The following is a 144,179-nucleotide window of genomic DNA, read 5'->3' on the forward strand; positions in this document are numbered from 1 at the left end:
CCTCATTGTAAACAAATAAAATACACGATTTTAGTAAGATATAAATAATCATTCAAAAGCTTTGCAGATATCATGTAGAATGTTTCTTTAAAGCAAACAGGTAGCAGCCCTGAAGAAATGCTTGGAATTCATTCTATTCCCCAGAGTCTCCCAAGGAGTCCATGGCCTATTGACATTAAAATAAGAAAAGTAACCCACTTGCAAAAAGAAAGTTGCATCCCATTAACATTCATGAGAACTGAAGAGGTGAAGCCCTACACGTCAAGGACGGAATATATCCTTTGTCTCCCGATGAGAAAATGTCTCCGTGATAAATGGTTACGGCCAGCGGTGTCATAGGGGCAAGAGTGCACAGAACAGCTTGGGCAAACTTTTTTCCCAGTTGTCTTTGCCTGGAGTTTACAGCATTGTCCAGCACAGTGCCTAGCCTTTCACACAGGCACCTATTGCAATGTAAGTAAAAACCCCAGTCCTGGTAGACGTACTTTCCAGAACGAACCGACCAAGGAACCAACAAAACAAACAAACAAACAAAACCCATTGGAAAAGGTTTGGAACAGCGTTCCAGTAAAGTGCGGAACATCCGGAGTTCAAGCAGTGTTGACTTAAATGGGTAAGCATTTAGTCAAGTGTAGTGTCCCTAGTCAACACAAATCACCAGGCGCACTGTTAAAATGCCATACATCATTTGCATAAATACCCTACCCCTTCAGCAAATTTCTAATATAAATTAAGTCGGAAGACATGAGGTATTTATTTCACTGACATCAGATAGTGCAACACTAACTACCAAAGACGTCCTGTTGATTTTCAAATCCAACTAGGTTACAAGTCGTTGGTAACCTTGTTGCCTTTGGTGTGCAGCTCTAGGACAAACCCTTCCCTGGCTTGGCTTTAAGTGACTCACTCTGCTCACGTAAGGACCCAAGGTCTGCCTTCATGCTGCTCTAGGGCTCACAGTTTGATTTCCTAAAGCACAGACGTAAACCCAGTGCTTTTGCTTTCCTCTGCCCCACCAAGATGAAAATTACAGACACGGGGCATGAAGAAATGCACAGCGGCCCTCCATTGGCTCCTCCCCATGCATGTCCTCCGCTCCGTACGTTTCTTAGCCCCCTTGCACAATCAGCAGCGGTCCAACTCGGCTCGGCTGCCCCGGAGGGGGCGGGGCTAGAGGCAGGGCTGACTAAAGGTCCCGCCCCCGTCGCATCGGTGCGCCTGCGTGCTGGCGTGGGCCTGCGGTTGGCCGCCAGATTCTGGGTTCCCCGCCCCCGCTCGCGCCCTCGCACCTCCGCCTACTCTACGCGATGACGCACCGCAGGTTTGCGGACGTGGCGGCGGCTGTCGGTGCGGAAGGCGGGGACGGCGGCGACAGCGGCGAAGGCGGCGACAGTGGCAGAAGCGGACCCAGACATCCGAGGACCGGGAGTCGGTCATGAACTTCCCCGGGGCCGCGGCTGTGGTGGCGTACATAACCGTGTCGCCGCGCCCCTGCTAGAAGACAGGTGACAGTGGCTGGGGGGCGGGGCGGGGCACGACGTCGAACGGGGGTCACCGTGGGGCGCCGTCCCTGGTTCGGGGAGGACTCTAACCTCCCGGTTCTGGGCAGCTCTTTCCGGGCCACTCTGTCCCCGTAGCATCTGCTCCGAAGCGTCCCCATCTGATGCTGCAACTTATAAAACAGAGATGTAATTTTTGCGGGGGACGTCCGGAGGAAAAGGAAAAATGAAAATAAAAATAAAAGCGAGTGGAGTAGAACAAGGAGGAAGTTTCGTTGATGCTTTGGTTTAAAATTGACCCTGGTGAATTGGATCGGGGTAATTCTGTCCTAAGTGCTGAACTGGCTTGTGCCCTGTGAGTCTTCTGTTAACTCCCTGCCTAAGGTCAAGACCAAATACCCAGCAGCAATTACTATGTAGCACCTAAGGGTTTAGGGAGTTACTTTCCGGTCTCGACCGGGTGGATGAAAACACACTCACTGTATCCATTGATGAGCACTTTCAGGACATTTGTCAGCGGTGCTGTATGCAACATGTTCTAGTTTTCTGAAGCCATAGATCCCAGAGAGAATTCAGGGAGGAAAAGAGAATTGAGGCTGGTGACTGGTATATTGTGTACTCTAATCTGTGGTAGTTTGTACATGTCATTACCTGCCTGGGCCAAAGTGTAGCTTGGCACTTGGATTACAGATGAACACAGCCAATTCTTAGTGAGTCAAACATGAGTGTCCAGATTGTTTATTCTGCTTTTCTTTCGTTTTAGAGGAATAGAATGAGATGCAGGAAAATGTCTGGATTCCTAGTTAAGACTCTGGCGACGAAAAGACTGGTATATAAATAGTGTTTCCAATAGCTTCTAGGTATTCTTGAGTAAATTTCAGATACCTGTACTAAGAATGCAAGGGAGAGCGCTTTAGAGGGACAGCATACGTAAGGCAACATAACCCCCTATATGCATTGCTTTCTATGGAATCCTTTCTGCTCATGGACGGCTTGTGAGGATCCGAAACGGATACTTGCAGAGGTTGTACGTGTATTTATGCAGCTTGCTACTGCTTCCACAAGACTGACAGATACCCTCTCCATTGAAGATGTGGGGTTCTTTGTTTTGCTGTTTTGTTTTGTTTTTAGAAAAGACCTAGGTAACAAAGTGGAAACAGGTATGTAGGAAACAGGTATGACTAAACGGATACTGAGATGTGAAATGTGGGCTTTCTTTAGCTTGGGTCTGTTAAATTAGGAGTGGGTTTTGGCAGTAAGTAATGTAGCACCCGTGGGAGCAGCTGAAACAAGCGACTAGTGCATAGCTACTAGTAAATCAGCTAAGTGGAGATTGTTACCTTTTAAAGCAGTATAGTTCTGCCGTAAAGCAAGGTCAGAAACTGGATTTTAAGGCTTGGAGTTAATGAAATGAAATAGTTTTGAAACTTAGGTATGTTTTCACATAGAGACTCTCATCTTTGTCGTCTGAGTTTTGGGGTTGTGATTGTTTCCTGCCAACCTCCCATTGGTTGTTTTCTTATTTTGTTTCTAGTTGTTTTCCGTTTATCCTTCTAGACGTCATTTTGCACTCAAGGGTCCATGGCATAACTTTTCAATAGTTTCTTCCTCCCCGGGGCACTGCTTTCTTTCCCTTGTTGCTGGAAGATTTTATCTTCAATGAGATAACACACTTGTGTGTTTAATATTTGTTTTTGCTGTCTTAGAGGGATCCATTGTAATTGCCCTAGTTTGCTTTCTGTTGCTGTGATGAAAACCATAACTAAAAGCAACTCTTTTAAGGACAACATTTAATTGGGGCTGGCTTACAGGTTCAAAGGTTCAGTCCATTATCATCAAGGAGGAGCTGAGAGTTCTGTATCTTTGTCTGAAAGCTGCTAGCAGAAGACTGGCTTCCAGGCAGCTAGGAAGAGGGTCTTAAAGCCCATACCACGGTCACACACCCACTCCAACAAGGCCACACCTTCTAATACTGCCACTCCCTGGGCGGAGCATATGCAAACCATCATACTGGGTTTCTTTGGCTTATACATCCCCATTCATCCTTGAGGGAAGCCAAGGCAGGCACTCAGAGAAGATGGCTGAAGGATGCTGCTTACTGGCTGGCTTTCTGTAGCTTGCTCAGGCTGCTTTTTTATACAACCCAGGACCATCAGCCTTCAGGTGACATCTCCACACACAGTGGCTTGGGCTCTTCCATATCTGTCATTGATCAAGAAAATGCCTCTACCCCATCCCCCACCCTGCCCAGATTTGTCCACAGGCTAGTCTGATGGAGGCATCCTCACCCAACAGATTTCAGGGGACGCTCCCTGCTCTATAGAAACATAACGCTTCCATTGCAAAACAAAGAGGTGGGGCATTTCTCTACTGTCATTTCTCAGCATTTAAATATCAAACCAGTGTATTTTTTATAGTATTATATAACAGTGTTTTATTTAAAAATATTAAGGGGCTGGAAAATGAGTTAGCGTACAAAGGTTCTTGCTGCCAGCACTGGTGAACTGAAGTCCATCTTCAGAACCCACATGGCTAAGGGGGAGAATAGAGCATCTGGAGTTGTTCTCTGACATCTGTTCTACTGTAACAGTGGACACTGTAAGCAAAGGTTTAAAGATATCTGACGTGGGTTTCATAAGAAATGGTTAAATACATTTGGCTTGAGATTTTGGACAGTTTCTGAAATGGTCAAACCCATAGGACATCGTGTGCTAGCACCGAAGTGAAACTGCTTGCTTAGCACTGGAGTCATTCGTGGTAACTCTGAAAGTGCGGCTGGTTCTCTGCATGCTGCGGACAACCAAATGCCCAGCCAAGGTTCTGTCTTCCTACAGCATTCTTACGTCATGAATTTGGAGGCCAGAGGACAGCATGGAGATACAGGGATGAACTAAGGCTTGGCAGCAAGCACTATTAACCACTGAGCGGTTCCGTGTGCAAGGCTGATCGAGTTGGAGATAGAGAAAGAAACAAGCACACTGTCTCAGTGTTCAGATTTACTTTTGTCTTTAGTAAATGGTAAAATTATGTGCCAAGTAATGTGTTTAAAATGAAGTTCTTCCTGATTTATCCTCTGTAAACGTTGGCATTGTACACCTGCCGTATATACCAGTAACCTGGGGTTGTACAAGTGTCCAGATGAACAGGAGTCCCATTGGAGAGTGCCAGCCCTGCATTAGCTGACCTCTTCCCATGCTGCTGTCCCCACTGTCTGCTGCACTTCAACAACTGCAGAACCCGAACCTAAATTTGTATAGAACTAAAGCAATATCGGGAAAAGTAGTGTCTAGTATGCGAGATGCATGTAAATCATGGAAATGGATCAGCCGCATTTCAAGGTTCTCTCTTTTCTTTCCCCAGATATAACATCATGGCAGGAAGGAATCAGAACCGGACTGCTTCCCTCGCAGGAATTCAGGCCAGTGGCCATGTGCACACCTTTGGGAATTGTACAGACAATGACATGTTGGAAGAAGATGCTGAAGTCTACGAACTTCGGTCCAGGGGAAAGGAGAAGGTTCGGAGAAGCACATCGAGAGACAGACTTGATGACATCGTTATATTAACGAAAGATATACAGGAAGGAGATACTCTGAACGCAGTAGCCCTTCAGTACTGTTGTACGGTAGGTTTTCATTTAATTTATTTTGATTAAAACAGCCCAGAATAACCGATTTGTTCATCAGACCAACCAGAATGGAAGTGACCTCTGTGTCCTCTTACCTCTCCCTTTCTGTGCTTTGCTAGTTTTTCATTTTGCACAGAGCTCTCCTATGCCTGCGGTGACCTTTGTCACATTTTAAGGGAGTGCTTGAATTACTCTCAGTTCAGCCTGTCACTTGGGTGTTTGTACGTTCTTTTTGTGCTTGTATATGTCTCAATCTATACAGAGACATATTTAGAGGTTGATAAAGAATTGATGTAGTTCTTAATACTGTTATACAGTGTGTACATTCTGCAATTGCGTTTTTCATATTGTGGATACCCCTAGATAGCCAAGGCTGGAAGAGGGCATCGGTTCCCCTGCAGCTAGACTTACAAGCTCTGTAAGCTGCCTGGTCAGGTGCTTGGGACCAAACCCCTGCCCTGTGAAAGAGCAGCACGTGCTTTAACCCGAGCCCCTGCAACCCTCTTTTATTTTTACCATATAGTGTGAAATTCTGTATCATTCTTTTCCTGTTTAATATTTCCATCTATAAGAGTTTTCATAATGTAAAATATTTTCTACTTGAAACTGGTGACCTGTTTATACTACTGTTCAGTAAGAACACACATTTTCATACGTTTGCTATATAAATGTCTATATGTATATATGTTTAAATAAGATTAAAAAAAACAACTTCCTATGGCCATGCTATTCTATGTAATATTTTTTCAGGTTAAACTATGGTAGTTATTTATAGTATGTTAAAATAGACTATAACTTTAGCTTTAAAGGTTAATTGTGTCCTCTATCGGCGTGTTTTTGATGAGGTAAAGCGATGAGTGCTAGGTTTTCATTCCTCAGCTTCCTTCTGTATGGCGGCGTCATCATCCCGGGCCCACTAAGAACTGAAACAGGAATGCTGACACTGATGAGCTTAGGAGGAGGAGGTGCGGGGGAGGGGGTTGGTCGCTTGTAAATGTGTCTTCCATTCTCCTCATGTTGTCTGTGAGGCTCACTGCCTCTGTCTGTTAACCTCGGCCACTCCTGGAAGCTTCTAGCCTCCCTACAATCTAATCTAGGCCTAGAAAGTTTTCAGCCTCTGAGACTTGCTGCTGACTAAACTCACCCTTGTTCTTTCTGAACCCCGGCTGGCTGGCTCCACCTCCCCTACAGCTGCCTTACCTACCCTGTCTGGCCTTTCTCTCTGCCTCTGAATTGCTCTGCTCGGCCTGAAATTAACTAGCAGTCTTTTCTAATCTCTGGCTCCTCCTCTCGCTTGTCCCATCTTTCCCTGTGTCTAGCCTGTTCCCCTCAGTCTGTCTCTCTAACTCTCCCAGTAAACGTGTTTCTGTTTTTCTTTGTACATCGTACAAACATGTGAATATTAACTACTCTTACTACTATCTAGGCGATAATACAGAGTTGTTGGTGATTGATTCCTAACACTAGATGAATTGAGTGTTTACAATTCTCATATAGGAAACTTACTTCTGTGTGTGGTAACTAACAGCACTGATGGTAAGAATATAATTGAACTGTTTCTCTCCAAAGTAAGGAAATGAATGAAGGTCTAGTTTTAGACTTCCCTTCAATGTTGCATTTTTCTTTTTTGCAGGTAGCAGATATCAAAAGAGTTAACAATCTCATCAGTGATCAAGACTTTTTTGCGCTTAGGTCTATCAAAATACCAGTTAAAAGGTTTAGTTCTTTGACTGAAACTCTTCATCCTCTGAAAGGAAGACAAGTTTTGCATCCTCCACCTGTTCCGTATTTCCAAGAGCAAGACACTGTGCCAGCTAACGACTCTCCTTCTTCCAGCGAGTCAGCCGGCAGTTTCCTGAAAGAGGTGGATCGCGACATAGAGCAAATAGTCAAGTGTACAGACACCAAGAAGGAGAACCTGAATGAAGTAGTGTCCGCCTTAACAGCACAACAGGTCCGATTTGAGCCTGATAACAAAAGCGTTCACCGAAAGGATCCATATTACGGCGCAGACTGGGGGATGGGTTGGTGGACAGCTGTCGTGATAATGTTGATAGTGGGCATAATAACCCCAGTGTTTTATTTGCTGTATTATGAGATTTTAGCTAAAGTGGATGTTAGCCACCATTCCACAGTGGACTCTTCGCACTTACATCCAGGACTCACACCTCCATCACACCACAGAGAGATGGGAAATGCAATTGGTCCAACAAAAGGAATACCTGTTGGCCAACAGGATGACCACAGACTCTATAGGCAAGACCCTCAGGCACGCGACTGATGCTCCACACAAAATGTAACGGTGAGGGGTTGGGGATTTAGCTCAGTGGTAGAGCACTTCGGTCCCCAGCTCCGAAGAAAAAGAAAAAAGAAAAAAAAATGTAGCGGTGAGCTGCGATCAGTGTTATTGGTCATGTGTGCATATGGAATACGGTGACTCACATATTGACAACTGCTTCAAAATCAGAATCCAGGAACATCGAAGTGGTTTGTTTTTACCTTTCTAAAAACTCCTGAGCTTTTTACAAATGGATTGTCTATAACACCTGTATTTGCTATTGAGACTTCTCAGTCCATCTGCTGTATCAGTTCTTAAAGCAGAAGTTAATTTAATGTATGTCTGGGAATTCTGACTTACAAGATGCTGTCATTTTTCTTATTCAAGATTAGCTATGTTTAAATTTTATCTTTTAAAAGATTATTTTTTAATTTAAGGTTGTTCATGTCAAGGATTCCAAATGCTTACAACTGAAGAAAAATTGATACCATAGCTACTACCAAAATACTAAGTGTAAAAGTTTTAATTATAAAATTATTCCTAATACCAAGTACGAAACACTCAAATTTGAAACTTTAAAAACATGTCCAGTATATGCACTATGAAAGCAAGTGTAGAAACAGATATGGAAACATAGTTTGTAATTTGTGTAATAGAGGCTAAGAAATAGATGAAGTATTTTAAGATCCCAAAATAATTTCTTTGGGTTGGAAACTTCCCATATGATCACAAGGACACTGAAATAGGTCAAGACCTATTCCTTAAAAAAGGAATCCTTTATGACTAGCTCTTCAACCTCACTTCCACTTCTTATTTTTAAAAAGACTTATGTTTGATATTTGAAGACACTTTTGTAGTTCTTTGATGAAGTATTATACAGAAAAACATTCAGCAAATTCCTCTTTACATACTATGACTGATTATTGCTGTTCTAAATAGTAAATAACATGCCTTACTTAACACTTAATGCCTTACAATGCTACTTTATATAAGTTCATGTATACTTCACAAAGTTAAAACACTGTGTCAGATTTTACTGAATAGGCCATCATTTCACAGGCTATGTAAATTTGTCTGTCTTCACTTTTAAGCATAAGTTAATGGAGTAAAAACAGATTTGTACAACCTGCCTCTGAAGTCTTGCAGAAGGAAATGATTCATTAAGCAAAAATGAGGAAGCAGTACTTTGATATTAGGAGGAGGCAGACTGCTTTGTTTGGTGATCTATTGACCTCTGTCCAGTTTAGATCACCTCACCTAATCCGCACCATCGAATTGAGAAACACGCCAAAGGTGTGTGGCTCGGTCAGAAGGGCTTAATAGTGGCATTTTCTACATCTAATGTGGGACAACCAATTTGGCTAACAAGTTTGTGTTTTAAAATTATACCTATAGGGAGTGGAGCCTGGATTACATGGTTTTTGTATAATAAAGTGCATATCTTAAAATATCTTACATTACCTCATTTTTTGGACATTATTTCCTAAATCAATGTTTCAGCTTTTTAGACATTTTGTATAACAAATTCCAATCCTGATACAAGGAATTATTATTATATATTTGTTATATCTGGGATTTTATATACTTTGAGAAGAAAGACAGACATGGAAGTCAATCATTTTAAACCCCTCACATCAGAGCAGTTTTAGAAAAAATTTTTTATTTAATAGTAGGAAAATTTTGATAAATTTGAGTAAATCTTAGTTAAAATAATTTTTTAACTTTCCATGTGCATTTTGAAATAAGAGTGATCTTTAATTATGTTCAGTGTTAACACAGCCAGTTTACATTATCTTTATTAAGCCTGCTGAAAAAAAAAATCAAGTTTTAGGGTAAAAAACATGCAGATTTCAGGGCAGAACAGGCTACATAACCTCTGTTTACATCAAACAGATGAAATTACAGAGTTGTGATCTTGTTTTAGCTGGTTTTACTTGGAATTGGAATTGAAGGGTCTGATCACTTATGTTTAAAGGAGGAGGTGTATTTGCTGGTTAAAATCTCTTCTGCCTTGAGCATCTTTTTTGAAGGAAATACAACATAAATCCTTAGGAAACAATCAAGCAATTTCCTTTTCCTATATATCTTATAATTATTAATAGAATATAATTCTATGTGTAGAATTATGCTTTCATCTTTAAAAGAAAAAATTTAAGCATTTAGAATTTTTGAAAATACATTAAATGTACATTTGCAGATTATGCAAATTCTGGCAACTGCAAACTACATTGTATTTTGGACAACATCAGCATGGTTGTCACTGTTTGATACTATGGATCACCTTCAAGACCTGAATTGTCTTTGAGGCTTTAATTTTCATGTGTTCATGTATGCGCATGCAGTGGTAAACGTCACAGAACCGAGTCTCTGAGTTTGTTACTTCACCTAAAAACTTGGAATTGAAAAGAAAGAAAAATCTGATATTGTTATGGGGCAAATTCTTGACTGTGTGAAGGCTGTACACAGTAGAGTTTGCTTTGAACCAATGGATAATTATTTAAACACTATCCTGTCTGCAAAACCAGGTTATGATCTGCTGGCCATGTTATAGATTAGGAAGAAGTATGTAATCTCAAGTGTTCTTTTCTGATGGAGTTGATTGTTGACTTTTATTTTATTTTTATTTTTGGACTCTGCTTTTTGGTGGTGTGAAAAGTTCATTAAATGAACCACTCTTTAGTAATTGTTAGTCTTTAGTAAAAAACATTTTCTGACATTACCTCACTGCAATGCGAAGGCTATAGTTAGAAACAGAAGTGGAGATCTAGTCTTAGAGTATTACAGAGTTAAGTTATTGAAACACTGAATTACCATGGAACTGCTTCTGATTTTGAATTACAGCATTGTTGCTCAGGAAATTGGTATTTTTTTCTAAGTATGTGCATATTGCACCTAGATCATAGAAATATATGAATGCTTTATTTAATTCACTTTATGTAAAAGCTAGGCATCTTTTGTATAATGTATTTTATATAATTGCAAATGTATTAAACCATTGTTATTAGCATGTACATCTGTAAAACTGGTTTTTAAACTTTTGGCTTTGTTTTTCATATTATAAGGATATGCAAGATATAATAAAATTTCTATTTTATTAATCAATTTGAAAATGGAAGTTGTTGAGTCTGATTGAGTAAAGCAAACATTTTATCTTTCAAGCTATTTGAAATACATTTCTTCACATTAGTTCTTTTAAAATTTCAAATTTTGTTATGTGTTTTGTTCATATTCACACAATACTCTCAGCTCTCCCCAGGTCCTCCTCTTCTACATGCACCCAGTGTTCACACACGTGCGTGCACACACACACACGGAGAGAGAGACCAATTTGATGCCCCAAATATTTCTGGGTGTGTGCCTCCCACCGGAGTGTGGTGGTTGGCCGGCATTTGCCCCTTGCTGCATCGCTTCCCTCGCCAGACTGGGATTGACTCTGGCTTGAGCTTGCACAGGTCTTGGACATGCTGTCACAACAGTTCATAGGTGTAGCTGCCTCACTGTATCCAGATGTTTCCAACTCATCCACTGTCTCTGTTAGATTCTTTCCACCTTTTCTCATGAACCTGAGCCTTGGGAGGAGGGGTGTGTAATACAGTCTCTGAGTCTTTGTTCCTTGGCCAGTTAGTCACTACTACTGTAAATAGCATCGTTTTTAAGATGAGCTTCCAGGGTCCTTTGGAGTCAGTTTATTATTTTATCTTTTTACAAGCAGAATAGTAGGTCCTCTCCTAGGGCCCAGGACCTGTCCGCTGGTTCATTCTCGGATTAATAATGGTGCCAAGTGGAGATGGCTTAAATCTACTCAGAAAATGGTTATTAACTTCCATGATGCCTGGGGCACTGCTTCACCAATGGACAGTCCCACCAGGGCAGTCACAGCCAGTTGAGTCCACAGCTGGGAGGACACAAACTGCCACATTTATGAATTCAGATTGCCTACTCTACACTGTATCTACTCAGTAACTTGTAGGACATAGAATAACAAATATTGGATAAATGATGGAGAGGGGTTGTTTTGGGTAAGGCTTGGTAAATCCAGGCCATGCCTATAGAGCTGAGTCGGTCTCATGAGATGGTCTTTAATTGTAATTTTTTATACATCAAAAATGCTGTTCAAGAATACTAATCTTGGGAACACGGGAAGATGCAATCGGTGAAGAGTCTGCTGAAGCATGAGACCCCGAGTTCAGATCCCCAGCACCCCAGTAAAAAGCTGCAATCCATCCCTGCGCAGGAGAGGCAAGAAGGTCCCTCTGGCTCACTGGCCACACAACCCTGTGGGATTGATGGTCCCTCAGAATGAAGAGTAGTAGAGCAAGGCTAGCTAGCGCACATGAACACTCAGATGTACACCACATACAGATACAGCACCCCCCCCGACATGAATCATAATTGAGAGTTTTCAGGGGAGACTAAGTTTCCCATATATCCTTTCCATTTTAAAGTAGTGCTTACAATTGCTCTGACACTTGTCACGGTGAAGGTGCTGAAGGAAAGAGGGACAGCAGTCCTGGTGCTTTGGCGTTTTCCAACAACTGTTCAAGAGAACAGTGAGCACATTCTCCCTGCCAAATAAAGGCAAGGGTTTTCTTTTGTGTGTGTGTGTGGTGTGTGTATGTGTGTGGTGTGTGTATGTGTGGTGTGTGGTGTGTGTGTGTGTGGTGTGTGCTGTGTGTGTGTGTGTGGTGTGTGTGTGTATGTGTGGTGTGTGTGTGGTGTGTGTGTGTGGTGTGTGTGTGTGTGTGCTGTGTGGTGTGTGTGTGCTGTGTGTGTGTATATGTGTGGTGTGTGTGTATGTGTGTGGTGTGTGTGTGTGTGGTATGGTGTGTGTGTGTGTGGTATGGTGTGTGTGTGTGTGCTGTGTGTGGTATGTGTGTATGTGTGGTGTGTGTGTGTGTATGTGTGTGGTGTGTGTGTGTGTGTGTGTGTGTGGTGTGTGTGTGTGTGGTGTGTGTGTATGTGTGGTGTGTGTGGTGTGTGTGTATTGTGTGTGTGTGTTGTGTGTGTGTGTGTGTGTGTGTGTGTGTGTGTGTGTTGGTGGTGGTGTTCTACAGCCATCCCCATTGAATGAATAGCTACTTTAGCAGAAAAAGAAAAGCAGAATTGAGGGCTGGAGAGATGGCTCAGCGGTTAAGAGCACTGACTGCTCTTCTAGAGGTCCTGAGTTCAAATCCCAGCACCCACATGACTCACAACCATCTGTAATGGGGTCCATTGCCCTCTTCTGGTGTGTCTGAAGAGAGTGACAGTGTACTCACATATATAAAATAAATAGTTTTTTTTTTTTACAAAAATCAGAATTAACTTGTTTTCTCTACCAAATAAATGTTCACTATAAACCATCTTGGTATTCAAAGCCAAAATTTTATTTTTTTTCACTTCATATGTGTAAACAAATACAGAAATTCAGCACGTAGCAACTAGTTTTATTTGTGATAATGTTAAAGATACTTTATTACCAGTCTCAGTAAGTACTCTTATCTAACTATTAAGAAGCTATCTACAAAGTAATTTCATAGACTTACAGCTAAAGAGAACAAGACTTATGGTAATCAAGCAGCCTGGAATGTCTCATCTTTTCCCAAAATTAGTATGTTCAAAATTGTAAACTGATCTTTCAAATGAGGATGGTTACCCTTAAAAGAGAGGCCAGGGGTTCCAGAGTCGATCCTGTGCAAAAGCTTCCCTCTGGGTGGTAGGAACACACCGGGAAGACACACTGGAAACTAGGGAAGACGTCGCCGCCAATGCAGCTCCCCGATTTGACGAGTTATGTGCGGGTTTGTAATAATGGAAGGAAACAGAACCAGAGAGTGTCTATGAATGGGATCTTGTTTGGCCCTGGTACCAAATGTTAGAGAATAAAGTACTTTTTATTCCCAAATAACAGCATTTGCCGTAACTAAAAACTTTACGTAAGTTTCCCAACACACCGAAGCTTTCAAGACTTGTTTTCTACTCAGAATCTTACCACATTTTTATAAGCTCCTGGGAACTGCGGTAAGTCACCTGCATTACACTGTCAAGATGGGCCTCACACCCCTCAGGAAATACCGAGGAGGCATTGCCATTCAAAGTAGTCCTTTACCTGAGAGAGCAATTTTGGAATTTCTCCAGCTCACACAAATAAACTACGGTTTCTAACACAGATTCAAGATTGGAAAATTATAGCTCAACAGGAAACTGTTCTCATAACTATTTCACTTTCTACAGTACAATTTCTTACAGAGCAAAAGTAAAACTTAAGACATGATTGTTTCTGTAACATAAAAGACAGCATATTTGGTCAATTCTGGTTAGTGTCTAAACACTACAAATTTTCCTATAAATTTTTATAGGAAATTGTTTACAAGTGGATAAACTAAGGCACACAAACTTAAGTTAATATCACTTGATCCTGAGAGAAAAAGCAGGGCTCCAGTTTCCAGGGCAGAGGTTAATGAGTAACAAGTCTCCCCAATGGGAAAAAATGATTTCTGTCCTGTAGGCAAGTACTTTTAATATTTTAAGTTTTGAGATGTACACTATGTAAATCTTTGGCATGTTAAAAAGCCCTCGAGGTGAAAGGTTCTGGAAATTTTCTCCTGCAAAATATGAAACTGCAGGGGAGTCACCCTGTAAGTTAAAACAAGAAGAATCAATCATAATTTCAAAATGACCTGAGTTCATTTTACGTGATTACATATAATTTACTTGAAGTTTATGAATCTTGTGAAAGACAAGGAAGGGCATAGCCCTTCATCATATTCAAACACAGACACACAGACACACAGACACACACACACACACACACACACACACACACCATTATAGGACTTATTTCTAGTTAAGTCCAGAATTAAGCAGTATGTCTCAGGGATTTTCCCCCCATAGGCCCACCAAGTTGAAAATGTCAGACTTACTACAGTAGAATTATTAATTCACACACTGAATACTGTATGGCTTGGAGTTATCTCCACGGCCAAGCCCTGATAACCTTCCACCCATGTGACAGGCTTTGTTGTGGTTGAGATGTAAGTGAAATGGACTTCATCCAGGTCACTGGTGTTTGCCGAGAGCCTGTTTTCTATCAGTAAAACTCTCATCTCCTAAGTTTGTATTGTTAAGAACTCAGGTACGTTTACAAGGTCACAGCATGATGAAACAGAATGTCTCGGGTAAGAAACACCATTGTCAGTCTGTTTTTAAAGTGCCCCATGTGCAGTATTAATAGAAATACACGGTTACCACCGGTCAGCAGGTGAGCCACAGTGACCTTTTTCAACCGAACACGCAGACCGAATAATGCTAAATCTCTGGAGAAACACTCAAATCCAGAGCAAACAAAAGCCAAAGAACCCCACGACTGCATCGCATAATCAGAGATGTGGCAGAGGTAATGGAGTAAGGTCACACGGTGTAAACACAACGTCATTCTGAAGAGTTGGATATGAATTTGTCAGACAGAACACTGAACAACAGAAAATACGGACTTAATCCTTATTCAAAATCAAGTCCATCCAAATGCTCAAAGCTGTATCTGCAAAACATCTGGAGACTGTCGTGGCTAGTAGGTGGCTTCGTCCATGTTGTCATCGCTGTCTACCACAAAATCATCCCCGTTGTCGAAGTAGGAGTTAATGTAGTCATTCTCCTAAGTGAAGGGATGGATGTCTCAGTCAGTAAAGTGATTAGGGTGCACCACTTAAGAATACAACACAACACAACACACGCAAAAAAGAATATCCCTGTAGTTTACAAGTACCAAGTTGAGGTTAAAAGAAAACCCAGAAGACTTGTATAGAAAGTTTTTCGCTTGTGAGTGCTCTCCTTTTTCAAAAGCAGTTTTCACACATTTTGACCAGTCTCGCTTTCTTTTAAGGGCCATTTTCTACTGTGCTCAGGTGCTGACCAGCTGAGAAAAGGCTGTGATTCCACCTCAGCAGGAACACCCTGCACAGCGCTCCTTGGTGGAGCGATTCAGGGTTTAAGGAGCTCAAACACTAAGCATTCCTTGAGCCCATGAAAGAAGTGTTTTCATCAATAGTTTTACCCTGCACTAGAACCCAGGCATGAAGTCACAAAGCTTAATGGCCCCAGCAGAGGGACTTTCCTTTCCTATCAAGACACAGTCTCCTTCCAGCCCAAGTCTATGGGAAACCACATTCCATTCTTCCATGACTTCTTGGCTTCTGGCTGAGTCCTTAAGGCTACAAAAGTATGTACGCCTTCTATCCAAAAATCAAAAATCCATTTGAATATAAACAGATCAAGATTTCTCGGACAGTTAGTTGCAGTGCATGGGTTTGTAACAGAGATTTTTGAATCAATCAAAGTTTAACAGTGGTTATATATTTGCTCACACTGAGGGTAACGACCCTGTGGTGTCAAAGAGCCCTCACGTTTGTGTCCACACTGGGATAGAATAATGCTGAGGACTTCCTTGACTATGATCCAGGGTAGACTGAGGGATGGGAGGTCAAGGACCGACAGGCAGGGATCTGACGTATATATGAAAAACATGAGTGGAAAATTAGCTATGCAGGAGAAGCATAGTGGCTCACACCTGTAATCCCAGCACTAAAAAGACAGAGCAGAGAGAATGGCAGAGGTCAAAGCCATCCTGGACTACAGAGATAGCAAGACCCTGTTGTACTCCCCAGACCCTCTCCCCCAAAATTTCCACATTTCTACAATTTACAGTGGAAACAGATGACATTCTCAAAAAACAGCTTTTGAAAAACCAGCTTTATCTTAGAGTTTTTCTTTATAAACATCTAAATATATATGCACATTTGTGTATTTTATATTACTTTCTCTTTCCAAAATCCTGCAAGTTTATGCATCCAACACAAACCCTTTGCAGTTCCATAAAATTGGTCTGGCTTCTCTGGTGCCAAGAAATCCATAAATGCCTGGACACCAAGTTGGAGCCTGGGGTCTTTGTTGTAGGGCGGGAGTGGTTGGCAGAGCGTTTGAAGGAAGCCACCTAGAAAACGAGGCCTTCACTCTGAGTGAAGAAAAGCACGAGCAAATGCATTCCCGCCCAGGAGCAAGGAAGAGAAACCCTGGCACTCATAGTCAAGCAAGTGGCATGTACTGTAGCCAGGGTACTTATCCCAAAGGCTTGGTGACTCAGGTGCTAACAGAGATTTTAGCAATGCTGTTCAGGAATAACATTTCACAGCCCGCTGAGCCTGGTGGGCGGAGTGCCTCTTGTCTCTCCACTGAGTTCCAGAGTCATTCTTAAGCTGAATACTCAAACCATCACCAGCAAAAGAAGTGTTGTCTTTATCTAACACAGATGTGTTAGCAGATGAAATACTCCACCGTCCTTAGTAAAATGAAGTATTTATCAACTCAGCTCAATGAGTAAGGTAATTACCATGAGATTTCAATGAATAAGACCAAAGAGTAGAACTTTCAAGTTACAAGGCCTCTAAGGGAGCCCCCTTTCTATTCCCAGCCACATTCTCTCCCACTTTGCTTTGTAATGAACTACAGACATATAAACGTATGGATTTAAACCTACTCTCTGGAGCTCTGCTTCACTGAGGCCTACTTGACAGCTCTCAAACTACCAAAATCTGCTTGTTTGCTCCATTACAGTATGGCCACGTCACCCCAGCTGCCCGGAATCTTTCTGTAGATCAAGTGAGTTTTGCGTTCAGAGTGCTGGGATCAAAGGTGTGCTCTGCCACCCTAGTCCATGAGCTTGTAATTGTTATGAGTAAATCTTGACACACATGATCCAGACTCAAAGAAAGTGGGTGCCATCAAAACATAGTGGCTCAAACAACACACAGGAGTCCGACATACAGAGAAGAGCTGCTGCAAATTTGAAGCCACTGTGCTGTGTTGTGCATTCCAAACAACCGGCCTACAGTGAGGTCTTGCCAACACACACACACACACACACACACACACACACAGTCTGCTTCCTCGCCTTGACCTCCTCACTGACTCTCTAGATCTTACAAGTTATCTTTTTTTTATTTTTGACTGACTCAGAGTTTGTGGTTGGTCTGAAATTTGTTACGTAGCTGAAGATAACCTTGAACTTCTGATAATCCTGACTCCACCTCCCAAGTACTGAAATTAGGTGTGGGTGCCTGGTTTGTGTCCTCATAGCACCCTGCTCCACAGAATAGAATTATCCACTGTACTATCGCTGTTGCCTTTCTTGTTTATCTCCATGAGGGGAGAATGACTTCTTCTCTCTTGGCCAAGCATAAGTCAAGCACATACTTCAATGTGACATTCGATGTGAAGGGACTGTGGTAAGGACACCATAGCCAGAGTGACTGAATACAGAAAACACAGGTTTGATACAGAGTCGTGAAGAATGCCGAGACTCAAAAGAACAGAGAGAAGAGAACGACAGATGCCACAAAAAGGTGCAAGAAACAGATGCAAAACGAGAAGCATTCTATCTAAAAATGAAGGGAGGCAACCTTGGCAGCTGTGGTACGGCCTGTCACGCAATATGTGCTTGCATTACATGATGCAAGCCGTTTACGTAGGGGAAATAATACTTTAACAACAGAATTAGCTTACGTTTTGCAGAAGCATTAAATGCTACAGAAAAGCCAAGAGAAGTGGGAGCTGAAAAGTGTCAGTGGTGACTTAGTAACGAGGTGGACGGCACGGAATTGAGAACTAGCTTCTGAAGAGCAACAAGAGCCAACGCCAGCTTCTGAAGCTTTGCCACAGGCAGGTCGGGTGGGCACAAGACGGAGGCGAGAGCATGCTCACAATCACGAACAGAGCAAACACACACACAGGAACATGCTGAAACTGTGCAAAGGAAATAACTCAAGTACTGTTTCAAAAGGGCGGGGCAGCTCATCATATAGGGTAAGGTAGCCCTCTTCCACTGATTAGGGTGTGTGTGTGTGTGTGTGTGCACGCACGCACATGCATGTGAGTGGGCATCACTGAACCTGAAGGTAGAGGAGTATGTCCTACAAAGGTTTTATTTTCTTTGTGAAGCTGCCAGCACTGGCTACGAGTGAAGGACACGGAAGATTCAAGGATCCTGTAGAAAGGCAACTTAACAGGTGGCACAGAGAAGGTGTTAGCCTGCAAGACAGGGCTAGTGGCTTTAAGTGGGAGCCTAACCTGTGACCTAAGCAGGTCTGATGGGAAGAAGGGACAGACATCAGAGAAGAGGAACGGTATTTCAGTCCCCAGTCTATGCTGGAAAGACGGAGAAAGGGTGGAGGGTGTGGCAGGGCTAAGCAATGTAGAGAAAGAGATCAGGGAGAGAAGTAAGCAGGCAAAGCCAGGCATCAGAAGTGTCATGGCAACAGTCACATCAGCACAGGAAATGAAAGAGGGACCAAAAAACAAAGGTGGGGACAAAGGAGAGGTATTCAGGACCTGACTGGCAAGGTTGGAGAGATAACTCGGTACCTCAAAGCATCTGCCGCTCCGACAGAGGTCCCCGGTTCAGTTCCCAGCACCCACACTGCGGTAGCACACAACCTCCTCTAATCCAGTACCAGGGGCTCTAATACCCTCTGGACTCAGTGGGCACCAAGCATGCACATGGTACATATACATTCATGTAATCAAACCATCATACACATAAAATAAAAATGGTTCTTTAAAAAACCCTCCACTGAAAATCATTTAACAGGTGGGTTTAGCAGTTGGCCAACCATTTGTAAGCAGACGACTATACATCCATACTAATTATATACATTATACATGCATACTAATTATATACATTGCAAAAGAACACAGAGCTTCATACAACATGGTCAGAGAATATAACAAATACTCCACAGCTGGACGCTCCGGGTAGAGAGAGGAAAGTAAACGATCTCACGCTAGGTTTGCTTACCCTAGAAGTCTCTCCAGTCCTCAAGAGGTCAAGATAACCATGTCGCCCTGCCCACACACCTTGACTGACTGCAGCTTTTCAAACATACCATGTTTCTAAAAACCAGGAATTCCAAGCCGCGATGGCCCTGCAGGGATGTCCTTCTAGGTCTTTGTGCCTAAGCCCTTTGGTACCTCAATTTTATGTTGGTAAGTATGAATTGTACTACTCTCAGTGAGTTCCTGAAGTCCTTGCTTGCAGAAGATGTTGATCTGGTTACTTTGATCTCCTTGTTTTAATTTTGTGTTATCATTTTATACCAAGCAACTGATGCCAGTGATGGAAATATATTTCCAATTCTATAAATTTTTTTTCTGTTTTGTTTTTAAGACAAAGTCTCACCATGTTATGGCCCCAGCTCGTCAAACTCCTCCCAGTCATCCTTGAGTGCTAGGACTGTGGCCGAGGTTTTATTTGCCGACCGACATCACATGCCCCATGCCACAGCTACTCTTTAAGGTTAGGTAACAGACTCTTATCATCCTCAGACAGACTTTTACCTCCTCTTGTTCCTCTTCATCATACTCCTCCTGTTCTGCATCTTCTTCGCCATCCTCCTCCTCATCTTTCTCTTTCTCTTTGCTCCCTTCTTTCTCGTCGTTTTCTTCATCCGACCTTTCACCCTCGCCTCTCCTTTCCAGTTCCTGATAAAATGAGATTCGTTAATCCACATCTTTGATTTGTGCACCCAACCTCCAAAGAAGAGCTAGATTAACATGCTGGCCCACTGGCTGACCTCCCACCTCTCAGGGAAGGGGCAGCCACCAGCCCTTAAAGCAACAGCCACTCTTCAGTTCTGTTTCTTTATCACTGGTCTCCCTCAGCTACACTGGGGTTAGAGTCCTAATCCACCGTGCCTTCTTTTCAAGGTTCCTATCCAACCTGCTCCTAAAATGCTTGACATAATTTACTTTATGCTACTCCTGTCCCCTCTGTCTTTCATTACGTCCCACTGCCAAGAACCTCTGTTTCACGATACAAGGTTGTGAAAAGGAGATGAAGAGACATCACTGAACACGCTGGCAGGTATTAGCAACTCAAAAGGGGAAACAGAGTTGGAAAGGCTCTGGCCTCTGGGTGTCTCTCGCTGTCTACCTGGAAAACCATGTGCTGGACACCACACTACAGTTTCGATTTTACAAATGCCTCGTTACTACCAATCATTTTTTCAGTTGATAGAAATGACCTCATTTTATGACCGTCTCTGTTCGCTCAGTTTGGTGACCCTCACTTTGCACAAGGGACAGAATTTCACAGGTTTTCTGGGAGAGGGGCACAGCAATAATTTTGCATATTCATAATGAAAGCTTCCTATGAGCTAGTTTCTGATTATCACTAACGGTAATTAGAAGAGCAGTGAGCTAAGGTATAGGTAGGCTCTATTACTCCTTAAGGCTTTGCTGATTATCCACAAACATAAGTCATATTTTACATCCAACTTGGCTGTTCTCCCTAAATGTTCATTTTAAAGATTATTTTAATTCTAATTTAAACTGAAGATCACATTAACCAAATCCAGTGTAAATGAACGAATTTAGAATGTTTATGCGTGTGTAGAATGCACGTGTGTATATTAATGTGTTCATGCATTTGAACACGCATGTGGAGGCTGGAAAGTGACACTGGATGCCCTCCTCACCCACGCTCCATTTCATTTATCGAGGCAGGTTCTGGCTAGTTTTGCCAGCCCATTGCTTGCCTTAGGGACTCCTCCTTCTCTCCGTCTCCCACGTGCTGGGATTATAGGCTGCTGCCGTGTCCTTCTGGCTTCTGTGTGCATGCTGGGGCCTGGGACATCAGACACTATGCTAACCCAGTCAACGTCTTATCTACAGAGCCAGCTCTCCAGCTCGCAAGACTCAATTTTAAATTAAATTCAAGCAATATTGCTTGCAATTGACCTCACTCAGACAGAACAAATTAGAACCAAGAAGAGTACACATGTAGGCTATCTCACTCTAATAACAACTGTTGCGCTTCCTCGGTGGTTACTCTGACAATACCATGTGTACACTTCCCAGCTGGCCATCTTCTTGGAAAATCCTAAGTAACCCAAATTTTCATAAACCTTTTGAAACATCTAAGACAGACAGACAGACACACACACACATACACACATACAAAATAAGCTACATTAATATTAAGATATGTCTTTTCTGTTTTAACTTGATCATAGGTAAAAATGGCTACAATTAAATACGATTATAATGGAACTGAAATATTTATTTTCTGTTGTGAAAGTAGGCTCTATTATCTTTTTAAAAAGTCACTGATTATCTCAAAATTACAAACAATTGTTTTATTTTAAAAAAAAAGCCACAACTGTACTATTGAAAGTACAGCATTTGTTCACTGTGCTGTAAGGACCAAAGACTGTATTTCTACTGTTGCCATATCACACGGCCGAAGCAAATAGCCTCATCTTTACCACAACAGCCAACCATGCATGTCAGTAGAGTGAGACAGAAGCTGTTCAAGACTTTTCTTATGATCCCAGGGACACACGCTGTGTAGTTACTTTGTTCCTTCCACAAGCTAACGATTTTGTCTTTAGTCTTTCGTACTCAGGCTGACTGTGCAGGTATAAGGAGAGAAGGACTCACATCAGGAGAGGAGATAAAATGCAGACCGAGAGCAGTTCTAGCTTAGACACTGGACACGCAAAGAGCCCCCTCCCTCAGGTAACACGGAAGGAAGGTGCATCTGTCACTGCTCTGAGACCTGACCTAATGCTGCTACCTCTACCCAGAGAGGCAGCCATCATGATACACGAAGCTGCTTTAGTTGGAGACAACCAGAAACAACCACTGCTATAAAATTATAAACACATTAAGATTTCTGTGTTTGGAATGTTCTGGAAAAGGTGGCAAAGGTAAGCACCAAGGAGGCGCAGTTTGTCCCAAGGAAAACCACACCCAAGTGAAGGCCAATCCATAGGGTACTGTATGTGCCCCCGGGGGGTTGTCCCACCTTTCCGAGCAGGCATGACCAGACACATTCAATCTGTCACTCTACCTAGTTACCACTTATCCTTCACTGACTTCCAAATTTTAGATTTTGGCCACGCTATCATCCGGCTCAAGCACTGTCCAGAAAGGAAATCAGTAAAATTCGGATCTTCCCGTCAAGCAGCTGTGCCAAAGATGCCAGTGAGCACGTGTGTTTTTTATTGGATAGTTTATGTATTTATATTTCAAATGTTATCCCCTTTCCCAGTTTCCCCTCCCCCACTTCCCCTCCCTTTCGTCTATGAGGATGCTTCCCCCTCCCACCCACGCCCTCCTGCCTCCCTCCCTGACATTCCCCTAACTGGAGTATCGAGGCTTCACAGGACCAAGGGCCTCTCCTCCCATTGATGCCCAACAAGGCCATCCTCTGCTACATACGTGGCTGGACCATGGGTCGCTCTATGTGCACCCTTTGGTTGGTGGTTTACTCCCTGGGAGCTCTGAGGGTGTCTGGTTGGTTGATATTGTAAGCACATATTTTAAACCTAAAAACTACTCTACTCATGTGAAATACTCATGTGACATACTTATTATAAATTCTCAGCTTATTCGTAACAGCCAAACAGCAGAAGGAACAATGTTCTTCAGTAGCATATCAATGGCGTTATTAAGTAACTACAGTTCATCCTCACAGTGCTGATGGCCGAGTGAGGGAGCTCTGGACAGTATGTGGAGCTGTGCCTATGACATTCTGTTGAGCAATAAAACGAAAACGCAAAAGTGTGGCATTAGCATGTTCCTCACTGACTCAGGCTGGCTCAGCAGCTAAGAGCCCTCTTCTGGTCTCCATGGACACCAGGTACACATGTGGTACCCATCCATCCATCCATCCATCCATACAGCAAACACTCATCCATATAAAACAAGAAAATAATGCTTAAAGATTTAAAAACACGACCGAAGGAAGTTTCTTACTTTTTGTGAATAAAGTATTTCTGAAAGAATATATGAAATAGGAAGTTGTGGAGTCTACAACAAGAAAATACATGCTACAGGCAGGGAAGAGTCTCAAGCTACTAACCAAAACTGTTCGTATTGATTAATGATAGACAAATTCCAGAGAATGTCAACATTGCCTCAATAAAGCCTTCTATTTATATTCCAAAATACTGGGTTGGGGGAGAGGTAAAAGGGCCACGCACCAACAAAGGGAAAGGCGGACTTTCCCTAAGAATCACAGGAACTCTGCTCACATGTCTCCCCTCCCCCTTGCCACAATCCAACACAATGGGGAGGTAAGGGTACACCGAAAAGAAGGCCTGGGGCTGTGGGCGGAGCTTACAAGAGTGTGGGTCAGACCAGAGGGCAGGAGACCAGACAGCAGGAGCCCTGGCTCAGATGGAGAGTCCTTTCTCTACACCTCCCTCAGAGCAAAGCGCAAGCCTAACTTAAGCACTGGCCTCTCTTCTGCCAAATCCACATTAGTAGAAGGAGACGGCAGAAAGGTGGGGGAAGAGGCAGTACAGCCTTTTGTATTTTTCCAGTTCACATTTATAACTATAAACTTACCTCGATCTTTTTCAACACATCTGTGGAATTCATGAGGGTAGTACCCTTGCTTGTGGCTTTGGCTGCTTTGGATTTTGGATCCGCTATAAGGAAAGCACAATCTGTTAACAGATTTTCTTCTGGGGAAAGAGAGCAGGGGTGGTGGCTCCTAAGTTCTGCAGTGCAGTTCTATGGCATACAGGACAGCAACGTCACTTGCTCTGAGCCAATGATAGTGACTTCGTCACTGTGCGTGATGTTATTAAGACTATGACCAGGTATGTTTTAACTAAGCACCGAAACTTTAGTCTCACCATTAATATCATTAGAGAAAAAAATCTGCTATCACATCACTTGAGACAGAAACACTAGAATAACAAGCCCCGCAAAGATTTCTTGGCCACTCGTCCATCACTGAAGTCCATTTTAACACAAGCAGTGTGACGGAAGGGCAGGTTAAACCTGCCCCGGCTAAGGACAAAGGGCTAGGAACGAGCTTGCACCTGATGTTCACAAGAACTGTCTTGGGTGAAGACTGAAATGGTTAGCTGGTCACTTCACAGCAGTGTCAGGAAATGTTTCAACAAGCTTTAAGACCCACAATCTGTTTTACTCTAAGCAAAATATTTCATTTCCAGATTATTCTAAAACAGCAGGTAACGAAGAATCACTTCCCAGGAAGACTCTGCCGCTTACCAAGGAACTCTTATTAGCCATAAACGACTCTCATGACATGAATGATTGTGTTAAAGATGAACACTCAACACACAAAGGATTTTCAGGCCACGGTAGATGACCCATAACTGGTGGACTTAAATCCTTAAAACGAAGAGTCACTGACTGTGGTGGTTTGAATGGGTATGGCTCCCATAGACTCAAGTGTTTAAATGCTTGAGCCATAGGGAGTGGCACTACTAGGAGGTGTGGCTTGTTGGAGTAGGAGTGGCTTGTTGGAGGAAGTGCGTCTCATGGAGGTGGGCTTTAAGTTTACACATATATGTATATATATGTATATATATGTATATATGACCTTAAAGTGTGTGTGTGTGTGTGTGAGAGAGAGGGGGGGGGGGGAGAGGGGGAGGTGCTGCTTAAGTTCTGCCCAGTGTAGAATCAAGCCTCCTGGCTGCCTTCAGATTAAGATGTGGAACTCGCAGCTTCATCGGCACCATGTCTGCCTGCCAGCTGCCGTGCTTCCTGCCATGAAGATAAATGACTAAACCTCTGAAACTGTAAAGCAGCCCCAATTAAATGTTAGTCTTTATAAGAGTTGCCTTGGTCATGGTGTCCTCACAGTTCCTTAGTTAGGAACCCTAACTAAGATAACGGTTGGTACCAGGGTAATGGGGTACCCTGACAGACCTGACCTGTGTTTTCAGGAGGATTATGGAATGACTCTGGAACTTGGGGCTCGAAAAGCCATTGAGTATTAAGAGTTCTGTCGGATATTCTGTGGAAGCTCCGAAAATACTGACGTTGAGAGCACTTTAGAAGAGGAAGAGGGAAGACTGAAGGCTCTGTCAGGGCCATTCGCTATTTTGACTTAGAAACCTTAGCATTACTGGCACTAAGAAATCAGCAGTGATCATAACCAGCTATACGTGAGAGTAGAGTCTCGCCGCAGTGAGAAACCCCAGCAGTTTCAGAGGCCAGCACCATGGGACAATAACTAGGAACAGCAGCAAGCAGTGGGGGAGCCAGCCGGAGCCCAGGAGATGAGTTCTGTGCTACAGGGGGCAGAGCTGGAGCAAGCCGTGGCCTCTGTATCAGCTCCAGGTTCCAGCCCTGCTTGAGTTTCTGTCCTGGCTTCCCCCAGCGATGGACTGTACTCTGGAACTGTCAGCCAAATAAATCCTTTCCTTCCTAATTTGCTTTTTAGTTATGGTGTTTTGTTGCAGCAATAGGAACCCTGACTACGAAAGATGGTGACTTCAGAGCTGTTGAATGAGTGAAGTCTGGGGGAAAATAACCTAACATTAAATGGTGGATAACTTAGAACTTCTGCTGTCTTCCTGGAAGGCAAGGGCTGTTATAGTTAAGTCCTCAAAGCATAGGATCATATATGACCAAGAGCTCAGTAACACTGCTAACAACTGTTAGCTAAGAATGTGATCTACTCACACTATAAAGTTTTTTTCTCTAAGCACGTTTTAGGAAGTTATTTAATTTCATAATATATACAACAACGAGGTGAATACCACTGAAGTTGATCACATAGAAATATATACAAAAATTATTTCATTAAAAATATTTTACTTTTTATTTGGGTGTGTATGGGTGTGGTGCGGGGGCCAGAAGGTGGTATTGGATCCTTGGGAGTTGGAGTTACAGACACAATGCATCCCCTGAGTCCTCTGGGCTCTGAACTCTGGTCCTCTCATGAATCAGGATCACTCTTAACCTCAGACTTCCTTTCAGGCCCAGTTACTATTTTTTACTAAAAAGGTGAGTCCCAGATTCAGTACCACTCATCTTTCCTTCTTGGGTTTTAATACTGATTTTCTGTGCACCTGCTCACATTCAGAGGCATCAAATCACCAATAAATCAGAAAGACTGTTTTTAATCCTAAAATGTCGACATGAAAAATTTCCATAGTCAATACTTTTTTTTAAAGATTTGTTTGTTTAATGTCTGTGAGTACACTGTCTCTGTCATCAGACACACCAGAAGAGGGCATCGGACCCATTACAGATGGTTGTGAGCCACCATGGGGTTGCTGGGAATTGAACTTAGGACCTCAGGAAGAGCAGTCAGTGCTCTTGACTGATGAGCCAACTTTCCAGCCAGGTTAACAATATCTGTTTTTCATGTGTGCACATACTTGAACTTGTTTCTTTCAGTATCTATCAGAAGCTGGTTCTTCCACAAACCTCTGCCCTGCTCGAGCCCTCTGTGACTTATCTACCTTCACGCAGATCTACAGAGGCCTTCACAACTGCGAGGAACAGACAAGGAACTAATACGCGCACAATTGGGCTGGAGAGATGGCTCAGTGGTTAAGAGCACTGACTGCTCTTCCAGAGGTCCTGAGTTCAAATCCCAGCAACCACATGGTGGTTCACAACCATCTGCAATAAAGTTTAAAAAAAAAAAAAGACACGCACAATTAAAAATCCTAGCACACACGGGGAAAGAGAATGTCATCGTTGATTCGTCTTACAATAAATGGAAATCCTTGTCACCAGAGGCTGTGCTAAGAGTAATGTACGAAGCTCCAATGATAACGGAGATGTACGTTCTTAGACTTCCAGTCTGCTACAGATGGTGGCCCACTAGCACAGGCCCAGTAACATCTCTGCACTTACATGTTTTAATGTGTAATGGATGTGTACATGACAGTAATGGATTCATCCATTGTGCTTCCTTAGAACTGTTCCCAGACCTCCCAAAAGCACCTATGTTTTTGTTTCATATTGTGTGTGTACGCGTGCATGCTGACTGGCTGGCCAGTAAGCCCCAGACTTTTAGAGACGGATTTAGCAGTGCCAAACTTTTTACATGGGCAACAGAGATCGGAACTAAGGTAACCCTTTACTGACCCTTCAGTGACCAAGCCGTCCCCCAGCCCCTCCTATGTCGTTCCTCCTCCTAACTGTAAGCTCTAAGAAGCAAGAATAGTCCCAACTACATGGGCTCCCTGTGTTCCTTGTGGCAGTGTCTGGCAATAACATACGCTTATTTATCAAATGGAATCATTAAAGAACAAACAAAAATATATACTTTGTATCTTTTTCTCTAACATAAAACTCTTTTACCAACTCTTTAATTTTTCCTAGTACACGTCTTCTTTTTAGTATTATGGTGAGGTTTGGTCTGTTGCTAGAAGCCACCACGAGAAAGGATGGACACGCCTAGGAGAAACAGCAGGTATCTGGGGACCACCACTGGGTAAGTAGCCAGGGCAACAGTTACAAAAGCAAATCAGGGGTTACCCTCCTGCCCCCCCCCCCCCGAAGTAACTGTCAAAGCCAAATAAAATAGCCATAGTCTAAGTCTCATTTACTTGTAAGTTGGATGGGGATACGTTGATGCTGGTTCAACTACAATATTAAATAGTTTACTAATTCTTTGTGAATTTCATAAATATATACAATGTATTTTGTTCTACTCATCCTCCCCACTCCCATTTGCTCCTCCTAAATCTACTCACGTTCTCCTTCCCAACTTTATGTCCTTCTTTTAATAATCTACTGAGTCAAATTTGTCAACCCAACCAACGGTGGCCACATCCTTAAAGGCTGACTCTCCTTCCCCAACAGCGAACAACTGTCAACAGTGCCCCTGATTTTAAAATGTGTCATGGAATAATGTAGAATAGAGCCAGTAAGATCATAAAAATCTTCATCTCTACAACTAAGACAGAGAATTTGCTAGCACAGCAAATCTTCACAATGAAAGAATGAGATTCATTCAAGAAAATAGAAGGTCTAAAAGTCAGCAGCCACTAAGGGCCAGCAAAATAATCAAAATGCCAGACATACTTAGAGAATTTGCAATACTGAGCGCAACCTGAGCTTGGCTTATGCATTCCCCATCTCAGCAACACTTTTGTCAAGCTGGACTCCGGTCACATTAGTCAGCGTACCTTTTTTGCACTTTTTCCTTGGCATCATCTCTCTTGGAAGTCTTCTCCAATCTATGTGCACAAAAGAAAGGATAGAAAAGTCTCAGTGACCCTGGTGGCTCTGGACTTAGCGACTTACCACAGTGACAGCTGCTCATGCAAAGACAGCAACATTTGCTAACCAACCCAAACCAATAGACACAGAATGCACCACAACACAGTTTCTCCTGTACAGAAGACTCATTAACAGCTTTGAGATGGTACAATAAAGTATCTTCGAAAAAAAAATCTTACAAGAATTCTTTGTGGCTGTTACTATCAAGATCATAACAATCTTTTTAAAATATTATAATTTGCATCTTGTAAGTTGTTGGTTGATATTTACATATTATGTAACTATTTTTTGCAAAAGTTTAGGCAAGTAAACCCAATATAGAAGACATAAAATAATTTTAATAATTATTTGAAAATTTCAAGTAACTAGTAATTTCTAGTAGTGTGAACATGTAAATTCTCCCCAAAGCATGGTTTTCAGTTGCATGAACTAAACAATTTATTTATTTACTTTTAATTTTCTGGAGGGTGCTAGGAATTTAACTCAGGGCCTCATATATGCTAGCCCAGTATTCTACAATCCTTATCCTCCTTTTTTTAATACAGATTCAAAGGGTCTGGAGGGATGGCTCAGTAGTGAGAGCACTTCCTGGTCTTCCAGAGGACCCAAGTCCAGTTTTTGGCACCCATGCTGTGTGGCTTACGGCCACGTGTAACTCCAGCCCCAGGAATCTGATGCTCTTCTTTGGCCCATCAGGCATCTACACACATCTGATGTATACATACACACATGCACATGCATATATGTGCACACAACACAAAGATATAAATTAAAATATTTGAAATATTCAAAAGATGTTTAGAGATAGTGGCTACTGATAAAGCAATGTCAGTGTACTTTTACAAAATAGTTAACTATTATTTTACCTACAGCGATAAACCTTGAGTTGAATGTATTTCAGTTTTAAACTTCTTAGATTATGAAAAAGAATGATTTGGAATGGGGGTCCCATCCTCGCCCCACATCTTAAGATCATCAAGGCAGAGAACACTCTACCCTGGGAAAACAACAAAGCTTGTCAGAGGTATTCACACATTCACCTGAGGGCAGTTTACCAGAAGTACGAGAGGATGGATGTCTGAGGGACGGCAGTTTGGTAAGGGACCCTGACAGGTTGGTTATTTCATTTCTATGGAGACTGTTTTGTGTTTATAACATAAATTGGTTGAATGATGTTTCCTTCAAGGACCCCTCCATCCTGTTGCTATGCAGTGTAATACTTCTGAATGCTAGCAAGTCACTCAGGCATGTTTCTATTGGAACGTTATGCTACTAGCTAAAACTTGTTTATGTCTCATAGAATACGAGAAAGACTTAAAGTAACCTTAAAGTGATTTTCATTACTACTTATTATAGGAGGGGGGGGGGGAGACTAATTTCTGACAACTTCTCAGGTGTCAAAGAAAACACCTAAGAATCTAATAGACTTTTTGGGTATTTGACAGGGAAGGTGGTCTTTAAAAAGAGTTCTTTGAGGGGCTGGAGTGACGGCTCAGTGCTTTAGAGTGCTTGCTTCCCATCCAAAGTTCAGTTTCAAGTACCATACCAGGGAGTTCACAACAGCCTCTCCTCCTGGGATGCTAGCCCCAGGGTACCTGATTCCTTCTTCTGGCCTTCAAGGGCATCCTCACAAACATGGCATAGACATACACAAACACATACATAAATAAAATTAAAATGAATGTTTTTAAAAAGTACGTTAGCACGTCCTGTTTTATAGTACCTGGTTCCCATTCTTCTTTATAGACCTTCATGTATCGCTTGCTATACCTTTCAATATCATCTAGGGTGAGAGGAGAAAAAGCACTCATTAGAAACACAAAAACTTAGGCCATTCTTTAAAACAACTTACGTCACCAGATAACATCTCTCATGTTCATGCATTTCCTACGTGTGTATATAACACACGTAACTGGACCAACATTGACAAATTCAATTAGAATAACATGGCTAAAATTAGGCGAGAGCAATGGCGGGTGAGCAGAGACAGCAACCTTAAACCTGGCTCTCAGCATGCGACAACCTGACTGGCCTGTGAAAAACATTCCCAAAAGTCAGGCTAGGAAGCCACTTACACATAAAGGTGGAGAGATCTATTTGGTGTTTTCTACAACCTCCAGGGTCCAATCTTTTAGTCAGTCTAATTGTGGTTGGTGTAATGGAGGGCTAATGGCTGGCTCACCTTTAGCGTTTCATGTACGTGTAATTGGTTTGTGAGGTTCCCAGTACATACTTGTCACAACTCACTGGGAAGGACAGGAATAGGAGTGTGCTGACACCCCCTGTGTGAGGAATGAAGTGAGTCGGCCTGAAGTCGTGTCCAAACTATTATAAGCTCTATACAATCCATTGGAACTTCCCGGGATCAGCAGCGCCATGGCCATCCATGCCTTGCTTCCAATTTGTCAATCTTGCCAGATAACTCCACTAACACATGTGGGTAAAGAGAATCTTAACACAGACATTCGGAAGTATAGTTCACTGACTCGGAATGACAAACTGTGCCTCAGTTGACCCATAGCATAGAAGGTTCTTCTTGAACTAAATGGGAATTAGCACAGAGATGCACAGCCAGACAATGTGCAGAGTGAGAGCTAGAGCAAGAGACAGACAGACAGATCCACACAAACACACTATTTTATTCTATGTTCTATTTATTTTATGTTTATGAGCACTCTATCTGCATGTATACCTGCCAACAAGAAGAGGACATCAGACCATATGACATGATGGTTGTGAGGTGCCCTGTGGCTGCTAGGAATTGTACTCAGAGCCTCTGGAAGAGCAGACAGTGCTCTTAACCGCTGAGCTATCTCTCCACCCGTCCCCACCAACACACACATTCTTTGGAGCTCTCAGTCCTGAGTGAAAAGTCTTCATCAAACTCCTCCCCTCAGGGTTCAGAGGTGATGGATGACTCCAAGCAGTGTCTTCAGGCACATCAGTCGATGTGCATGTGACCTTGAAGAGACTGTGACAGTACACATGAGGCCTACACAGGTTCAAGACAGATGAGGTCCCACTGCTGAGAAAGGAAAGTGTTCATGAGATCCCAGCCATAACCAAAAAAAATATGCAATTGCTACCCGTTAGCAGTGGGGGAAAAAATCAGTTTTCTCCAGTGGAGTTTCACTAGGTCCATAACCATATTCCAGCCCAGCCTCCATGCTCAGGAGCAGTTGGCCAAAACAAAATGTTTTATGAACTTACTGTTCTGTTTTAATATTTGATCTTATTGTTACTGGTCTTTCACCCATTGGTTATGATTTTTCTTTGTGTCTTTGTTTCTTGTCTTTTTGTTTGTTTGGTTTTGTTTATTGTTTTTTGTTTTTTAAGGAGAGAGAGAATACAAAGTTGGAAAAACAATCAAAATATACTGCATGAAAAAAATTTAATAACAAAAAATTTTTTTAAGTGGCTTGGAAGTTTAGCTGTAAGAAAGGGAAGAACAGAGAAGTAGGTAGAAGCTTGTGAGCTGCTGACCAATCTGGGTTGCAAAATGATATAAAAAAGAACTAACCGAAGATCCAAGATTGAGGTAACAAACACTTAATGTGACTTAATGTGACTTAATGTGACTGTGATATAGAGGAGGCAAAAAAATTCAAACAGCAGAACAAGGAGAAGAAAAGCTCACAAGTTTTACTAAGAAGTTAAGAAAAGCAATCTAAATGTACCTCTCAGGTTTGATTTGTTTTGGAGATAAATTTAGCCACAAGAGATAACACCTTCTGAATAGAGGTGACTGTGTGTGTGCAAGGGCTGCCACCCACAAACGAAAAGTTTGAATGAGTTTTAATGTATTGCTTGTGGTTCTTTTCCTGTGTTCATGTCATCTAAATCAGTGGTTCTCAACAGTGGGTTGCTACCCCTTTGGCAAACTTCTATTTCCAAAACTATTTACATTTTAATTCATAACAGTAGCAAAATCGCAGTTATGAAGTAACCACAAAAGACTTTTATGGTTGTGGGTCACCACAGCATGAGGAACTATATTAAAAGTGGCAGCATTAGGAAAGTTGAGAACCACCGAGGAGTCCAGATGGATTTCTGATAGATTCTGTCTTAACATCACCTGTATTTCTAACTCTTCTGCTTCCATAATTAAAAGTCAGAATTAAAAAAACGAGAAACAAAACTTTGGAGAGGCTGCTGACACAGCTTGAGGTATGGCATTTGTCTAGCATTCGTAAGACACTGAGTTCGTTCTTTACTCTGTAAAACCTCAAATAAGCAAATAAATTAGAAAACCTTTGATGGCCTATAGTTTTCTTGAATAAGATAAAGGGTTCTATTATCTTCTTGTTTTTCTTTACTAAAAATGGCAAACATGAGTGACCCAATAATTTTTCAAAATTCTATACACCCTACTTCTGCTGATCACTGTCTGTCTTTGGTTTTGGTTTCAGTATTTCTCCATTTACAAACCATAGGTTTTGGTGCATAAATAAATATCAAATAGGAAAAAGATATGGTCACATGCATTTTAGCAAACAAGATACCAAATGATTATAAATTCTTTGATGTCCTTCTCAAAGATTTGCAGCATAAGGACAGCACTTTTTTTTTAATTCCTGAAGAATTAAATCTGTGTATTCGCTGATTCTCATGTCAGAGACAATCCACCTTAGGTCTTGTCACCTGGGGATTCAGTCTGCTGCACTTCACCTACCCTCCGTGTGCAGGGAGCTTCTACCCATCTGTGCATTTATTTTATGATTCATGTAATTATTGTAAGACATCTTCCTATGTAACATTTCTTCTCTTTGTATTACTAGTGTAGGAGTGAGTCAGCGTGTTGTGACTGGCCGGCCCGCCCACAATGGCCCGCGCATGTGCAGCAGGCGCTTCCGCATTCACTAACCCTGGAGAGGTTACACCCGGAGACACCGAAGAGGTACAAAGATAGAGCTTACGACTTGGGCAGCCAATCGGCTGGTGCTAGTGTGCTTCTGCGTATCCTCTGGCTCCTGGAATCTGTGCCGTTCATTTTCCCTATTCTTTTTTTTTTCGGAGCTGGGGACCGAACCCAGGCCTCTACCACTGACCTAAATCCCCAACCCCCATTTTCCCTATTCTTATCCCTACTCCCAAAGACTGTCTTGGGGCCGAGGGCTAGGGCACCATATTAGTAAAAAAATAAAAATAACTTGAATTCTCAGTTCAATGTAAGTTAAAAATAAGGAAATAACTATAAAGATGAAGGTTTCTAAAATTTTTCATACTTTGTTAAAACCTGGTTTGAGGCTAATGGTATGGGTTTTAATTCCAGCATTTGGAAGAAAAAGGTAGCTGGAGTTCTGTGAGTCTGAGGGCATCTTGGTCAACACAGAAAGTTCTAGGCCAGTCAGAGACTCATTGTGAGACCCTATTTCAAAAAACAAAACAAAACAAAAAACCAACCAGACAAAAACAATCCCCGGGCTGGAGAGATGGCTCAGCGGTTAAGAGCACTGACTGCTCTTCCTGAGGTCCTGAGTTCAAATCCCAGCAACCACATGGTGGCTTACAACCATCTGAAGTGAGATCTGATGCCCTCTTCTGGTGTGTCTGAAGACATTGACAGTGTACTCACATACATAAAATAAATAAATCTTTAAAAAAAAATAATCCCCGCTGTAACGCTTTTCCTCTGTTTAACATCCCCATGTCACCCCCTGGTCCTCAGTTAGGTACTATCTGTGGGTTCAGGCATCCTCTGGTGTCTTCTTGGAGCACAGTGCCCATGAACAGAAAGGAGACTGCTGTTTTGTGTGCACTCCTATACATACATAAGAATGCATGAATCTTCTTTAAAACTATATTTTGAAAGACAGAGCTTTTAGAAACAAACATCAGGAAAGAGGAGCAGGTAGGGAGATTTGAAGAGATTTTACTTCTATCAATTTGGAAAATCCTATAGAATTTTCTTATGGGATTAAGCAAGTATTCTATCTTTTTTCTCTTTTATATGGCTCCATGTTTGAATTCGAGGTCCTCAGTTAGTGAAACACTATGAAAAGGATTCGGCAGTGTGTGTTACCTGGGGCAGGCTTTGAGGCTTTAAAAGCTCACGCCAGACCCGGTCTGTCTATCTCTCTCTCTGCCTGCAATTTGTGGATCACACGTGAGCTCTCGGCTGCTTTCCTGGTGCCGGCAACCACATTGACCATGACCTAACTCTCTGAAACTATAAGCAAGCTCCCATGCTATTTTGTAAAAGTTGCCTTCATCATGGTGTCTCCTCACAGCAATGGAACAGTAATAAAATAATGACTACCTAAAGGCCCCATATAACTGCTTGAATGATCTGATATACCTTTTAATTAGACCTGCACTTGAAATAAATACATTCTATTAGCTAAACATATCTTTTATCTAAAGGAAAGTCTAATTTTAATATGATCAAAGTATACCATACCTTGTTAACTTTTAAAATAAAAATGAGTATTTATTAGTTCATTTAAAATGCATAAAATTTAATTTTTAAATCTAAACAAAGGCATGCAACAAAATCGGAAAAGTAAAAATAAAAGTAAAAGCTCTCTATTGAGGTGAAATTTATCCAATCATTATACAAACAAACTCAAGCAGATAAGTCATGAAGATTGAGCTTGTCCAACAAGCTTCCTTTGAAGATACGTAACACCATAAGCTACACACTTCCTTTGACTCAGCCAATGCATCTTAGAGAGGGGAAAAAAAAAACACTTTTAATACTAATGGCATGAGCAGATTCTACATGAGTTCCTCATGTTTTAATGATGTTGTTTTAAGAACTCAAAGGTGATATTGATCTCTGTAACAATCAATACGTTTTTACGGTGCTAAAGAACTGCTCCTCTGATAAGCAGGCTCACTTCCTCTAAACTCACTCCCCATTTCTAGTCCAGGATGGCTGAGCCTTCTCAAAGTATAATTCCTCCTTTCATTCTGCCTTTATATCATCAGAACACACACAAAAAAACAAGGTTTTAAATTTTTTTAGCCTAAACTGTCAGTAATCAGAGGCATCTTTCAAAACTTATGTACAATGGCAACAATCACAGTATTGCATAGTTTAAAAAAAAGAACCACTTCATTCTAACAACAAGAAACTAGTGATAAGTAATTCTAGCCACATAATGGAGTAACATAGTCTTTAAATTACGTTTTTCTAAGAATACTAAGGAAATATTAAAAGACTAATGTTGCATTACAAAAGGAAGATACAACGTATTATGAATAGGTTGTAAAACAAAAAGAAAACAAACAGTAAAATAAAACGTTTTTCATTTTTGATAACTCTGGAAAAGAATGTTTCTCAAGTTGGGCGATTGTCTGATTGAGTAACGTGATCCAGCACTCAGTGATCACGGATCCCTGCAACACTCTTCTTTTGCAGATGCCAAACTGCCTGCCTCAAGAGAAGCCTAATGCATACCTTGTTTTTCTTCAGGTGTTTCGATAAAGTAAGGCAATCGTTTCACTGTTTCCCTCAACTCCTGTTTCAAGGCCAGCATGTAATCCTCGTCTTCTCCTGTTTTCAGGGGCACTGGCTTGTAATCTGTATCCTATTTAACATAAAGGACAACGTCTATTTAAATAAATTAAGAATTTTACTATTTCCTTTATCCACCTTCTAAGAAAGATGTTGCTTTTATAGAAAGATGCCATTTCATGAGCAGCAAAGGTTTAAATCCATTCAAAGCTACTGAGTCTCTAGGCAGGGGAGGCTGCTCACTCCGTAACCCCAGCATGCACAGGGCATGGCAAGAACACGCCTTCCAATTCAAGGCCAGCCTGGGCTACGAGGTGAGTTCCAAGACAGTACAGGCTAAATGTAAAACTCTGTCTCAAAATTTTAAAGAAAATAAAGACACTGCACTTCTATAATCTAACTTTTAAGCATATTTCCTACTTTATTCTTATTTTATAGGTTAAAAAATTTCACAATATCCATATTTATATGAATGTGCAGGTATGACCATATGTATATATTCATTAAAAAGTGGGTTTCCACAATACAGATAAAGATACAACAGGGTAAAGATACAGTGTATTTCCACAGGTGTATTCTAAATCTATTCAGGCATTCAAAGCTTCCTTGAGCAACTACTGTGAACTAAATAACAGAACCCACACCCCAGGGAAGAAACGCACAATTAAATAAGCAAGGGAGGTATAATAAATTTCAGATCATGAAGACAAGTATAAAGGAGCAGAGGATGTGACATGGGGGTCACCTGGTGGCTAATCTGCACAGGGTAAGCATACATGGCCTCCTAGGGAAGTCATATGTGGACAGAGATCAGTCGGCTATCCATGCAAAGAGAACAGGTTGTTGTAGACAGGAAACCCAGCAGGAACAAAGACTGGAGAGGGATGGGGTCCAGCACAGCTGGGGCCTGAGAACCCAGCAGTGAGAAAAGCTGAGAAGACGAGGGAAGTCAGGGCAGGTATAGCTTTCTAGCTAATAAGTTAGTTTTATTCCAAAAAGAAAGCAATACTACGTGTTACTTTCCCAGTGCTTGGTCCCAGTGCTTGGAGGTAATGTCTAACCTGGTGGCCTTATTTTGAGGGAAGCCACTATAATGAGATATGCATAGAGCTGAGATACTTGTTTCTGTTTTCAAGGTATATTGAGTATTAAAGGTAAACTATGAAGAGCAAAAACCATAACAGAACACAAGGACCCTGGTTCTTACTGAAGTTTAAGAGCTATTAAGAGGCTTGGCCTGGTAGAAAGTCGGTAGGTTATGGGGACCCTAGGGGCTTCCGCCAGTTTTACACCCACTGCCTCAGATTAGATTAGGCCACGTACCAGCTTCCTGCCTTGGGTCAAGGCTAGGCCAAGTTCCATTCTCCACCACAATTCTCAGGAGGAGCAGGGGCAGGACATTCTTGAAAATCCACAGAATGTACTGACTGATAGTCCCCTGACCCTCTGGTCCCAGATAGAGCTCGAAGGCATGTCATACAAGTTTACACTGTAAACTTGCTGATGTAGTCTATACTTCTAAAAGTATAAAAACTGCTTGTTATAGCCACTCAGGGTCGCCTTCTAGTCACTCGCCACAAGGGGATGTTTGAAGGTCAACCCCAACATGCTGGAAAGTAAACCTCTTGTGTTTGAACCAAACTCTGTTCTTGTGCCTCACTTCGTGGGGCGGGGGCGTTTCCTGGTTGCTACAAAGGGAAAAGGGGGGACTTCAACTGGGGAGAAGGGAGAGTAATACAGAAGGAGAAATGACACTAAGGATGTTTGAAAAACCCACAGGAAACATTATTTATAAGCATACATACATACACACACATATATCACACATACAAATGTACGTATGTATATCTAGTTTAAATGCACAGTACACAGGATAATAATGCTCTCCCCAAAGCCACAGACTAAAATGCCCCAGTGTCAGGCTGGGGAAAGCTCTTTTGAGTCGTTGGTTGAAGATATCCAAAACAGTCCTAAAACAATATAGGCTATTGCCACTGCCCACAACACCCGGAATCCGTTCCCTGAGTGTTTGCTCTTGAGGTACTGACAGAAGGTGCTATGTGAACTGCCTAAGAAGAAAAGCAACAGTAGTCCTAGCCAGTGGCAAAGCCTGTGAACAATGACTGGCCCAAAGATGCAGGGTTGGCATTTTTAACTTGGGGACAACCAACAGCTGTCTAACTGAACTTGGGGCCTGTTCAATAGACAGAAATTCATCCCTCATCCTATAGACCTAGCCAGCTTGATCAATATAATTTCTATCGTATTCTAAATACAATTATCCTTATATCCATGGGTTATCCATGGGTTATTCCCCTCACCACGGAAGCTTCTTACTACCGGACTCAGAGGCACTTACAAAAATTACAAGTGGTCAAAATACAACATAAGAGACCATGAGTGTCCATTTGGTATATCTAAAACAAACGCTTACGCCGGTCTGACTTGGTCATGGCAGGGACAGCATGACCTAGTTCCCTCCCCATAGTTCCTCTTTTAGGAAATATTCTCCCTGCCAAGGTTAATGACCCCAAGATAACTAGAAGCAGCAGAAGTCTATGAGTTTAGGGTGTGCCTTTCTCAGCAAACTGGTAAGTGCTGAGACCTTCAGGACAGCCCCTATGGCTGTGGAAAAGATCTATGAAAACATGAGTTTAAAAATATATAATTTCTAAACTATGCAAAAAAAAATAAGGATGCAATATGAATTGTATAAGGAGCTTCACAGATCTAAAGAACAGAGGCAGCTGCACTATGAGCCAGCTTGTCAGAAAGATGTGAGGTAAGGAGATTTAGGGAGTGGTGATCAAGGGGCAAGATCCCACCCAACTAAGGTTTTGTTTGTTCTTACAAAGGCAGGCAGAGTTCTGAGTTCAAGGTCAGCCTGGGACAGAGGGTGTTTGGTCCAGGCCTAGGCATGAGAGGAAAGGTAATTTCAGGGCAGGGTTCCACCCAGCTAGGTAGGTTACTGTCTGTGCTTAACAAAGGCAGGCAGTTCTCTGAATTCTTTTGCAAAGTTAAAAAAAAAAAGTTTGTGCTGGCTGTCTCTTTCTATAAAAGAAGGGACAAGGCATGGAATGCTGATTCGTGGGAAAATCAAAATAGAAACCAGAGTAAATGACTGAATTAACATGTAAAAAAAAAAAAAAAGACTGGGCTTTGGTTTCAACAGCTGAGCTGTCTGGATGAGCTTACTGGAGATACTCAGAAAGAAAGCTGTCTGAAGCTTTTTAAAAACCTTAAAAACTTAGCTTTTAGAATGCTTTCTAGCAGCTATCCAGAGATAAGTGCTTTGAGAGCTAACATGGCTTCTAGAATTTTTTCCTGGCTTTCTGATATTCATCAGAGAACCCAATAATTACTTTTAGAATTTTTCTAACAGCATTTCTGACTCAATCAGAAAATCCAATAATTTTTTCTAGCAGCTTTCCTGACTTTGATTTGAAAACCCATTAGCTATACATAAGCATTTAGAATTTTTTCTAGAATGAGAGAGCTGTCTGTAGCAGGGAGCTATCTCAAGCAGAAAGCTATTCTAGCAGTCAACAGAGCTAACAGCTATCTACAGAGAGCTATCTAGGGAGCTTTCTCAAGCAGAACACAGGCTGTCAGCTTACACCCCACAGTTTGACTTCTAGCCATTTGTTTCACTGCTCTCAAACACGCCTTCTCTCAGAACCCCTTTCTACGTCGAGGCTGGTCCTTGACATACACCTAAGCCTCAGGAGACATCAGAGAAGAGCAAGCAAAATGACAACAGCCAGGGGACTAGGAAGCACCTATGATGAGGACAGTGTCATCTAGAAATGACACAAGTCACATCCATGAAATAGCAACAGTATTGTTGTCACAAAAGAACTGCATAAGGATAACAGCAGCTGAAATGCCAACATGGATGAGGGAATTCAGAAGCCCAAAAGACACCTTCTCTGACTCTGGACAAAGAGCTATAGGCAACCAATCATTGCAGAGGGAGGGGAAATCAGCTTTCTCCAAGAACAAGGCCCCGATAGGTTATCCAATTTCTAGTAGTCAGTCCTTAACACATTACATATGAGCAACACTAAACAGACCCAGTAAACTGTGTGTGTGTATACATGCGTGTATATAAATAATTGCACATATAAAGTGCATACATGTAACAACAATAATTATAGAAGAGGTCATGAATCTGAGAGGGAGGAAGGAGGATATGGGATGAGTTGGACTGAGCATGATGGAATGATGTATAAGATTCTGTAAATGATACATAAAGTTCTCAAAAAATCCAAATTATTTAAATTTTTTTTTTTTAAGAAGCATAATCTCTTTACGTGTGTATCTAGAACAGAGATCCATCTGTCCAGGATTCTATACTGCCAGGAGTCCTTCAACAATGGGCTTCTCCATCTGAAACAGGAAAGGTTTATGCAGGGAAGAGGACCGGGTCACTCATGACTGTCAGTTTTGAGCAGCAGCACAAACCCATGTGGAAAGGGAAACTTTCACTTTCAATTGGATGTAGAGGAAACCTCAGTCATTATGTTGTTCAGTTTAGAAGTCATTGCAAAAAGTAGGAGAAATGCTTTTGGCCTGAGAAGTTAACAAAATCTGAAGGGACGTAGAACAGGGACTTGATGAGACAAATGGGGCATTATGGGAAGGAGGAAAATCACGTTTACAAGTACAGAGTATGAAGAAAACTCACTGGCTACACCGGGGGCATCACGAAGCCAAGCTGGCTGCTCAAGATATTATTTTGGTAATTAGAATATATCAACGACATCAGACAACACAAGATTCCAAATAATTTTTCTCAGTTCACACAGTACACACCATGTTTGTAGAAAGGTATATATAGTTTTGTTCTCTGTACTTTAAGAAAGCTGTCTTGGGGGGGCGGGGGGGTGTGAGAATAACCAGATGTTTGAGTACCAGGTAAATGCAACATATTTTTTTTATTCTTAGACATGAGGATATCATGATAATAGCATGTATTCAAGCCTAAGCAGAATTGCAGTTTCCCATGAAACATGCAAGAATACACTGTGAAAACAGCTATCGTATTACACTCACAGGAAATAGCGGGGGTGGCTTCAACACAACATCAGGTAACTTCTCCCCTCTGCTGAATCCAACAGCTTCGATATTAAAGGTATAGGCAGCACGGCCTCTTCCTTTATTGCCAGCCATCAGAAGAAGCTATGGCAGCAGTATGGACCAAGGCTGAAAGACATAGTTAGTGGGTTAGATTGACTGGCTCATACACAAAAGGAAACGAGCATTTTAAAGCAAAATGTAAGACTCTAGCTCTTACACAGCATGGTTGATTTAAAATCTATGCGGAAGAGGACCTATGCAGGGATCTACGCATATTTTGGCAGAAAGATTATAAGAGCCAGAAACGATGGATAACTCCAAGGAAAGCATGTCTTCAAGACAGAAGAGGACTGATGCACGCATGAACTCACGGAGAGTACAGCACACACAAGGTCTACACAGACTTCCTCCCCACCCCGCAACAAGGAAGGCAAGTCAATCCAGGCACTCACCCCTAACCAAGAAGCCACCGAGGACACAATACAGCAGATACTTGCTTACAAAGTAAAAATTAGTTGCAGTTTTCTCCAGTGGAATCTCACTAGGTATATTAACCCTATTCCTAGGTAGGCCCCATGCCCAGGAGTAGTTAGACAACACAAAATGAACTTAATGGTCCTAATAGTAATTTTTTAAAAAGAATTGTTTCAGATTGCTTTTTGGAGTTTTTGTTTTACTGGTCTTTTGCTTGTATATTTTGACCATTTTGACTTCTGTTTTTTGTGAAGGGTTTGTGTGTGTGTGTGTGTGTGTGTGTGTGTGTGTGTGTGTGTGTGTTTCTTGTTGTTTTTGTTTTTGTAAAAAGAGAGGAAGAAGACATGAAGTTGGGTGGGTGGAAAAGATCTAGTAGGACCTAGACGCTGGTTAAAGTGTCATTAGAATAGATTGTCTGAAAAAAAAATGTATCCATTAAAAAGAAATGTGTTTAGGAACAAGTGTCACTGAAGGGTGAAGTGTTGACACGCCACCGCTATGTAGAGATGAAGCCTAAAGGCTACAACCCCTTCACTCAGATCCTCAGGAGAGGGCTGACCCTGGGTCTCCTCTGAGATGCAGCTGAACTGTCCTTCCAACTGACAGAGTTCCTCCATCTCTGTGGTTTGATAATAAGATCTCAAGATATAGAGAAGAAGGAAGAAGAGGAGAAGCAGGGAGAAGGAGGAGAAAGAGAATAAGGGGAGGATAAATTCAGGCTGAGAAAAGGAAATCTTACTTCTTTATGTCAATTTGAGCACTGGTAACTGTACACTTTAACTCCACACAAGTTATTTATTCTAGAATCTGGGTGCTAAACAGGACTCTGAGATGTCCTTTTAGGGATATGAAAGGGATTGATAAGACTCTGATACGGTCTGCGTAAGTCAAATAATGGTAACTACAGTAATTGCTAAGGAAGCCTCCAGACTACTCAAGGGAAAGTAAACATGTTCTCTCAACTTTGAGGGATGTGATGGTATCACATATTCAGGACTTGTATTGAACTTATGACAAGCCTGGAAGATGACTCACTTGGCTTCTTCTTTCCTTCCTTTCCTTTCCTTCTCTCCAGTTTGCTGATTATAAACTAAGATTGTGGCTACTAAGGGGGTCTGGAGGGAAAAAACGTAGCTGGAGAGGAGCGTGGAAGTGTGCATGTGTGTGGGAGGAGTGTGGGAGTGTGTGCATGTGTGTGGGAGGAGTGTGGGAGTGTGTTCATGTGTGTGGGAGGAGTGTGGGAGTGTGTGCATGTGTGTGGGAGGAGTGTGGGAGTGTGTGCATGTGTGTGGGAGGAGTGTGGGAGTGTGTGCATGTGTGTGGGAGGAGCGTGGGAGTGTGCATGTGTGTGGGAGGAGTGTGGGAGTGTGTGTATGAGTGTGGGAGGAGTGTGGGAGTGTGTGCATGTGTGTGGGAGGAGTGTGGGAGTGTGTGTATGAGTGTGGGAGGAGTGTGGGAGTGTGTGTATGAGTGTGGGAGGAGTGTGGGAGTGTGTGTATGAGTGTGGGAGGAGTGTGGGAGTGTGTGCATGTGTGTGGGAGGAGTGTGGGAGTGTGTTCATGTGTGTGGGAGGAGTGTGGGAGTGTGTGTATGAGTGTGGGAGGAGTGTGGGAGTGTGTTCATGTGTGTGGGAGGAGTGTGGGAGTGTGTGCATGTGTGTGGGAGGAGTGTGGGAGTGTGTGCATGTGTGTGGGAGGAGCGTGGGAGTGTGTGCATGTGTGTGGGAGGAGTGTGGGAGTGTGTGCATGTGTGTGGGAGGAGTGTGGGAGTGTGTGCATGTGTGTGGGAGGAGTGTGGGAGTGTGTGTATGAGTGTGGGAGGAGTGTGGGAGTGTGTGTATGAGTGTGGGAGGAGCGTGGAAGTGTGCATGTGTGTGGGAGGAGTGTGGGAGTGTGTGCATGTGTGTGGGAGGAGCGTGGGAGTGTGTGCATGTGTGTGGGAGGAGTGTGGGAGTGTGTGCATGTGTGTGGGAGGAGTGTGGGAGTGTGTGCATGTGTGTGGGAGGAGTGTGGGAGTGTGTGTATGAGTGTGGGAGGAGTGTGGGAGTGTGTGCATGTGTGTGGGAGGAGTGTGGGAGTGTGTGCATGTGTGTGGGAGGAGTGTGGGAGTGTGTGTATGAGTGTGGGAGGAGTGTGGGAGTGTGTGCATGTGTGTGGGAGGAGTGTGGGAGTGTGTTCATGTGTGTGGGAGGAGTGTGGGAGTGTGTGCATGTGTGTGGGAGGAGCGTGGGAGTGTGTGTATGAGTGTGGGAGGAACGTGGGAGTGTGTTCATGTGTGTGGGAGGAGTGTGGGAGTGTGTGCATGTGTGTGGGAGGAGCGTGGGAGTGTGTGCATGTGTGTGGGAGGAGCGTGGGAGTGTGTGTATGAGTGTGGGCGGAGCGTGGGAGTGTGTGTATGAGTGTGGGCGGAGCGTGGGAGTGTGTGTATGAGTATGGGCGGAGTGTGGAAGTGTGTGTATGAGTGTGGGCGGAGCGTGGGAGTGTGTGTATGAATGTGGGCGGAGTGTGGGAGTGTGTGCATGTGTGTGGGCGGAGTGTGGGAGTGTGTGTATGAGTATGGGCGGAGTGGAGGAATTTAAGAATGTGAGTGGGATGTATGGATAGAGAGAGGCAGAGTCTGACATCAACTTGATTGCTTGATTGCTTCTCCACTATTTGAGACAAGGTCTCTCAAGGAACCTGGAGCTTGAAACTGGCTGGTCAGTATGCACCAGTGGTCTGCTTCTCTCTCTTCCCCAGCACTGAGGTACAAACATTCACACCACCAGGCAAACCCCTGCTTCTTAAACTGAACCTTTATAGAGCTGTAGAGCTGTAAGTGTCCAAAAAAGAACAAAGAAAACCCTAAAAACAGAAACGGCAATAAAAAAAGGTTTCTGAATGAGTAATCACCAAAAATAAACATAGTATGTCATGAACCCTCCCCTGGTATCTCTGCAGCCTTGTTACTGAGGGGCAGCCCCCCCCGCCCCCCCCCAGCAGTCACGACCTGAGACACATTCGCACTTGCCTTGTGAACCAAGGCCTGGCTTACCCTCACCCCACAAGCATTCAGTCAGTGCTCGAGACAGCTGAGCTCAGATTCAGAACTTCTGCATGTTATAGACTGCAGTGATGCAGCCTTTTGCTTTTTATAAAACATAACGAAAGACAAAGGCTGTCAATGTTTTAAGAGTACTTCTATTTTTCCTCTTCAGCATATATTTCCCCCTCCAAAAATACTCACTCAAGTTTCATAAAAACTCGTTTAATAGGTCTAGGTTCAGGATTAAGACAGGATTTCCAGCAATTTCAGAAAAGGCTCTAAGACATTTCTGGCAACTTGAACTCCATTTGTGAAGCAGCGCTTTTAGCACTGATGATTATAAAATTAAACTATGGAACAACCCCCTAGAACTTGAAGATGCTGTCTGTCCTGCAACGCCAAATAGCCAAGATTTCGTTTTTCAAACAAATATCCACCTTCTTAGCATTCTCTTTTGTTTTTGTCTTAATTGAATGGTAAAAATAGTGTTTTAAAATTAATCTGTGATTACCAGTGAATGCTTATATGTATACGTAGGCTCGTATCCCTGCATACCTGGGGTTGTATAAAATACTCAGGTAAACAGGAGTTAATGGCTGGGAAATGTATAAGAGGCCTTGCTCCAGAGAGTGAGAACTGGGGTGGCTCTTTCTGTGGAATTCCATGCTCAACCATGAATATGAAAATGCACACCCCTGCCTCTCCATCTTGCTGATGGAATAGTGAGTAGCATTTAAGGCTGGAGCACCCAGGAGAATGACTTGACCCCCTCAATCACAGAAGACTGCAGAAAATTTCCCTTCCGCCTGTGTAATGCACTCTCCTTTCTCACAATCACACCAGCAAGGGGCAAGGTGCACAGTATCTCACACAGCTGCTGTATTCAAACCAGGTCTCTTGTTGGGACAGAGAGACCGTCAATGGTCATCCTCTTGGTTTTGTGACATTAAAGATAAGGGTAAGCCTCCAAAAATAAACAAGGAGCTAGCTACTTCTTTGTATTTTCTGATTATAATGACCTGGTCCAAAGGCCTAGAAATCTAAAATTTCTCCATCATGGGGCAACATAAAAATTTTTTTAACCCTAGCAATCATGGAAACACTTGGGTAGCTTAGAAATCTGGAGTAGTAGTTTCTACAGCAGCAGCAGCATCCAGGGGAGTGTTGAAAATGGAAACCATAGGGACTTACCACAAAGAAACAGGGAAGGGGGACAAGGGAGAGGAGAGAAGGCAGAGGGAGCACACATCTAGGGTAGGCTTCAGTTTGTATTTTGTGTTCTAAGACGGTTCCAAGGGAGTTGTGAATCTCTGAAACCATCAATCAAGACTACATGGTCTGAAATCTTTCTAAATGACTGTACCACACAGCATATGCTGAGAGTATTGGAGTAGATGCTCTGAGGGAAGTCTCCCTGTTCAGTAGTTCAGTTAAAACACAGCTAAATACATGTTTATAAGCCCCACCGCTGAGGCTTGAAGCTACATTAATTAGCCAGTGACTTTCGTCTTTAAACAGTAATCCTGAAATGATTGTGAACTGCCACACACCTAGGACGCAGTGTGTCACAGATCAACCTGTTAGTTCATTTATACGGGGAAAGCAGTATCAAGTCACTGCACTTTAAAAGGCTCGGTGGCTGCCAACGTTAATAACCTTCTACGTCTAGGGCTGTAGCTACACATAGAAAAATCCAGCTGTGGTGAAATATGGCTTCCTCTTCTGTGAAGCACTCAAGCCGCATAGCTTTTGACTTACATAAGGGCTGACATGGAGAACATTCTCAGAGATAGTTTTACATTATACATTTTGTAAATTTATCCCAACATGGCTACATACTTGACATTTTCCAACGCAATTAAGAAGTGATTCTGTAATCCCATTCCTGACACTGCAAAGGACAACTAGGGGGCTTTAGACTTCCACTGACTTCGATGATACTATGTACAAGCAGGACTGACCACTAAATCAACTCCCACGGACCTGACTATTTAGCTCCAATATTTATCACTATGCGATCAGTCCCTCCTGTTTTCGGCTCTCCCAGTCCTGTGACTCAGGTTATTTAAAACACTTCATTATGTATATTCTCGAAGAGCTAACAGAAAAAAAACTACCATGCAACCACTGTGGAAATTGGTGTGGAGTTTTCTTAAAAGAATTAAAAAGAATTCTGCTATGTACCAGTTACAGTCTCCTAGGCACACACCTAAGGACTATATGTCCTCTCATGGAGACGCCTGCACATCCACGCCTATTCCCTGTCGACTCACAGTACCAAGAACACGAAACGTCAGTGGCCTAGCTGCCATCCATCCAGAGAATGGATAATAAAAACGCAGTGCATACACACAGTGGAAATATATTCATCCATAATGAAAAATAAAATTATAAAATTTGAGGGAAATTTACAGAGCTAGAAAACACTTATTGAGGTAGCCCAGGATGGAAAGGGTAAATCCTGTATACACTCTCACGTGCAGATCGCGGCTTGGGGTTTTCTACGTATGTGTGGCAGTGAGTATAGGTCGTGGTCAGGAAACTAGAATGAGGCCTGAGGTGGAAGGAGAAAGGGAGCCTTAAAGGAGAGGAGAGGAATAAAAATAAAACACACTTGGAGCAAGAGCGGACGGGGAAAAGGGAGGGCTGAAGAGACTGGGGGTGGGGAGCAGGAGAGGGGTGTGAAGGACCAACCACGACTAAGTGTACATGAAAACGCCATAGGGAAACCTGCTAATCTGTGAGCTAATTAAACAACGTGAACCACGTAAGAACAGCGCAGGTGAGTAATTTCTATTTTTATGTAAGCAGCACCCAAACTTCCTCCCTTACCACGTAAGTGAATTTCTAGTCTTTTTCATTCAAGACAAAAAATTCACATGGCAGTAGAAATGACGTATTTTAAATTTCCTTCCTTTCAATTGTAGAACTTGTCGTGTGTGTGTGTGTGTGTGTGTGTGTGTGTGTGCGCGCGTGCGTGTGTGTCTGTTAACTATTTACTTATGGAGAAGACAAGGTCACTGTCCTGTAATATGCGCATCATCAGAACATGAAGGTACATGTGAATGCTCATGTTCTGACACAGCTGTCCTGGGCGGGGCCCAAGGACTTTCTACCACACATTCTCAGAGACAGCAGCGCATCTGAGCACAGCTCAAAATTAGCAACAACCTCGCATATTCTGGGTTGGAAAAAAATCACACACCTAAGTAGTTTAATGCATTCCTCTGAGCATGCCTTCAATGAACAGGCACATTCCCAGCTAACTCAGATTTCAGATGGACTTTTTTGTTACTAGGATAGTTAAGAAATACTGTTTTCTCATTGTATCCTAACAAGATACACATCTAGTCTCTCCGTGACAATCGAGATGGTCTGTGCGTTAGTTACTACTGGTCTGTCTTGTTTGGTATGGGATGTTCATCAGTTTCACCTACTTGTCTATAGCCGCTATTCCACTGTAGATTGCAAAATGGTGATATAAAATTTTTATAAGCTGCAGACTTAATGATACATATCATACGTTTTTATAATTTTTCTATTTTGCTGATTGGAATTCTACTAGGGATTAATTTTTCTCGTAGACCAGTTACCTTTGAAACAAAATCCATTTAGGGAATTCATTTTAATTTCAAAGCTCATTCCATCTGTCCATTAAAAAGAGGTAAAATACCACAATGGCTTCATTCCAATTGCTGAGTCACTCTACCATGCTGAGTCTACGGAAAGCTGGTCTTTCAAGTATGACATCTGCTGAGTAAGGGGGCTCACACCTTTGCTCAACACCTGCTGAGTAAAGGGGCTCAAACCTTTGTCAACACCTGCTGAGTAAGGGGGCTCACACCTTTGCTCAATACCTGCTGAGTAAGGGGGCTCACACCTTTGCTCAATACCTGCTGAGTAAAGGGGGCTCACACCTTTGTCAACACCTGCTGAGTAAAGGGGGCTCACACCTTTGCTCAACACCTGCTGAGTAAAGGGGGCTCACACCTTTGCTCAACACCTGCTGAGTAAAGGGGGCTCACACCTTTGCTCAACACCTGCTGAGTAAAGGGGGCTCACACCTTTGTCAACACCTGCTGAGTAAAGGGGGCTCACACCTTTGCTCAACACCTGCTGAGTAAGGGGGCTCACACCTTTGTCAACACCTGCTGAGTAAGGGGGCTCACACCTTTGTCAACACCTGCTGAGTAAGGGGGCTCACACCTTTGCTCAACACCTGCTGAGTAAGGGGGCTCACACCTTTGTCAACATCTGCTGAGTAAGGGGGGCTCACACCTTTGTCAACACCTGCTCAGCACCTGCTGAGTAAGGGGGCTCACACCTTTGTCAACACCTGCTGAGTAAGGGGGCTCACACCTTTGCTCAGCACCTGCTGAATAAGGGGGCTCACACCTTTGCTCAGCACCCACAGGCACCCAGCAAGGAAGACCAAGACCCCTGTGCTAAACTCTAATCTAGGCTCTGTTACTAATTAAAGATTAAAAACATATCTAGGAAGAGTTTACCAAACTTGCCTGATCAGAGGAATTAACTGGGCAATAAGTATAAAACATTGGGTCCTGGGGAACACCTGGTTCTCAAACCTAAACAACCATCATTATCTCTGAAGTTGGGCCCTGGAAATGGTTTGGAAAATTCCCTCCGAGAGTATCCCAGTAATGGAATATCATCCAGAAAAAGCTATGTAGACTCCAGCTTCCTACTTTTATCATGCAGTCATTGGGCATAAGTTGATAACAACAGTAAATGTAACCTGCAGAAAATCCAATGTCAGCTCTTTAGACACCTTGGCTACTACACGCATTAGCCTACAAGCTGGTCTACAGTTTGATGACCCAGACATGGTGCTCCCGAACAAAGAGTACTTGGGTTCTTGATTTATTTTCTTCCCCTGTAGCCAAGGACTAAATCATGAAAGAAGATTCACAAATGAGGCCAAGGCTCCGATCACTTAAATCCTTTATTTGATGTATTTGTTCAATACATTTTTTTTCCAACCTCTCAAACTTTTTCAAGAGGAGTGTTGTTGGGAGAAGAGGGGTCGAGCCCAGAGCTTCACATATGTTGGCAAACGCCCACTACTAAACTTTATCCTCAGTCTTCTACTTTTATTTATTTATATATTTACTTCTTGAGGCAGGGCCTTGATAGTTTTCCAGACTGAACTTGAGCCCTTTCTACAGCCCAGGCAGGCCTTGAATTCATAATCTTTGTGCTTCAGCATCCTTAATAGATGGGACATCAGGCCCAAAGTTTGGAAAAACTAGCTTTGATCATTTTGGACAGGCACTGAGCAATTCTTAATTCTTCCTTCAAAACATCCATTCCTTTCAAATATTTTAGCCTCTCTACATACAGTAAGTGACCCACTCCAAAGCCTCACTATGCGGTCCTGACTAAACTAAGAGTCAGAGTAGATTAAATCTTATTTTGTAGAAGAGTAAAAACGGTTCTAAAAAGGTCAACTGATAGCCTCAATCAATTCCTTTCAAAGGTGGGAGTATATTAGGCCGCAGGAAGGTCTTTTCAATTTTCTACCTATATTTCACTTCTGGAAGGATTGTGTCTAAAGTCATTGACAACCTATTTTTTTAAAGCCCAGATCAATGAGGGAAATTGGCAACTGCAAAGAGTTGAAAATCTTAAACTGTGTATGGGTGTGTGCAGAGTAATGCAGGTGCCCGTGGAGGTCAGAAGAGGATGTCAGATCTCCTGGATCTAAGGTCAACGGTGCTTGTGAGCCACTTGGTGTGGTTGTTAGGAACTGAACTCTGATCCCCTACAAGAGTAACATGAGCTCTTTGTTGCTAAGCCATCTTTCCAGCCCCCAAATCTGAAATTTAAAATGCAACATGGACAAGTTCGCACTGCCCCTTCCAGCTCAGAACGCTGCCTCAAAATTCCCATTTGGAATCTGTTCCAAGAGATTTAAAAATGGGCGTTATTCAAGAGACCAAAGTCTATCCTAACCATCTCCAAACACAACCACCTGGAAAATGGTGAGTTCATCTCTACAATTCTTCCTAGATCTAAAATGTCATGAGTTATGATTGTGACTTAAATGTATCATCCTCGTGTACACACAACCTTACACATTTAAGGAGATGAGTAAATGTTCAACTAGCTGGAGGCCAGGGGAGACAGCAAAAGCCAGGTCACAGTATCTCTCTGAAGAATGACCATTAGCTGTGTGTTCCCTAGTCTTCTCCTTTCTTCTGCATTAGCTCAGGCCTTAGCATTGCTCATCTGACCCTTTGAAACATGCTAGACATTTTATGTCCAGATTCCTATCATTCTCAACCAAACTCTTGTCAATTTAATAGAAGGCAAATCTTTACACTTCCGATATACTGTTCTCTTCAGTTTAACAAAGCTCAGGACATTTAACTTCTGCTTCTCACCAAGTAACTGACTGTTGGTTTTCTGCCTCCCCAGGGAGAGTCTTTGACCATCCACTGGCGTCTTTATGAAGCCCTAACCCTAACCCTACCTCTGGGTCAAACCATCCTCTCTGCTGGAAATAGAGAGGTGAACAAAATAATGTCTCTGCGCTTATGGAGTTCACGGACAGGAGAACCTGTCAGAGCCTGACAGATGGTGTGAAAGTGAAGCAGGAACCAGGCCAGATAAACTAGTCATTTGGGACTATCTGAGCATAAATTTAATTAAGATGAGAAACAGAGTCATATTGAAAAGAATAAAAGAGTCATCAGAAACTGTAGGTCCAAAGGCCTCTAGAGCTAGGCACAAGCTGGATAATCATCACTGAATTATTTCTGAGCTCATGACCACAGAACAACACTGTGCCATCTTACCGAGTGCCTCCCTTCTGCCGCAGAAGCATAAAGTAAAGAGGGCACTGTGTTTCTCTGTGGAGAACACCTTCTTAGGCAGAACCCAATTTTTGCATTCATGATGCATTAGTTAACAAGTATTTGTGTACAAGTGTCAGCTTCCTCAGATTCTTGAGAACTCAAATCAGACTTTTCTTTAAACAGTTTTCTGCTTGTCACACATCATTTAGTTCAGGCACTAGTGCTAAGAATGGTCCCAATTGCATAATTGAATAATAGATGAGATTAGCAAAATACTCAAAAGAGCAGCGACCTGCTCCCACACCCACTGGAGAGTTTGGGAGTGTAGGAAGAATGCATCTCTCCCTCCAGGAAAGACTTATGTGCCACAGGAAGGATTTTGCTAATTATCTTTGATAATGCTGTCCCCGTGGGTCTCTTTATAATTTCTGAAGGTTAGTCAAATTCTCAAGGGAATTTCTGAATCTGAAAGAGATGCATCGGTAGCTAATGGTTGGGGTGCAAGCACAGGGACTTGATACTGACAGTGGGGGTGATTTCGGTTGCTTGCAAGGCCACACCCAGTGATTATCCACTTTCCCTGTCCCCTCAAAGTGATCTCTGCCTTGCCTTAAGCTCTAACCTTTTCTGCTCTCTTCAAAGAGCAAGGAAACACCCAGAACTATGACGGGCATTTAGGATCTCCTTAAAGAAAAATTCTATCACCAGCCCCTCTCCCCACTATCAAAGGTGCCAACAGTTAAGAAAAAAGAAGCGATGATAAGTATGCCCTTATTAGCCAAACTGCCGCCAAACTTTACATGAACAAAAACCACAGTCCCCGGATTTGCAAAGTCTTCTCTTGTAAAAGGATAAACTTCCAGCGTGAGGCTGGAAGATCTGGCTACCAAAACTTTTAAAGGTTTGGAAGCCGGCAGCAGCAGGCTTTGGGAGGTAGGGGTACAGCCCAAAGTCACTCCAGAGGGGCTTTGATGAATTTTGGCTCCAGATTATCGGACCACCACGTTCTCCACGTGCCCCATCAACTCCCTTCTACCCTCTTCACCTCCAGCCCAGTCCGGGATAGTTTCCAGTTACCTTCTCACCAAGTCTCGAGGCTTGGGCACACTGTGCAGCGATGGTGGCAGGAAAGCTGGCAGTCGCGCCAGCAAGGAGCAGCAGATTCCACCTCCGGAACAGCGAGAACCTCACCGCACGCGGCTCCGGCTCAGGGTAGCGCACTGGAAGCCCCGCCCACTCTACGAGGCCACACCCCCGGAAAGGAGCTTTTTAGCCCTTGGCAGGCGCCGTAGTCAACCTCCAACTGGCTCGGCCTCACTCTGGCCTCCCGCTACGAGTGCGCAGCGCCCGCGACCCGTGTGGGGGCGGTCCTGTCTCTTCCCACGCATCCCTCCAGGCCTCTGCAGTCGGAACCCCGAGCAGGGCAGCATTGCCCGGTGTCTCCGCCCCGCTTCAGCGGCCTGTGTCACCGCCTTGGTGCTGCAGCTGCAGAAGCTGCGGCAGCTGGGGTGCAGTCTTTGCGCTCTGCGGCTTGGACGGGAGGGCGAGGAACAGGCGATCTGGGCAGTGTCGCTGCGTCCTATCCGCGCTCCCTTCCGCATCCCCGCCCCTCGATCGCGCCTCCTCCGGAGCTGAGAGTAGCTCTTCGCTCACTGCAGCAGCGGCGAGTCCTGGACTGCCTGTGGGAGGCACACCCACCTTGCCCGGCCGCACCCCTGCGCATCGGCATGTCGGCACTCGAGTGGTATGCCCACAAGTCTCTGGGCGATGGCATCTTCTGGATTCAAGAACGGTTCTACGAGTCAGGCAACCGGGCCAACATCTGGCTGGTGCGCGGCTCGGAGCAGGACGTGGTGATCGACACGGGCCTGGGGCTACGCAGCCTCCCGGAGTACCTCTACTCCTCCGGCCTCTTGCAGGATTGTGGTGCCAAAGAGGATGCAGGACGTCGGCCGCTGCTGGCCGTGGCCACCCACGTGCACTTTGATCACTCCGGCGGGCTCTATCAGTTCGACCAGGTGGCTGTGCACCGCGCCGAAGCCGAGGCCCTGGCTCGCGGGGACAACTTTGAGACCGTGACCTGGCTCTCTGACAGCGAGGTGGTGCGGGCGCCCAGCCCTGGCTGGAGGGCCAGGCAATTCCGAGTGCAGGCAGTGCAACCCACCCTCATTCTGCAGGATGGTAATAGGTCCCGGGGGCGCGCGCTGTCTCTGAGGGAGGGGCTTGGCGAGCGTGTACAGCTTGTTGCAGACCTCCGTGGCACTGTTGGGCTACCGTGCGGGAATACTCTGACTCACCCTTTGCTGCGTGAAAGCCAGCTTGGGCAGAGCCTAGGCCCACTCAGTCTTCTCTGCCAGGAGATGCGCGCTGCTACTGTGTGGCTGTTTATTTGAAAGCTCACACCATCCCCAGTCAGTCGGCTACGGTAGTAACACTGCAGAGACTTGTGACTGGAGATTTTCCATTCTTTTCCCAAGTACCAGTTGAACATTTCCAGCTTTTGTAACGAGTAGGCTTTTAAGATATGGCACCTTGTGGAGAGTGTTAGGCTCTGTGCTCTGAAAACTGCTGACTTCTGCTGCCTGCGCACTGCTCACCGCAGAGTGCCTCAGTCTCACCTGTAGACTTAGAGAGCTTTCGTCCATCCTTACCTTTCAGATGGATTTGTTTGCTTATTGCCTCTCAAAAAGAAAAAAGGCTTGATGGTGGACATGAACGTAGAATTATGACAGCTATCTGGTCTGGATGAGAGCGAGGCCTAAGAACGATCAATAAGGGAGTTGTTTCCCATGGATAAAGTGTGTGCATTAATTAATGCAGACTTCATTCTCTTGGTCCTAAGAAATTGATAAAATGGAGCAAGATAGAGTAGGGTCCCAATCCCCTTCTCCCCATGCAGGACTGCACTAATTGAACTGGTTAGCGACAACAGCAATACTTGGTATATCAATTTTATATTTTTTGCCTTAGGATTTATTTATTTACATCCCAAAAGCTACTCCCCCCTCCTGCTCCCTCCCTCACAGAGACTCCCTCATCCCGTCTCCCCTTCTGGGAGGGTGGAGGCCCCCTGGGTATCCCTTCCCCCACCCCCAGCACATCAAGTCTCTGCCAGATTAGGTGCATCCTGTCTCACTGAGGCCAGACAAGGCAGCTGTGGAGACTGAGCTGCAGGTCTGCTACATCTGTGCCTGGGGCCTCTTAAGGCTGTGTATGTTCTTTGCTTGGAGCTTCAGTCTCTCAGTGCTCCTACGGGTCTAGGTTAGTTGAATCTGTTGGTCTTCCTATGGAGTTCTCCTCCCCTTCAGGGCCTTCCATTCTTCCCTGACTCTTCCATGAGCCTCCGACCACCATCCAATGTTTGGTCATGGGTGTCTGCATGTGTTTCAGTCTGCTGCTGGGTAGAGACTCTCAGAGGACAGTTGTGCTAGTCCTGTCTGCAAACATATCAGTGTATCATTAATAACGTCAGGGACTGGTGCTTGCTCATGGGATGGGGTTTGAGTTGGGCCAGTTATTGGTTGGCCTTTCCTTCAGTCTCTGCTCCATCCCTGCATTGCTTTTAGACAGGAAAAATTTGGGGTCCGAAGTTTTGTGGGTGGGTCAGTGTCCTTATTCTGTCTGGCCACAAGAGGTGGCCTTTTCTGGTTTCATGTGCCCACTATTAGGAATCTTGGCTAAGGTCGCCCTCATTGATTCCAGGGAGCCTCCTTTACCCTAGGTCTCTGAGATCCTAGAGATTCTCCCCTCCCCCAACCTGCACCCCCATCCCACAGCTGAAGATTTACATTCATTCTCCTGGTGTTGAGCCTCTGTCTTGTCTCTCCCTGCACCTGATCCTAACTTCCCCCATTCCTCTCCCCCTCCCCTCTCTCACCTAGCTCCCTCCGTCTATGATTATTTTGTTTTCCTTATAAGTGCGATTCAAGCATCTTTGCTTGGGCCGTCCTTATTGGGTGAGTGGGGTGTATCATGGGTATTCTGTCCATTATGAATAATATACAGTTATTATCTCTGTTTAGTTCTTGACAAGTACATACTGTCCTTTTGGGTATGGGTTACCGCACTCAGGATGATATTTTCTAGTTCCATCCATTTGCCTGCAAAATTCATGATGTCCCTGTTTTTAATAGCTGAATAGTATTCCACTGTGTAAGTGAATCACATTTTCTGTATCCATTCTTCAGTTGAGGGATATTTGAATTGCTTCCAGTTTCTGTCTATTATGAATAAGGCCCATATGAACATAGTGGAGCACATGTCCTTGTGGTATGGTGGAATATGTTTTGGGTGTATGCCTAGGAGTGATATAGCTGGGTCTTCAGGTACAACTATTTCCAATTTTCTAAGAAACCACCAGATTGACTTCTAGAGTGTTTGTACCAGTTTCCCACCAACAGTGGAGGAGTGTTCCTCTTTCTTCTCCACATCCTCACCAACATGTACTGTTGCTTGAACCATTCTGACTGATATAAGGTGGACTCTCAGGGTTGATTTGATGTGCATTTTCCAGATGACTAAGGATGTTGAACATTTCTTTAGGTGCTCAGACATTTGAGATTCTTCTGTTGAGACTTTTCTGGTTAGTACTATACTCCATTTTTTAAATTGGGTTGTTTGGTTTGTTGGAGTTTAACTTTTTGAGATCTTTATATATTTTGGATATTAGCCCTCTGTAGGTTTAGTGAAGAGCTTTTTCCCAATCTTTAGATTGCTGTTTTGTCCTATTGACAGTGTCCTTTGCCTTACAGAAGTTTTTCAGTTGCATGAGGTCCCATTTATCAATTATTGATCTTAGAGACTGAGCCATTGATATTCTGTTGATGAAATTGTCTCCTGTACCAATGCAATCAAGGCAGTTCCCCACCTTCTCTTCTATTAGATTTAGTATATCCAGTTTTATGTTGAGGTTCTTGACCCACTTGGACTTTAGTTTTGTGCAGGGTGATGAATGTGGATCCTATTTGCATTCTTCTGCATGCAGACATCCAGTTAGAACAGCACCATTTGTTGAAGATGCTTTCTTTTTCTATTAGATGGTTTTAGCTTCTTTGTTGAAGATTAAGTGTCCATAGGTGTGTGGGTTTATTTTTAGGTCTTCTATACTATTTCATTGATCAATCTGTCTGTTTCTGTACCAATACCATACAGTTTTGTTTTGTTTTGTTTTGTTTTTATCACTATTGCTCTATAGTAGAGTTTGAGGTCAGGAATGGTGATTACTCAAAAAGTTTTTTTATACTTCAAGATTGTTTTGACTACCTTAGGTTTTTTGTTTATCCATATGAAGTTGAGAAATCTTTCATAATCTGTAAAAGAAAATGTGCTGGGATTTTGATGGGGATTGCATTGAAATTGTAAATTGCTTTTGGTAAGATGGCCATTTTTACTATGTTATTCCTACTGATCCATGAGCATGGGAGATCTTACCATCTTCTGATAGCTTCTTCAATTTCTTTCTGCAGGGACTTGAAATTCTTATCATACAGATCTTTCACTTGCTTGGTTAGAGTTACATTTTATATTATTTGTGGCTATTGTGAAGAGTGTTATTCCCCTAATCTCTTTCTCTGCCTATTTATCATTTGTAAAAAGGAGGGCTACTGATTTCTTTGAGTTAATTTTATATCCTGCCACTTTGCTGAAGTTGTTTATCAGCTATAGGAGGTCTCTGGTAGAATTTTGGGGATCACTTATATACACAGTCATATATCATCTGAGAATATTGATATCTTGACTTCTTCCTTTCTAATTTGTATCCCCTTGATCTCCTTTTGTTGTCTAATTTCTCTAGCTACAACATCAAGTACTATATTGAATAGATAGGGAGAGAGTGGGCAGCCTTGTCTTGTTAGTGATTGTAGTGGGATTGCTTCCAGTTTCTCTCTACTTAATTTGATGTTGTCTAATAGCTTGCCGTATATTGATTTTGTTATGCTTGGGTATGTATCTTAAATCCCTGATTTCTCCAAGACTTTTAACATGAGTAGGTGTTATATTTTGTCAAAGGCCTTTTCAGCAGCTATTGAGATGTTCAAGGGATTTTTTTCTTTGAGTTTGTTTATATAGTGGATGAATTTTTGTATATTGCATTCCTGGAGTGAAGCCTATTTGATCATGGTGAATAATATTTTTGATGTCTTCTTGGATCCCGTTTCCTAGATTTTTAATGAGTATTTTTTCATCAATATTCATACGGGAAAATTGGTCTGAAGTTCTCTTTATTTGTTGAGTTGTTGTGTGGTTTGGGTATCAGGGTAACTGGAGCCTCATAGATTGGATTAGGTAGTGTTCCTTCTGTTTCTATTTTGTAGAATAGTTTGAGGAGTATTGGTTTTAGCTCTTCTTTGAAAGTCTAGTCGAATTCTGCACTAAAACCATCTGGCCTTGGGCTTTTGTTGGTTAAGAGGCTTTTATTTCCTTTGGGGTTATGGGACTGCCTAGGTAGTTTAACTGATCTTGATTTAACTTTGGTATGTGATATCTGTCCTGAAATTCATCCATTTTAGGTTTTCCCGTTTTGTGGAGTACAGGCTTCCTTTCTTTTCTTTTTTTTTTCTTTCTTTTTTTCTTTATTAACTTGAGTATTTCTTATTTACATTTCGATTGTTATTCCCTTTCCCGGTTTCCGGGCCAATATCCCCCTAGCTCCTCTCCCTCCCCTTCTATATGGTTGTTCCCCTCCCCATCCTCCCCCCATTACCACCCTTCCCCCAACAATCACGTTCACTGGGGGTTCAGTCTTAGCTGGACCAAGGGCTTCCCCTTCCACTGGTGCCCTTAACTAGGCTATTCATTGCTACCTATGAGGTTGGAGTCCAGGGTCAGTCCATGTATAGTCTTTGGGTAGTGGCTTAGTCCCTGGAAGCTCGAGTACAGGATTTCAAAATAAGACCTAATGATTTTTTTTAAATTTCCTCAGTTTCTATTGTTATGTCTCCCTTTTCAGTTTTGATTTTGTTAATATTGATACTGACTCTGTACCTTTTAGTTAGTTTAGCTAAGGCTTTGTTTATCTTGTTTATTTTCTCAAAGAACAAGCTGCTAGTTTTATTGATCCTTTATAATGCGCTCTTTGTTTCTAGTTGATTGATTTCAACCCTGAGTTGGACAATTTCCCGCTGTCCACTCCTGTTGGGTGTATTTTCTTCTTTTTGTTCTAGAGCTTTCAGGTGTGCTGTTAAGTTGCTAGTATGAGATCTCCCTAATTTCTTTCCTCTTAGCACTGCTTTCATTGTGTCCCAAGAGTTTGGGTACGTTATGCCTTTATTTTCATTGAATTCTAGAAAGTCTTTAATTTCTTTTTTTATGTTTTCCCTGACCAAGTTGTCATTGAGTAGAGAGTTGTTCAGCTTCCATGAGTATTTGGGCTTTCTGTTGCTTCAGTTGTTGTTGAAGTCCAGCCTTAATCCATGGTAATCTGATAGAATGCAATGGATTATTTCAATCTTCTATCTGTTAAGGCTTGCTTTGTGTCTAATTATATGGTCAGTTTTGGAGAATATTTCATGAAGTGCTGAGAAGGTATGTTCTTTTATTTGGGGGTGAAAGGTTCTGTAGATATCTGTGTTTCATTGTTTCTCTGTTTATTTTGTGTCTTGATGACCTGTCCATTGGTGAGAGTGAAGTATTAGATTCCCTCACTATTATTGGGTAGGGTTCCATGTGTGATTTGATCTTTAGTAAAGGTTTTTTCTTTGATGAGTATGAAGTGTCTTTCTCCATCTCTTTTGATAACTTTTGGGTGAAAGTCTATTTTATTAGATATTAGAATGGCTACTCCAGCTTGTTTCTTGGGTCTGTTTGCTTGGAAAATCTTTTTCCAGCCCTTTACTCTGAGGCAGTACCTATCTTTCTTTCTTGCTGAGATGTTTCTTGTATGCAGCAGAATGATAGAGTCTGTTTGTGTATCCAATCTGTTAGCCTGTGTCTTTTTATTGGTGAATTGAGGCCATTGATGGTGAGCTATATTAATGACCAGTGATTGTTAGTTCCTATTATTTTGTTGTTGGAGGTGGTATTATGTGTGATTTTTTTTCTTTTGGTTTTGATGTGAGATGATTAATTTCTCGTGTTTTCTTGGGTGTAGGTACCCTCCTTGTGTTGTAGTCTTCCTTCTAGTATCCTCTGTAGCTTTGCATTAGTAGAAAGATATTGCTTAAACTTGGTTTTGTCATGGAGTATCTTGTTTTCTCCATCTGTGGAGATTGAGAGTTTTGCTGGGTATAGTAGTCTGAACTGATATCTCTGTGGAGTTGAAGGGCAACTTGCAGATTAGAGAGTGCAGGTGAAGGTGCCAATAGGAAAGGAGTTGGAGCTCGGACAAAGCAGGGCAGAGGCCATGTCTGCTGGACTCTGTAGGGTTCCAGCAGGTAAAGATATTGGGTCAGGGGTCTCACCTGTGTTGCTGTTAGAGCAGACCTCCTGGGAGGCAGGCAGGGCTGTGAGGAGGCAGCATGGGGTTCCCCAAGTGCAGATGGACATGCGGACCAGAAGGGAAATCACTGTAATTTGAAAATTAGTGTGCATTCAGGTGAGTGTGTGTGTGTGTGTGTGTGTGTGTGTGTGTGTACATGTGATGTGTGTAAGTGCACGCACGCACGGGAATGCAGAGCTTTGGGGTGGGGCCATTGTGCTGATCCCTGAGTGCTGCAGGCCAGAGGAAGGTAGAGCTCTGACAGGGTGGGGCATGCTGTGCTGATCTGAAGCTTTCGCTAGTATAGGTGCAGACCAAGTTGGAGCTCCGACAGGACAGGGCAGAGCCCACAACTGCTAGTAGGATTTATTTTTAAATTTTATCCACATAGTACTTGTAAGGTGAGGCCAGAGACCCCTGATTAAGTGCCTCACCTTGAGTCCACTGAGCAGAATCATAATCAACCTGGTACTTAAAACAAGGCGTGAAAGATGAAAGCGCACAGAATACAGAGCCATCTACTCATGAGGTACATTCTGAAAACCACTTTTCCGTGTTGGTCCTCTGAAATTGCCTACAGACTCCTCTATAATGTTAAGAACAATCCAGCTTATGCATTATAATGACATTAAACTAACAACATGCCAGTAATAAAATGTTTTACAGAGAGACATTCATCCACAGGATATAATATGTGATATTTAAAAGTATGACTTCTATTCCCTTACAACCATGTAACATCATCATTAAAGTTTTAAGTCGAAACATTTTTTTTTATTTGCTCTAGACGGGAGTCTCCTTTAAAAATTATCAGGTAGGTGTAGTGACACACATTTTAATTGCAGTCCTTGGGTGGTAGAGGCAGGTAGACTTATGTGAGTTCAAGGCCAACCTAATCTACGGATGGAATTCCAGGACAGCCAAAACTTCATAGTGAGACCATGCCTTGAAAACAAAACAACAAGCAAAATGAAACAAATGAAATAAAAACAAAAACGGAAATTATACATTTATACAATTGTATAGATATAATTTTTCTTACTATATTTCTTTTTAAAGTTGATGGTTTCAGGGAGAAACCTAAAATTTATTTACATTAGCTGTGTGTGGTTGCACATATCTTTAACACTAGCCCTTGAGAGACAGAGGCAGGCAGATCGTTGTGAGTTGGAGGCTAGCTTGTTCTACATGGTGAGTTCCAGGAAGGAAAAGAAAAAAGAAAATAATTTGAAAGGCGTGAGCCTGTAATCCCAGGTCTTAAGGGACTGAGCAGCTGTTCAAGGCCACCAAAAACAAAATACCTTCTTATGCATGACTGAAAACCCAAAAAGTAATTTGGATTAATATTAAAATATAGTAAAATGTTGGAAATAAAAATATTTTATTTGTTTACTCTTTACTATTACCAGCAATACGAAGTCAAGAGTCAAAGAGAAGTGAGGAACCAATGAGATGGCTTAGTAGGTAAAGGCATTTTCTGCCAGCCTGGCAGCCCGAGGTTGACCCCTGAAGGAGAGAACCGACTCCAGCAAGTTGATAGCCACATAGGCAGAGCTTGATACATGGCGCATGCACATGCACGCACACGCATGCACACACACAAACACACAGGCATGCAATTTTCTTTCTGTGAATGGTAGGGACTATTGTCATATAGGAGAGGAGAGACTCGCTCACTATCATGGTTGTGATCACCTACTGGTATGGTCCTGCTATCCCAAGTCCGAGTTGATGGTGTTGGGGTTCAGGAATTTCTGCAGAAAGCGTATGAGCACTGCTCTCAGATAAGGAGGGATAGTTTATTGAACGCACACTGAAATACTTGCCAGATCAGGGACATCATTCAGAACTGGGTGTGAAACTATGACATCAAACATTTCTTAGAGCAGGCTTTTTATAGGAAAAACCAGGTTCTGAACTTTAACAGCAAGCAGTGAGGTGATATAACATTTTGGTTCACTGGACAGAGTATTATCGGCCAACCTTTAAGCTTATTGGTCATGAATGAGGTAAGAGGTGGTGGACAGGTTGTGCACAAGGGAATATCAGTCTATTGAGATAACAACATAAGTGATTCAGCCATAACTTCTTAGCTTATTAGTAACATTTTTCAGTGTTACCTCTGGGAAGTGGAATCTGAGAACCTGAACTTAATTTCACCTTATGAGCAAATGGAGACTGAATACAAAATGCCTTCAGTTATGTTAAGAGGAGCAGCCCTCAACAATGGTAGATCCTGACATTTTTGAAGCTGGAAAAGCATCGTTAACTACCAGTATGTGGTGCTTTGAGCCTTGTTCTGAGAGTGCCAGGACCATCTTGTGTAAAGTTGCTTCTCATTAAGAGATGGATGCCTCAAGCTCTCCAGCACCATCTGATCTCTCATTACAGGAATATTAATTTCCTGTCTTCTGAATGATGTGGGTTGCTAGTGAATATTAACACAGTCCAGATGTCTGGAAGAAGATGTAAGATATCTATATTAAAAATTCATTTACAGTTTGTGCACACATATTCATATGCAGCTGTAATAGAACAGCCTTAGTTAGAATTCAAGTAGGGGAAGTCACTACATTTCATTAAGTGAATAGATAATTTGCTGTCAAGGAAAAGCATAAATCTGCACTGGATCCCTAACCTAAAAGCTGCCTCTAATTGAAGGTTAAAGAGGACAGCAGTCTCATCTAGTGCATTAGCCTTGGTGGAGAACAGTTGCTGTACTAATGGCGATGCGGTATCTTTTGTAAGATGAAGGGCTTGAGGTATAGTTCAGGCCTTTTAAACTAAAGCACTTCACTTCGTCTATTTTCCCACAGTATTCTGCTGATTCAGTTTCAAATGAGTTCCCTTTGTCCTCATTATTTATATCTAAACAGTTTGCCTGATGTCACCACGGGAAATTACATCAGAGGAGAGAAGTAGTTTCAGATAGACATGTTATTTATGCAGATTAAAAACAAAAACTGCATGTACCCGAAAGGGGTGAACAGATTTGTAATTTGTTTCCCTCCTGACACCTGTTGGAAGTTGGGAATCCTTGTGACCACCAAAGCCAGCAGAATGTCTGTCTGGGAGAAATAAGGCAGTTCTACTTAACCTAGTGCTTCTCAACCTTGGTTTGTGATCCCTTGGTGCTCTAACAATCCTTTCACAGGAGTCACCTAAGACCATGAAATACACAGATATTCATATTATGACTGACAACAATAGCAAAATTATAGTTATGAGTAACAAAAATAATGTTATGATTGGGGGTTACCACGACATGAGGAACTGTATTAAATGGTTGCAGCATTAGGAAGGCTGAGAAGCACCAGTTTAACACAACCCAGTAGTTTGTGTTTGTTCAAGTTTTAGGAGTCTGTCTCAGGTAGTTTATTTTAAGTGCAACACAATTTGGAAAAAAAATTTCCTGGTGATAGTTAACTCAATCTTGGGTGTACAACAAAGCTTAAGACCTGAATGCATTGAAAGTCTTATAAAGTACAATTGATATTTTATATAAACTCGTGCTCTATAGATGACCAAGGAAACATGCTCTGGACGTACAAGCTCAAGATAAGGTCTGGGGGACCAGTGTGGCCTGGCCACATACATAACAGGTTACACATCTGTCTCTTTGAAGGCACAGCTGTGCATTTAACAATCCTGGTTTACCTACAAGGACCTCATGTCTCCTACCTGAAATTTAATATTACCATGAAGAGACCATGACTTGAAGTTTTAAGTCTACATTGGTCAAGGGAACGATCTTGGATGGTGGAAATTGGGTGTGACCAAGTCAACAGTTCTGTCTCAAAAGCCAGTTCAGTACAGGGACCTCAGTGGGGATAAGGGGACACTAACACACATGGCATAAGTGTGAATATTTTTAAAAAAGGATTGTTTTCCCCCATTCGACTAGTTTGGTCTTGTGGGATAGAAATCAGGGGTTCTCTTCGTTGAGGAGTACTTGGTACAGTCAAGCTGAGGGGCTCAGTGTGGAGACTGGGGAATGAGAGTGTTCAGTGTACATTCCTTACTAGATTCTCAGGAGAATGAGACACAAGCCATCTAGGCATAGGGAATTAAATGTCTGACCCTCTGAATGAAGACAGAACGTGCGAGTATAGAGGCTGTCTGCCATCCACGGCCTGACCACTCTACTGTCAAGCCTGCTTCCAAAGGCCCTCTGTGTATGCTTCAAGTGCCATTTTCCTTTCTGCTCCTTACAGGCTGCCAAGTGCTCTGCCTGGTTTTATATGGAGGTCCTTGATCCACTTGTACTTGAACATTGTACAGGGCGATAAGAATGAATCCATTTGCATTCTTCATGCTGACCTCCAGTTGAACCAGCACCATTTGTTGAAAATGCAGGGTTTTCCCCTCATTAGATGGTTTTAGCTCCTTTATCAAAGATCAAGAGACCATAGTGTGTGGGTTCATTTCTGGGTCCCCAATTCTATTCCATTGATTTACCTGCCTGTCTCTGTACCAATACCATACAGTTTTTATCACTATTGCTCTGAATACTGGTTGAACACAGGGATGGTGATTCCCCCAGAAGTTCTTTTATTGTTGAGGATAGCTTTAGCTCTCCTGGGTTTTTTGTTATTCCAGATGAATTTGCAAATTGTTCTGTCTAACTCTTTGAAGAATTGGATTGGTATTTTGATGGGGATTGCATTGAATCTGTTAGATTTCTTTTGGCAAGATGGCCATTTTTACTATATTAATTCTGCCAATCCATGAGCATGGAAGGTCTTTCCATCTTCTGAGGTCTTCGATTTCTTTCTTCAGAGACTTGAAGTTCTTGTCATACGGATCTTTCACTTGCTTGGTTAAAGTCACATGGAGGTATTTTATGTTATTTGTGACAATAGTGAAGGATGTTGTTTTCCTAATTTCTTTCTCAGCCTGTTTATCCTTTGAGTAGAGGAAGGCTACTGATTTGTTTGAGTTAATTTTATACCCAACCACTTTGCTGAAGTTGTTTATCAGGTTTAGGAGTTTGCTGGTGGAACTTTTGGGGTCACGTAAGTACACTATCATATCATCTGCACATAGGGATATTTTGACTTCTTCCTTTCCAATTTGTATCCCATTAACTTTGTTTTGTTGTCTGATTGCTCTGGCTAGGACTTTGAGTACTATACTGAATAAGTAGGGAGAGAGTGGGCAGACTTGTTTAGTTCCTGATTTTAGTGGGATTGCTTCAAGTTTCTGTCCATTTAGTTTGATGTTGGCTACTGGTTTACTGTATATTGCTTTTACTATGTTTAGGTATGGACCTTGAATTCCTGATCGTTCCAAGACTTTTAACATGAAGGGGTGTTGAATTTGATCAAATGCTTTCTTGGCATTTAATGAGATGATCATGTGTTTTTGGTTTTGTTTTTTTTTTTCATATTTGAGTTTGTTTATATAGTGGATTACATTGATGGATTTTCGTATATTGAACTATCCCTGCATCCCTGGGATAAAGTCTACTTGATCATGATGGGTGATCCTTTTGATGTGCTCTTGGATTCGGTTTGTGAGAATTTTATTGAGTTGTTTTGTGTCAGTATTTAAAAGGGAAATTGGTCTGAAGTTCTCTTTCCTTTTTGGGTCTTTGTGTGCTTCACGTGTAAGTGTAATTGTGGCTTCATAGAAGGAATTGGGTAGTGTTCCTTCTGTTTCTATTTTGTGCAAAATTTGGACAGTATTTGTATTAGGTCTTCTATGAAGTCAGATAGAAATTCTCCACTAAGAGTATCTTGTCCTGTGCTATTTTTTTTCTTTTGGTTGTTTGGGAGACATTTAATAACTGCTCCTATTTCTTTAAGAGTTATGGGATTGTTTATATGGTTTATTTGATCCGGATTTAACTTTAGTACCTGGTATCTGTCTAGAAAATTGTCCATTTTTTTCTAGATTTTTCAGTTTTGTTGAATATAGGCTTTTGTAGTAGGATCTAATGATTTTCTGAATTTCCTCAGATTCTGTTGTTATGTCTCCCTTTTCAGTTCTGATTTTGTTAATTTGGACACACTCTCTGTGTCCTCTGGTTAGTCTGTCTAAGGGTTTATCTATCTTGTTGATTTTCTCAAAGAACCAGCTCCTGGTTCTGTTGATTCTTTCTATGGTCCTTTTTGTTTCTATTTGGTTGATTTCAGCTCTGAGTTTGATTATTTCCTGCTGTCTACTCCTCCTGGGTGAATTTGCTTCTTTTTGTTCTAGAGCTTTTAGGTGTGCTGTCAAGCTGCTCATATATGCTGTCTCCTGTTTCTTTGTGGAGGCACTCAAAACTATGAGTTTTCCTCTTAGCACTGCTTTCTTGTGTCCCATAAGTTTGGGTATGTTGTGCCTTCATTTTCATTAAATTCTAAAAAGTCTTTAATTTCTTTTTTTCCTCCTTGGCCAAGTTATCACTGAATTAGAGTGTTGTTCAATTTCCATGTGCATGTGGACTTTCCGTTGTTTTTGTTGTTATGGAAGACCAGCCTTAGTCCTTAGAGATCTGATAGGATGCATGGGATTGTTTCTATCTTCTTGTATTTGTTGAGGCCTGTTTTGTGCCAGATTATATATGGTCAGTTTTGGAGAAGGTACTATGAGGTGCTGAAAAGAAGGTATATTCTTTTGTTTTAGGATGAAATGTTCTATAGATACCTGTTAAATCCATTTGGTTCATAACTTATGTTAGTGTCTCTGTGTCTCTGTTTAGTTTCTGTTTCCATGATCTGTCCATTACTGAAAGTGTGGTGTTGAAATCTCTCAAAATTATTGTGTGAGGTGCAATGTGTGCTTTGAGCTTTAGTAAGGTTTCTTTTATGAATGCGGGTGCCCTTGTATTTGGATCATAGTTATTCAGGATTGAGAGTTCATCTTGCTGGATTTTTCCTTTGGTGAATATGAAATGACTTTCCTTATCTTTTTTTGATAACTTTTGGTTGAAAGTCGATTTTATTCAATATTAGAATGACTACTCTAGCTTGTTTCTTGGGACCGTTTGCTTGGAAAATGATTTTCTAGCCTTTTACTCTGAGGTAGTATCTGTCTTTGTCACTGAGGTGTCTTTCCTGTATGCGGCAAAATGCTGGTCCTGTTTCTGTATCCAGTCTGTTAGTCTATGGCTTTTTATTGGGGCATTGAGTCCATTGATTTTAAGAGATATTAAGGAAAAATGATTGTTGTTTCCTGTTATTTTTGTTGTTAAAGTTGGAATTGTGTTTGTGTGGCTCTCTTAGGTTTGTTGCAAGAAGATTACCTTCTTGCTTTTTCTAGGTTGTAGTTTCTCTCCTTGTGTTGGGCTTTACCATTTATTATCCTTTGTAGGGCTGGATTTGTAGAAAGATATTGTGTAAATTTGGTTTTGTCATGGAACATCTTGGTTTCTCCATCTATGTTAATTGAGAGTTTTGCTGGATACAGTAACCTGGGCTGGCATTTGTGTTCTCTTAGGGTCTGAATGACATCAGTCCAGGATCTTCTTCTGACTTTCATAGTCTCTGGTGAGAAGTCTGGTGTAATTCTGATAGGTCTGTCTTTATATGTTACTTGACCTTTTTCCCTTGCTGCTTTTAATATTCTTTCTTTGTTTTGTGCATTCGGTGTTTTGACTATTATGTGAAAGGCTTTCTTTTCTAGTCCAATCTATTTGGAGTTCTGTAGGCTTCTTGTATGTTTATGGGCATCTCTTTCTTTAGATTAAGGAAGGTTTTTTTTTTCCATAATTTTGTTGAAGATATTTACTGGCCCTTTAAGGTGGAAGTCTTCACTCTCTTCTAAACCTTTTATCCTTAGGTTTGATCTTCTCATTGTGTCCTGAATTTCCTGTATGTTTTGGGTTAGGAGCTTTTTGAGTTTTACATTATTTTTGATGGTTGTGTCAATGTTTTCTATGGTATCTTCTGCCCTGAGAGTCTCTCTTCTATCTCTTATATTCTTTTGGTGATGCTTGTGTCTATGACTCCTGATTTCTTTCCTATGTTTTCTACCTCCAGGGTCGTCTCCCTTTGTGATTTCTTTATTGTTTCTATTTTTATTTTTAAATCCTGAAAGGTTTTTGTTCAATTCCTTCACCTGTTTGGTTGTGTTTTCCTGTAATTCTTTATGGGATTTTTGTGTTTCCTCCTTAAGGGATTCTACTTGTTTACCTGTGTTGTCCTGTATTTCTTTAAGGGAGTTATTTATGTCCTTCTTAAAGTCCTCTATCATCATCATGAGATAGGATTTTTAAATCCAAATCTTGCTTTTCCATTGTTTTGGAATATCCAATATTTCCTTTGTTGGGATTTCTGGACTCTGATGATGCCAAGTAGTCTTGGTTTCTGTTGATTGGATTCCTTTGCTTGCCTCTCAGGTGTTAGCTGGTTTTACTGTTTCTGATGGTGGCTTTCTTGTCCGGTAAGCCTGTGTGTCAGAGCTCCTGGAGACTGCCTTTCTCCCAGTGGGATATGGGTACAGAGAGCTGTGTCACAGGGTCAGCTCCTGGAGCAGGCAGAAACCAGAAGGATCCTGTCCCAGACTGCTCCTTGGTTCCTATGTCCAGAGGGCTGCTGGTGGGTTCTTTCTGGGCCAAGAATATGAGCAGAAGTGGTGGTCTCTCCTGTGCTCACCGGAATTTCCACACTTCTGAGAGTCCTGCTCTCTCCCCAGGGGATCTGGGTACAGAGAGCTGAGAACTGTGGGACCTGGTCTAGGTGCAGGTGGAAATCGGAAGGATCCTCTTTTTTTTTTTTTCTTTTCTTTTATGTTCTATTCCTCTATCCCCATCTTTCTTTCTTCATTTTTTTCTTTTGCCCTAATATATATGATAGATGTTCTGTGACTACAATCATTGACCAAAGTCTTTTCGAACCTCCAGCTCTGTGTTTATGTTTCATTTGGGATAATTTGTTAATTAGACATTGTTGCATGTAATTCTAAAAATCCACATTGCTCCTTGCCTGTTACCATGGCCTGAGCTATGCTCAGAGATCACCTTCCTGCAATGGCCATCTTACTCAGCCCTCATGGCTAGCTTCACCAATGTCCACCCTGGCTATTCCCTTTCTCCTGCCCACCTGAGTTGCTGAGTATGGAAAACACTAGACTGTTCTACCACTTTAAAACAAGCCAGATAACACAACTGCTGGGTGTACAATCTATTGTCCTAAACTCACCAGCTATCCTATATTAGAATTCCTATATTAGATTCTATATTGGAATCAGACTCCAGAACACTGGCTACTGAGGGGTGCTGGATCCAACTACTTCTCTATCTCTTGCAGGTCCTTACTGTGCTGGCCATGGTGGACAGATGGACACACGCAATGTACGCACGCATGCACGCACGCATGAAGCATGAGATTGCTCTATATTAGGTCATAGTACCTGTTAACAAAGATACAATTTTTTCTTTTGTAATACATATGATTTTGCTTCTGTTCTCCTGCTTGTTGCACTTCCTAAGGTCTTGAGCGCCATGTTCCTGCCTAAGAAGGAAAGCATTTAGTCGTTACTGTTGAGAGAAATTCTACCTGTAGGTTTTCCACAGGAGACTTTTATCAAGCTCAGGACCTTTTCTTCTTTATCTACTTTGCTGGCAGTATTTTAAGATAATTTCATGTTGCTCCTCTTCCTCCTCCTCCTTCTCTTCCTCCTCCTCCTCCTCCTCCTCCTTCCCTTCCTCCTCCTCCTCCTCCTCCTCCTTCCCTTCCTCCTCCTGCTTTTCCTCTACCACCACCTCCTCCGCCTCATTTGCCTCATCATCCTCATTCTTAGGAACAGCCTCAAGGTAGCCCAGATAATGTGAAATTTCTACTTTTCCTCAACCTCTTGACTGGGATCATCAGTTTGAGCTACTATGCTCAGCTCTCCTTTATGCTGTTAATATAGTGTGTTATAGTAATTTACTATAATTTATTCATATATAAATAAAAATATATGATTTTACAAGTTAAAGTAATTATTAAATTTTATTTTTTCACATTTACTAGAGAGAGAGACACACACAGAGACACAGAAACACAGAGAGAGACAGAGAGCAAGCGAGCACACCAAGGCACACAGGTAGAAATGTAGATTACCTTGCAGGAGTCAATTCTCCTTCACTATGTGGGTCCTGGGACTCACACTCAGATGAAAGCTTCATAGCAAGTGCCTTTGCCCACTGAGCCATCTCACTGGCCTACAAATTCACATCTCTCTACAATAAACTTGGTTGTTATCCTGTTTCTAAGCCTTTGAATTTGATTTGCTTGCTTGCATTTTAAGGTTTGGAGACTAATTTGGTCAGAAGTTTATGTAGTGTCCATTGCTTTGTTTCATGTTTCATGCTGCCTTTTGTAAGTGTAACTTTGACTTCTTAGAAGACTTTTTCCTTCTGTACTCTGAAGGTCTTTAAGTAGGATTGCTAGTATCCCATTCTTCAATGACTGATAGAGCTGGTCAGCTAAGCTCTAAGTCTTGACTGGACTTTGTAAGGATATTTTAAATTATTGATCATTTTCTTTCCTTCGCATAGATCAATTTAGACATCTTTTTTCTTGTGCCTCCTTTGAATACTTGCCCCTTTTTAAAGATACTCTAATTTCAACTAAGCAATAAAATTGGAAGGCTTAAATTGTAAGCAGTGCTAGCTTATTGTCCTTTTTAATTGATTTATTTAAGTTACCATATGAAATAATAAGTTTCATTATGACTGTTGTTGTGGGAGAGTTACTATGTTTATGTGTCTATATTCCTGTTATGAAAAGAAACATGTTTGGTTTGGTGTTTGGCTTCTATCACTTAGCCTGATTTCCCTTTTGTAGATTATTAGTCTTATTGATAAAGGAATTGAAAGTTTTATTTATTTAAGTTCAAGATATAAGCAGCACGTCAGGCAGCCTATACATGCTGGCAGCTATGAGGACCAGGGAAGTAGATGAAGAAACGAGAAGCTCCTCGTGCCTTTGAGTAAGTATCACAGACAGGCTCAGCTGCTGGTGTAAGGTAAGAGGGTTTGTCTGAGAGAGAATGAGAGTGTCCAGGGTTTCAGACTGGGATTTCTTCAGATAAACAGTTGATAAGATTTTTCTCCCATACACCTGCCTGCTATCTCCTCCATTCAGTGATTGCCCCACCCCCACCCCACACCATTATACAAATACTTTTGCATGTCATGCAGAATTATTTGTCAGTTTGTGCAGTTATTTCCTGAACTAATGGAAGCCTTGTGAGAACGTTCTTGCCACTGTGGTTTCCTCTAGCAGTTGTCAGTGTTTTGGGTTATTTGGGATGATGGTGGGAAAGAGAAAGACTGCAGGATGTAGGAGGCTTTTCAGCAGCCCTGAAATAGCTCTGATGACCTAACTGACCACCTGGGAGCTTTGTGTGTAAAGTCACGCAAAAGGCACTTTTATTGATTACTTGTGGTTTTGATACCATGCAGCCAGACCTGCTCACTTCCCAGTCTCTACTACCCACCCTTTGAGAAAAGCATGGACAGCATCTCTCGCATCCTGGAAGCTGTAGTGTGTCACAGTGTGTCCCGCATAGCTTCACTTGCTGCTGTTCATTGCAATGAGTCATTGGTCCATTTAAGTACGTTAAGCCGGAGTCATTGTCTCTGGCTTCTGTGACATGATCACTATTGGATCCTGGAACTGGAGACTCTGGTGATCCTGTTGTTGCCCTTGCCATGGAGCTCTTGCAGCTTTGGATCAGCAGGTGATTTGAAGGTGATATAGATTTGGGGGTGAGCCAACTCAGAGCCCTGGATCTGAGCCTTTTCCTTATCTGCACCTCTAGGGTGAGCTCTCCAACACTATTCTGGCTAGGCTACCCAATGCCACCATCAACAGCAGGCAAGGTCAGCATTCCTGTCCTGATGCCCTCAGGCAAGGTCACCCTGAGGCCTCCAGAACCGGTTCCACTGTACTGCCCAGTCAGGAAGCATTCTCCCAAAAGTCACTTTTAGTAAGTCATTTCCACATACCTAAACCTGTCATCTGACTTAGGGGTTGTCTGAAGGAACCATTACCCCAGACTTCCTGGTTTGCTAGGACTCAAGTCTGTAATGCAGAAGCTCTGAGAATCCTTCAGAAGAGCAATTTTGTAAACCTCAGATAGCAATCACTGACTATTCACAAAAGGCTATTTCAAAGTCTGTGTGCCATCACTCATAGTTCATCCAGATACAGTGGCTCTGCCAAAATTCTGCTACAAGTTTTAGGGTTTCAGCAGCCCACTGGTGATCTATTTTGATTGATTTTTGTACAGAGTGAGACAGATGGGGATCTATTTTTCATCGTTGGGAATGTGGTGTTAAGGAAGGACTATTTTCTCAGAATGTAACATGACCATTAGCTACTATGGAGCAGACATTGTTGTGACCTACCCCGTACTCTTCTTACTTATGGTCATTGCAGTGAAATAAGCAAGATATACAGTGATAGCTACTTCTGTGGCAGTGATGATGGGAGTGGGTATCTCCCTTCTAGAAAGAGAGCGACTGGGATTCTCCCCATCACACACCCTTCCACTGTTGCACATGTGGTCTGCATATGGTCTTGGTTGCAGAGTGTATATGTAGGAAGTGGATGATTAACTGAGATCGGGACTCATCGATGAAGTGAGTGTGGTTAACTGAAGGTGGGACTTACTGATGCTGCACTTGTGAGTGTGATTAACTGAGGTTGGGACTCAGTGATGCAACCCTTGTGAGTGTATCACCCAGGCTGGGCCAGACTTTCTAGTGATAGAATATCTTAGTTTTGAAAGACCCCCGGAGAGGGGAGACTCTCCCTCAAGTCTCGGGATGACGTGACCCCCCAAGAACTCACAAGAGTCCATCCTTGCTGTAATCACACGAGGTTTATTGACAGGAACCAGCACGCTGCGGTCAAGACTCGTATCCCATGCGGGGGTAGAGAAGTTCAACCCCGAGTAGCTGGGAGAAGAGGTATTTAAAGGAAGAAAGCACAACCCAAGGGGGTAGGGAGGGTGTCATTGGAAAATGTCGAGAATACCAGTGAAAATCACAAGGGGAAACTCCCTGTTTATCAAGATTGTTCTCAAGATTTTAATCTAACTTTTGTGGTCAGCCAGTTCCTGGAAGAGAGTTGCTGAACCGGCTGGTGTAATCATCAGTTCTGTGTTCAGTCAAGTTCCTGGAACAGAGTCACTGAACTGACTGACCTACATTTTTGGCTCTACTCTGTTTGCTAGGGGGTCTGAATTTTTCCTGGTCTTTCAGTTTCCCATGCTCCTGAAAATAACTCTATCAGGCTCAGTGTCTCACCAAGTTCAATTTGGACAGAATCGTTTCAATGACCCATTGCCTCTATTTCAGGATTAATAGATGTTTGCTTATGTATCTCCAGGGAAAGTAACACAAACTGAATATTTTGTTTTCCCAGCATGAGTCACTGAAGGGCTTTTACCCACAGTGTACATTTATGACAAACGTCTTGAGAATTGGGTGGCTGCAGCAGCTATGCACATTGATTTCTGGCTCTTCTGCTTTTTCCCACTGATCTGGTGTCAGGTTTTGTGTCATTAAACCTGACCCCTACAGTTCTGAAGTGAGACTTGAAACCAGGTGCAGTGATGCTACTCCTGCTGATCATGTTGACTAGTCAAAGTGTTTTGTTCATCACTAAACATCCTAGAACTGTTTTTGAACAACCACTTGTTTTTTTGATGGCGATTGCATTAAATCTGTAAGTCGTTCGTGGCAACATGGGCATTGTCCCAGCTCCTGAAGTCTTTAAGCTTGGGAGATGAGTGGGTGCTGTTGGCTTGACAGAATCTAGAGTCACCTTGGAGAAGGGCCTCTGCAGTGGGAGGGCCCACCTCAGTTGTAAGCAGGACCATTTCCTGGGCTGAGGAGTGCTAAGCTGCGTGTGAGATGGAGAAATAGCTGCTAAGCAGTAACAGCCATCATTTATTTCTCTGCCTTTTGAGTATAGATTCGATGTGACCTAATGTTCCAAATGCCTGCTTCTTTTAGTTCCCCACTATGATAGGCTGTACTCTGACAGAGCTAACCCTTTCCTGGAATTTCTTTTGGTAGTGTATCTTGATTATAGCAACAGAAAAATGACCAAGGAAGCAGGATTTTTATTTTTATGTCATCATTTTTTTTTCTTCACTGTGTTAAAGATCTCATTATAAAAGTTTTTCAAGTATTTTGTTAGGTTTACTTCTAGGTATTTTACTGTTTAAATTATTATATATGAATTTTTTCCTAATTTTTTCTTCATAAGTATGTTATTGGTATATTAAAATAACTGGTGATTTTCATGTCAATTTATATCTTGCTGCTTTGTTGAAAGTGTTTCTCATATTTAATATTTCTTTGATGGCTGAGTGTAATGCTGTATGCTTTTAATCCTAGCATTTGAGAGGCAGCAGGTAGATCTCTGTGAGTTTAAGGCCAGCCTGGTCTACATAGGGAGTTCTAGAATAGCAAGATTTATGTAATAAAACTCTGTATATTAGTTACTATTCTGGTGCTGTGAAGAATACCATGGCCAAGGCCACTTATAAAGAAAGCATTTAGTTGGGGGCTGGCTCACAGTTTTGGAGGGTCAGTCCATGATCTTCATGATAGGAAGCAGGCAGGCATGACACTGGAGCAATAGCTGAGACCTGTACATCCTGATGTGCATGAAAGCAGAAAGAGACTAGGCCTGATGTGGACTTTGAAACCCCAAAGCCCTCCTCAGCATGGCCACACCTGTTCCAACAAGGCCAAACCTCCTAATCCTTACCAAACGTTTCCACTAAGCATTTAGGTATATGAGCCTATGGGGGCCATTCTCATCTAGACCACACATTCCACTCCTTTGTCCCCATAGGCTTGTAGCCATATCATAATGCAAAGTGTGTTCAGTTCAAATTCAAAATTCCACGTAACCTTTCTCAATAATGTTTAAATTTCTGAAGTCCAAAGTCTTTTCTGAATCTAATTCAGTCTGTTAATTGTGAAATCAAAATCAAATAGCAAAGCAGATACTTGCAACATACAATGGCGTGCGATGTGTGTTACCATTCCAAAAGGGAGGGAAGGGGGCACAGTGAGGGAATGCTGGACCACAGCAAGGCTGAAAACCAGCAGGACACACTGCAAATCCTGGAGCTCGATGCTCCACATTCAGTGGCTTAGACGGATTTTCACATGGCCCTCTCCTCCCGTCCCTGTTGACTGTATCATACTCCTCTCTCTTGACCTGGTTCTATATCCTGTCTAATTCTTCTTGGCAACCATCCCACATGTCTGGCATCTCCACCGTGTTGGGGGTCTCCACACCTACACAGGTGGCTTCACCTCCACAACCACATGCAATAGCCTCTTGGCTCCATGTAGCGATTCCCCGTTACATGCCTGCCCTTGGTAGCCTTTATTAATTGCGGAGAGGAGTCCGTAACCCATTTCCTGTTAACTCTTGACTAAAGCCAGAACCGCAGGCAGAAGTTGCCAAGTTCTGCTTGCTGCTGCTGGAACCTGGCCTTAAATTTAATTCGTGTAAACTTTCTGTTGTTGGGCCTAGGGAATCCCTCAGGCCTTTACTTTCAGAGATTGTAAGATTTGCTGTGGGGTAAGATTTGCTGTGGGCCATTTTGTTCCACTCAGCATCAGGTCTGCAAGTTTCTCATCTGCTTGAGCACAATAGTTGGCTTCAGTATTACATTGACTTTTTGACTTTTTCCTCTCAAACTACATTTTTGTATTTTTTTTTACCCCACCTAACCCTTTTTCTTATAGATCTGCATACGAGTGATTACTTATAACCACATGTTGCAGTCAATGCCATACTGTCTCAAAATCTCCACAGCCAATGAAATTAGTCCCCAAAACTCTGAATTAGCTTCACACAGATTCTTAGGAAAAGGGGGAAAAGTAGCCAATTTTTTCACCAAAATAACCTAAGAATGATCTAAGCCACTTGTTCATATTCTTCCTCTCTGAAACCTCTTGAGCTGGGCTTGCAGGGTCCACATTACTCTCAACACTACTGTCTTTCATGCACATACTACATCCCTTCAGCACATTCAACTGCTCTTCTAGTCCAAAGTCCACACTGTGCAAACAAGGAACACAATCAGGCTTGCCACAGTAATGACCCTGTCCTGATCGATCCCAGCTTCTGGCTTAGTCACTGTTCTCTTGCTGTGAAGAGACACAATGGCCAAGGCCACTCTGCTAAAAGAAAGCATTTAATTGGGGGCTTGCTTACAGTCTTAGAGGATTAGTCCATGATTAACATAGCAGGAAGCAGCCAGGCATCTTGCTTGAGGAGTAGCCAAGCACTGAATGTCCTGATCATCAGGCAGAAGCAGAGAGAGAGAGAGAGAGAGAGAGAGAGAGAGAGAGAGAGAGAGAGAGACCGACCCCAGTAAGGGTCCATTATTCGCTAATATCCCAGAATCAAACAGTATGTAAATGCAAAGAATGTTTTATTCTGTAGAAGTTGACCTCCCTGGCATCTCCCATTACCAAGATAGAGAGATGCCCCAGTGAGCTCACAGTCCAGACTTAAAGCACATTAGGGGAATTCTGGGGAGGGGTAGGTGGCCTCTATCTTAATCTTGGCTTTATCTCAAAAGACATTCCATTTCTGGGGCTTGGGGGCCCAATTCCTTGCCTATGGCTAGGTAACAGGCAGCACTGGATGGCTGGGCAGCTTCAGCCTGGGGATAGTCTTTTTTTTTTTTTAATTTTATTTTTCTTGGATATTTTACCTATTTACATTTCAAATGTTATTGCCTTTCCCCCCTCTTCCATACCACCTCCCCCTGCTTCTATGAGGATGCTCTCACTCCTGCCCATTTCAACCTCAACGCCCTACATTGGGGAAACGAGTCTTCACAGGACCAAGGGCTTTTCCTCCTGTTGATGCTGGACAATGCCATCCTCTGCTACATATGTGGCTAGAGTCATGGGTTCCCACATGTGTACTCTTTGGTTGGCGCTCTGGTGGGGGTCTGGTTAGTTGATACTGTTTTTCTTACCATGGTGTTACAAACCCCTTCAGCTCCTTCAGTCTTTTCTCTCACTCCTCCATTGGGGTCCCCTTGTTCAGTCCAATGATTAGCTGCAACCATCTTCATCTGTATCAGTAGAGCTCTGGCAGAGCCTCTCAAGAGACACTCATATCTGGTTCTTGTCAGCAGGCACTTCTTGGCATCAGCAATAGTGACTGGGTTTGGTGGCTGCATATAGGATGGATCCCTAGGTTGGGAAGTCTCTAGATGACCTTTTCTTCAGTCCTTGCTCCACCCTTTGTCCCTGTATTTCCTCCTGTGAGTATTTTGTTCTCCCTTCTAAGAAGGACTGAAGCATCTACATTTTGGTCTTCCTTCTTCTTGAGCTTCATCTGAACTGTGAATTTTTTCTTAGGTATTCCAAGCTCTTGGGCTAATATCCACTTATCAGTGAGTAGATACCATATGTGTTCTTTTGTGACTGGGTTACCTCATTCAAGATGATATTTTCTAGTTCCATCCACCTGCCTAAGAATTTCATGAAGTCATTGTTTTTGATAGCTGAATAGTATTCCATTGTGTAAATGTACCACATTTTCTGTATCCATTCCTTTGTTGATGGACATCTGTGTTCTTTCCAGCTTCTGGCTACTATAAATAAGGCTGCTATGAACATAGTGGAACATGTATACTTGTTTTATGTTGGAGCATCTTTTGGGTATATGCAGGAGAGGTATAGCTGGGTCCTCAGGTAGTACTATGTCCAATTTTCTGAGGAACCTCCAGACTGATTTCCAGAGTGGTTGTACCAGCTTGCAATCCCACCAACAAGGGAGGAGTGTTCCTATCTCTCCACATCCATGCCAGATCTACTGTCATGTGAGTTTTTGATCTTAGCCATTCTGACTGGAGTGATATGGTATCTCAGGGTTGTTTTGATTTGCATTTTCCTGATGACTAAGGAAGTTGAACATTTCTTTAGGTGCTTCTCAGCCATTTGGTAAATCCTCAGTTGAGTATTTTTTTATAGTAACTAACTTGCCTGGGCTTACCTGGACTTGCCCAGTTCTTAGAGCTAGTCTCCTAAACTGAAAATTGAAGCCTGTCATGGAATCAGCCTAGTTTTCCCAGTACTGATTGAGCATTAAAATATATGATCCTATAATCTATCATGTGAGTCCTGAGAACAGACCATGTGTCCTCTGCAAGAGCAATAAGTGTTCTTAATGGCAGAGCCATGTCTCAGCCCTTTAAATTTATATTATGTATGTGTATCAGAGAGGATATGTATATGTTAGTGCAGGTGTTCAGAGAGGCTAGCGGAATTGGATCCCACTGGAGCTGTAGCAGGAGGATGTGAGTTGCCCCATGAGTGCTGGGATCTGAACTTGGGTTGCGCAATATGAACTCTTAGCAGCTGAACCATCTCTCTGGCCCTTGATGTGCATATATTGATTGAATTATCCTTGATCCTTGAAGTGAAACCAGCTTGATCATGATTTTCATCATATTTTCTTATTTGTTGCTGAATTTGATTTGCAAGTGTTTTGTTTAGGACTTTTGCATACGTGTTCCTCAGGAAAACTGGTCTACAGTTTTAATAGTGCCCTTATCTGATTTCAGTACTGACTCATTGAATGAGTTTGAAAGTGTTTTTCCCATTTCTATCTTTCAGAAAACTTCAGGAGTTGATTTTAACTTTTCTTTAAAGGCCTGTTATATCTGAGCATTGAATCTATCCAGTCCTGAGGAGAGTGTTGGGAGTCTTTGTGACTCTTACTTCATTGCTCATTAGACTCCTGTTTGAGTTGTTTGTATTTTCCTGATTCAACTTTGTTGGGTTACTTGCAGTTTTTTTGTTTTTGAAATATGTTTTCAAATTATTCCCTAGTTATCTTGGGGATTTTATTGTATCTGCTCAATGCCCCCCTTTTTGTCTGTAATTTTAGGGATTAGGTCTTGTCTTTCTCCTGACTAATTTGCCAAAGGGTTAGTTGATCTTGTTTTATTTTGTTTTTCAAAGAGTCGTTAATGCATTTTTTTCCTAGTCTTTTGTTTCTGTTTCAAAAAATTTCTGCCCCCATATTTTCTGTTTCTTTCCATTTCTGGCCTTGGGCTTGAGATATGCCTGTTTTTGCACCTTGATACACATTCCTAACTGCTTGAGAGCGCTCTAGATTTCCACTGTCATCTCTAGCAGTCACTTAGTCTTTCCTCCTGGGACAGCCTTTACTGTTGTGCTGTCGTTTTCATTTGATTCTGCACTTTAAAATTTTATTTTTTTTATTTTGTACATATGGGAGTTTTATGTACATGTGTATCTACACCCAAAAAGGCCAGAAAATGGCCCTGGATCTCCACTGGAACTCAAGTTACGGAAGCTTAGGAGCCTCCAATTAGGAGCTGAGAAGGAAACATAGGTCTCCTGGAAGAGCAATAGTGTTCTTAAATGATGCGCCATTTCTCTAGACCCAGTTTTTATTTGTTTGTTTGTTTATATTGGATATTTTATTTATTTACATTTCAAATGTTATTCCCTTTCCTGATTTCCCCTCCACAAACTCCCATTCCCTCTCCCTGTTTCCCATCCACTCTTGCCTCACCACCCTAGCATTTCCTTACACTGGGGTATCGAGCCTTCACAGGGCCAACGACCTCTCCTACCACTGAGCCAGACAAAGCCATCCTCTGCTACATATGCAGCTGAGACTGTGGGTCCCCCGATGTGTACTCATTGGTTTAGTCCCTGGGAGCTTTCAGGGATTTGGTTGGTTGATATTGTTCTTCCTATGAGGTTACAAGCCCCTTCAGCTCCTTCAGTTCTTCCCCTAAGTCCTTTATTGGGGTCCCCTTGCTCAGTCTGATGGTTGGCGGCAAGCATGTACATCTGTATTGATGAGGTTCAAGCATGTACATCTGTATTGATGAGGTTCAAGCATATACATCTGTATTGATGAGGTTCAAGTATGTACATCTGTATTGATGAGGTTCAAGCATGTACATCTGTATTGATGAGGTTCAAGCATGTACATCTGTATTGATGAGGTTCTAGCGTCTACATCTGTATTGATGAGGTTCAAGCATCTACATCTGTATTGATGAGGTTCAAGCATGTACATCTGTATTGATGAGATTCAAGCATGTACATCTGTTTTGATGAGGTTCAAGCGTCTACATCTGTATTGATGAGGTTCAAGCGTCTACATCTGTATTGATGAGGTTCAAGCATGTACATCTGTATTGATGAGGTTCAAGCATCTACATCTGTATTGATGAAGTTCAAGCGTCTATATCTGTATTGATGAGGTTCAAGCATCTACATCTGTATTGATGAGGTTCAAGCATCTACATCTGTATTGATGAGGTTCAAGTGTCTACATCTGTATTGATGAGGTTCTGGCAGAGCCTCTTAAGAGGCAGCTATGACAGTCACCTGTAAGCAAGTATTTCTTGGCATTAGCAACAGTATCTGGTTTTGGTGGATGCATATGGGATGGATACCCAGATGGGGCAGTCTCTGGATGGCTTTTCCTTTAGTCTCTGCTCCACATTTCCTGCATTTCCTGCATTTCCTTTAGACAGGAGCAATTTCTGGGTTAAAATTTAGGAGATGGGTGGGTGGGCCCATCTGTCAACCTGGGGCCATGCCTAACCTCTGGATATGGTCTCTACCGGTTCTCTCCCCTTTGTTGGGTATTTCAGCTAACGCCATCCCCATTGTGTCCTGCAGCCTCTTGCTTTCCTGGCATCTGGGACATTCTAGTGGCTACCCTCAGCTCCCCATCCCCCATTGCTACACAACCTCTGTTCATTTTCTTGACTTTCTGTATATCTCCCCTGTCTCCTCCCATACCTGATCTTGCTTCCCCTTTTTCTCCTCCCCCAAGGTCAACAATAGCAGGATGACAATAGGGATCCTAACAAGGTGAATGTGAGGGTGGTTAGTCAAGGGGAGGAGTTAAACCAAGACTTGAACCAACCCTGACTCTCTTTTTGCTTTCTCTCCTGTTTGGCTAGCCCCTCTCTCACCTTGGCCATCATCATGCCCCAATTTGTACAACCCGAGTCCCCAAGTTTTTCCCTTTAGCCATCCTGTTGCTTCTTTGCCTTTCTGAGTAAATCTGACTATTGTTGGGTTACAGGTGGCATTTGCTCAGGGAGTGTCCCAATACCCTCAGTCCCCCTAGTAGGGCACCCCAGTCATATTTCTTTTTACTGTGATCAAGTCCCAAAAGGAGGAGGTGTTCCAGTGGGTGTCCCCTGCAGTCTCACACTCCCCAATGGCACAATAAAACTGGTCTGAACCCCTCAGCAGTGAACTTCTGTCAGGTTTCTTTCATCTCCAGGGCAAACTAAATGAGGGTTTCTGGCAGGTGATACTCTGTGCAGGGAATGCACATCTTTTCATCCTCCCCACCCCAGCCCAGAGCCCTCTTTCTCCCACATGGACAGTTTGCCTCTGCCAGCACTCCTATCATGGTTGGGGATGTCCCATGAGTTAAGTCTTGCCACAACAGGCCAAAAGTGAGATCGGCCACCAGATATTGAAGGGTTTAGAAGCCATTAGGGAGGCGACCTCATCTCCAGTTCCAGTGGAAATCACAGTCCAGGTTTGACAAACCTGCACATGGGGGCAGTGGGGATCCCCGGGGAGCAGGGTACGTGCAGGTTTCACATGGGACATGTGTACTCAGGCTGCAATACCACCTTGAGAGCTGTGGGAGTGGTTAACAGCACCAGGAAGGGTCCCTTCCACTGGGGTTCCAGCAACTGTGCCCGATGCCCCTGGACATAGACCCAGTCTGGAAATGGTGAGGCGTCTCTGGCATTCCTGGAGCATATAGGGCAGACGGTTTGGACCAAATCTCATTTTGTGTTGACTGAAGGGCTTGGAGCCTCAAGAAGAGGTTCCTACCAGTGAGTTGGGATACCTCCAGGGAGGGCCTAGTAGACACCAAGGGAGTTGGGGTACCAAACAGGATCTCAAAAGGGGTCAGGTTAAAATGGTAGGGGATGTTCTGGGCTCAGAACAGGGCCAGGGGAAGGAGCACCATGTAGTCAGCACCAGTCTCCAAGGACAGTTTAGTTAAGATCTCTTTTAGGGCAATGTTCATTCTCTCTACCTGTCCTGAGCTCTGGGGATGGTATGCACAATGAAGCTTCTAATTAGTCCCCAGTATCTCTACCAATCCCTGACTTGACTTAGAAGCAAAGCAGAACCATTATCCCATCCAATTACCTTGAACACTCCAAATCTCTGGAAGGTTTCTTCTTCTTTCTTCGTGACTGTTTCACAGTACCTGTTTCCTGGCTTGGTGGAAAAAACATCAACCATCCAGAGAAAGTATCTACAAACACTAGGAGATATTTGTAACCATATTTTCTTGACCTAACTTCTGTGAAATTGACCTCCCGATAGATCACAAGTCATTCTTCCCTAGGTCTCTGGCCCTGTTTGCTCTTGGCTGAATGAGAGTTCACTTACTGTTATACCTTACACTGTTCTACTGTCTCTGGCTAAAAGCCTAAGGTCCATTACATATTCCTTAGATCTCTTGACTGCTTGGATGAGCTTCCTGTGCCCTAAATGAATCCATCTGTGCATTTGGCCAAGTGAGTCTTTTGCTTGTTCTCTAGGGAGTATAGCTTTCCCCTTGAGTGTGCCATTTTCCTTCCTCTTCTAAGTAATCGTTGGTGGCTGCCTTTTCCTCTGCTGTATATTCTAAGTGAGGCCACCCCTTATTCTAACCCCAGTTCCCAGTGGGTGTCTCTTGCAGGCCCATAACTGGGATAGGCTCCTGCACAGCCACTTCTCAGCCACTTGATCTGCCTGATTATTGCCCCGGGCCACTGAGTCTCTTCCCTTCTGATGTCCTGGGCAATGAATAATACTCACAGTTTCCATCTGTGCGTCTTCATCAGGGCACCCAAGATTTCCTGCTTGGTTTTTTATTTCTTTTCCCTCTGATGTGAGCAGTCCTCTCTTGGTTATATAGCCATGTGGACCTGGGCTGTGGTAAAGGCGTACCTTCTATCTCTGTAGATGCTAATTTTCTTGCCCGCCCCAAGTTCTAAGTCCTTGGTGAGGGCAATTAGGTCTGCTTTCTGTGCCATGGGGGTTTGGGGTAGAGGTTCAGCCCAGATGACATTTGTGTCATCCACCACACCATCCCGCTCATTTCTGACCTTCATGGAGAAAACTTCTCCCATTTGTAAACCAGGTAGACTTGGCTCCTGGCAGGCAGCAGTTGGAGAGGTCTTTCCTTCACCCATGGGCTTCTGCCAGTATTTCTTGACACTTGTGCTATGGTAGCTCAAGGTCGGAATCAGGCCAGGATTGAGCCCAAATGGTGGAGAATCTAGTCCGGGTCAGCTGACCAGTGGTCCCATCTCTGGGTCTTCCCATTCAGAGGCAAAGTATTCTTGACTTTGGAGTGCCAAGGGCAGGCAGAAGAAAGCACCTTTCAAGTCTAAGACCATGTACCAAATTCTAGAAGGTGGCAAAGAACTCATCAGAGTGTAGGGGATGTTAGGCACAGTAGTGTGGATGTCAGCCACTCTACCATGGTTTACCTCTCCTAAATCTTGGACTGGGCGATAATCGTTAGTGCCTGGCTTCTTAGCTGGCAGGAACAGTGTGTTCCAGGCCAAACAGCACTTACACAACACCCCAGGCTGGAGGAGCCTGTAGATGTGTGGCCTAATTCCTTCTTGTGCCTCCTGAGACACAGGGTATTGACTGAGAGACACTGGGGTAGCCTGTGCCTTGAGTTCTACTACCACAGGGGTTGGGGTGGGAGGCAGGACATTTTGCTTTGCCCATCTCTGCCATTTCCACCCAGGCTGATAGGAATGTTTCCAACCACCAAGTCAAGTCCTGGTTCTGAGTAAAGGTGGTTTCAAATAATGTATTCTCAGTATCTAGTCTGGTAGTCAGTACGTATGTGGGCTCTCCTTTTAGACCAGTTAGTTGTGGCCTATCGGGCAAGAAGTGTATCAAGGCCTCCATCTTGGAGAGTTAAGTCTTGCTCTAAGAGAGGGTAAGGACAGTCTGGGATGATCATAAATAAATGGAATACCCAGCCCACCCATAGGTCCACTGTTCTTCAGGTAGTCCATGATTGCATTTTGGTGCCAGTGACTCCTTGGACCCAAGATTTTTTATTGGAAATGGGGCCATCAGCTTGGAGGAGGACCGAGTGTTGAGCCCCTGTGTCCACCAACAATTGAGTGGGTTTCCCCTCCACTCTTCCCCTCCATTGCTACCCTCCATGGATTTGGGAAGGGGGTTCAAACCCCATCCTCCCTAATTGCTGTCTTCCCCCAGGGCTAACACCTTTGCTGTTTGGGGAGCTTTTCTGAAGACCTGGGATTTCCTGCCCCTGGCTTCCATTTGCTGGGGCACTCGGGCCCAGTGGTCCCTCTCCTTGTAATATGTTCACTGGTCCTTTTCAAGGGGTTTTCTGTCTCTCTTTGGTTGGAGTCTCTTCTCTGCTTTCCCTAACTACTATAGCTAAGATTCTCTGTAAATTCCTATTGCTTTTCCTTTTTCATCTCCCTTTCTTCTTCCTTTCTCTTTCTCTGCTCCTCCTCCTCCACAGGCAGACACCAGGTTCTAAAGACAATTCTCCCTGCCTGGAGCATAGAAATCACGTAATCAGGCAACTTGGCTGGCTCCCGCAGGTATCGAGTCTAGCAGGTTCCAAAAGGAGCAGAGTCCTCCTGACTCCCGGGGTTCTGGAGGGTCCTGACTCCCTATAATCTCAGCTTTAAGGCACGTCTGCCTGACGCAATTGACTGCGCAAGACCAGAGGCTTTCCAGCCAACACCCTGCTTGAGAGCCAAAAGTGAAAGCAAAAGACAGAGAGACAAGCAGACCGTTGCTGAGCTCAGTCTTTTCCCTCCCATCAGTCTAGTCCGTGGTCCCTCGGGGGTTTCCTCGAATTCCAGATGAGCCCCCAGTGTAAAATCCAGACACGTGGTCAGTGGTACTTACTTCAGGACACCCCAAGTGAGACACCCAGACAGATTGATGCAAAACCAAGAGGTTTATTTTCCAGTCCTCAATCAGTCCCTAGAGGCAAGTGACTAGAAAGTTACCCCAAATGGCTATTAGAAGTAGTTCTTGGGATTGGGGATTTAGCTCAGCGGTAGAGCGCTTGCCTAGGAAGCGCAAGGCCCTGGGTTCGGTCCCCAGCTCCGAAAAAAAGAACCAAAAAAAAAAAAAAAAAAAAAAAAAAGAAGTAGCTCTTATACTTTTTAAGGGCACAGGTTACCTCAGAAAGGTTACATTTCTAACTTATAGGCTAAGCATATTAACCTTTAAATCTATTGGCTAGCAAGCATCAGTCAGATCATTCTGGGAATGTTCTACTCAAGAATGTTCCTGTGGATTGAGAATGCCTAGCCATGGCGGGAGGCAGGAAACTGGAATCTAACCTATCCTTGCCCAAGGTGGGTGGATGTAAGCTGGTGAAAGGCCCTAGGGTCCTTCCTGCATACTTTGGTCTTCCTTCTCCTTGAGCTTCATGTGATCTGTGAATTTTTTCTTAGGTATTCCAAGATTTTGGGCTAATATGCACTTGTCACTGAGTGCATACAATGTGTGTTCTTTTGTGACTGGGTTACTTCACTCAGGATGATATTTTCCAGTTCCATCCATTTGCCTATGAATTTCATAAAGTCACTGTTTTTGATAGCTGAGTAATATTCCATTGTGTAGATTTACCACATTGTCTGTATCCATTCCTCTGTTGAAGGGCATCTGGGTTCTTTCCAGCTTCTGGTTATTATAAATAAGGCTGCTATGAACATAGTAGAGCACGTGTCTTTGTTATATGTTGGGGCATCTTTTGGGTATATGCCCAAGAGAGGTATAGCTGGGTCCTCAGGTATTATGATGTCCAATTTTCTGAGGAACCTCCAGACTGATTTCCAGAGTGGTTGTACCAGATTGCAATCCCACCAGCAATGGAGAAGTATTTCCTCGTTCTCCCCATCCTCGCCAGCATCTGCTGTCACCTGAGTTTTTGATCTTAGCCATTCTCACTGTTGTGAGGTAGAATCTCAGGGTCATTTTGATTTGTTTTTCCCTGATGACTAAGGATGTTGAACATTTTTTTAAGGTGTTTCTCATCCATTTGAGATTCTTCAGTTGAGAATTCTTTGTTTAGCTCTGTATCCCATGTTTCATAAGATTATTTGCTTCTCTGGTGTCTAACTTCTTGAGTTCTTTGTATATATTGGATATTAGCCCTCTTTCCAATATAGGATTGATATTTTCCTAATCTGTTACTTGCCATTTTGTCCTAATGACAGTGTCCTTTGCTTTACAGAATGTTTTCAATTTTGTGAGGTCCCATTTTTCAATTGTTGATCTTATAGCATAAGCCATTGATGTTTTGTTCTGAAAAATTTCCTCTGTGCCTATGTGTTCAAGGCTCTTCCCCACTTTTTCTTCTGTTAGTTTCAGTGTATCTGGTTTTATGTGGAGGTCCTTGAACCACTTGGACTTGAACTTAGTACAAGAAGATAAGAATGGATCAATTTGCATTCTTCTACATACTGACCCCAGCTGAACCATCAGCATTTGTTGAAAATGCTATCCTTTTCCATTGCATGGTTTTAGCTTTTTTGTCAAAGATCAAGTGACCATAGGTGTGTGGGTTCATTTCTGGGTCTTCAATTCTATTCCACTGACCTAACCCCCTGTCTCTGTACTAATACTATGAAGTTTTTAATCACAATTGCTCTGTAATATAGCTTGAGGTCAGGGATGAGGTCATTCCTCCTGAAGGTTTTTTATTGTTGAGGATAGTTTTTGCTGTCCTGGGTTTTTTGTTATTCCAAAGGAGTTTGAGAATTGCTCTTTCTAACTCGGTGAAGAATTGAGTTGGGATTTTGATGGGATTGCTTGGAATCTGTAGATCGCTTTTGGCAAGATGGCCAGTCTTACTGTATTAATCCTGCCCATCCATGAGCATGGGAGACCTTTCCATCCTCACAGACCTGTTAGAGTCACATCAAGGTATTTCATATCATCGGTGACTATTGTGAAGGCTGTTGTTTCCCTAATTTCTTTCTTGGCCCTTTTATCCTTTGAGCAGAGGAAGGCTACTGATTTCTTTTGTGTTAATTTATATCCAGCCACTTTTCAGAAGTTGTTTTTAAAGCTGTAGGAGTTATCTGGTGGAATTTTTGGGGTCATTTAAGTATACTATCATATCATCTCCAAATAGTGATATTTTAACTTTTTCTTTCCAATTTGTATTCCTTTGACCTCCTTTTGTTATCTAATTGCTCTGGCTAGAACTTCAAGTACTATATTGATAGGGAGAGAGCCTTGTCTAGTCCCTGATTTTAGTGGGATTGCTTCAAGTTTCTCTCCATTTAGTTTGAGGATGGCTACTGGTTTGCTATATATTGCTTTTACTATTTTAGGTATGGGCCTTGAGTTCCTTATCTTTCCAAGAGTTAACATGAAGGGATTTTGAATTTTTTCAAATGCTTTTTCTGCATCTAATGAGCTGACCATGTGGGTTTTTTTTTTCTTTGAGTTTTGTTTATATAGTGGATTACACTGATGGATTTCAATATATTGAATCAACCCTGTGTCCCTGGGATGAAGCCTACTTGATCCTGGTGAATGATCATTTTGATGTGTTCTTGAATCCAGTTTTCAAGAATTTTATTATTTTTGCATTGATTTTCATAAGAGAAATTCTTCTGAAATTCTCTTTCTTTGTCAGGTTTTAGGTGGATGGTGTAGTTTTGGTTTCTGTGTAACTGTGGCTTCATAGAACAAACTAGGTACTATTTTTTTCTGTTTCTATTTTGTGGAATAGTTTGAAGAGTATTGGTTTTAGGTCTTCTTTGAAGGTCTGATAGAACTATTCACTAAATCCATCTGGTCCTGGACTTTTTTTGGTTGGAAGACTTCTAATGACTGCATCTATTTCTTTAGGAGTTACGAGACTATTTAGATGGTTTATCTGATTCTGATTTATCGTTTATACCTGGTATCTGTCTAGAAAAGTATCCATTTCATTCAGATTTTCTAGTTTTGTTGAGTATAGGCATTTGTAGTAGGATCGTATGATTCTTTTTGAATTTCCCCAGTTTCTGTTGTTATGTCTCCATTTTCATTCCTGATTCTGTTAATTTGGATACTTTGTGCTCTCTGGTTACTCTGGTTAAGGGTATTTCTGTCTTGTTGATTTTCTCAAAGAACCAGCTCCTGATTTTGTTGATTCATTTTACAGTTCTCTTTGTTTCTACTCAGTTGATTTCAGCCCTGAGTTTGATTATTTTCTACTTTCTACTCCTCTTGGGTATATTTGCTTACTTTTGTTCTAGAGCTTTCAGATATGCTGTTAAACTGCTAGTATATGCTTTCTCCAATTTCTTTTTGGAGGCACTCAGAGCTATAAGCTTTCCTTTTAGTACTGCTATCATTGTATCCCATATTTTGGGGATATGTTGTACCTTCATTTTCATTAAATTCTAAAACGTCTTTAATTTCTTTCTTTCTTCTCCTTTGATCAAGTTATCATTGAGTAGAATGTTGTTCAGCTTCCATGTGTATGTGGGATTTCTGTTGTTTTTGTTGTTGAAGACCAGCCTTAGTCCATGGTGATCTGATAAGATGCATGGGATTATTTCAATCTTCCTGTATCTGTTGATGCTTATTTTATGACTGATTAAATGGTCAGTTTTGAAGAAGGTATTATCAGATGCTGAGAAGAAGTATATTCTTTTGTTTCAAGATAAAATGTTCTATAGATATCTGTTAAATCCATTTGGTTCATAACTTCTGTTAGTTTCACTGTGTCTCTGTTTATTTTCTGTCTCCTTGATTTGTCCACTGGTGAGAGTGGGGTGTTGAAGTCCCTGACTATTATTGTGTGAGTAGTGTGTGCTTTGAGCTTTAATAAAATTTCTTTTCTGAATGTGAGTGCCCTTTAATTTGGAGCATGGATGTTCAGAATTGAGAGATCAATATTGGTAGATTTTTCCTTCGATGAGTATGAAGTGTCCTTCCTCATCTTTTTTGATAACTTTTGGTTGAAAGTCGATTTTATTCGGTATTAGAATGGCTACTCCACCTTGTTTCTTGGGACTATTAGCTTGAAAAAAAAAATGTTTTCCAGCCCTTTACTCTGAGGTAGTATCTGTCTGTCATTGAAGTGTGTTTCCTGTATGCCGCAAAGTGCTGTATCCAGTCTGTTAGCCTATGTCTTTTTATTGAGGAATTGAGTTCATTGACTGCAGAGAGATTTTAAGGACCAGTTGTTGTTGCTTCCTGTTATTTTTGTTGCTAGAAGTGGTGTTATGTTTGTGTGGCTGTCTTCTTTGTGGTTTATTGAAAGAAGATTAATTTCTTTCATTCTCTTGGATGAAGTTTTTTCCATCTATTATCCTTTGTAGGGCTGGGTTAGTGGAAAGATATTGTTCAAATTTGGTTTTGTCATGAAATATCTTGGTTTCTCCATATATAGTAATTGAGAATATACCTGTATGTAGTAGCCTGGGTTGACATTTGTGTTCCCTTAGGGTCTGTCTGACACCTGCCCAGGATTTTCTATCTTTTAGAATCTCTGTTGAGACATCTGATATAATTCTGATAAGTCTGCTTTTATATGTTACTTGACCTTTTCCCCTTACTGCTTTTAATATTCTTTCTTTGTTTTGCGCATTTGGTGTTTTGATTATTATGTGAAGTTAGGAGTTTCTTTTCTCACCTAGTCTATTTAGATTTCTGGAGGCTTCTTGTATGTTCATGGACTTCTCTTTAGGTTAGAGAAATTTTCTTCTATAATTTTGTTGAAGATATTTACTGGCCCTTTAAGTTGGGAATTTCTACTCTCTCCTATACCTATGTTCCTTAGGCTTGATCTTCTCATTGTGTCCTGGATTTCCTAGATGTTTTGTGTAAGGAGCTTTTTGCATTTTTCATTTTGCTTGACCATTGTGTCAATGTTTTCTATGGTATCTTCTACACCTGAAGTTCTCTCCTTTATTTCTTATATTCTGTTGCTGTTGCTTGAGTCTATTTCTCCTGATCTCTTTCCCAGTTTTTCTATCACCAGAGTTGTCTCCTCTTGTGATTTGTATGTTTCTACTTTCATTTTTAGATCCTGGATGGCTTTGTTCAATTCCTTACCTGTTTGGTTGTATTTTCCTGTAATTCTTTAAGGGACTTTTGTGTTTCCTCTTTAAGGGTTTCTATCTATTTACACGTGTTTTCCTGTATTTTTTTAAGGGAGATATTTATGTTCTTCCTTAAGTCCTCTATCAACACCATGAAATTTGATTTTAAATCAAAATCTTGCTTTTCCAGTGTGTTGGGGTATCCAGGACTTGTGGTGAGAGAACTGGGTTCTGATGATGCCAAGTGGCCTTGCTTCCTGTTGCTTATGTTCTTATGCTTGCCTCTTGCCATCTGCTTATCCCTGGTTTAGCTAGTCTTGCTGTCTCTGACTGTAGCTCATCCCTTCTGTGAGCCTATGAGCCTGCCGATGAGCCTGGATCCTAGGTATAGCAACACTCCTGGGAGACTAGCTCTCTCTAGGCATGTTTGTTTTGTGGAGAGCTGAGGCACAAGTTTAGCTCTGGGTTGCAGATCAAAACTGGAAGGATCCTCAATTTATAATTAAAAAAATTTTCCCTTATATTGCCTGTTACCTACTGGTCATTCATAAGCATGGTATCCAGTTCCCCATTTGTTTGTATAGTTCTATTATTTTGTCTTGTTATTGATTTCTAGTTTTATTCAATTATGATTTGATAAGTTGTAATTTTTTTCATTTGTAGACTCTTTCATTATTGGCTAAAATATGATTTATGTCAGAGAAGGTTTCATGACCTGCTCATTAGAATGTGTGCAAAAAATAGATTAATATTCTATTATCATTTATTTGGCATATAGTATAGACTGACATTTCTTTATAGACTTTTAGTATGAATGACCTCTCTAAAGGTAAGTGATATATAATGCTGTCCACTCTTCCCTTATGAGGATCCGCTTCTCTTTTTATGTCTGTTAATATTTGTTGGATAAGTTGAGTGCCCCAATATTTGATGCATACAAATAATTCTGTCTTCTCTGCTATGGTAATGACCTGCTTTATCACTTCTGGTTAATTTTGGCTTGTACCAGCATCTTCGGTGTTTCCATTTGAGGGGGAGTTGATTCTAGCCCTTTCACTCTTGTCTGTGTGTTTGCCAAGTGAGCTGTGTTTCTTTTAGGCAACATATAGTTAAGTCTCATTTTTTTTTTAAATTCAATCAGCTAGTACAGATTCTTAAAATATAGTTAATGCCATTTACATTTAGAGTTAGTATGTACGGTTTGGTGATTTCTGTCATTTCATTGGTTGCTTTCTGGTTTGATTATGTTGTTCTTTGTTATTTTCTTTATCCCATGTATTAATTAAGGTAGGAATTGACTAATTTGGATAGCATTCATTATTTCCTGTTTTTGCTTTCATTCGTCCATCTTTCTCATGAATGTAATCTCTCCTGTGTTATGATTGATACTGCATTTCTTCTCTCTGATTTTAATTTATCTATATTCTGCAGTGCTGGTTTGGTGGTAATGAATTTCTTTTAAGGTATTTTTCAGAATATCCTTATCCACTGATTTTAAAAGAGAACCTTGCAATATATCTTTGTTAGACATTGTTTACCTTCAGGGCTTGGACTACATCATTCAAGCTCTCATGACATTTATTTCTGTTGAGTGGTCTAATGTTACTCATGTGTTTGCTTTTCTGTGTCAGCCGGCACCTTTCTCCTACAGCTCTAATATTGTTCTGTGTTTTTGTCATCTTGACCATAATAGGTCTCTAGTCATGTCTGTGTAAGACTCTAAATGTGCGACATTCTTGGATGTCACTGTATTTAGACTTGGGGAGTCTAGGCTCTAAATCACTGACTAGATTATTTTTCCTTTTTTTTTTTTCATATCTCAGTTCCTTCTTTTATCTAATGGATTCCTGGGTTTAGGATGTGTCTCAATCACATCCTATGAGACAGCAAAATTTCAAAAACCCAAATAGCAAGATAACACTACCAACACAGCAGAAAATAATGTATAGGAGAAGCAGTTTGATGAGTTTTTGAGTACTGGAGCCATCCTGGTGCAAGGGTCAGCGAGGAGAGGTCTGAGCCTTCTCTGTTTTGTCACATATGAATGGGTGCCAGGCTCCTGTGCTTCTTAATCACTCAGTGCTGTCTTCCCTCCTTTCATTCTTCATTCTGAGAATTTGGCCTTTCTTCAATTTTTGTTTTTATTTGCTTAGCAAAGGGTATATTCATTTTGTTACATTATTCAAAAACCAATTTAGCTTTACTGATTTTTCTCTAATGACATTTGTTTTCTATTTTTTTATGCTCTTTTTAAAAGTGACTTATTTGTTTGTATTCTAGCTATTTGAATGTTTGTCAGCATGTACACTACATACCTGGTGCGAGGACAGGGAGAGTGTGTGCTCCCTTGGAACTGAAGTTACAGCTGCTGTGTAAGAGCTGAAAAACTAAGCCATGTCCTCTGCAAGACCAGCAGGTTCTCTTAGTGGCTCAGCCATTTCTCTGGCCCCACTCCCTATATTCCTTATTAGCATTCTTTTAAAACTTCTTTACGTGTATGTGTGTTAAATGTGCATGTGCTTACATATATAAATGGAGGCCAGTAGTCAACATGAAGTATCCTCTATTGTTCTTGACCTTATCTTTTGAGACAGGGCCTTTTACTGAACCTGATGCTCATGAGTTGACTAGTGTGGCTAGCTAGAAACTCCAGGGGCTTTCCTGTCTCTCCTCGTCATATGCCCTGTTACCAGTGCATGCAACCACACCCAGCCTTCTTACATGTGTGCTGAAGATCAACCCTCAGGTCCTCTTGCTTTTGTGGCAGGCACTGTGATGGAGTCAACTCCCCAGCCAGCTATTGTGTCTTCCTAAATACATATGTATGTTTGTTTGCTCTTATCATCTTAAGGCAGCATCTTTGGAATTGATGACATACTTAATGCTTTATAAAACAAGCATTTAAAGTAATTTTAAATACTGCTTTACCAGTTTCCACAAATTTTGATGTGTTTTGATTTCATTCAAATTACTTCAACCCAGGATCCTTCCTACTTCCTTTTTGCTGTCCTAAGCTGGGGAGAAGTATGGTGCTGGCCTCTGTGGTTATTTCCCATATGCATACGTGCTGTCTCTTTAATTTTCTAATGTTTTTGTTATTTAAGATGCACTCTAAATTATCTGCTTCTTCTTTCTTTTTTTTTTTTTTTCTTTTTTTTTCGGAGCTGGGGACCGAACCCAGGGCCTTGCGTTTGCTAGGCAAGTGCTCTACCACTGAGCTAAATCCCCAACCCCTGCTTCTTATTTCTAATTGTGCTATTTCTAATAATATTTTAGTTATATTGTGGTCAGAAGGTATATTTTGCATTTTATTCCTTTAAATTTATTGAAATTTGTCTTATGTATTAGCATTATAGGCAAATATAATTTTAAAAAGCTATCTCTCTGTGTATAAAGTGTTTCTTATGTGACAGTTATATTAAATTAATCAATGTGTTTTGGTCTTCTGTACTCTGGTTACTTTTCTCTTGTTTTTGTTATTTATTGATCTATTTTGGTCTTTTTTGAGGTAGACTCTCACTCTGTAGCTCAGGGTAACTTGAAAGTCACTGTTGCCCAAGCTGACTTTGAGTTGTGGCAGTTCCCCAGTTTCACACATACGCGCGCACACACACATACACACACACACAACCACAAACACACCACACACACACACACACACACACACACCACAAACACACACCACACACCACACACACACCACAAACACACACACACACCACATACCACACACACACACCACATACCACACACACACACCACACACACGCACACCACGCACACCACACACACCACACACACACCACACACCACACACACACACGCACCACAAACACACACACCACACACACACACCACACACACCATACATACATACACACACACACACACACCATACACACACATGCCCACACACATCCCACACATACAGACATACCACATATGCACACACATGCACACCATACACGCATACCACACACACACTTATACACATACATACACAGCACATGGCACACATACACACCACAGACACACACACACAGAGAGAGAGAGAGAGAGAGAGAGAGAGAGAGAGAGAGAGAGAGAGAGAGAGGAGAGAAACATAACATGAAAATAAAGCTAATGTTGTCTTCAAGTTTCCTTGAAACCCTTTAATGCTCCTCTGCTTTTGTCAATGATTAACATCAAGTAGCCTGTCAGGTATTTATTGGTAACTTCTGTTTCTATTTTAGGGGATGTGATCAACCTTGGCGACAGACAGCTCACTGTTATGCACATGCCAGGTCACTCCAGAGGCAGTATTTGCTTACATGATAAAGACCGCAAGGTACTCTTCAGTGGTGACGTCGTGTATGATGGATCACTGATTGACTGGCTCCCATACAGCAGGATCAGTGACTATGTTGGAACTTGTGAACGTCTCATAGAGTTGGTGGACAGAGGTCTTGTGGAGAAGGTGCTTCCTGGGCACTTCAATACCTTTGGTGCTGAAAGGCTGTTTCGTTTAGCTTCTAACTATATTTCAAAAGCTGGGATATGCCACAAAGTGTCTACTTTTGCCATGAGATCTCTTGCAAGTTTAGCTCTCCGTGTAACAAATCCTAGGACCTCACCCTAGTATCTACACTGGTCATTTGTTTATATTAACTGTATAAATTAACCCAGTTCCCCTGTGTTGTTGGAAAGTTACTAGTGAGCATTTCAAAAAGTGCTTTAATATCACCATTGTATGTTAGAGAAAAAGAGGATTAAGGAGGAAGAAAAAATAAACAGTCTGAGCTTAGTATCTTTTTCTTTTCTCCAAGGAATAAGCCACTTAAGAAAGCTTGTTATTGGCCAGTGCTGTCTTTCAGAGTGTGTTCTGACCGTGCTGTGGGTGCTCCAGGCAGCAAGGATGCACTTATGCAGCACAAGCAGCTGCCCTTGCCCCATAGTTTATTTCCCTAGATACTGAGGGGAAATGGTATGGGAAATGATTGGGGGGGGGGGGCTCTATGCTTACACTGTAAACTTCATTTTATCTCCGGATTTTATTTAAAGATAAAGTTTCTTGGGTTCAAAAATAAAGTAGAACTCAGTATAAACTAGCATTTAGAATGACAGCTACAACAGCCCATGTTTGTGATTGTATTTCTCCTTTTTTATTGTTAATTCTTTATATAAGTATAAGGCACATAACATGCTATATAATTTAAGGAATGAACAGTACAATGGATTTGTGTCTTACTGCAAAGCTTTAATGTAAATTGCAGAGCACTTCAGTGAAAAGCTACTGTTGTTGTTATTGTGCAAGTAATATTTTCAGTCATGAACATGAAATTCAAATGTATGTTACCTAAATATAAATTGTCAGATTTCTTAAAAGGACACTGTCAGGCAATTTGAAAATAAACATATTGATAATAATTTTTTATTATATCCTATTTTAGTATTAATAGATACTATAAACAAATTTTTTTCTGCTTAAATAGCAATTTCACTATTGTGTCATGTTTTACAGTACCCAAAGAACTCCTGATATCTCTGACATCTTGGTGTAAACAGTTCTTTTAATTAATATAACATGTATATGTACCACAGAAGAATATTTAAATTTATTGCAATATATCTCTTATGTATTAACTAGAGCAAATGGCCTTCTTATCCTGATTCACAACACCTGTTCCTCTTCAGTATTCTTTGTCTTAAACAAAAAGTTTATGTTCATATGTCATAAAAACTTATTAAGCCACTATTGAGTGATACTACACAAGATGTTTGGGTTTGGTGCTTTTAATAATAATAATTTATCAAAAAAGCCTTTTGGAATATTTCATAAAAGTTTTTAAAACAGTTTCCCACTACCTTTTTATTATTAACATTGTAGACCAAAGAGGTCTACTTTTGGAAATCAGATCCATCCATACCAGCAGTTCTTGTTTCTGTCAAGTTTTGTAATTTTTTACTCTGCAAACACCCAGGTTCTTTAGGTTTTTATTCCTTCAGTAGACACATGCAGGCGTGCATGTGTGCACACACACAGACACAGGCATGCCACATTTACACAGAGGTACACAGGTCTGTGCTAAACAAGGCAGGATATTTGAAAGTGAAAGAACTCTGTATAGCTAGAAGTTAAGGCCACAAAACCCAAAACTTAATTATGCAAGTTGGCGTTCATAAATGTAATGCTTCAATGTAAAGGCTGAGGACGGGTGTGAGGCTGGGTAAGGACAAAGGCCCTGTAAGAGGGGACTTTTAGTCACATTTGGAGGGAGGCTGGGAAATAAAAAAGATAGGAGTCTACGCTTTCGAGAACTGCTAGATGGACTATCTTGTTCCTTGTGACCATATAAATTTAAATTTCTGGAGTCCCATTTCTTCTAAGCATCATGTACTTAGCATGAAAAAGACGGGTTGTGATTGTATACATGGCTCATCTAAAGTCAAAGGACAGAGCTGTCACACGGCACCATGTAAAGCTTTGCTTACACTCAGAAAGGAGGTCATGATTGGTTCTCTGTGAGGTGTCGTGAGGGCTCTGTTGTGGTCCTTGAGGACAGTGGGGTCTGTCAACTGGTGTCATGGTACCGAGACTAGATATTGGTTCAGGGCAACTACAATCACATGATAAGCCTTAAATATAGCCATTATTTTTGTATCAGCAGCACAAAATAAAGCCAAAAGTCCTTAATCACTAACTATTTTATCATATTTTCGTATTTACTTTAAAATCAGGATAGAGTAGGCATTAAGCTTTATTAGGAAATTTTATTCCTGATGTTTATTTATTAAAAGTGCAGTTTTTCAGAATAAGTTGTTTTTTGTCTATTTCACCAAATTTTTTTGGATTTCTAAATTGCAATGTAAGATTGCGATATTTCATTATTCCCACCCTGTGAAAAATACAGAAGTAAATTCATACTCATTTAGTATTCACGATACATTTTTAATTTGCATCCTAGTTCCAGCACCAAGAGGTAATTGACCAGCATCATACAGCATGGACTAGGAACAATGCTAGTAATTGAACACAGGTTTGTCGGCTCCCAAACCATGCCCTCTCTTAAATCTGCACAATACACAGAATTGCCCACATATATTTTTACTTTAGAACATGTCATATATGTGAAAAATAAATAATATCAAATCCTAATAGCATTTTTAGAGAATTAAAAAAATATGTATTTTCACCCTGACAGTGACCCTTGTAAATTTATGATTTCTTGGAAATAGAATACTATAAGTGTAACTCAAGGTTGTCAAAATGTTAATCATGTCAAAACAATTTTCCTTATTTATTATTGCTAATGATGAACTTGTGGACTTTCACTTTATTTATCTAATGTCTCCTTTTAACTGAGAAGCTTGAAGCAAACAGAGACCTTGTGTGTTACACTGATGTAACTGAATATATGGTTATGTGTACTTGTTCTCAAATGGGTAGTGATATGACTGTGACATGCACAGATTGTCCTGTAATTTTCAGATAAGTGTATGTAAACCGTGGTGGGTAACTATTAAACATGCATTTCAGTGTTCAAGCTGTGTTTTTACACAACAGATTTTCTTTTATATCTTAGAAGAATATATGCTTTATAAAACGCTTTGTTTTACTGAGTGAAGCCTTGAAAAGTTCATAACAATAAGGTATAGAGTCTGGGGAAAGCTCTACAGAACCGAGAGGCCTAGAACGCCTGCGAGACTGTTAGACTTCGTCCATCAGGAATCCAAAGTCAGCTCATTCAGGAGCATTACAGTCTCTCCGCGGGAGATAAAGGTTTATGCCATCATAAAAACATGCCTGAGGTTGATTGAAGGTGTAGACATGTAAATCAGAGCTATACATGCATGCAGTGGAAGTGGGAGGGGCCACAATACATTAAAAAAAGTCAATTACAACAAAATTTAAGTCCTCACTGGCTTAAGATTATATGTCATTAAAAATGGAGAGAGAAGGAAGGAGGGGGAAAGTTGGCGAGGAGGAAGAAATACCTCAAAACCTGTATATTTCTTTAACAGCGCAAAAGAGTCCAAAAACCAAGCACATATAAAGAGTGCTTACAATTCAATATGAAACAGGTAAAGTATCATAGGGAAGAAAAACTTTTCTTCTACAAGTTTAGGTGTTATAGCTGAGTTCAAGATTTACGGTAACCAAATTCTGATTAGAGAAAAGTCATACAGTTGTATTTAATGTGCATAGTTTTGCATCTATACAAAATCCTTCATATGTAAGGATTCATGTATATATTATATGTATGCATAGATTCATATATAATATTCACATCCTTCATATATGAATCCTTCATATATAAAGTGCATATATAATATGAATCTTTCATATATAATGTACATAGTTTTATATCTATACAAAATCTTTCATATACAAATCCTTCTTATTAAAACAGTGCTGGAAAGATGGCTCAGTGATTTAAGAATTCTAGCTGTTCGGGACTGGAGAGTTGGCTCAGCCGTTAAGAATTCTAGCTGTTCTTCCAAGAAACCTGTGTTCAGTTCCCAGCACCCATGTTGGGCAGTTCATAACCAGCTGTAACTAGAGTTTCAGCGAGGACCCTTAAGACACCAGCAACCCACCCACAGAGTCACATACATTTATACATAATTGAAAATAAAATGTTTAAATTCCTTATTTATGTATATGCGTATGCTGCATAAAGGTTTAAATTCCTTATGTGTATGCATATGCTGCATAAAGGTTTAAATTCCTTATTTATGTGTATGCATATGCTGTATGCGTTCCAGTCCTCATAAAGGCCAGAAGAGCTCATCAGATACCCTGGAGCTGGAGTTACAAGTGGTTGTACACTGCCCCACATGGGTGCTGGGAACCAACTTAAGACCTCTAGAAAAGCTGATGAATTGTGAAAATGTAGTAAAGACAACAAGAAAGGGAGTTGGGGCAGAGATGTCAGGTGGTAGGGAGATGACTTGGCGACTCCCTATACCAAGTATATAATTATGTATAAAATCATATATCTGCAAATGGACTATTTTTCTTCCTATTTTGACACCTTTGATTTCATTTTATTACATAAACTTCTCTGGATAAATCTACTAGTCCCATCTTTCTAATTTGGGGAAACAAGTTTTGAGTTTGAGTTTCAATCTCTTTTAAGTCTTTGGTAGAAATCTCTAGTAAAAAAATTTTGGGGGCTTGAGAGATGGCTCGGCGGTTAAGAGCACTGACTGCTCTTCCAGAGGTCCTGAGTTCAAATCCCAGCAACCACATGGTGGCTCACAACCATCTGTAATGAGATCTGATGTGTGTCTAAGACAGCTACAGTATACTCATATACACTAAATAAATAAATCTTTAAAAAAAAATTTTGGCTTCGAAGTCCGCAGTCAAGATGCCAACAACTTGGGGGAGGGTGCATCTTGTAGTTCCTAGACTGCTGCCTGCCTGCTGTGACTTCAGAGTCAGAAGTCATAGGGAACCCCTTATACACAAGCATACATTTATGCTTAATTAAAAGTAAAAAATTTAAATTTCTCACGTATGTGTACATACATCAGGGCTGGAGATACAGTGGTTGTGTGCTGCCCTACACACATCTCTTTAAGAGGGATTCAGTCTCATTCACAGAATCAGAACTTCATGAACTAATCAGCTTCAAAAGGCTTCCAGTGTCACCATATTGCGGAATATGTTTCAAAATGAACTTAGGAGCACACATACATCCCATCTACATCCTAACTCTTGATTCTCCCCTTTCTCTCAGGTATGCAGGACCAAATATGCAAAACATTCCTTTAAAAAAATGCTAGCATACTCATGCTGAGACTTCTGACTTTGTATCTCTCTTTCAACTTCTGAAACGTGCCCTCCTCTTACCAATCAGCACTATTATTAGAATAATTTCTCTAACACAATAGTTGCGTTCTGAATGAGAATGTCCCTCAAAGGCTCATGTATTTGAACTCTTGATCTCCAGTTGGTGGAACTGTCAGGGAACAGTTGAGTTGTGGTCATGTTGAGGGAAATGTGGAAGCCTGAGGAAGGGCTTTGTGGTTTCTGAAGCTCTTTCCATTCCCAGTTAGCTTCCTCCTCCTCCTGTTTGTGGATGAAGAAGTAATTCAGTGGTGAGTGCTACAGCACTCTGCCCGCCTGCTGCCTGCCTGCCTGCCTGCTGCCTGCCTGCCCGCTGCCTGCCTGCCTGCCTGCCTGCTGCCTGCCTGCCTGCCTGCCTGCTGCCTGCCTGCCTGCCTGCCTGCCTGCTGCCTGCCTGCCTGCCTGCCTGCTGCATGCTGTCTGCCTGCCTGCCTGCCTGCCTGCCTGCCTGCCTGCCTGCTTGCCTGCCTGCCTGCCTGATGCCTGCCTGCCTGCCTGCCTGCTTTTCCTGCTTTGCTGCCTGCTGCCTGCTTTCCTGCGTGCCCACCACCAGCCTGCTGCCATGCTTCCCACCATATGACCATGGACTCCAACCCCCTAGAATTATGAGCCTGAAATTGAATGCTTTCTTTTATAAGTTGGTCACGGTGTGTTACATGTAATGTTAAAAATCCGTGCTAGCTCCTTGCCCAGTGCCAGCAACAGCTGTCTCACCCAACTCCCACAGCTAGCTCTGCCAAGCCTCTAACATCCACCGGCTGTCCTTTTTCCTCCCCACCTGAGTCTCCACAAATGGCGCCATACTAGGCAGTTTTAATATTTTAAAGCCAGCAAGATAACACAAGTGCTGGGCAAAGAATCTATCTATTGCTCTAAACTCATCAGCTGTGCTATATTAGATTACTGGCAGAGGCTGCCAACGGTTCTAGTAGCCCTGACCTAGACGGTTCTAGAGCTCCTCTCTCCAAAGACTGTCCCCCCTCAGAAAAAAACCCTTTATCTCTTTCCCTCCTCTTCCTCCTGGGAACCCAAAATCCTGCCTCTTTACCTTCACCCAGCGATTAGCTTCTACTGTCTTTATTAATCAAGAAGCAATTGGGAACCAGATTTTAGCTCAGCACAGCAATAGAAAAAAATAAGACAAGTTCATACCAGGAAGTGGGCTATTGCTATGATTGGTCTGACCATGTTTTGTTGTGTTGTGTTGTGTTGTGTTGTGTTTTGGTTTGAAGAATGTAGGAGACTTTGGAACTTTAGACTAAGAAAATGGTTATTGTAAGTAAGCTTAATGGGCCTTCTTTTTTTTTTTTTAAGACTTTTTTCTCATGTGTGTTTTTTTTAATTTATTTTTTAAGATTTTATTTTATTGTATATGAGTACACTGTAGCTGCCTTCAGACACACCAGAAGAGGGCATCAGATCTCATTACAGATGGTTGTGAGCCACCATGTGGTTGCTGGGATTTGAACTCAGGACCTCAGGAAGAGCAGTCGGTGCTCTTAACCACTGAGCCATCTCTCCAGCCCCTTACTGGGCCTTCTTAATAGGAGCTTGGAAGACAAGAATGCTAGAGGAATGTAGACTATGGAGGTCCAGCTTAGAAGTTTCCCTATTAGCAACTGGGCTAGAGACCATTCTTCTGGTGTTTTTGACAAAGAATATGTCCAATTTCTTCTCTTGTCTTAAGAATCTGTCTGAGCCTAAATTGAGAAGTTTTAGACTAATTTCATTAGCAGAGGAGATTTCAAGACAACCTAGCATTGATTCTGTTGCATGGTTATTAATCATTCTTATGCAGGTCTACAGTGAAAAATGGCAAGCAAGGCAAAAAATACACAGTTTGAAGGGGAAAAAAAAAGCACTGTAGAATTTAATATTGCAACCAGAGCTTGGGTTAAAATCTATAAGGAGAGGTCAGATGCAAAATGGAGTGAAGGCAGTGGTTCTCTCTTGCAAGACCCACCCAGTTAAGCCTGCAATTTACAGGCTCCATCCCACTGGCAGCACTGGCCAAACAGTTCTGAGTTAGCATTCTAAAGGATGTACCAGTAAACAGGATGTGGAGTATTCCTTTTCAGGTAAGGAGAGCCTCTGAGGCCAGGTGAGTTGGAAAGGAGTCCCTGCATGGAGGCCCTGAGAGGCTGTTTGTGGGCTGTGAGTTACCACACAAACCATATGATCACTGATCTCAGAACAAAACAGGGTATGTGGTCAGCATGTCCTTGAGCCAAGTCACTTCTCTGTGTCAATGACTGGACAGCATGTTACAACAATATGAAATAGCTGGCAGGCATAGAACAAAATGGCTATAGCTATTCTTGGGGGGGGGGGGGGGCGGTCAAACCATAACAGAGCGAGTGAATCCTGGATTGCCTTGGAGAGCCCCAGGATGTTAGTGGTATGAAAGCTATGTGATGTCTGCCAAGGAGAGCTGCAGACAGAACGGAACCAGAGAAAAGTGAAGCCAGAAGGGCAAAGCCATTTAAACTGTTTGACATCAGTCATAGAACTATACGATTTGGAGTTTTTTTGAGCCAACATTTCCTCACTCTGCCTCTTGGAATAGTAAGTAATATGGGTTCTGTGCCATTATATGCTAGACATATGTAATTTGCTTTTTGTTTTTAGGGGAGATTGGAATTAAGAGATTGTCTTGGGTCTCAGAAGGCATGTACTTTTAAACAGTATTGAGCGTGTGAATGACTATGGGAACTCTTGAAGTAGAAATAAATGCATTTTTGCATTATGACATAGCCACATGCCTATGAGGAACCAGGAAGTGGAATATGGTGGTTTGGATAAGAATGACGCCATAGGCTAACATGTCCCAATACTTGGTCCCCAGATAGTGGAAATATTTGAGAAGGATTAGGAGGTGTGGCCTTGCAGGAGGAGACGTGTCCCTCGGGGAGGGCTCTGAGGTTTCAAAAGCCTGTCACACCATTTCCCACGTTCTTCATTCTGCCTCATGCTTGTGGATGAAGGTGTACGCTCTTAGCTACTGCCCCAGCACCAGCCTGCTCCTCTGCTGCCGTGCTTTCTGTCACGATGACCATGGACTCACCCTCTAGAACTGCAAATTCCAATTAAATGTTTTCTTTCATAAATTGTCTTGACCATGAATCTTTATCACATCAGTAGAAAAGTAACTAGGCAATAGATTTATAGATACTAGGCAGCTTAGTGTCTTTCAGTGCTTGTGTATTTGCTGATGTATAGTAAAGACTGATATGCAAAGAACTTTTTTTTTTACTAAGTATTTGTTCTGATGGCTTTACTCTTAATAGAAAAAAAAAACCCTAAGATTTAGGTATCTATAATGTACTTGTTCACAATTGTCAAAATTAGCTATAATTATAAAACTCTTTGTCAGTATAAGATTTAGAAAAAACACTTAAAAATTGTTTTACACTTATACATATATTTTCTATAATTTCAGTTCTTATTGATTTAAAATTCAAAGGAGCCTAGTACTGAATAAAACAGTAAAACAATATAGCATTTTTATAAATAACATTTGGTAATGTACTCTGCATTTTAAAGTCATAATGAGATCCTAGGAAGCTATTTTGGACAAAGACGCAATGGAGAAAAGAAAAAGGCAAGCAAGTCACTGATTAAGAATTAAAGAGACTGTACAAGTAGTGTGTGTGCCCCCTGCCCTGTCCACTACAACCAGCTCCTTTCCCAGCTCCTGGCTCTGACTGTGTGAGCATTCACTATAGAGTAAGTATATCTTCTGTGGAGCAGCGGCTAAGGAGACAGAACTACTCTCTGTGATGAAAGAAAAACCAAAGGGAGGAATAGAGACTGAAAGCAAAAATGATATTTATTTGAAAGTATCGGGGCAGGATGTTTATGTGGAGCAGTTTAAGGCTGAGAGGCAGACACCACCCAGTAAACTAAAGTCAATATGGATGATTCAGCTAGTCAATGAAGAAGTCTATGATTTGAAAGCAGCCAATCTATAAAACAGACAGATACCTCTGCACAGTTGGTAACAAAGGTCTACGATGCAATATATCTGGCCCAGATGCAGATAGGAAGGAAATGTCTTCTAAAAAGAGAACCTATCAATTTATTCTAGGATGTTCTGAAAGACACACAATACAATCTCAGCAAGAATACTGCAATTTGGACTCATCTTAGCCCTGATGCTTGCTCCTTGCGGGAGCTGTCCTTCCACCACATTCCGTTCCTTGGGAACTCTACCTCTTGGCTGAGACTAATGGTCCTCTTTTCTGCTGTCCTTCTGCGCCTTTATTGTGCCCCAATTGCAAAAACCCCAAAGAGACCACCAGAAACCACAACTCCAATGGAACCCCATTAGAATCTTTATTCAAGCGTTCAAGCTTGGATCACAAAACCTTCCTCATGGAACAGGATAGGAGAGTGAACCCCCAGGTCTAGGTAAAGGGGGGGAGGTTATAAAGGAAAAACTGCAAGAGGATTTTCCAAGCCTTGGCATTACATGAGAGGGTAAAGGAATATTGGTCTTTCAGCTAATTGGTTTACAGCACCTAACTAGGTGGGGCTACATCCAAAGGTGGGGCTACAACCACAAGGAGGGGCGTACATCCAAAAAGGAGCATCTTGACCTGGGAACGACTTAGGTTTCCTTAGCCCACTCTGTTATCAGCCAGCTGCAGCTGCTGTGTCTATTTTGCTAATGCCAGGGACATTTTGTGATTTTTCTCAGACCTCAAAGGAGGGGGCCATGCCTCTCTAAGGGCAAGTTAACTTATAGTGGAGCCTAAGAAGCAAAATGGAGGTTATTCCGCTCAGTCCCTTCACCTTCACATTAGCATCTTTCCACTCTTTGTGTTACTGACCTGCAGAAACAAGACATCCCACAGCCACCACACTTAGGATCCAGAGTGGGACAACAGGAACAAAAGAACAGAACACCCACACAACAAACATAAGACAACATTTATACAGAAAGAAATAATACAAACATCTTAACTCCAGATGCCTAGATCCCAGTGCAAAAAGAAAAAAATGAACAAACAATATAGTATGCTTCCTCAAGAAGCCAGCAACTCTCATTACAATAGGCCCAAGAAAAGCTATTTACCTGAAGCACAAGGACTTCAGTAATCGCCCGAGCTTACAGGGCCAAGGTCACCTGATAAGGCCACAAGGAATGAAACTAGCTTCAGCTGGTTTGAATCACTGCGGGACTGAGGTTGTGACTTTTTATTGAGAGCAATCAGAGTTTTTATACCTTTTTAGGAAATAGAATATTTAATTGCAATTGCCAAGATCAATACAGTTGTAATTGTCAGAATACAGTGAAATATGCAAGCTATATAGTTTACACAAGATAAATGTCTAAGACCAATTGTCCTGCCAAACATAAACAATATAATGCAATAACAAAAAGGGGCTGGACAGACAGCTGAGAGGATAAGAGCACTGGCTTCTCCTTCCGAGGCCACAGGTTGAATTACCAGCACCTACATGGCAGCTCACAACTGTGTATAACTCCAGGTCTAGGAGACCAGGCATTCATGAGAGATAGAGTTTTAAATTAGCCCAAAACTCAACAACAGGACCTGACTCAGGAAGACAGATTGTTAAAAATACAAGAGAACTACTTTGCTTATCACCCGGTATGAGTAACTGTTCTTTGTTGTGCCCCTGTGATGTTTATTTAAGCCCCTCCTTGTGCCTTCCAGCCATTACATCCTGCAGAGAGCATCTCAGGAAACCCGTAGGTCCAAGCCTAAGCAGAGGTGTTTCAAATACAGATGCTTCATCAATTCTGACAAACTTTTACCAGAAGACCCGACCCTTCTCCTAATTTAGTAGCTCTGTTCAAGGAACCAGGGGGCCATAAAACCTTCTGGCATCCCCTTATCTCCTAGAGCCATAAAACAATCCTATAACTTGTAGTACATTCCCCTTTGACATCCTCCCATCCCCTGGGGCTCACTCTTTCTCCCAGCCTCTCGGTCGACTCCTCTGTCTCCTGCATGGGATACGTGTTGGCCCGGAGAGCTCCATAATAGATCTCTGTAATAAACCTTGCCTTTGTGTATTACATCCAAAATGATCTGTCTGTGTCTGGGGTCCTCGATTTCCCGAGACTTGAGTAAGGGTCTCTCTGCATTGGATCTTTCAATACCTGTGCATACAGGCAAAATACCCATACACATAAAACAAAATCTTTAAAAAAAGAAAACAAAAACATTATAAGACATGAAAGCAGAATTTAAAAAGAAATCAACTCACTAAAGAAAACCCAAACAGAAATAAAATTGAAAATAAAAATCTTAAAATGCAAACAAAAACTTGAGAGCTTACCCACAGATTAAAAAACATGGAAGAGAGAATTTCAGGCCTTGAAGACGTAGTCAAAGAAAATGTTAAATCCAAAAACTTCAGGAATAAAATATGTAAGAAATCTGAGACACCATGAAAAGGCCAAACTTAAGAATTATAGGTATAAAGGCATGAAAATATTTTTAACAAAATCATTGAGGACAATTTTCTCATTCTAAAAAAAAAAAAAAAAAAAAAAAAAAAAAAAAAAAAAAAGATGTTTCTCAAGCAGAACAGTAAATAAGCCCAGAAAAAAAATTCCCATGATACCCAGTAATCAAAACATCAAATATATAGAACAAGGACTGTTGTTGTAAAAATATGAAAAATAAAAAAAGTATGGTTGTCTTTTATCCCCACTACACCATAGTGCCCCAAGATATCTGCTGGATATCTTGCCCGAAGCACACATTATAGTTCCGTGGTGGCCCTGTCCAGCCACCCCACACTCCATTACACTTAAATCTACACATAAAAGAACACACAACACAGTAATCTTTGACCCAATTGATAAGATATAATTGTCCACCTAAACATACAAAGCCCAATACACATCCTTCCCTTAAAAACATTTGTAACAACCTGTAAAGGTACAGCATGGAATCTTAATGGCACCCGCCATATTCTCCTGCCATGGCTTCTCTCCCACTCCCTCCTGTCTCTTCCTCCTTTCCATTCCAGTCTCCTCCTCTTCAAAATTCTCTCCCACCCATCCTTCCTTCTCATCCAATGACAGGCCTCCTTCTATCCTGTACCTGCCCCTCACCTGTATTTTACAAATTCAATAGGGAGAAGATTCTGGTGAAGTCACCTAAGTCCTGAGTAGACTAGGCAGCTGTCCTTGGGGCATTGGAATTAGCATCAAAATACAGATCACTCCAGGGCAAACCACAACAAAGGACAGGAACTGAAAACATTACAAGGAAAAAAGACTAGCTTTACACAAAGGCTGACCAATTAGTATAACAGCTGGCTGACTGATCTATGAAGACTCTGGAAGCCAGAGGGACTTGTCAGATGTCATACAGGATCTGAGAGACCAGGTGCCATCCCAGACTACCATACCCAACAAAACCATCAAACACAACCAACTGGAGAAAGAAAAGCATTCCACTATAAAACCAAATTCAAGCAATTTCTATTTCATAATCCAGTTCTAGAAGGAAAATTTCAGTCTGAGGGGTTTAACAACACCCAAAAGGACGCAGGAATAAATAATCCAAGAACAGTAAATCAAAAGTGACAGAGAAGTGTTTACCGGGAGTCCCAAACCCGAGGATCCCGGCCCCCAGCAGCTCTGTGCTCCCAAACCCCGTGGGAGAGAGACCTCACCACCTGGTCAGGTGGGCACTCCTGAGGCTGCAGAGCAGAAGAGACCACCAACACTGCCCACCCCTGCCCACATCCCTGGACCAAGAGGGCCCAGGAGCGGCAGGACCCCTGCACCTGAGACACCTCCAGAACCTGAAGGGACAGACCTGATAAACAGTTCTCTGCACCCAAATCCCGTGGGAGGGAGAGCTAAACCTACAGAGAGGCAGACACGCCTGGGAAACCAGAAGAGACTGCACTCTGCACAAATCTCTGATGCCAGAGGAAAACACCAAACGCCATCTGGAACCCTGGTGCACTGAGGCTCCCGGAAACGGAGGCACAGACCTTCCCGGTTGCTGCCGCTGCGGAGAATTCGTAGGCAGCACCCCACAAGCAAACTTGAGCCTCAGGACCACAGGTAAGACCAACTTTTCTGCTGCAAGTGACCTGCCTGGTGAACACAAGACACAGGCCCACAGGAACAGCTGAAGACCTGTAGATAGGAAAAACTACACGCCCGAAAGCAGAACACTCTGTCCCCATAACTGGCTGAAAGAAAACAGGAAAACAGGTCTACAGCACTCCTGACACACAGGCTTATAGGACAGTCTAGCCACTGTCAGAAATAGCAGAACAAAGTAACACTAGAGATAATCTGATGGCAAGAGGCAAGCACAGGAACCCAAGCAACAGAAACCAAGACTACATGGCATCATCGGAGCCCAATTTTCCCACCAAAGCAAACACGGAATATCCAAACACACCAGAAAAGCAAGATCTAGTCTCAAAATCATATTTGATCATGATGCTGGAGGACTTCAAGAAAGACGTGAAGAACTCCCTTAGAGAAACACAGGAAAACATTAATAAACAAGTAGAAGCCTACAGAGAAGAATCGCAAAAATCCCTGAAAGAATTCCAGGAAAACACAATCAAACAGTTGAAGGAATTAAAAATGGAAATAGAAGCAATCAAGAAAGAACACATGGAAACAACCCTGGATATAGAAAACCAAAAGAAGAGACAAGGAGCTGTAGATACGAGCTTCACCAACAGAATACAAGAGATGGAAGAGAGAATCTCAGGAGCAGAAGATTCCATAGAAATCATGGACTCAACTGTCAAAGATAATGTAAAGTGGAAAAAGCTACTGGTCCAAAACATACAGGAAATCCAGGACTCAATGAGAAGATCAAACCTAAGGATAATAGGTATAGAAGAGAGTGAAGACTCCCAGCTCAAAGGACCAGTAAATATCTTCAACAAAATCATAGAAGAAAACTTCCCTAACCTAAAAAAAGACATACCCATAGGCATACAAGAAGCCTACAGAACTCCAAATAGATTGGACCAGAAAAGAAACACCTCCCGTCACATAATAGTCAAAACACCAAACGCACAAAATAAAGAAAGAATATTAAAAGCAGTAAGGGAAAAAGGTCAAGTAACATATAAAGGCAGACCTATCAGAATCACACCAGATTTTCGCCAGAAACTATGAAAGCCAGAAGATCCTGGACAGATGTCATACAGACCCTAAGAGAACACAAATGCCAGCCCAGGTTACTGTATCCTGCAAAACTCTCAATTAACATAGATGGAGAAACCAAGATATTCCATGACAAAACCAGATTTACACAATATCTTTCTACAAATCCAGCACTACAAAGGATAATAAATGGTAAAGCCCAACATAAGGAGGCAAACTATACCCTAGAAGAAGCAAGAAACTAATCGTCTTGGCAACAAAACAAAGAGAAGAAAAGCACACAAACATAACCTCACATCCAACTATGAATATAACAGGAAGCAATAATCACTATTCCTTAATATCTCTCAACATCAATGGCCTCAACTCCCCAATAAAAAGACATAGATTAACAAACTGGATACGCAACGAGGACCCTGCATTCTGCTGCCTACAGGAAACACACCTCAGAGACAAAGACAGACACTACCTCAGAGTGAAAGGCTGGAAAACAACTTTCCAAGCAAATGGTCAGAAGAAGCAAGCTGGAGTAGACATTCTAATATCAAATAAAATCAATTTCCAACTAAAAGTCATCAAAAAAGATAAGGAAGGACACTTCATATTCATCAAAGGAGAAATCCACCAAGATGAACTCTCAATCCTAAATATCTATGCCCCAAATACAAGGGCACCTACATACATAAAAGAAACCTTACTAAAGCTCAAAACACACATTGCACCTCACATTATAATAGTGGGAGATTTCAACACCCCACTCTCATCAATGGACAGATCATGGAAACAGAAATTAAACAGTGATGTCGACAGACTAAGAGAAGTCATGAGCCAAATGGACTTAACGGATATTTATAGAACATTCTATCCTAAAGCAAAAGGATATACCTTCTTCTCAGCTCCTCATGGTACTTTCTCCAAAAACCATCAAATGGAAAAAAGACAGCATTTTCAGGAAATGGTGCTGGTTCAACTGGAGGTCAACATGCAGAAGAATTCAGATCGATCCATGCTTATCACCCTGTACAAAGCTTAAGTCCAAGTGGATCAAGGACCTCCACATCAAACCAGATACACTCAAACTAATAGAAGAAAAACTAGGGAAGCATCTGGAACACATGGGCACTGGAAAAAATTTCCTGAACAAAACACCAATGGCTTATGCTCTAAGATCAAGAATCGACAAATGGGATCTCATAAAACTGCAAAGCTTCTGTAAGGCAAAGGACACTGTGGTTAGGACAAAATGGCAACCAACAGATTGGGAAAAGATCTTTACCAATCCTACAACAGACAGAGGCCTTATATCCAAAATATACACAGAACTCAAGAAGTTAGACTGCAGGGAGACAAATAACCCTATTAAAAAATGGGGTTCAGAGCTAAACAAAGAATTCACAGCTGAGGAATGCCGAATGGCTGAGAAACACCTAAAGAAATATTCAAGATCTTTATTCATAAGGGAAATTCAAATCAAAACAACCCTGAGATTTCACTTTACACCAGTGAGAATGACTAAGATCAAAAACTCAGGGGACAGCAAATGCTGGCGAGGATGTGGAGAAAGAGGAACACTCCTCCATTGTTGGTGGGATTGCAGACTGGTACAACCATTCTGGAAATCAGTCTGGAGGTTCCTCAGAAAATTGGACATTGAACTGCCTGAGGATCCAGCTATACCTCCCTTGGGCATATACCCAAACGATGCCCCAATATATAAAAAAGTCACGTGCTCCACTATGTTCATCGCAGCCTTATTTATAATAGCCAGAAGCTGGAACGAACCCAGATGCCCTTCAACAGAGGAATGGATACAGAAAACGTGGTACATCTACACAATGGAATATTACTCAGCTATCAAAAACAATGACTTTATGAAATTCGTAGGCAAATGGTCGGAACTGGAAAATATCATCCTGAGTGAGGTAACCAAATCACAGAAAAACACACATGGTATGCACTCATTGATAAGTGGCTATTAGCCCAAATGCTTGAATTACCCTAGATGCCTAGAACAAATGAAACTCAAGACGGATGATCAAAATGTGAATGCTTCACTCCTTCTTTAAAAGGGGAACAAGAATACCCTTGGCAGGGAATAGAGAGGCAAAGATTAAAACAGACACAGAAGGAACACCCATTCAGAGCCTGCCCCACATGTGGCCCATGCATATACAGCCACCCAATTAGACAAGATGGATGAAGCAAAGAAGTGCAGACTGACAGGAGCCGGAAGTAGATCTCTCCCGAGAGACACAGCCAGAATACAGCAGACACAGCCAGAATACAGCAAACACAGAGGCGCATGCCAGCAGCAAACCACTGAATTGAGAATAGGACCCCCGTTGAAGGAATCATAGAAAGAACTGGAAGAGCTTGAAGGGGCTCGAGACCCCATATGTACAACAATGCCAAGCAACCAGAGCTTCCAGGGACTAAGCCACTACCTAAAGACTATACATGGACTGACCCTGGACTCTGACCTCATAGATGGCAATAAATATCCTAGTAAGAGCACCATTGGAAGGGGAAGCCCTGGGTCCTGCTAAGACTGAACCCCCAGTGAACTAGACTGTTGCGGGGAGGGCAACAAGGGGGGGGGAGGATGGGGAGGGGAACACCCATAAAAAAGGGGAGGGGGGAGGGGGATGTTTGCCCGGAAACTGGGAAAGGGAATAACACTCGAAATGTATATAAGAAATACTCAAGTTAATAAAAAAAAAAGAAATACTCAAGTTAATAAAAAAATAAATAAATAAAAAATAAAAAAGTGACAGAGAAATACCCACAGAAAAACCACAAAATAATAGGACTCAATTAAAAAAAAAAACAAAAAAACAAAACCTGCTACGTTGTCTCAATTCCCAAATAAGAAGACACAGACTGACATCTTGCATGGACTAGTTTTTTTGCTTTATTTAAGAAGAATGCCTCATCAACAAGGATACCTTCACTTCAGGGTAAACGGATAGAAAAGAGATTTCCAAGCAAGTGGGCCCAAGGAGTAAGCAGGCATAGCTATGTTTGTGTTTATTGAAAATAGATTTCTTCTCTCATATAATACATCTCAACCATAGTTTACCAATCCCCTCCCCACTCCCACCAGCTCTCCCCACCTTCTCTCTCCCTGAAATCCACTCTCCTTCTGTTTCCTCTTCAGAAAAACAGTAGTTCTCCAAGAGACAACAGCCAAACAGGAATAAACAAGATAAAATAAGACATGAAAAAACCCTCATATCAAGGCTGGACAAGGTAACCCAGTAAGAGTAAAAGTGTCCCAAGAGCAGGCAAAAGAGTCAGAAATGCACCTGTTGCCACCGTTAAGAGTCCTACAAAAGCACCATGTAACAGCCATAACATATACACAGAGGACGTGGTACAGATCCATGCAGGTCCCACACTACCTTTTCAGTCTCTGCGAGCCCATGTGAGCCCTGCTTAGCATCCTTCATGTCCTCCTTACATTCTGACTCCTGCAGTCTTTGTTCCCCTTGAGCTGGGTTCCCTGAGCTCTCAAGGGAGGGATCCAATAAAGACCCCCCCACACACCCAATTTAGACACTGTGGCTGTGCATCTCTACACAAGCTTTTATTTGCTACATAGGAAGCCTCTCCATGACCACTGGATAAGGCACTGGTTTATGAGTAGAGCAGAATATTGTTAGACATTCCTCTTCTTCTCTTCTCTTCTCTTCTCTTCTCTTCTCTTCTCTTCTCTTCTCTTCTCTTCTCTTCTCTTGAGTTTTATGCAGGCTGATAAATATGGATCTATTTTTATTCTTCTACAAACAGATACCAAGTTTGACCAGCACCATTTGTTGAAAATGCTTTCTTTCTTTTCTTCCCCAGAGTATATGATTTCTGACTTCTTTATGAAAAAATCAGATGTACATAGGTCTGTTAATTTATGTCTGGGTCCTCAGTTCAATTCCATTGATCAGTGTGTCTGTTTTTATATCCATACTTTGTAGCTTTTATTCCTATAGTTCTGTAGTACAACAGGAAACCAGGAATGGTGAGACCTCCAGCAGTTCTTTTATTGTTCAGGATTATCTTCGATATCCTGGGATGTTTGTCTTTTCATATGAAGTTGAGAATTGTTCTTTGAAGATCAATAAAGAATTGTGTTTGAATTTTGGTGGTGATTGTAATGAATCTGTAGATTGCTTTTGGTAGGATGCCTGTGTTTACTACATTAATCCTACCGATCCATGAGTGTGGGAGATCTGTCCATCTTCTGATATCTTCTTCAATTTCATTCTCCAAAGACTTGAAGTTTTTTTTTTTTTTTTTTTTTTTTTTTTTTTTTTTTTTTCACTTTTTTTTTTTTTATTAACTTGAGTATTTCTTATATACATTTCGAGTGTTATTCCCTTTCCCGGTTTCCGGGCAAACATCCCCCTCCCCCCTCCCCTTCCTTATGGGTGTTCCCCTCCCAACCCTCCCCCCATTGCCGCCCTCCCCCCATAGACTAGTTCACTGTGGGTTCAGTCTTGGCAGGACCCAGGGCTTCCCCTTCCACTGGTGCTCTTACTAGGACATTCATTGCTACCTATGGGGTCAGAGTCCAGGGTCAGCCCATGTATAGTCTTTAGGTAGTGGCTTAGTCCCTGGAAGCTCTGGTTGCTTGGCATTGTTGTACTTTTGGGGTCTCGAGCCCCTTCAAGCTCTTCCAGTTCTTTCTCTGATTCCTTCAATAGGGGACCTATTCTCAGTTCAGTGGTTTGCTGCTGGCATTCGCCTCTATATTTGCTGTATTCTGGCTGTGTCTCTCAGGAGCGATCTACATCCGGCTCCTGTCTGTCTGCACTTCTTTGCTTCATCCATCTTGTCTAATTGGGTGGCTGTATATGTATGGGCCACATGTGGGGCAGGCTCTGAATGGGTGTTCCTTCAGTCTCTGTTTTAATCTTTGCCTCTCCCTTCCCTGCCAAGGGTATTCTTTTTCCTCATTTAAAGAAGGAGTGAAGCATTCACATTTTGATCATCCGTCTTGAGTTTCGTTTGTTCTAGGGATCTAGGGTAATTCAAGCATTTGGGCTAATAGCCACTTATCAATGAGTGCATACCATGTATGTCTTTCTGTGATTGGGTTAGCTCACTCAGGATGATATTTTCCAGTTCCAACCATTTGCCTACGAATTTCATAAACTCGTTGTTTTTGATAGCTGAGTAATATTCCATTGTGTAGATGTACCACATTTTCTGTATCCATTCCTCTGTTGAAGGGCATCTGGGTTCTTTCCAGCTTCTGGCTATTATAAATAAGGCTGCGATGAACATAGTGGAGCACGTGTCTCTTTTATATGTTGAGGCATCTTTTGGGTATATGCCCAAGAGAGGTATAGCTGGATCATCAGGCAGTTCAATGTCCAATTTTCTGAGGAACCTCCAGACTGATTTCCAGAATGGTTTTACCAGTCTGCAATCCCACCAACAATGGAGGAGTGTTCCTCTTTCTCCACATCCTCGCCAGCATCTGCTGTCACCTGAGTTTTTGATCTTAGCCAATCGCACTGGTGTGAGGTGAAATCTCAGGGTTGTTTTGATTTGCATTTCCCTTATGACTAAAGATGTTGAACATTTCTTTAGGTGTTTCTCAGCCATTCGGCATTCCTCAGCTGTGAATTCTTTGTTTAGCTCTGAACCCCATTTTTTAATAGGGTTATTTGTTTCCCTGCGGTCTAACTTCTTGAGTTCTTTGTATATTTTGGAAATAAGGCCTCTATCTGTTGTAGGATTGGTAAAGATCTTTTCCCAATCTGTTGGTTGCCGTTTTGTCCTAACCACAGTGTCCTTTGCCTTACAGAAGCTTTGCAGTTTTATGAGATCCCATTTGTCGATTCTTGATCTTAGAGCATAAGCCATTGGTGTTTTGTTCAGGAAATTTTTTCCAGTGCCCATGTGTTCCAGATGCTTCCCTAGTTTTTCTTCTATTAGTTTGAGTGTGTCTGGTTTGATGTGGAGGTCCTTGATCCACTTGGACTTAAGCTTTGTACAGGGTGATAAGGATGGATCGATCTGCATTCTTCTACATGTTGCCCTCCAGTTGAACCAGCACCATTTGCTGAAAATACTATCTTTTTTCCATTGGATGGTTTTGGCTCCTTTGTCAAAAATCAAGTGACCATAGGTGTGTGGGTTCATTTCTGGGTCTTCAATTCTATTCCATTGGTCTATCTGTCTGTCTCTGTACCAATACCATGCAGTTTTTATCACTATTGCTCTGTAATACTGCTTGAGTTCAGGGATAGTGATTCCCCCTGAAGTCCTTTTATTGTTGAGGATAGCTTTAGCTATCCTGGGTTTTTTGTTATTCCAGATGAATTTGCAAATTGTTCTGTCTAACTCTTTGAAGAATTGGATTGGTATTTTGATGGGGATTGCATTGAATCTGTAGATTGCTTTTGGTAAAATGGCCATTTTTACCATATTAATCCTGCCAATCCATGAGCATGGGAGATCTTTCCATCTTCTGAGGTCTTCTTCAATTTCTTTCCTCAGTGTCTTGAAGTTCTTATTGTACAGATCTTTTACTTGCTTGGTTAAAGTCACACCGAGGTACTTTATATTATTTGGGTCTATTATGAAGGGTGTCGTTTCCCTAATTTCTTTCTCGGCTTGTTTCTCTTTTGTGTAGACGAAGGCTACTGATTTATTTGAGTTAATTTTATACCCAGCCACTTTGCTGAAGTTGTTTATCAGCTTTAGTAGTTCTCTGGTGGAACTTTTGGGATCACTTAAATATACTATCATGTCATCTGCAAATAGTGATATTTTGACCTCTTCTTTTCCGATCTGTATCCCTTTGATCTCCTTTTGTTGTCTGATTGCTCTGGCTAGAACTTCAAGAACTATATTGAATAAGTAGGGAGAGAGTGGGCAGCCTTGTCTAGTCCCTGATTTTAGTGGGATTGCTTCAAGTTTCTCTCCATTTAGTTTAATGTTAGCAACTGGTTTGCTGTATATGGCTTTTACTATGTTTAGGTATGGGCCTTGAATTCCTATTCTTTCCAGGACTTTTATCATGAAGGGGTGTTGAATTTTGTCAAATGCTTTCTCAGCATCTAATGAAATGATCATGTGGTTCTGTTCTTTCAGTTTGTTTATATAATGGATCACGTTGATGGTTTTCCGTATATTAAACCATCCCTGCATGCCTGGGATGAAGCCTACTTGATCATGGTGGATGATTGTTTTGATGTGCTCTTGAATTCGGTTTGCCAGAATTTTATTGAGTATTTTTGCGTCGATATTCATAAGGGAAATTGGTCTGAAGTTCTCTTTCTTTGTTGTGTCTTTGTGTGGTTTAGGTATAAGAGTAATTGTGGCTTCATAGAAGGAATTCGGTAGGGCTCCATCTGTTTCAATTTTGTGGAATAGTTTGGATAATATTGGTATGAGGTCTTCTATGAAGGTTTGATAGAATTCTGCACTAAACCCGTCTGTACCTGGGCTCTTTTTGGTTGGGAGACCTTTAATGACTGCTTCTATTTCCTTAGGAGTTATGGGGTTGTTTAACTGGTTTATCTGTTCCTGATTTAACTTCGATACCTGGTATCTGTCTAGGAAATTGTCCATTTCCTGAAGATTTTCAAATTTTGTTGAATATAGGTTTTTATAGTAAGATCTGATGATTTTTTGAATTTCCCCCGAATCTGTAGTTATGTCTCCCTTTTCATTTCTGATTTTGTTAATTTGGACACACTCTCTGTGTCCTCTCGTTAGTCTGGCTAAGGGTTTATCTATCTTGTTGATTTTCTCAAAGAACCAACTTTTGGTTCTGTTGATTCTTTCTATGGTCCTTTTTGTTTCTACTTGGTTGATTTCAGCTCTGAGTTTGATTATTTCCTGCCTTCTACTCCTCCTGGGTGTATTTGCTTCTTTTTGTTCTAGAGCTTTTAGGTGTGCTGTCAAGCTGCTGACATATGCTCTTTCCTGTTTCTTTCTGCAGGCACTCAGCGCTATGAGTTTTCCTCTTAGCACAGCTTTCATTGTGTCCCATAAGTTTGGGTATGTTGTATCTTCATTTTCATTAAATTCTAAAAAGTTTTTAATTTCTTTCTTTATTTCTTCCTTGACCAGGTTATCATTGAGTAGAGCATTGTTCAATTTCCACGTATATGTGGGCATTCTTCCCTTATTGTTATTGAAGACCAGTTTTAGGCCGTGGTGGTCCGATAGCACGCATGGGATTATTTCTATCTTTCTGTACCTGTTGAGGCCCGTTTTTTGACCAATTATATGGTCAATTTTGGAGAAAGTACCATGAGGAGCTGAGAAGAAGGTATATCCTTTTGCTGTAGGATAGAATGTTCTATAAATATCCGTTAAGTCCATTTGGCTCATGACTTCTCTTAGTCTGTCTACATCACTGTTTAATTTCTGTTTCCATGATCTGTCCATTGATGAGAGTGGGGTGTTGAAATCTCCCACTATTATTGTGTGAGGTGCAATGTGTGTTTTGAGCTTTAGTAAGGTTTCTTTTACATATGTAGGTGCCCTTGTATTTGGGGCATAGATATTTAGGATTGAGAGTTCATCTTGGTTGATTTTTCCTTTGATGAATATGAAGTGTCCTTCCTTATCTTTTTTGATGACTTTTAGTTGGAAATTGATTTTATTTGATATTAGAATGGCTACTCCAGCTTGCTTCTTCTGACCATTTGCTTGGAAAGTTGTTTTCCAGCCTTTCACTCTGAGGTAGTGTCTGTCTTTGTCTCTGAGGTGTGTTTCCTGTAGGCAGCAGAATGCAGGGTCCTCGTTGCGTATCCAGTTTGTTAATCTATGTCTTTTTATTGGGGAGTTGAGACTTGAAGTTTTAATCATAGTCTTAAAACATAACAAGTCTTTCACTTGTTTGGTTAGAGTTACCCCAAGATATTTTATATTATTTGAAGTGATCGTGAAATGTGTTATTTCCCTGATTTCTTTCTCAGTTTGTGTCATCGCATATAAGAGGGCTACTGATTTGTGTGTGTGTGTGTGTGTGTGTGTGTGTGTGTGTGTGTGTGCATTATTCTTGTATCTATCAACTTTGCTGAAAATTTTTACCAGATGCAGGCATTCCCTGGTGAAATTTTTAGGGCCACTTATATATCCTATCATATTGTTTGCAAATAATACTTTTATTTCTTCCTTTTCAATTTATATGCCTCTAATTGTCATGAGTTGTCTTATCATTCTAGTTAAAAATGTTGCAGTAAAAAGTAAATCAGTGGGACTGGTTCTTATACGTACCTGGGAGGTCGTTCTTCACTAGTTCTGGTTCTATCAGGCCATTGGAACTAGTGCTAATTTATCTCAGCAGCTATATGCTGGCCCCCAGGGTACTCTGTAACCCAGGTGGTCTGCTGGCTGTTCACTCACAGTTCCCTTGGCCGGTTGTTACCACACCAGGCATACACATCCCAATTCCGTGGTGGGCTTGGTGCATCCCATCACCATACCTTCTCTTGAACTCAATTAAGTTGCCACATGAAAGAACAAACCACACAATAACATCTGATCCAACTGATAAGATATAATTTTCCCACCCAGACAACACAAAATTCTATACACACTCATCCCTTAGAAATATTCATTATAATGTGTATCTATGTGCAAGAAGAATCTTAACATCTGCCACCATGTTCTCCCAGCTCCTTGTCCTCCTTCTAACACTTTTCTCCCACCCATCCTTCCTTCTTGTCCAATGACAGGCCTTGTTCTGTACCTGCCTTTCTGCATAAATACATCAACCTACAAAACAAGTACTAGATTGAATAGATATGGAAAGAGTAGATAGCCTCATCTTGTTTCTGGTTTTAGTGGAATTGCTTTGAGCTTTTCTCCATTTAATTTGATGTTGGCTAAAGGATGCCGTAAATTGTCTTTATTTTGTTTACATGTGTCTTGTGTATCCCTAATCTCTCCAGAGTTTTTATCATGAAGGGGTGTTAGATTTTGTCAAAGGTCTTTCCTCTGTCTAATGAGATGATCATGTGTGTTTTTTTTTCTCTTTCAGTTTGCTTATATGGCGGGTTACATTGACAGATTTTCATATGATAAATCATCCCTGCACGTAAGAGATGAAGCCTACTTGATCATGGTGAATGATCTTTTTGATGTGTTCTTGTATTTGGTCTGCAAGTATTTTATACGGTACATTTGTATGTATGTATGTTCATCAGAAAAACTGGTTTGTAATTCTCTTTCTTCATTGAGTCTTTGTGTGGTTTAGGTATCAGAGTGACTGTGGCCTCAGAAAATGAACTGAATGATGTTGTTTTTGTTTCTATTTTGTGGAATAATTTGAGGGGTATCAGTGTAAAATCTTCTTTGAATGCCTAATAGAATTCAGTGCTAAAACTAGCTGGCTCTTGGCTTATTTGCTTGAGAGATTTTTAATGACTGCTTCTATTTCACTAGGGGTTAAAGATCTGCTTGTTTATTTGGTCTTGATTTAACTTTGAGATGTGGTGCCTATTGAGAAAATTATCCACTTCTTTTACATTTTACAATTTTGTGGCGTACAGGTTTTTAAAATATGTCCTTGTGATTCTCTAGATTTCCTCAGTGTCTGATATTATGGCCCCCTTTTCACTTTTGATTTTATTAATTTGGATATTCTCTCTTTTGTTAGTTTGGATAAGTATTTGTATATCTTTTTGATTTTCTCAATGAACCAACTCTTTGTTTCACAGATGCTTCGTATTGTTCTCTTTGTTTCTCTTTTATTGATTTCAGCCATGACTTTGATAATTTCTTTCTATCTACTGCTCTTGGGTTGCTTACTTCTTTTTTCTTCTAGAGTTTTCAGGTGTGCTGTTAAATTCCTAGTATGAGATCTCCAACTATGGTTTTCTTTGTTACTGTAGGCACTTAGTGCTATGAGCTTTCCTGTTAGCACTGCTTTCATTGTGTCCCATAATTTTGAGTATGTTGGGTATTCATTTTCATTGAATTCTAGAAAGTCTTTAATTTTTCTTTATTTCTACCTTGACACATTTTTTCACTGAGTAGAGAGTGTTCAGTTTCTGTGAGTTTTCTAAGCTTTCAGTTGTTTTGGAAATCTAGCTTTAATCTTCGGTAGTCTGATAGGATGCAGGGAAGCATTTCAATTATCTTGTATATATTTAGACTTACTTTATGTCTCAGAATACGGCAAATTTTTGAGAAAGTTTCACAAGGGGCCCCAAAGAAGGTATATTATTTTGTGTTTGGATGGAATGTTCTGTAAACATTTGTTAGGTATATTTGGTTTATAATGTCATTTATCTCCAGCATTTCTCTGTTTAGTTTTTGTTTGGATGACTTGTCCGTCCATTGATGACTGCACTATCCCACTATCAGTGTGTGGGGATCAGTATGTGACTTAACCTGTGGCAGTGTTTCTTTTATGAAGGAGTATGCCCAAGCTAATATTTAGGGCATAGATGCTAAGAATTGAAATGTCCTCTTTGTGGATTTTTTCTTTGATGAGCATGAGGTGTCCTTCCCCATCTCTTTTGATTAGCTTTTATTTGAAGTTTATTTTGTTAGATATCAAAATAGCAACACCAGATTGCTTCTCGGATCCATTTTCTTAGAATATCTTTTCCAACCCTTTACCCTGAGGTTGTGTCTATCCTTGATGTTAAAATGTTTTTCTCATATGCAGCAAATGGATGGGTCCTTTTTGCTGTTGTTATTGTTGTTTTTTATCCTTTTTGTTAATTTGTGTCTTTTTATTGAGGAATTGAGGCAATTTATATTGAGAGATATCAGTGGGCAATAAGTGTTAATTCCTGTTTTGTTGGTGGTGGTGGTGGTGGTGGCAGCAGTGATGGGGGGGGGCATCTCTGGGAGTGTTTCTCCTCTTTTGGTTTTGCTGATGTGAGATTATCTGTGTTTACGTGTATGTAGTTAGCCTCCTTGGTTGGATATTTTCCTCTATGTTCTGTATGTTCTGTAGGGCTGGCTTTGTAGATAGATTTTTGTTTAAAATTGACTTTTTTAAGGAATAGCGTATTTTCTTGATTTATGGTGATTGAACGTTTTGCTGAGTATTGTACTGTAGACTGGCATTTGTGATCTCTTAGATCGCACACACATCTGCTGCAGCACATCTGTATACTTCTGGCCTTTAGAATCTTCATTGAGAATCCAGTTATACTTCTTATTTGTCTGCCTTTACATATTACTTGGTCTCCCCCTCCCCAGCTCTTAATAATCTTTTGTTTTGTATATTTAGTGTCTTGATTATTATCAAGGATACTTCTTTTCGTAGTCTAATATATTTGGTGACTTGTATGCTTCTTGTGCTTTTATAGGCATCTCCTTTAGGTAAGGAAAAATTTCTTCTAGTGTTTTGCAGAAAATACTGTCTGGGCCTTTGAACTGGTATTGTTCTTCTTCCTCTATTTTTTTCCTTTTTTTCTTAAGTAAATAGATTTTGTATTGAATATTTTTTATTTACATTTCAAATGCTATCCCCCTTCCTGATTTCCCATCCATAAACCTTCTATCCCATCCCCCTACCTCCTTCCTCTATTTCTATTATTCATAGGTTTGCTCATTTTATAGTGCACTAGATTCCCTGGGTGTTTTATGTTAGGAGTTTTTTTTTTTTTAATTTAATTCAAAAATTTCCCCCAAAACAGGGTTTTTCTTTTGGCTGTTCTCAAACTTACTCTATAGACCATAGTGACCTCAAACTCACAGACTCATGACTTCCTAGTGTTGGGATTAAAGGTATACACAACCTCTGCCTGGCTAGGTTTAACTTTTTTGATGGATACATCAATTGTTTGTTTTTCTTGGCTTTCTTTAAGAGATTTATTAATTTCCTCCAATTATTCATTTGTGCTTTACTGAATATTTTTAAGGGATTAATTCATTTCTCCTTTAATGACCTCTATCATCTTCATATAGTTAAAAGTCTTTTTCTTGTACAATGGCTGTGTTGGATTATTTAGGACCTGCTATTGTAGGATAGCTGGACTCTGGTAGTGACATATTGTCCTGACTGTTACTGATTGTGTTCTGATGCTATTGTCTAGGCATCTGGGATTGGGATGACTGTAGGCCTAGGTACTGATATCTGGGTTTGTCTTGGTTGGGCAGGAGTTTTTTTCCTTGGTTTCTGTTTCCTCTCTGGATTTCAGAGTGTGATGTCTGTCTTTTACCCATTTTACTTTTTTGCTTGGCAGGTGTGCATTCATGGGGCATATTTGCTGGTGTTGGAGGCCAGGTGAAGGGGAGGCTAGAGGCAGGTGACTGAGAGATCCATAGAAGGTCTGGACAGTGGGGAGAGAAAGCTGCCCCTGGTGTTCTGTTGCAGCCTTAGGACTGATCCTGATAGTTGGGTGTAGGGTAGAAAGAGAGTGGGAAGGTCAGTGGGAAGCCCATTTGGTCTTCTCAGGTGTGGATGTTTTAATATCTGACAAAATAGACTTTATTTCAAAACTAATGAAAAGAGATAGGAAAGGACACCATATACTCACCAATGGAAAAAAATCCACCAAGACTATATTAAGATTCTAAAGATTTTTGCAACAATTACAAGAGTACCCAAGTTCATAATAGAAACAATACAACAGCTGTAATCACATATTTACCTCACACAGTGGTAGTGGGTGACATCAATATCCAACTCTCACCAATAGACAGGTCATCTAGACAAAAACTAAACAGAAAAACTGAAATTAAGTAATATTATGAATCAAATAGACCTACTACAATCTACAGAGCATTCTACCTAAACACTAAAGAATATACTTTTTTTCACAGTAGCTTGTGGAACTTTCTCCAAAATTAAGCACGTATTAGGGTCCAGGAGTTTCCTCTCAGTCAGACAATATGGTTTATTGAGCATACACCCCATGACTTGAAGGCACCCATGCTGCCATGGTACCGAGAACCGGGAGTAGGTCTGGGGAATTTAACAAAAGACAGAGACTTAGGTTAGTTGTGCTACAAGAATGCCAAAGCTTTACTGAGGTTCACAATATATACACACCAAGTGCACTGGGTGGAAAATCCCCTGGAAGCACGATGGAAAAACAAGTTTATGTTCTCAGGATAAAAACAGAAACTGACTCAATGGTGTTACTGCCAAGTGGCCAAAGAGCAAAGGCCAAGATGTTCTTTTCTTTTCTTTTTTTTTTTTTTCCAGAGCTGGGGACCGAGCCCAGGGCCTTGTGCTTGCTAGGCAAGAGCTCTACCACTGAGCTAAATCCCCAACCTCAAGATGTTCTTTTCTTAAGAATAAAAGTTTACACATGCATCAGTAAGACTCAGCAGGGGGCAAACACTGAGGGAGCCCAGGAAGGTACGACAAGTCCCCCTTTTTAATTTTTTTAAAGTAGCACATGTCTTAGGTCACTCTGGGAAAACCAATACCCTTACCCATCATTGGGACTCTCTGCCAATCTCAGAGGCCATGTCTTAGGCAGATGCTGTTCCCAAAGTGTTGCCCATCACAGACTAACTACTTCCTGTAAAGGCTGAGCCAGATTTAGGCAGAGGGATTGTCTCCTGCCACGTAGAGCAACACTTGCTTAGTCACTGCCTGGGACTGGGAATTCTGTCTACACATGTGACAAAGAAATAAAAGTCCACTACTGTGATGCCAAGGGCCATAACACTGAGGGCCACTGATCTGGCCCAGTCTTTGATTAACTGACCAGCCAACTTTAAGCAAGCCAACAGACCTTCCCCAGATACAGGAGGCACCCGGGCTTCATCAATCCCCTGGATAGCAACAGATTATCACTGTTCACAATTTAAGAAACTCCAACTCCAAGGTCCTCCAAGATAGATGCTCAACCTCCTCAATTCTGCACCAACACTAGACACTTTAGCAGGGGTAACACAAACACTATAATGAGCAAGAAGGCATATGAGCATCCACAATAAATCCAACTGTTCTTGTAACAAGGAAGTTCAGAATTCCTAATTGGATCTGTGAATTCAAACCATTCTGAACAGTTAACGCTGCTGCCACTTCTCCAGACAGTTTATCCAATGTGTGAGCAGAAACTACAGATTGAGAAATGGCAACACCAGCTATGGTAGCAGCAGTGGCAGAAATGGCAATGGCAGTAATAATGACTGCAGTAATGCCAAAATCTCTTTTGTGATGATATAAACTGAGGGGAAATCTTCCACCATCATCCAATGACATAGGAATGACTACAGGGACCCAAACCACAAGAGATGAATCTTCATGTTCCCAACAATTAGTCAACAAACAGGACAGCTGCTTTTCTTGTGGTCCTATTGGTGGTGATCACTGCTGGCCAAACTGTGCTCCTTATTCCCACTGGCATCAGGATTGGTGGATTTTTTTTTCACGAAGCTACAATAAGTCTCCATCCGTACCAGATTCCTTGGCTACAGAATATACATAATGCTGAGGAACCCAAATGGGTGCTTCATCATCTCTAGGAGAAACACAAGCAGAACCCCTAATTCTAACTAACACGGGGTCAAGTCCCTTCCACAATCCTGAGGTTAAATCTTTCCAGTGGTCCAGACCTTCCTTAGTTCTTATTCCTTTCCAATGTCTATCTGCTGCTGAACAGTTATTCTTATCTACTAACAAAAACTTTAAAATAAAAATAATAAAGGAAAGTTTAGCAGGTAGGGGAATCTGGGCCCTTGTTTTTGTTTTTTCAAGATAATTCATAAGTGTTAAATGAGCTCTTTCTACTATGGCTTATCCTTGAGGATTATAAGTAAAGCCAGTTTTATGTACAACATCATAATCCTCACAAAATTCCTTAAAAGTCCCACTAGTATATGCTGGTCCATTTTTAATTGTTGTGGAACTCCCATAAAGGCAAAGCCTGTAAGCAGTGACTTTTATCATCCTTAATTTTCTCTCCACTATGTGCAGAGGCCAAAAGTAAGCCAAAATAGCTATCAATAGACACATGGACAAACCGTAATTTCTCAAAGGAAGTAATATGGGTAGCATCCAGTTGCCATATATTATTAGGCTCTAACCCTCTTGAGTTAACTCCCAAATTGGGAGAGGAAATAAATGGGGCACACTGGGGACATTGACTGACTATTTGGGTTGCTTGTTCTTTAGTTACTCCATTGTGAAACCTCAAAGAATTAGCATTAAGATGAAATTTTAGGCATCTGTAAAGCTTTATCATAGGCAGTACTATTCATTAACATATAATAACATTGATACTGAGTATAAGTATCAGCCAACTCATTGCCTTGTGCTAAGGGGCCAGGTAACATGGAACATCCTCTTATTTGGCCTATAAAAATAGGTTCTTGACGCTGCCATAGCAAAGCCTGTACTTGTGATAAACAGGCACAAATGGATGAAACAGAGCAACAAAGGCAGCAGTCTCAAGGGGTGAAACAATCTGAGATACATGCACACTATTAGTGTATATGTTACAAGGTTCATCAGGAAACATTATCAAAACTAGCTGTAAAGCTTTCATTTCTGCTAGCTGTGCAGAACAATTAGGAATTTTTATAAGCTCTACCTTCCCTCCAGACAGTACTGCAGCAAATCCATTGGAAGAACCATCAGTAAACACTAAATGAGCCTTTTGTAAACAGGAACTAACAATAGTTTGTGGAAAACTACTGGATGTGTTTAAAAAAAACTGAAAAATTTTACTATCAGGAAAACGGTTATCAAAATGATTAACAACAGTGCACATTAAAATAGCCCAATCTGTAAATCCCTGGGCTAAATATTGTAGCTGTTCCTTGGTATAGGGAGTAATAATAAGATCTGGTTCCTTGCCAAAGGTCTGTAAACTAATTTTTTGAGCCTTGGACAGTAATTGAATAATGGCCTGAGGATAAGCCATCACTATTTTTGTGGGTGAAGCTTGAAAATAAACCCACATTAAAGGGTCATTCTGCCACAAAGCCTAGTAGGGGAATGAGCAGATAAAAAAATAAAAAACAAAAGAGTCCTAGAATAATCAATGTAATTAAGGTGAGCCTCTTCCAAAGCCTGTTGTACTAAATTTAAGCATTCACGCATTTCTGGAGTTAATTATCTAGATGAATTTGGAGAGGAGTCATCTTTTAAAATATCAAATAATGGCTTCAATTGTCCTGTGATTAATTTTAATGTTGATTGAAGCCAATTTATACCCCCTAATAAAATTTGAAAGTCATTTAAGGTCTTTTTTTAAAAATATTTACTTATTTTTTATGAGTACACTGTCTTCATACACACCAGAAGAGGACATCGGATTCCAGATGGTTGTGAGCCACCATGTGGTTGCTGGGAATTGAACTCAGGACCTCTGGAAGAGCAGTCAGTGCTCTTAACCACTGAGCCATTTCTCCAGCTCCATTTAAGGTCTTTAGTGTATCTAATCTAATTTTAAGTTTTTGTGGGCGAATTCCTTTTTGTAATAATTCATGTCCTAAATATTGATACAGAAAATTCTTTTGAACCTTTTCAGGAGCAATCACTAACCCTGTAGCACCCAAATCTTCTTGTAAATCAGCTGTGGCTACTTCTGTCTCAAAAGCTTTAGGGCAGAGGCTACATACACCTGATGCATAGTAGGACTATTGGCCATCCCCTGATGTAGCACAACCCAATGATAGCAATGAGAAAGCTCCTGAAAATTTATGGAAGGAATGCAAAAAGCAAATCTCTCACAATCTTTAAGATCTAGTGGAATAGTAAAGAAACAATCCTTTAAGTCAATAACTATCATATGTTAATTTTTTGGTATAGCAACAGGAGAAGGGAGACCAGGCTGAGTAGGTCCCATGGGCATCATAGTTTTGGTAATTTCCCTTAAATCTTGTAATAATCTCCACTTTCTAGACTTTTTCTTAATCACAAAAATGGGTGTATTCCAAGGGGAAGTGGAAGAAACAATATGACCAGCTTGTAACTGTTCCTGTGTTAATTGAGCTACCTCCAATTTTTCCTTGGGCAGGGGCCACTGTTCAACCCACACTGGATCATTTGACTTTCAGGTGATGGGCAAAGGTTTAATGTGAGGAGGCTTATTAACAATGAACCTCAGTATAAATTTCCCAAGCCTGTATTATCATGAGGATGTTTAATTATTTTTAACTTTTCACTTACACTATAAGGTTTGCCTTGTAAATTTTTGCCCAATCCTCTCCCTGGGAAAAAGCCTTATTTCTTCATCATGCTTTGTACAGGTTGAGTTGTCAGGACAGCCCCCATATCATTGAGCACATTTCATCCCCACAAGTTGATAGGTATTTGCTCTAAAACAAAAGGCTGAAACCATCCCTCATGTCATTCCTCGTCTCTCCATTTAAGAATATTCCTGCTTTTTTGAGGAGCTGTACCTGTCCCCACTCCTTGTAAGGTGGAGTAAGATATCTCTAAGGGTCAGGCCTTTGGCCAGAAGGCTTTACAGCTCTGGTATCTTGGAGCCCATGTAGAGGTTTTCCTTAAAACCAAATAGTGAGTGTATGACGTTTCTCTAAAGAGGACACCCAAAATGCTCTGGACCCAGTGGACCTGAAACCTTGATTTCCATGGGCAGATTTAAACATGGGATTGTTACTGTAAAACTGGGGCAAAAGAAACAATTGAGCTATCCTATCCCCTTGAGGAATAACTACAACTCCTCTTTCTACAGAAACCATAATTTTAATTTCTCCAGGAAAATCAGTGTCAATCATTCCAGGGAAAATTCTTACTCCTTTCTTTTTTTTTTTTTTTTTTTTTTTTTTTGGTTCTTTTTTTTTCGGAGCTGGGGACCAAACCCAGGGCCTTGCGCTTCCTAGGTAAGTGCTCTACCACTGAGCTAAATCCCCAGCCCTCTTACTCCTTTCATCAAGGCACTGCTGCGGCCTAGTAAAGGGCCTATACTTCCAGAGGGTAGGGGTCCATATACCCTAGTGCTAAGTGCAATTTGAGGTGCTAATACTGCTCTGGTGAAGGAGCAGAGGTCCAACTCTGTGCTCTCTGGGGTACCTCTGACAACATCTTTGACATGAAGGGGTTGGTTTGAGGGACAAACCGAAGTGGGGTAGGTTCTACCATTGGAATACTCATGGCTCTGTATACTCTGGCTTGGGGGCCCTAGTGTGGGCCCCATCTCCCATTTCCCAGAAGGTGTAAAGGCTGTCCCTCAACACCCTGTTTAGATCTGCACTCATTTCCCCAGTGATAACCTTTCTGACACTGAGGGCATAATCCAGGGCTTCCTGTCTTTCTGTTCTGAGGGCACTCTCTTTTAAAATGTCCTTGATGTCCATACCCACTAATGTCTTGGTCCCTCCCTTTCCCTTCTGCATGGCTGCAGCTAATACTTGTCCCATCACATAATTCCCATCTATTTCTTTATACAATTTAATATAGTCATTTAAACTTTTATTCTTATGAGGTCTAATAGCTTCTTTGCACCATTTATTAGAATTTTCATATGCAAATTTTTTATTATGGGCATAGCAATATCAACATCTCCAAACAATTTCTAAGCCAATTGTAATAATCTATCCACAAATTCCTGAAAAGGCTCCAAGGGCCCTTGTGTCACCTTGGATAACTGTTCTCCAGATGCTTTATTAGGCAGGGCTTTCCAGGATCTAACTGCCACTGCGGAAATTTGAGCATAAATGGCAGGATCATATTGAATCTGGGCTGGAAGGCAGTATATTGTCCTGCTCCTGTCAGTATTTCTAAATTTCTTTGGGGGGGAACCTGCTTGTGCATTAAGTCTATTTAGTTGCACACACTGTTCTTCATATTCTCCCCTCCATAATAGATAATCTCCTCCACTCATCACAGCCCTACATAATTGTTGCCAGTCTTCAGGAGTCAAATTGGACATAAAATAAGACTCAAAAATAGCAGAAGTAAAGGGAACAAGGAGACCATAAACAGAGACTGCTTTTTTCAGGCTTTAAACTCCTTAAACTCAGAGGAACATGTCTAATTAATTGACCTGCATTGTTGGGGTCTGGGACCTCAACAACAGGATACACTGATCTCTGTCCAGGGAGAGGCACAGGAAAAATTACCCCTCTCCTTGGAGCCTTATCTCCATAACACCACTCCAAGGAAGGATAGGGTTCATAGGCAGGGGCAGTAGCTTCCTCTTCTTTAAAGAATGGATTTTCACTAGGAAGATGAGATTCTGATTTTTTAGCAACCCTGCAATTATTAATCTTCCTCCTAAGCTCCTCTATTTCTTTTTCTAATGTCTCTTCTTCATCCTCTTCTGAGCTTGAATCCTGATCTGAATCAGAGGTTTGTAAAGACTTACAAAGGGCATCATCCTGTGCCACTCCGAATGTTCTTTCTATCTCTGACATTTGTTCCTTTATTTTAGTGTTAGTACTCAAGAGAGCCTCCACTTGATGGCGCCTGTGCCACCAAGGTACTGAGAACTGGGCATAGGCCTGGGGGATTTAACAAAATACAGAGACTTAGGTCATTTGTGCTCTAAGAATGCCAAAGCTTTACTGAGGTTCACAGTATATATATACCAAGTACACCAGGTGGAAAATTCCCTGGGAGCACAATGGAAAATCAAGTTTACATTCTCAGGATAAAAATAGGAACTGATCTCAATGGTGTTACCACCCATCAGCCAAATAGCAAAGGCCAAGACTTTCTTTTCTTTTCTTTCTTTTCTCTTTTTTTTTAAGATTTATTTATTTTATTTATATGTTAGTACACTGTAGTTCTCTTCAGACACTTCAGAAGAGAGCATCTCATTACAGGTGGTTGTAAGTCACCATGTGGTTGCTGGGAATTGAACTCAGGACCTCTGGAAGAGCAGTCAGTGCTCTTAAACACTGAGCCATCTCTTCAGCCCAAGAAGTTCTTTTCTTAAGAACAAAAGTTTCCACATGCATCAGCAAGGTTCAGCAGAGGGCAATCAACTTTGTGATGGTTTGCATATGTTTGGCCCATGGAGTGGCACTATTAGAAGGTGTGGCCTTGTTGGAGAAAGTGTGTCACTGTGGGGGTGGGCTTGGAGACCCTCCTCCTAGCTGCCTGGGGATGTTCAGTCTATTCCTGGCTTCCTTCAGGTGAAGATGTAGAACTCAGCTCCTCCTGCACCATGCCTGCCTGGATGCTGCCATGTTCCTGCCTTGATGATAATGGACTGAACCTGTAAGCCAGCCCCAATTAGATGTTGTCCCTTATAAAACTTACATTGGTTATGATGTCTGTTCACAGCAATAAGACCCTAACTAAGACAAACTTGGACATGAGAAAGCTTCCTAGCAGCAGAGACAACACATGAGAACATTTCCTTAAAATATTAGTAACAGCAGAAAGTAGCTGGTCAGTCAGGTAAGAGTTACCCATGCCTTAACATCCCATCTAGGTCTTAATATTTTACCTAGTCCTTAATAGATACAAAACAAATCTCGGCACATAAGAAAAGTGAAGGACCTGCACCAATGTGGCTTAAAGTTTGATAACAACAGTATGAATACAGAAAGCCTATGAACTCATGAAAACCAATCAATACATTGCTGAATGAATTAGAGACCAAGGGTGGAAACCATAAGAAAATTGAAACCTTTTTAGAATGAAACGAAAATGACACACAGCATATCTAAACCCACAGGACACTGTGGGCAGTGCTAAGAGGCAAATTCACAGCGTTAAGTGCCTACATTAAAAAAACTGGAGAGATCTCATATGAGTAACTCAGTGACATACCTGAAAATATGAAACAAACGAACGTGCAAAACAAAATAAATGCCTAAAAAGTGTAGATGGGATGAAATAATCAAACTTAAGGTTGGTTCTTTGAGAAAATCAACAAAATTCATAAAACTTTAGCAAAGTTGACCAAATCACTGAGAGAAAAGGTTAATAAAAATTAGGAATAAAGGGGGAGAACATACATCAGTTACCAAAGAAATTTAGAGAATCATGAGGGACATACTTTTAAAATCTAAATTTCCCCTAAACTGGAAAACCTAAAGCAAATGGATGAATTTTATTTTTAAAAATTTATTTTTATTTTATGTGCATTGGTGTCTTGCTTACACATTTGACTATATGAGGATGTCAGATCCTCTGGAACTAGAGTTATAGCCAGTTTTAAGTTGCTACGTGGGTGCTAGAAATTGAACCCAAGTACTCTGGAAGAATACTGAATGCTCTTAACCCCTGAGACATCTTTCCAGCCCTGAATAAGTTTCTCAATATATATTATCTACCAATACCAAAGTTAAATCAAGATCAGATGAGTGATTGCAACAGACCCATATCTCCTACTGAAGTAGAAGTGGTAACTGAAACTTTCCCATCTTAACAAAACAAAAGAAAACAAAGCAGGGATAGTTGGTTTTGGCACAGAATTCTACCAGATTTTCAAAGACTCTTCAAATTATTCTACAAAATACAAACTGAGGGAACATTTTCTTTTTCTTTTTTCTTTTTAAAATAAACACATTATTACCATGGTGCCAAAACCATACAAAGAAACAAAAATGAAAATTATAAACCAATAACCCTTCTATAACTGCAGAAATTCTCAATAAAATACTAGAAAACTAAATCTAAAAATACATCATAAATATTATTCTCTCTGATCAGGTTGCCTTCATCCCAGAGAGGCATGGATGAGTCAATATATATAAACTAATCAGTGTAATAACTGCCCAAACGGAAGGAAAGACAAAAGCCACATGGTTGTCTCAGAACATTCAGAAAGGACTTTGACAAAATCCAACACCTCTTTGTGGTAAAAGTCTCGGAGAAACTAAGGATGCAAGAGACATAGCTAAACATAATAATGGATGGGATTTACAACAAAATCACCCCCCCCCATCCTCCTAAATAGAAAGAAACTCAAAGCATTTCTACTAAATCAGGAACAAGGAAAGAATATTTATTCTTTCCATACCCAGTTGATATAGTCTTATATCGAAGTCTTTTTTTTTCAGAGCTGGGGACCGAACCCAGGGCCTTGCACTTGCTAGGCAAGCGCTCTACCACTGAGCTAGATCCCCAACCCTTTATATGGAAGTCTTAACTAGAGCAAAAAGACATCTGAGGGAAATTAAGGGATAATTTTGTATAAATACAAAAAGAACTTTAAATATTTTTATTGGCAGCTGAGTTGGCTAGTTCATCTGAGAGGAAGGAAGCACAACTGAGAAAATGCTCCTGTAAGATTGGTGAAGAGAGGCTGGCAGAGAATTTTCTTAGGTAGTGATTGATGGGAGAGTCCAGCCCATTGCGGGCTGGTGATCCTGGGTTCTAAAAGAAAACAGGCTGAGCAAACCACAGGGACGCAAGCCAGCGAGCAGCATTTCTCCATGGCCTCTGCATCCGCTCCTGCCTCCAGGTTCCTTCGTTGTTTGAATTTCTATCCCAACTTCCTTTGACAATGGACGATGATAAGGAAGCAGAAGGCAAATAAACTCTTTCCTCCAGAAGTCCTTTTGGTTATGGCGTTTATCAGAGCATCAGGAAATTGGTGCTAGGATAGTGAGGTATTGCTATGATAGACCTGACCATGTGGTGTTGCGGGGATCTTGGAAGGACTTTGGAACTTTAGGTGAGAAAAGCTACGGAGTATTCAAAGCTTGGTAAGTAAGATGTTCTGTGGGAGCTTGGAAGAAGAGAATGCTGGGAGAGAGGCCGAGGATTGAGGTCTAGTTTCAGAAGTTCCTGAGGGAAGGTAGAAAATTAGTTTTGACTATGGGAACCACTTTGCTATTTTAAAGATTCTGTGGTTCAGATCAGCTGGGTCTGAAGAGTCACCTGTAACATTGAAATGAAATCTTTGCTTTACCGAGATGGTGGTTAGCTAGAGCGGAGAAATTAGTGGTGATTGAGACCAGGATCATTGAAAGAGTGGGAGGAAAGAGAAGGAAGAAAGGATATGATGTAATCTCAGAAAGTTAAAAAATTATTTAAAACTCAATTTACAAAAGATGGAACCCAGCAAGGTCTGGCATTCCTGGTCTCCATCCAGAACACTCCTGAAAAGAGCTGCTTCCAGGTCTCTACGGCCTCATGCAACCTGACAGCTTCTGTCTCCTCACAGCATCATTACTCTAGTCTGGAACCTGAGCTGAGAAGTTTCAGGCAGCTTGGCTGCACGGTGTGCTGGCAGGCGCTGTGCAGTCTGGATGTTCTGTGTTCAGAGTCCAGGCCGTGCTGCAGAAACACCTTGGATTCATTATGCATTTGACTTTGAATTACTTTTTGGTTGTTGTGTGTTCAGAAATCTTTTATTGCTTCCGGGTATCTTCATGACCACTGCATTCAATTATGTGACCTCAAAATGGGGATAAAATACAGTCTTTCTTTTTCTTTTTTTTTCGGAGCTGGGGACCGAACCCCAGGCAAGCAGTCTACCACTGAGCTAAATCCCAACCCCAATACAGTCTTAATAGCTGCTAGGCAAACATTGTAACCTTGGGCTCCCCATACTTTGAGACTGTTGAATGATGGATGCCACGTCACACTTAAATTGCGAGCCAAGTGGGAGATGAGTTCTTTCTTATTTTCTTTGAATTTCTTTGTGTACGTTCTACAGCAGCTACTGCCACTTAAGGCAATCTACTGTCTGCATGGTTACCAAACTTGATACGCATCATTATGTAGAAAATCTAGTGCAAACAGCGCCTCCCTGTGGTTTGTCCTAGCATGGCAGCTAATGGAATAAGGCTCTCTCCAAAGAGGCTGTTCATCTCAGCTGCATGGTTGTCCTTTGTAAACAACATTGTTAGGCAGCCTGTCTTCCACTTGGAAGTTGTGAAGAGCGGCTCTTGAGTTTAGCAGGTCCTCTGGGAGTTTCTGCTTTGACAAGACTATTGCTTAGTACTGGCCTCATTGGCTTGAAGGAACGGGCAGCTATTTTGCATTTCAGTAGAAATATGTAGATGTTATACATCAAGTGATAAATCAGTTAATTTTATCTGTTAGAGATACACTTTCAAAAATCGAAAAGAAATCACATTTGCACTGCTTTGTAGGATATTTAAACAGTTGGGCGTCTGTCGGCAGAGTTTTCGGGCGCTCTTGGTTGTGTTTGTATGTATACATGCTTTAAAGAAAAAGGATTTATTTTACTTTATATATGAGTACAGTTGCTGTCTTACACATGCCAGAAGAGGGCATCAGGTCCCATTACAGATGGTTGTGAGCCACCATGTGGTTGCTGGGAATTGAACTCAGGACCTCTAGGAAGAGCAGACAGTGCTCCTAACCACTGAGCCATCTCTCCAGCCATGTGGACATTTGAAAGTTTCCTTTAAGCAGATTCTAATTAATGAAGTGAAAATGTCTTCCACTTGTGTTCACTTCATATTTGCATGAGAATAAAGATGAGAGCATTATTTTCACTTTTAAAAGTATTATAATTTAGGGCTGGCGAGGCTAGCTACTCTCCCAGAGGACATGGGTTCAATCCCCGGTATACATATGAGCACGCAACTGTCTATAACTCTAGTTCAATGGGATTTGATTCTTTTTTTCTGTCCTCTCAGGGCAACAGGTATGAACAGATATGCATGCAGGTAAAACATCATACACATTAACAAAAGTAATATAACAATAAAATGTTTGATACTTTTATTTTCACACTTAAATACTTTTAATGTAAAAGGCAAGCCAGACAGGCCATCAAATGTTTAAGTTTAAATTCGAGAAAATGAGTGCTATGGTCTGCGCTAGAAAAAGTGAGCATTCCTGCCTTCAGCATTGTTTGTAGAGTAGAAAAGGTCTAACGTGCAAAATCCTCTACTATAACAGACCCTCCAACACACCTGTCCTCTGTTAGTCTTGCTGCCTGCGTAACCTCTTAGCCTGGCTTTGAACTCGGAATCATGCTACCTCGTTCCGAGAGCTGAAATTACAGGTGTGTAGCACCGCGCCAGGGCTCAATGAAGCTTTCTATTCCAAAACATGGAACCAGATGGTGAAATTAGGCAGTAAAGAAATGAAGGCAGATTTGAGAGCGCTGGCCATCTGTGTTTTGGTGGGAGACGTCTCCTTGCAGGCTTTGTATAGTAGAAGCTTCACGGCCTGAAGAGAAGTCTTGCTTCTTATCAGTGACCCCAAGTGGCTTCTCTGTCTCTGTCAATCAGAAAGGATGTAAATGTGCCACAACCCGAACACAACAAACACTCTTCTCAGTGCGTGAAACCTCTCTACTTCCTTAGACAGAACCAAATTATCGTCATCTGGCAGCATTTAAAACACAAATGTTTCCTTAGGAGCCATTTAGCTAGTGGATTTACAAAAGAAACGAGGATAGTGCCATCTAGTGGTTTAATTGAAGAAATTCAGTTATGTACCCCCACCACTCCACGTCACCCCGCCTCCCTGCCCCCTAAGTTTGGCTTAGTTTCCTCAACGAGAATCTGACCATGAAAACCCCCGTAGAATCAAGTATCATTACACTTCTCAAACCATGGTTCCTTTTCAGGCCATATTCCCTATTGAACTCAAAATATAAGTCAGAACACACACGATCTTTCCACAATTGAAAATACTTGCAAAGTACCATGATTAATGGAAGAGATTTTTTTAAAAAAGATTTTAAAATATTAAACAAAACCTAAATTGGTCAAATTATAGCTACAGAAATTAGAGCAATTTAAATAAAACCTATATGTATATAATATGCAAACAATTATGAATACTCATGGCTGTACAGTAATGTTTCCTGAAAAAGTCAAAGTTAAGTTGTTTGGATTTAATTGAACACATTCATTAGGCCTGGGAATATAGCTCTGGGAGTAGAGGCCCATGCTGCAAAGCTTTATAACTGGAGTCCAATCTCCAGGACACACCTGGTGGAAGGAGATTACACACACCCACAAAGTGCCTTCCATGGAGGTGCCATGGTGATGCACAGAGATTCAAACATAGATATTTTAGAAATCCTTCATTACAAGAGTTCATAGGAAATAATATTTCACTATATATTATATTATATTATATTATAATTGAATTGTATTACAAAACACTTCTGTAGTACTCTAATAAGCTTGACATGTAAGCATTTAAAATATCTAGAATTCTAGCAAAAAATTAATATGCAATCCAGATAAGTCACTAATATGATTTACTTTCCTTATTACAGCTCCTCTGTAAAAGAGAGTTGCTCCAGTCTCCCGGAGATCTACCTCATTAGTAATGAAGCACAGTGATAAAAACAAAATATCTTACACACAGAGCCACAATACATGAAAGATTTTCTTAGACTCCCCTTGAAGGTCAAAAATTATCATTAACTTAGGCAGAAGATCTCTCAATTTCTGGGTATTTCAACTTCACTTTTCTCTTTTTAAAAAAAATTAAAAATTTATTTGCTGTGCATGATGTTCGGAATGTATGTATGTTTGTGTACCATGTGCATGTCGGTGCCTGAGAAGGTCACAAGAGGCATTGGACTCCCTGAGATTGGAGTAATGGGTGCTTCTCAATTGCCATGTAGGTGCTGGAAGTTGAAGCAAGGCCTCTGCAGCAGCAGCAAGTGGGCTACACCACTGAGCAAACCCTGGACTCTACTTTTTTTTTCTTTATTAATTTGAGTATTTATTATTTACATTTCAATTGTTATTCCCTTTCCTGGTTTCTGGGCCAACATCCCCCTAACCCTCCACCCTCCCCTTCTCTATGGGTGTTCCCCTCCCCATCCTCCCCCCATTATCACCCTCCCCCCAACAATCACGTTCACTGGGGGTTCAGTCTTGGCAGGACCAGGGCTTCCCCTTCCACTGGTGATCTTACTAGGATATTCATTGCTACCTATGAGGTTGGAGCCCAGGGTCAGTCCATGTATAGTCTTTAGGTAGTGGCTTAGTCCCTGGAAGCTCTGGTTGCTTGGCATTGTTGTACATAAGGGGTCTCGAGCCCCTTCAAGCTCTTCCAGTCCTCTCTCTGATTCCTTCAACGGGGGTCCCGTTCTCAGTTCAGTGGATTGCTGCTAGCATTCGCCTCTGTATTTGCTGTATTCTGGGTGTGTCTCTCAGGAGAGATCTACATCCGGTTCCTGTCCGCCTGCACTTCTTTGCTTCATCCATCTTGTCTAATTGGGTGCCTGTATATGTATGGGCCACATGTGGGGCAGGCTCTGAATGGGTGTTCCTTCTGTGTCTGTTTTAATCTTTGCCTCTCTATTCCCTGCCAAGGGTATTCTTGTTCCCCTTTTAAAGAAGGAGTGAAGCATTCACATTTTGATCATCCTTGTTGAGTTTCATGTGTTCTATGCATCTAGGGTAATTCAAGCATTTGGGCTAATAGCCACTTAACAATGAGTGCATACCATGTGTGTTTCTCTGTGATTGGGTTACCTCACTCAGGATGATATTTTCCAGTTCCAACCTTTTGTCTATGAATTTCATAAAGGCATTGTTTTTGATAACTGAATAATATTCCACTGTGTAGATGTACCACATTTTCTGTATCCATTCCTCTGTTGAAGGGCATCTGGATTCTTTCCAGCTTCTGGCTATTATAAATAAGGCTGCTATGAACATAGTAGAGCACGTGTCTTTGTTATATGTTGGGGCATCTTTTGGGTATATGCCCAAGAGAGGTATAGCTGGGTCCTCAGGCAGTTCAATGTCCAATTTTCTGAGGAACCTCCAGACTGATTTCCAGAGTGGTTGTACCAGTCTGCAATCCCACCAACAATGGAGGAGTGTTCCCCTTTCTCCGCATCCTCACCAACATTTGCTGTCACCTGAGTTTTTGATCTTAGCCATTCTCACTGATGTCAGGTGAAATCTCAGGGTTGTTTTGATTTGTATTTCCCTTATGACTAAAGATGTTGAACATTTCTTTAGGTGTTTCTCAGCCATTCGGCATTCCTCAGCTGTGAATTCTTTGTTTAGCTCTGAACCCCATTTTTTAATAGGGTTATTTGTCTCCCTGCAGTCTAACTTCTTGAGTTCTTTGTATATTTTGGATATAAAGCCTCTATCTGTTGTAGGATTGGTAAAGATCTTTTCCCAATCTGTTGGTTGCCGTTTTGTCCTAACCACAGTGTCCTTTGCCTTACAGAAGCTTTGCAGTTTTATGAGATCCCATTTGTCGATTCTTGATCTTAGAGCATAAGCCATTGGTGTTTTGTTCAGGAAATTTTTTCCAGTGCCCATGTGTTCCAGATGCTTCCCTAGTTTTTCTTCTATTAGTTTGAGTGTATCTGGTTTGATGTGGAGGTCCTTGATCCACTTGGACTTAAGCTTTGTACAGGGTGATAAGCATGGATCGATCTGAATTCTTCTGCATGTTGACCTCCAGTTGAACCAGCACCATTTGCTGAAAATGCTATCTTTTTTCCATTTGATGGTTTTGGTTCCTTTGTCAAAAATCAAGTGCCCATAGGTGTGTGGGTTCATTTCTGGGTCTTCAATTCTATTCCATTGGTCTATCTGTCTGTCTCTGTACCAATACCATGCAGTTTTTATCACTATTGCTCTGTAATACTGCTTGAGTTCAGGGATAGTGATTCCCCCTGAAGTCCTTTTATTGTTGAGGATAGTTTTAGCTATCCTGGGTTTTTTGTTATTCCAGATGAATTTGCAAATTGTTCTGTCTAACACTATGAGGAATTGGGTTGGTATTTTGATGGGGATTGCATTGAATCTGACTCTACTTTTTAAGCAAAATTTAGACTTTTGAAAGCAAGTAGCTTACCCGGGGTTAATCAGAAAAGAGCTTCATTCTCAGCTATAGTCTGGAGAAATCTGTCATGCTGTCCATTCAGCCCGGGACAGACAACATTCTGGCTCTTTTAATGAATTTTCTCAGACATATTCAAGAGTGTAGAGGAGAGATAAAGAACCACACAGACTAGAGCAGCTCAGCGTATGGACTGTCACAAGCTTTCTCATACCCTTTTCTGAAGATGCTTCAGAGGCAGAGGCCCTGATACTCCTGGACAGCTTCTGTAGGAGTGGAAGGTGTATGCTGGTCTTCATCCTGTAGGTCTGTCCATTGTCCTCACGGATTCTGCTAAGACGCAGAAGATAAGAATAGAGCCCATAGGTATGCATGCATGGTGGTGGCTGACAGTACACGAAGGCCATGTGTGTTGCCATTGTACTGGTAGTAATAGAAGAGGATGGTGGTTACACTGTGGGCTTTACTTAGATGTAATAAATACTATGCTTTATTTATTTATTTGTTTATTTATACTAAATGAAAGTTGATGAAGCTAAATATAGCTAATTTCAAGAGCTGTTTGTGGAGGGTCCTGCTAAGGGTCTGGTCAAGTGGGAATAATCATAAGGGGTGGCATCCACTTGTGCAATGCCTTTCTCCAGGTCAATTGTATGATATGGAAATGCTTCTGTCAGGAGGCACAATGTTACAAAGGCTGCACTTTTGTCTAGGGGTGTGGCTCAGCGTAGAGTCCTTCCAGATGGTGTGCCAGGTGCCCAGTCTGGTCCACGGTGCCACAAAAATACACAAGCAAAACAAAACAAAACATCCTTGGTTTTCCTCGAAGACTACCTTTGTTTTTATAGAACACTCTCCCTGGCCATTCTGACACCCAATTTTGAGATTTAGTTTCCCCAGCTCCAATGACTAAACTTATAAGACTTTTTTGGAAGAGGTTTGAAGGCAGCCAAGGGTGAAAAAGTAGAACAACTGGTCAACTTTAATAGCTACTTAGCTAGGAACTGGCCGATCACCAATAAGATTTAACACATACACTCCCATGGATATGCAGAATGCACCTTTATTAGCAACTTGGTAAAAATTGGGGTGAAATGGTGGAAACATTCAAAGCACATTTTTCTTGATTAAAATGTTACTTATGGAGCACCAAGTGCATGTTAGGATGGATGACAGCCACCAGAATTCCAAAGAAGTCTCTCTGTTTTAGGAAACCTGTTGCGTTATCAGAGGACTGGTAGACATCAGTGTACCTACAATTCATCCATAAGCTTCTCAAGAATGCAAATGTCCAACATACTGATGCAATTAGCAAGATGGATTATAAATTCACATTTATAATGCCATAACTGCATATTGGTAATGCAGGCTGTAAGATTTAGGTTGTTGCTGCTGTTGGTTTGAGAGAGTATCTTACAATGTAGCCGGAGCTTGTCTGGAACTTGCAGCGTTTTGCTTCCAAGTGCTGTTATTACAGACAGGTGCCACCATGTTTGATCTAAGTGGTTTCATTTCAAGACATCTACAGAGACGCTACCTGACCACCACCCCCCACCTTCGGACACATGAGAAAGTTGACAGTAGGGATCTCTTTGGATTTCTGAATAAGAAAGGTTTATTGAGGAGAGGGAAGTTGGACAATGGCTTTGTAGGATGAGAAAGTGAGGAACGTAACAAACACTACTCTAGGTTTGGGATTTAGGAGTTGAGAGGAAGATAGGAGGGAGACGAGATTGATGAGAGAAAGGGGAGAGGTGTGGAGGTGGAAAAGTCTGCAGGGGGAAAATGGAGGTAGGAAGGGAAGGGACAACAGTAGAGGAAAGTGGGAGTGGGGGGATCGGTTCCTCTCAGCTCAGCAACAGTGCTTCCTCTACTTGTGTGCAATCTCCTTTTGTTTTCTTCATGCTCAGTGCTTTGTGTTTAAAGAGCGGCGCCTTTGTTCGCTGGTTACTACTGTTCTAGAGACTGCTCTAGTAAACATGTCATCTCACTAGCACAAATGTCCTCGTTAGCCAGTCCTCAGTCCTTATCCTTCTTTCAGGAGTCGTTGGTGGCTTTGAAAGTCACTTCCTCCGTTCACTCAGAGCTTTCTACCTGAAGCCCCAGGGCTTTACGTAGGAATTATTTCTCTGCCTTCTAACGCGTGCTAAACCTGTGGTCAGGTCTTGGCAGAAGTTTTAGGATGTTGCCGCTCTCAGAACAGCACCAACAAATGAGGAGTCTGAAGTTCCAGACTCTTGGGTGAGTCTTAGCCCTTTGAATGAAGCAATGGTGGCCTTTAAACAGCCATTTTTGTTGATGGTTTCTCCCTTCCCTGCCTCACTGTTTCCTAGGGTCATTTGTCAAGTAACCAATTTGAACTCAAATCTTGTCTTAGAATTTGCTTTAGGGTACACTCAAATAAAGGTAGTAATTCACTTAACAATCCAAAGAAAACAGTAAAAAGCAACTTTTCTTCATTTATACATGTGCTGGTGGATATTTAGAAAAGAATTCAATTGTCTGGATCCCTTAGCTGGTAAATGCTGAAAACCCGGATTCAAATCCACATCAAGCGTTCTTAACACCAAACTACTCTGGCAGTCCTAAATACCATGATGCAAAGTTTGTCTCACTCTTGTGGTATGAAAGCCAGGGCAGTCTGTCTGTCAGTTTGTTTTAAGGTACCACGAAACTGACTAGTATTTTCAAATTCTGATTCTAATTTTTATAACGGTTGAACTTGAGACATGCCTGATAGCTCATTATGCCATTCCCTGTGCTCACTTTAGTCGGCCGAAAATTCATTTTGTAGTTTCTTCTCCTTGTAGAGAATGGCGGTCACAGAGAATTTGGAAGTTGAGTGGATCACTGTTTGCAGGCAGTCAGCTACAATCACAGCCTGGAAAGTAGCTCAGCTCATTCAGTATTCTCGATCTGTTCCTAAACTGTTCTCTCTCTCTCTCTCTCTCTCTCTCTCTCTCTCTCTCTCTCTCTCTCACACACACACACACACACACACACACACACACACACACACACACCTCTTCCATCACACTTTCTTGGTTTGCATTTTATTGAGGAAGAATGTGAGGTGTAAGTGACTGAAAAAGAGAAATGGAAACGAAGAAGAATTACATCTAAAACTCCCAAGAGGCTCAGAATTTCTTCTTGTCCATGACCGAAATAACTCACATGGCTTCACATGTGTCAGAAAACACTGGGTGGGGGTGGGGGGAAGATCTGACCCCAGCTCCTTCACCAAGTGGCTGTGTGACCTTGAGCAGATCACCTCATTCCTCAAGGTCTTTGTTGCCCTCTGAAGGAGGGGGAGGAGGAGGAGGACGAAGACAACGACCACGATCAGACGACAAAAGAGAAGAGTTTCAAATGAAATGTGTTGCCTGTTTCTGTGAGTCTCTCACTGACCCTTAGCACAGAGGCTGAAGGAGAAGCAGCACTGCCTGTAGTACCCCACTTTGCACTCTGCAGGAATTGCGGACATCCACACATATGCTTTTGCTTCCCCTGTCGTGCACAATGCTTGTCCTTCTCTTATACAAGTTCACGGCAATCTTTAAAATTCTTAATGATTACAGAAATAATCAGGCCCACCCCTGCATCCTAAGTATTTATTATCGCAGCACTCATGCACATGGCACTTAGCATTTATAGCACAAGAAAACCCTGTGAGAGACCTTACTGTAGGCATAGACTATGGTTTAATTGCCGGAGAAGTGGTTTGAAGTGTAGTTCTCAACATGGGGTGGAAAAATCACATTGAGAATCACTAATCTAAGACTGTGCTCCTTTCTCCATGATCAGACGCACGCTAGCACGCCATACACTGCAGGATGAGGATAATTAGTATATAAATGAATTCAAATACCCATATACTTCATAATGCACAAAATTGAAACCTTGCAGTGGGAGAAGGGACTCGCAAAAAGGAGATCGTAATTCCCACCTGCAGGGGGCAGCAGTGTCTCGACTGTGAGGGTTTCAGCGCCTGTGTGCTGGATCTTGCTTCTTTAAGAAAAGCCTCAAACTGAAAGTCTTTGTTCTTTGTTCCCGATTTTATAATGTTAGCAACAAAGCCAAGTATTTAAAAAAATACCCTTGTAAGGTCTTCCTTGGCAGTAGGTGGTCTCTTAGGCTACGATCATTTCTTCTTCAGTCTAGCACAGGGTGGCTTTTCCAACAGTGTCTAATTCTCCCCAAGTGTCACTAAACCAGCTTTGTGATCAAGAAAACTAACTTGACAGGGCCACCTGTCAATCAGATTCTCACATTACCTCTCCCTGTCTTCCTCTCTACCCACTTCTGTCTCCTGTCCCCTGTGAAACCTCACAAGATAAAACATTAAATTATATGCACCACACGAGGGGTGGGGGTTGGGAGACAACAGCAAAACCAAAGGATTAGCTGTACTCCCTAGAGGTCTGTTCCTGTGGAGCTTCCCAGAGCCGGCTCCGAACCAATGTGGCCTACTTAGTTTTGTGTCCTTCGGGTCCTTTCTTGAGAAAGGCGTAAGCAAGAAGGGATAGAACTATAATAAATGTAGGTTACAGGAGAAAATTATTTCTCACTTTTCCTGGTAAATCTATGGTTTGAAATGTAGACTAGCCTATCGTTCCCATTATTAGAAAACAATTTCAAATGTATTTTACATAGGTCTTAGTTAACAGTAGAAATGCTGTGACTACTTCTGATTAATCATATCCCGCTTCCAATGCTAGTGCTCCACAAAGGGAAGGAGTTTTGCATTTTGCTCATTTGTTTGCCTATTCTGTTACTTTCATGAATTCTTTCTGTAGAAATGTAGCATGGTGCCATTCATTTGAGTGAACGATTTGTGCTTTCGTAAACACACACACAGACATGTGTGTGCATAGACACACATAAGTCTATCCCCTTGCAACTTCCATTCCTGAGGAGTGGACTAGACACAACGTGGGCAATCTACAACACAAGTTTGTGGAAGGAGGCAGAAGATCTGAGGGCTTGTGCATCAGAAGAACTTGAGGTTGAGTTCCCGGAGTATTTTGTTCCAAAGACCCAGAATGTGTGATAGACGAATTGGCCACCAGCAGGCACAACTCAGCACGGTAACCAAACCATAAAACACACAGAGAAAGCCGGCTCTCTTGAACCAAGTACAAGAGAGAACAACCTAACAAGACAAAACTTCAGGAAACTGACCATTACAGAAAACCATAGCCTTTTCCTCACCCATGCCGGAGGGGCTGAAGGGAGATGCTCGAACTCCCAACTGTAGCTCTGTCACCTCATAACCTGTCTCCCTTTACATCACATCTGTGAAAGACTTAATTAATTACATAATTAATACTTAATTGTGCTCATTTCTCCCCTTCCCCGACTTCCCAACCAAAGCCAAGCCCTTCCTGAGTCCTTCCTCCTGTGCTCTTACCAATTCTCACCGCATAAATGCTCCAGGGCGTGCTTTCTTCCTTGTCCACAAAACCAAGCAAAACCCAAACTCAACATTTTCATCTGCAATGAAGTGTAATGAAGTGTAATTTCATCAAGAGTTTTATCTGGTTGAGGAATAATGGCTGAATGAACTGGCACCAACTTGCATTAGTATGATTTTTTTCTTTTACTTTCTCTCCTTTGCATAATGATCTTTTGAAGGCATATTCCATTTGAGCTCATATAGGAATGTTTATTCCTGTCCTTCTGCATAGTGAGATATCCAGTCCATGACATTCGTGAGTATATTTGTCCTGCCCTCTCTTCTCTCTTCACAAACCCTTAGTTGGCATCTTTGTTTTCAAGCCTCTTGGACAGACAGCCTCACCTGTACCTCAGGCACAAAGGCAGGCAAGGCTACAGGATAGCTTCAGCCTTGGGAAC

At 41.6% G+C, this 144,179-nt stretch overlaps 3 protein-coding genes and 1 long non-coding RNA gene across 7 annotated transcripts; 2 read left to right on the forward strand and 2 right to left on the reverse strand.

Moving 5' to 3' along the window:
* The first annotated feature begins 1,333 nt into the window (after window positions 1-1,333).
* Window positions 1,334-7,490, forward strand: Lysmd3 (LysM domain containing 3). The gene is made up of 3 exons (NM_001009698.1): window positions 1,334-1,505; window positions 4,860-5,124; window positions 6,761-7,490. Exons 2-3 carry the CDS (start codon window positions 4,870-4,872, stop codon window positions 7,406-7,408), a joined length of 903 nt encoding a protein of 300 aa, NP_001009698.1. The 5' UTR covers window positions 1,334-1,505; window positions 4,860-4,869; the 3' UTR covers window positions 7,409-7,490.
* A 5,259-nt stretch (window positions 7,491-12,749) lies between these two features.
* On the reverse strand, window positions 12,750-53,043 carry Polr3g (RNA polymerase III subunit G). Of its 2 annotated transcripts, none has more exons than XM_087634013.1 (8): window positions 52,387-52,490; window positions 40,962-41,111; window positions 35,850-35,979; window positions 30,171-30,230; window positions 28,354-28,404; window positions 23,789-23,871; window positions 19,772-19,915; window positions 12,750-15,038 (listed from the first exon to the last, which is right to left on the reverse strand). In XM_087634013.1, the coding sequence occupies exons 2-8, from the start codon at window positions 41,076-41,078 to the stop codon at window positions 14,952-14,954; spliced, it is 672 nt and encodes a 223-aa protein (XP_087490139.1). In that variant the 5' UTR covers window positions 41,079-41,111; window positions 52,387-52,490; the 3' UTR covers window positions 12,750-14,951.
* On the forward strand, window positions 52,596-95,238 carry Mblac2 (metallo-beta-lactamase domain containing 2). Of its 3 annotated transcripts, none has more exons than XR_015666719.1 (2): window positions 52,596-54,562; window positions 92,067-92,202. XR_015666719.1 is itself a non-coding variant. In NM_001108934.1 (2 exon segments), coding segments are annotated over 2 exon segments (840 nt in total). In that variant the 5' UTR covers window positions 52,993-53,028; the 3' UTR covers window positions 94,405-95,238.
* Window positions 95,099-99,260, reverse strand: LOC147995962 (uncharacterized). Its single transcript, XR_015670236.1, has 2 exons — window positions 98,604-99,260; window positions 95,099-98,178 (listed from the first exon to the last, which is right to left on the reverse strand). It is a non-coding gene; the product is annotated as an uncharacterized LOC147995962 (long non-coding RNA).
* Between the last annotated feature and the right edge of the window lie 44,919 nt (window positions 99,261-144,179).

This window comes from Rattus norvegicus, chromosome 2 (assembly GCF_021556685.1).
Source record: "Rattus norvegicus strain SHRSP/BbbUtx chromosome 2, alternate assembly SHRSP_T2T, whole genome shotgun sequence".
Lineage (NCBI taxonomy): Eukaryota > Metazoa > Chordata > Mammalia > Rodentia > Muridae > Rattus > Rattus norvegicus.

Excerpts from the sequence above, each read along its gene's own strand:
- Polr3g (XM_087634013.1), bottom strand. The coding sequence starts at position 41,078 with ATGGCTGGCAATAAAGGAAGAGGCCGTGCTGCCTATACCTTTAATATC. Across the intron at positions 35,980-40,961 it reads AGCCACCCCCGCTATTTCCT|GATACAGATTACAAGCCAGT; the intron begins GTGAGTGTAATA and ends TATGTTAAATAG. Across the intron at positions 19,916-23,788 it reads ATGTGTTGAAAAAGATCGAG|GAACTGGAAAGGAGAGGCGA; the intron begins GTAAGTTTATAG and ends TCATTTTATCAG.
- Lysmd3 (NM_001009698.1), top strand. The coding sequence starts at position 4,870 with ATGGCAGGAAGGAATCAGAACCGGACTGCTTCCCTCGCAGGAATTCAG. Across the intron at positions 5,125-6,760 it reads CCCTTCAGTACTGTTGTACG|GTAGCAGATATCAAAAGAGT; the intron begins GTAGGTTTTCAT and ends TCTTTTTTGCAG.